This window comes from Perca flavescens, chromosome 14, assembly GCF_004354835.1.
Source record: "Perca flavescens isolate YP-PL-M2 chromosome 14, PFLA_1.0, whole genome shotgun sequence".
NCBI classification, from domain to species: Eukaryota; Metazoa; Chordata; class Actinopteri; order Perciformes; family Percidae; genus Perca; species Perca flavescens.
In genome coordinates, this window is record NC_041344.1 from 6,042,242 (window position 1) to 6,164,755 (window position 122,514).

General features: G+C 41.3%; 1 protein-coding gene, 1 long non-coding RNA gene and 1 pseudogene across 4 annotated transcripts; 1 reads left to right on the forward strand and 2 right to left on the reverse strand.

The window, feature by feature from the left end:
* Positions 1–8,994: 8,994 nt before the first annotated feature.
* LOC114568633 (uncharacterized) lies at positions 8,995–66,536 on the forward strand (annotated as a pseudogene).
* Positions 18,476–65,793, reverse strand: LOC114568634 (uncharacterized). Its single transcript, XR_003694298.1, has 8 exons — positions 65,534–65,793; positions 65,125–65,333; positions 64,867–65,008; positions 57,847–57,989; positions 43,645–43,716; positions 42,496–42,558; positions 25,673–25,786; positions 18,476–19,607 (listed from the first exon to the last, which is right to left on the reverse strand). It is a non-coding gene; the product is annotated as an uncharacterized LOC114568634 (long non-coding RNA).
* Positions 66,537–71,492: 4,956 nt separating the features above from the next.
* On the reverse strand, positions 71,493–121,317 carry LOC114568631 (chloride channel protein 1). Of its 3 annotated transcripts, XM_028598234.1 has the most exons (24): positions 121,213–121,317; positions 109,141–109,438; positions 108,916–109,047; positions 108,099–108,227; positions 106,560–106,693; positions 106,326–106,403; positions 106,107–106,185; positions 105,743–105,868; positions 104,974–105,058; positions 104,529–104,630; positions 104,115–104,199; positions 100,377–100,532; positions 93,737–93,806; positions 91,925–92,035; positions 90,594–90,807; positions 87,735–87,868; positions 87,363–87,454; positions 83,933–84,004; positions 83,551–83,638; positions 81,409–81,491; positions 79,377–79,421; positions 76,431–76,535; positions 72,912–72,998; positions 71,493–72,194 (listed from the first exon to the last, which is right to left on the reverse strand). In XM_028598234.1, exons 1-24 carry the CDS (start codon positions 121,261–121,263, stop codon positions 71,724–71,726), a joined length of 3,027 nt encoding a protein of 1,008 aa, XP_028454035.1. In that variant the 5' UTR covers positions 121,264–121,317; the 3' UTR covers positions 71,493–71,723. The 3 variants fall into 3 exon arrangements, with proteins under 3 accessions (XP_028454035.1, XP_028454036.1, XP_028454037.1); XM_028598235.1 differs by lacking the exon at positions 108,099–108,227; XM_028598236.1 differs by lacking the exon at positions 100,377–100,532.
* Between the last annotated feature and the right edge of the window lie 1,197 nt (positions 121,318–122,514).

Consider the following 122,514-nt stretch of genomic DNA (forward strand, 5'->3'; position numbering starts at 1 on the left):
TACAACATTTTTTGTCACATACAGCAAACATCTCCTCACTATCCACTAGCTGCCTGTCCCCTGAATACACTGTAAAAAAAAAACGCGGTCTCAGCGGACAGCTGAGGCTCCACAAAGAGCAAAAGAAACAAACTGCGCCAATCTGCACCACCAAACATATCAAACAATGTTCCAGCCAATAACCGACAAGAAGGAGCTGGTTGAGCCATCACTGCAGCGACGTTAGCACGTAGGCTACTTCCACAATGTGGACCCTGGGCTGTCTTCAGATACCGCGTTTTTTTACAGTGTGTTCAGGGGACAGGCAGCTCGCGGATAGTGAGGAGATGTTTGCTGTATGTGACAAAACATATTGTAGCCTAAAAAATGCGTCACTTAGAGCACCTTTAACACCAGATTTTTTTTTCCAGCACACGCAGAAAATAGAGAGGTAGGTGACCGTGAGAAGATATTCGCTGAGTTTGACAAAAAGTGAATTGGATTAAGATCACTTATCTTTAATCCGCTGCAGGAAAAAGAAATTGTCCCTAACAAATGCACAATTTCCTCCTGTTTTAGGAAATTACTAAGCCTTTTTAAACGTGAAACTATATATTTGTGATATGTTTTTAAAGATGTGCGTCTTCAGCAGGAACCGAAGAGCTTGGAGCTGAGAGCCACAGACAGGAAGTCAAAAAGTATTTAGAGACGGACTAAAGCTCAATTGATGATTGTGCATTGATTCTACGCCGTATACAGATACAGACCCCGCGCTGTAGCCTGACGTGCCCGTCCCCCAACTGTGATTGGTCCGCTCAGTCGTGGCTCGGTAGCGTCCCATTACACCCTACTCATTTCAGGGTTGAGGGTTAACTCTGGTTGCTACAGATTTCTGACCGTGGTCAAAAAACACAGGTGAGACACTTTGTTTCCCACTTACGTAGATCCTACGTATAACCATAAATCCATCATAACGCATTAATGGTTTTGGTCTTTTCATGGAATTTGCTGACAAGAAGACAAATATAGAATAACGCCAGCCATACCTCAGTCCTATAAAGCTGAATGATGGGGGATTTTCCTCCTATTTCTATCCCTGTGAGGACATCTGGCCTGCAGGATAAAGAAAGGACAAAAACAACCGGACAGTGTTTCAACACAGAGGTTGCATTCTCGTTTTCGTGTGGTTTTCCTATTTGTTTTGCCACTAAAAAGCAATTTGACAACTATTGTCCACTAAAGAGCCTTTAATCATTTTCCTTTGTCCTCATACGTCCGCTCACAAACGCACACAGTCGCACAACAAACCAGCTGTACAATCATCAAGCACACACACACACACACACAGATATAAATAGTAAGCTCCGTGATTGTCTTCATATGCAGATGCATGACATTTCTCCTTCTTGTCAGCCTTCTCTATTTTTCCAGCATCTTTCTCTCCCTCGTTCTCACCTTACCTCACCCATCTCTCCTCCTCCAACTCCCCTCTTCTCTTTCTTGTCTCTCCTCTCCTCTCTCTGCCAGAATACTAATAAACCTCCTCCCCCTCCTTCCTCCCTTCTTTTTTTATTGCTTCAGAAGCTCATGTTTCCCATATATTTTCTGAATTCGTTGTCCTCATCTCTCAGCGTGACTCAGAGACTTTACATCCCTTCACTCTTGGCAAGTTTTTTTTTTTGAAGAGCATCCACGGTAGCTTGGGTTTTACCCTCTTTCTTACTGTGAAACCCCCGCATGCCCTCCATCTCTTCCCCAAAGACAACTTTAAATGACTAAATCTGAATCACAATTTTACTATGATCAGAGTTAAGTGCTGTATTTGCAAATATTCTTGGAGAGGCAACCAGTGAGATCTCTGCATGCACCACTGTGCGTACATGCACAGTATGTATACGTGACATTATGCTGTCATGGTGTTGTCTGACTGTGAATTTGTCTAGATGCTCTTTAGACAAATAATGCAAATACATTAATTTCACCAATATTCAATATATTTAATTTGTAGCTCTAAGCTGAAAGTGACATGAGTCATTCCTTCCTGGACAATTGCGGTCCGTTGTTGGACTGTGACTCTAAAACCAGCTACAGAAAGGGCCGGGATTGGATTCTTAGAAATTTAGTGAATCAAATCTTTTCAGTTTGGAGTGAGAATGTCATTGCCGCTTGGTCAAGTTTTACTTTGAATTCACAAGCAAAATTTTTGTTACGGAATGAAATGTATTTTTCTCAATGCTGCAATGATCATATTGTGTTTTTCAAAATGAATATATATGTTTTCATTTGACACAAATTAAGGCTTTAGTGTGACTTACTGTAATGTGTACAGAAGAACACAAATGTATTGTGATTTTGATTAGAAAGAGTAATGAATTACCCCCCTTTTATATATTACCACTGGGGGAGCCAAAGTGAAATTTTGTTTTAAGTCTATGGCCTTCACATGATTTTGATTTCAAACAAATCGCCCACCCACTTCATTACTACAAGTCCTAGTGATTATTACAAGTAGTGACATAAATAATTCAATTGCTAATTCATGTTGGTTAGCTTAATCATGGTCTCATTATTGCCTTAAATTAGATGTATTTTGTATATGGTGGAAAATTGGTGAACGAAAGTGAGTCTGGTTTGATTTAGTTTTGTGTTTATCGTTGTGGAGTTTCTCCCCTGAGATCAACTGACAATAAACAGTGTGGGTGACGAAAACTATGACAAAACATTCATTTACAAGGACTACATGTAGCGTGTGTGTGTGTGTGTGTGTGTCTGTGTGTGTGTGTGTGCCCTGCTGTCAACATCTCAGCCATCCTAGCGAGCCGGCAGGGGAACACTGAGGCATCACAAGGCCAAGGATCCACCGAGCAACTCTCAGCTGTTGGCTGTCTCGGAGCTCAGAATAAAGACAGAGACACTGAAATAAAGGGAACAAAGGCTGAATATTGAACTGAAAAAATATAGCCTCTACTCTTAAAGAGCCCCCTACTCTCGGGGTCTACTAGAATAGGTTCACGTGCTTTAATAACATACTGCCCATTGCTGCATCGCCTGCACCTGAAACCCTCTGTCTGAGCTCTTCGCCCGCCTTTCCCAAAAGCCCAGTCTGCTCTGATTGATCAGCAGGCCTACTCGGTTGTGATTGGTCAACCAAATTCAAACAAGCCACTGGGCAGGCTGTGCTCGCTTAGACAGCACAAATGGGCAGCACAGATGAAAAACAAACTGGGCTGGCTTTCTCAACCAGTGACATTACAGTGCGTTCCGTTTACATCGGAACCCGAGTTAGTCTATATCCTTCACGTTCCACGTCCGGGACTGCTCCGCCGTTTAGCGGTGCTAAACTCTGTGCGGAGCTTAGCCCCGCCCATGACAATTCTGAATGGTTTAAAGAAATGCCAATGAACCAGAGCACGTTTTCCTCCCATCCCCGAATGCTGTGAGGAGTAGCCAGACCCTCCTTCAGCGCACTTTGGAGGAGGGTCTGGCAAAACGACACCACACCCGAGTTGAATGCGCTTCATTTACAAGTCGGGAATTTTGTGGGGGTTAGCCATTGTTAGCAATACCAGTAGTTAATGACGCATTACGCCATTTTTGTGCATACAAAAAGCGTAGCAACATGCCCGCAGATAGAAGTTGGACAGCACTGTCTGTACGACTGATGCGAGACAATAAGACACAAGTGCTAATAACTGTATGTAACTACAGCTTTCAAAACTGTTGAGCAGCCATGTTGGATTTTTAGCTCGCGGTACTCAGAGGTTGTCAGAGTTCCGAGCTCAGAAATCCGAGGTCAGGGGGGGGGCGTGTTTCCGACTTTGACCTCGGGAAAATCCAAATTCTGAGTATAAATGGAACGCACTATCATCACTTGAGGAATTTCAAACAGGAATGTGGGCAAGGCATCTTCAGGCGGTTGAGAAAGTGCTGCATACGGGAGAGAAAGCTCAATTTTTTAAAATATTTTATACATCTATTACATACACAAACAGCTACATAACACACTAAAAGGCGGGGTTAAAAAATCTAAAAAGCATAATTGGGGCTCTTTAGGAAATGACTGATATGGAGGTGAAGCTGCTGAATCAGGGAAGCAAAAATGTTTTTTTGTCCCCATTCGATGACGTCCGGATTGCCATGAAGACTGTAAATCTGTCAAACATCGAAGACTGTTCCGGTACAACTGTGACGACGGGAAGGATGACACATTTTGTCACCGTGTGCTGGCGTTTATAGAGAGAGAGAGAAGAGAGAGAGAGAGAGAGAGAGACTTATACTGCCTGGTCTGATGGGGGCAGCTGTAATTAAAAGTCAAGATGAAGAGCTGCAACAGCAACAGTTTAAGACAGAGTATTTTGTTTCTGCTGAATTAAATCTTCAAAATGAATACATTTATTTATCTTTTAAACGTATACCCTGCAGAGTATAATGTCATGAAGCTGAATACAATTTAAAAATAAAATGTCTTCAGTTACTACACGGACATTTCTTTGGGTATGGGTATTTTTTCCACTAGTGACACAAGCCTCATGCAGTACGTGTCTTTGCATGGACTGTGTTTATGTAAAGGCATATTTTAGATTGTTTGGTTTGATGTTACACTTTAAAACCATGAATCTCCTACTTTTGTGACCTTTCATGTTTCCAGATAACCTGAAGTATTAAATGCCCTTTTATGGCTGAAGAGTATTTAAAATCCTAGGCCAACAGAATTCCAGTTTACTACAACGTGGGTCTTATTTTTTTTGTCGACTTGACCATCATTTCTATAGCCTGGTCCTACCAGACTCTGGTATATTAGCCTGGTCCTACCAGACTCTGGTATATTAGCCTGGTTCTACCAGACTCTGGTATATTAGCCTGGTCCTACCAGACTCTGGTATATTAGCCTGGTTCTACCAGACTCTGGTCCATTTCATTAGTACAGAGAGTCTGGCCACTCTCCATTGACAAGCGTTAACTTCCTTGAAGGCGGGTACTCTGTTAAAGTTTAAAACTATTGGATCTGCCCAGAGCCACTCTGGATCTGCCAGAACCAATCGCTAACGTTTGGTTGTGACGTTGGCTTAGCATCGCTAGCGTTAGCCTTAGCTAACTCCTTCACCACTAACGGAGCAAGCTGGAAAATCAAACATCACGGCCACCAACATAACTCAGCAGAGATTGTTCTTGCTCGGGCTTTAACTTCTGGATATTCGGCAGCGTTGCCACAACGGACCGAATGGCTTCGCTCGCATCTTTCTCCGCCGCCATTACGGAACTACAACTCAAACTAGCGCACGACCTCAACGTCATCATTCTCAGCCACTCCCTCTGTTCGCTGATTGGACCGGTAAAGATTTGACCTGAGAAAACCCAACAATATACCGCAAACCCAGACGGAGTACTGAAGGAAAATGAAAATTGAGCGGAATCACGTAGGAGGGCGGAGCCAGGCTAGTAATTTCTATCACCAAGTTAACTACTGAGGTTTAGGAACACGGTAGTCTTCCATTGCCAGACCTACTGTATATCACTGCTGCGGAGTAAGGTCTGGCTACATCACAGATACACTCCTGGATAGGAGAAAATAAACGCTCTGCGTTGTTTGCATTTTTTAAAAACCAATCACAATCGTCTTGGGGCGGCGCTAAGTTCCGGATGCAGCGACGGTGACTCTGCAAAATAGTCTCAGGAAGGAACTTGTTTAGGTGGAACATTTGCACCCCACAAAAAGAAAACGCCAGATACAATATTAAATGAAGTTAACTGTTCACACAGTAACGTAAGCTATTTAAATTAGCTGAACCGAGTCGTTTTTTAAACCCAAACACCATCTTTTCCCAACCCTGACCTAACCAAACCAAACCTTAACTGTAGCGGTAACAGATCAGAAAACTGATTTTATTTTTGCAACAGGGATTTGTAACCGTTGTTTGAAAGCACAGACAAACGATTAGGAAACGCTTTAATGTGACGTTCTGGCGGGAAATTATGAACAATGTATTGTAATTTGGAGGACCTTGCAGTCTTCCTATATAAACTGTGAAGAGTCTTTTCATGTTTATCGAAGCCGTAAAATCAGTGTGTCTCTGCAGCCTAGTCGTCTGTATATTTAGGGAGCGTGCAGTTCACAGAGTGCGGTTCAGGGCCGCGCTTCTGTTCTCCGTCTGAGATGGAGATTGAGTTAATAGAGTCGGGAGCGCCGTCCGTCGCCGCCTGCACTCCTTAGGGCTGAATCACTTTGTGTTTTCATATTCATATGGTGTGGGATTGAGACGGAGGGAGGCAGAGAGGAGGGCAGGCGCGGTTTTGGAGGAGAACAGCTGCAGTGCATTGTTTGTAGAGAGAGGAAAAGCCCAGCTGTAGATTTAAACAGGCTGAAGCGCGAACGTGTGTGACAAGCATCAGATATCGCTGGCATTAACACTTGCTCGCTTTCACTCGAGCAAAATCAAACTTTCAAATCCTCCAGCGATGGATACAAAAATGATGCGTGAGTAAGTTAATCAGGGGGCAATGCCTGAGAGGGGATGATGAATAAGGATGTTGCTGTCAGAGCTGTTACTTTGCATGTCGCTGAGCCGATTTTACATCTTAGGCCGTCGGCTAACTTGTGGCTTTTTTTTGTTCCACTAAAGAACGAGATGCAGACTTGTCGGAACCACCTTTTCAAGCCTTTAAGGCGGGTTTGGCCCGTTCTGTTGTGTAATCCTTGGAGAGAGGTGTTTCAGGTATTTAGCCTTTACACTTATTGATATAATCGGGGTGGACAAAATAATAGAAACGCCTGTCAGTATAACGCAACTTAACAGCACCGCAAACTACAGCCTGTTGAATTAGCGCATCTCTAAAGCAAGATTAAATATAAAATCTGAACATTTTAACCTTCATGAAGAGAGGATTTTTGTTGTTTTAGATGGCAATGGTTTTAACTAGGTGTATATAATGATAATCATTTTAATGACCTAGTGTATTTATTTATTGTTCCTTTAAGTTACTCTTAAGATTTCCCTTTTCACTTTCACTTGTTTTTTGAAGTTCCATCGTCTATGTCAGCGATGTCAAACTCTATTTCACTAAGGGCCACACTGGAAAATGAGAACCACATCAAGGGCCAGACACAAAGAGTTTACTGACATGCTTTTATATAGTCGAAAGAGTCCAATATCTTTGGCTGTATTATTGCATGTCTCAAATAGCTGTCTCACTTACAGTTTGTTACACATAAAACCCTAAAAAAAGTCAGGAAAAATGTTACCTAGCCATCATAGAGTTTAGTCAAGCAAACAATCATTTTGATTAGATTTTTAAAAGGCTACCCGACTCACACCTGTTTCACAGGTCTGAATATGCAAACTCTCTGGGTCTGTGGGAATCTATGAGTCTCTAGGAGTTGGCAAATCTGCCAAATTCTGAGTTTTGTTTAATTACAGTCTGAAAAACAGTTTCCCATCCTTTTGGTTTGGTGCCCAACAAGGGCAGGCCATCATTTATTGTGAATCTAAATTTATTTGTGGGCCGGATCAAAATTTGCGAGGGGCCGGATTTGGCCCCCGGGCCTCGAGTTTGTAGTCGTCGCTCTTTTCTGTGTTTGTCCGGCCATTGTAACCGTTCACACGCAGCGCAAAGCAGGGACCGGGAAAAAACAGTACGCTGTAGAAGTACGTTGAAGAGCGAGTCTGTCGCGTTAGCACCGCCTACCCTTTCTGGCCAACCAACCACTGCTGGGCGATGGAAAACACGCCACTAACTGTGCGCCGCTTGTGATTTTGTTTGCGGGAATATCGCCACAGACACCCAAGTCACAATACTGCAAATGCAACAGTAAGACGTATTTATTTATATCAAAATCTTCCAGATTATTAACTTTAACTTTTCATGCATCATCAGGTCCAATACTTATATAATAGAATTAATACCTGCAGGGTTCCAACACACTGTCATGGACAAACATTTCTAAACTTTTTCATGACTTCCATTACAGAGGAGTCATGAAATATTGAATGTACACGTACCTGACATTATTCAAACATATCACATCCAAACTCTTTTCAAACATAATTTCGGCTAGCTGGCGTACACGGAGGAAGAGACGGAACGACAACGAAGAAACCCGCGTGACAGCAAAAGAGCAAACGTCACGTATCAACGCCTATTAGAGATGCGTTACGTCAACGGCTACGGAAGATAAACGCGCGGAAGGTTATCCACGGAAGACTACCGTAACAATTCATTTCATTAAACACTTAAGTCCAAGACTTCACCAAAACTTTCAAGGATATTAATAATTTTATGATTTTTTACAGTTTTTCCATGACCTTGCACCCTACCTAAAAAAAAACATACATTCCGTCCGTCGCAGCTCTACTTTTGCCAATAAGCATGCTATCATGTGACATTTATTCAGATGAAGATTTCCCAGATTATTACTTTAACTGCAAAAGATTTACGGGAAGTAACCACTTTTTTTTAAGCACGGGGACATAAAATCTGGGTTTAAATCAGTTGTTCTGCAAAATCCATTCAGGAATGCATGTTGTCGATATTTAATGATACCGGTGAACCTGGATTGTGTTTATTTTGGGCCTATATGTTTAGGAGTTGCACCTTATTCTTAAATTGGCCTTTTTATATCTGCATTCTTCCCCGTTTTTTTATAGCAATGGCTGCAGGGCAATTTCCCTGTGTGATGAATAAAGTTTGATCCTGTTAATAAGCAAACTCTTAACTGGAAGGCTACACTTCAGCCGGTGTGTGTTTGATAGGAGTGTGTGTCTAATCTACCTTTGACAGCTGGACTGTATTTGGATGTCGCCTCCAAGTGTCTGAAGAGAGAGAGAGAGAGAGAGAGAATGATAGAGCGACATCGACAATGACGGGGGAACAGGAGTGTATGACGACGGTATAGGCAGAAAGAGAGAGAGAGAGAGAGAGAGAGGGAGAGAAAGGAAGCGACGCGGATGACACGCACATGCACACCCTCTCTCTTTCTCACATACGGAGGAGAGGAGGACAGTGAAGAAGAAGAGACAGAGAGAAGGAGGAGAAAAAGAAGAGGAGGAGAGGGGAAAGCGCAGAGAAAGAGAGAAAGAAATCCGGGGAGAAATGACCGCTGGACGGATGGATTTTATTTTCCCCGAGCTGCACGAGCCTCTGTAAGACAACATGGGCTGCATAGGATCCCGGACGATCAGTAAGAACACACCGCTTTTTATTCTGCCATGTGGAGGGAGGGATGGATGGAGAGAATCAAAGGCAGCGGAATGTGTGTGTGTGTGTGTTTTGCAGGGCGGATATGTTAAGAAAAAGGGTCAGAAGAAGAGATGAAGAAGCGATGCACCGGCACAAATATTCCTATAGCCTACAATGTTCCGGTTTACACTTTTAGAATAATCCTGCGGGGAAGTTGCAGAGCTTCAAATGTTATTTTCTGCTCTTTGTCAGTAACATGGAGTGGGGGGTGGGGGGTGTAGTTTCCGTAGTTTACTATAGGGATTACATCTGTGTGTGTGTGTGTGTGTTGGAGCGGAGACGCGGAGAGGAGAGGCTGGACAGACCAGCGGTAGGGATGTGATAGGAATAAGACGCGGCATGACATCCTCATATCCACATGGATGACACCGGTTGTGTGTGTGTGTAAGAGAGCGAGAGTGTGTGTGTGTGTGTGTGTGTGTGAGAGAGAGGCCTCCGCCTTGACATACAACTAAGGTCATTGCATGCTGGGTGTCTGAGAAAATCCCCCTCTCCTCCATATCTTGTCTCCCCCCTGTTTTCCTTCTTCCCTCTCTCTCTCTCCCCCCTTCTTCCTTTCCTCCATCCTCACCTCTCCTCTCTCTTGTCTCTCGCTACTGTGCGTCATACAGCGACGTAATACATTGAAGACGCAGGCAGTGCACACCGGGTTTCTCTCTCACTCACTCTCTCGCTCACACACACACACACACACACACACACACAGGATGAGTCAGAACCGGGCTCGGTAAACTCAGGTGTGAGTCTGAACGCTCTGCACATGTAGGTCAATTTTGCAAAGTCAACGATGCCGGCAGCATACATACACGATGCTATATGCTACGTATAGTTGTGAGGACCATCGATGCATTTAGTTTCCAACTAAAATTAAAATGCACTGTTGCTAATGAATTTCATTGGTTTGTTGTGACTTGTGCAGCCTACTCTACTTATTCGGTCAAGAAGAGGATTAGGGCCAGTGGGAAAAATTTATTTAAATATATATATATATATATATATATATATATATATATTTAATTTTCACTAATCCTTTTCCATTGCAATTACCAAAAAAAACAAGAACTTCCTTCCAGTTGTATTTGTTTTCCGGCAGTGACAGCGCCCCCCTACTGTACATTAGTCTCCTCCAGGTGTGAGTGAACTTACTAGACTGACTCAATAGGTTACTGGTGACTTGATTGGTGCAATATCTGTGCCTGGGCTCTAAAATAGTTCCCAATATCACTTAAGTTCCTCGCCACTGTCGCACTAAATGCTTGCTCTTGGGGGAATTACTGGAATTGTCTTTGTGAATTATAGAGTGTGGTCTAGACCTACTCTATCTGTAAAGTGTCCTGAGATAACTCTTGTTATGATTTGATACTATAAATAAAATTGAATTGAATCGAAGTTCCACACAGGCCTCTGCACATGCCAGAGTGGCCTTGAGAAAAACACTGAACCCCAAATTGCTCCCAATGGTTTCTCCAGCGCCTCATTAGCTCGTTGCCAACGGTGTGAATGAAAGGGACATTGTAAAGCTCTTTAATAGAGGAACTGTATATAAAGGCACCAATCTGGGACAAACACAGCACAGAGTGTCAACGGAAAGTAACGTCTAATGGGAGTCAATCAAAGGTAGAAGACATCAGTGCCACCCTAACTGTGACTGGTTATCTCTAAATCATCGTCTTAAAGAGAAACTGGAAAAACTACTAGTCGGTGCTAACATTAGCAAGCTAAGCTACATAGGTTCTATTTTCAAAGTACAATGCAAACTTAACCTAAAGTGGATCCTCCAAAATGTTGAATGTTGTAAAGGTACAGATGTCCTCAATTGATAACGGTAGGCTACATGACCAGCGCTAATTAGGGATGCCCGCACCGATCCAACTTTTTCACCCCCGACAGCCTACAGTTGCGATATCTGGGCTGCAGGTATCGGCTAGTCCCGCATTGCCAGACCTTCCTCCACAGTGCTGCAGAGGACGGTCTGGCTAGTCCACACAGCATTCCGGGATGGGAGAAAAACGTGCTCTGGTTTATTGGCATTTCTTTAAACCAATCACAAATCGTCTTGGGCGGTGCTAAGTGCCGGACAGAGCCACAGTGCCTCTGCAAAATAGCCTCTGGAAGGAACTTGTTTTGGTGGAACATGTGTACGTTCAAAGGTTGTTTTAGTCGTGCAACAGAAAACTCAGATTGGACAGATAGTCTAGCTAGCTGTCTGGATTTACCCTGCAGAGATCTGAGGAGCAGTTAACCACAGTCCTAACCATAGTTATACACAGCCATGATGTGCCATTCATGAGCAGCAAAGTTGGCGGCGCTTCACTTAGCAACACCGCCACCCAGAGTCCTGAAGCTTAAACGCGTTTTCCGCAATATGTCTAACAACTGTTCTGTCCTATATTAAAGGTCCCATGACTGGTGCTCTTTGGATGCTTTTATATAGGCCTTATTGGTTCCCTAATACTGTATCTGAAGTCTCTTTTATATAGACCTTAGTGGTCCCCTAATACTGTATCTGAAGTCTCTTTTATATAGACCTTAGTGGTCCCCTAATACTGTATCTGAAGTCTCTTTTATATAGACCTTAGTGGTCCCCTAATACTGTATCTGAAGTCTCTTTTATATAGACCTTAGTGGTCCTTTTATATAGACCTTAGTGGTCCCCTAATACTGTATCTGAAGTCTCTTTTATATATACCTTAGTGGTCCCCTAATACTGTATCTGAAGTCTCTTTCCCGAAATTCAGCCTTGAATGCAGAATTACAACCACTAGAGCCAGTCCCACAATGAGCTTTCCTTAGCATGTGCCATTTCTGTGTCCGTAGCTTTAAATGCTATTGAGGAGGAGAGAGGGGGGGCAAGGTGGAGGTTGAGGGTGTGGCCTTGACCAACTGCCACTTTGCTCGTTTGAAAGCCATGATGTCTCTCTCTCTGGGCCAAATTCTCTGGGCGGGCAAAGCAGAGAAAGGGGAGGTAACCTTGCTCCTCATGACCTCATAAGGGGAAGATTCCTGATTGGCCCATCTGAGCTTTCATTTTCTCAAAAGGCAGAGCAGGATACCCAGGGCTCGGTTTACACCTATCGCCATTTCTAGCCACTGGGGGACCATAGGCAGGCTGGGGGAATGCATATTAATGTAAAAAAAACTCATAAAGTGAAATTTTCATGCCATGGGACCTTTAAAAACTGGAAAAATTATTCTCGATAGCTGCAGTGTCATTTAGTAGTTCATATTCCTTCATTCAATAAAATTTTATTTATAGTATCAAATCATCATCATACGAAAAAAAATTAGAATTAAACTTTGCTCCGCTCAACGTTAAAATAATCAATGTCTTGGAATAAGTAAGGACCAAAACAAAATGTCCACACTCTCAAGGTCTAAAACCGGTCCTCTCAAAGATGGAAGCACAACAGCACATACACGCGCACACACGCGCACACACACACACACACACACACACAGCTTTAAATCTTCTACAGAGGCCTCTTCACTATAGACACTAAGACCCAAAGAAAGATACACACTTTAAAGTGCTCTGCTGTCTATTTCAAGGAAAGCATGGCCACTCCTACGTGTGTGTGTGTGTGTGTGTATCATCATAAGTAAAGCATGCAGCTGGTGTGTCCTGCCTTCCCATGCTCATGTATGCAGATACACACAAACACACACACACAAACACACGTGCGAGCGCGCAGTTAGAACCAGAGGACGATCACCTCCCTTTGTCTTTAAACGCTCCATCAAAGCCTCATCAGCTCCTTTATGAGAACAAATGGAGGCTGCTGGGAGATTTCAATAAATAAAGGAGGGAACATTTGACCTTTGTTTGTCATTGAGCTGGGCGGGCGGACAGCGAGGGATCAAAGGGGGGAGGGGGTGGTGGTTGGTGACTAGCGAGGACGGGGAGAAAGTGGACACTGGTTTGCTGTGACAGGAGCTTGTGGTGTGAAGAGCCAAGAAAAAAATCCCGGTGTTTGTTATTTTTGTTTCATAAGTGGGTGTGTTCCTCTTTGCGTTTCTCCTTTCCTCTTATCACTTCTGGCTGTCTCTCTCCCCCCGTCTCTCTCTCTCCATTATTTGCAGTGTCAAAAGTAGATCAAAGCATATTACGTTAGCCGTGTGCCGGAAACACGTCATCTCCCTCCGGTTGATATTTTAATTTTTGTAAAAGTGTTCTCCAGACGCCGTGAGGAGAGAGCTGAGAGTGAGGTCGACTGAATCTGCAGCAAAAGCTTCAGGTTTTCTTATAAATCAGGACTTAAAACATGGGGGAGGGGTGGGAGAGACAGAGCAATAAAGTGTGGCATTGTTCCAGGACGGAAAAGTAGAAAAACAATGCAGGTTGCACAGGTTGTATCGGGCATTTACTGGACATTTCATGCACGTTTTTGTGATGTGATCCAGTCTGGTTAGAGTGTCTTCCTTTGTTGTGTTTTACATTTTCAGTTAGTTGGAATGGAATATTTAAGAATGGGAAGTGGATAGCAATAGCCACCTACAGAAAGGAACGGAACAGAAAATCAAAGGTAGTCCCGCCCAAACAATTAGGTAATGTCTAAACCACATCACTAAGCACTTAGCAACAGAGTTTAAGACATAAAACAACTTTTACGGATGGACTTGATTGAACTTTAAGGAAAACACAGATGGTGCTGGCTCGCAGGGACAGAGGAGATCAAAGGCAGTCTTAATAAAAACGTCTTTATGAACATTGTTTATCCTAGTTTTTATTGACTTTCTGTCCCTCAAACACTTAGCAAGCCCAATCATCCCAACCTCCTCGTTCACATGTATTCACTATTATTCACGCTACTTCCTGCTTCAGCATGAAACATAAACAAAGGTAGTTTAAAGCTGTTTGAACAAACGGCCAATGCTAAAGTTCACAGTGGACAGTCTTCTTTTATCTGACTCTGGAGATTCCCCTCCCCCTCTGGTATCACTATGGAGCAGTTGTTCTGAGTGGATCCCTGTTTTGTTGTTGTTGTGTGCACATGGTACAATTCCTCCAAACCATACGCTGATATAGATTGTTTATTCCTACCCTCTAATACCACCCACAGGAACGTCTAATAAATTAGCGCCTTCGGCGTTGGCAGGAAATACCTCCCGCAGGAGCGACATTTGGTCCGCACGTCTAAACCAGAGCATATCCTTATACATCGTCGCCTTACTTTTTTTTAAGTTTTAATTACTCTGGCCACTAGAGTGTAAATATGAGTCCTAATTGCTGCCTGAACAAACGACTTATGTGAGCGTTTTTCAGGTGAAGGCAGTCTCTGCACGCGGGTTATGTGATACGCATTCCTGCCAATGGTGTCACACTAATCCACTGACCTGCACGTGGTGTTAACGCACATATATACATATATATATATATACATATATATATATATATATATATATATATATATATATATATATATATATATATATATATATATATATATATATATATATATATATATAGGTGCGTTAACTTAAATTCACCAGCAAAACCAGAAAAGAAGAAGACAGCTTGTCAGGAAACAAAGCAGGTTTAAAACTTTTAAGAAAAATCTGCTTTGCAAATGTTTTATGAGGAAGGAAATGCATTCATCGTGTTTGTTAAACCTGAGTTTTGGTGAGAAACACTGAATGTAAACATCACTTTTGATTGTTTCTAAGAAAATCCACACAGCCTCTTTTCACTAGTATGTATCCATATCTGGAGGATTCCCTGCATTTATATGTCTATACACACATTTTATGTTCTCGACGTTCAGACTGAACTCATGAAGTGGCGTATGTATGGCATGCCAATTCGTATGCCGTTACTGCCGTGTTATCAAGATGCATACTTTTTTTTTTTTTTTTTTTGGCCGTGTTTATCAACGCCGCTTGGCCTCCATTGACTTAGCGATTGCGTGTGAATTGACGCCGTAGAGAGTAGTATGAAAGGGCTTGTCACGTTTCCTAAACCCAACCCCGTTCTTCTTTTCCTAATACCAACACGTAGCCTCGCGATAACACGCCACGTGGCTTTAGAAAGTCATGATATCACGTTGCGACATTTAGCTGTTGTCCAGAAATCAGTTTTTAAAGAATCATGTGGAGTAAAACAGGGGCAACACGTCCTACACCCAAACACCCTGAAAGATGACGGTCTTTCACCTCATTGTAACTGTTTCATGAATGTGCTGGAATACAGAGCCAAAACATTAACAATATATGACATAACTTGCTCTAATACTTTTCTGACTACCCAACAATTCTTAATACAAGGTCAAAATATGCCAAAAGTCTCAAATTGGCAATATAAAAAAGGAACCTGGGTCAGAATGTTGTTTAAAGTTCATAAAATGCCTATAAAACAAGACATTTGGGCATTTAATCCTGCTCATAATTTATTCGCTGACATATCAAATATTCATAAATGAAAGCAAAAAATGTCCTCCAGGCGGTTCTTTTTTCCCCTGCACCCAACGTAGTACACAGAGCACCATCAGATACTTTAGTTTTTTTGTGGCTTCAACGATTTACCAACTCAGGTGTGGTAAAAGTAATAATCAAAACAATAATGCAGAGAATAGGCCACATTCTTTCTAGTTCATTCAGAGTGAGAATAATGGTTTATATTCAGAAAACAGACAGCTTGAAGAAGTAGAGGATTGTCGTGCAGCCAGCACTTCAAGAAAAAGAGTGATGCCACAAACAAACGTCTACATCAAAAACAAAAAAACAAGAACGTGGAGGATGGACTTGCTGGGGAGAGAGAAGGCGATAGAGCCCATCATCTTCAGCGAGATGCTGTTGTTAAGTGTTTTATAGTTCAATAAAACCTCCTCCTACAGTTCAAGGACCAAAATGCCCCTAAAAATCAGATCGAAGTATTGAACTTAAGCGTTGCAGGGATCAATAGACACACTTGAAAATGGCGATGCACTGCCTGCAGAACACTTCCTGCTGCGTTTCTTGCATCTATTCTTGTATTAGGCCTGAGTGAGAGCGGCTGCTGCTAAAAATAGATGCGGGGTAAAAGAGGGAGGTCAATGAGAAACGGAGGGAGGAGAGGGAAAATGTTACAGTAAATATGGGTCAACAGTTCTCTTTTTCTCTCTCTCTCTCTCCTTCCCCATTTCCTCTTCTCTCGTTCACATCTCACCCATGATTCTGTGCAAGTGAATCAAATGTCGAATCAAAGTATTTTCTCTTGTGATCTGTGGAAGATAATACAAACAAGTAATAATAAAAAAAAAACAGCCAAAAAACCAAACTTTCATGTAGGGCTGGGCGATATGGAGAAAATCAAATATCACAATATTTTGGACCAAATACCTTGATATCGATACTGCAACGATATTGTAGTGTTGACTATTGGCGCTGTCACAAAATATTTACACAATAATATTTTTGATAAATAACCATCAGTATTGTGGATATAATGACTAAGTAGATAACTAAGTAGATAGTAATAGAACAGTTACAACAGTCTGCTAAGTTCAGAAAAGGACATCACTGTACTGTAATGCAGCCTTTAAAACCAGGAAAAGACACCACGTATGTCATATTACGATATCCCAAATCTAAGACAATATCTAGTCTCATATCACGATATTGATATAATATTGATATATTGCCCAGCCCTACTTTCATGTGAATTTGTATTGCAGTTCTTTCTATTACCCGAGTGATGGCTGCAGCACTACCATGGTTGGGTTGCTCAGTGCTGGGTGTTTTCCTGTGGAGTGCCATTTAACCAAAGCATCACCGCCTGCCATTGCACTCAATTATCCTCCAGTGACCGTAGAGCTGATGTTTAGCAGTCATCACTCAGAGGCATCTCTCTATAGTTGCATCTCCACGATTCACAATCAGGGCGTAACAGAGGCGATGACTTCTGCAGCTGGCAGAAGCTCGTATGGCAGCATTTGTTATGAGCTTAAAGGCTGGGAGAGGTCTTCCCAGCACATTTAAGACTGCTGTACCCGGAATACAAAATCTGTACTGCAATGCAGCCTAGTCGGGACTGTGCCTAAATGTATCTGTTCAATGGAAAACCTCTCAGATATTTCGACATGCCAGGGAACTTTAAGAATTTACACTGCTCGGTGTAACGTCTGTAGGACACCGTTCGACCAAATGGTGTAATTTCAGTCTCGAAAGGGAACAATTACTACAAAGCTCATGCACACCAGAGAGTCGTATCAACAGATGTGTCGGATCAATACTGATCGGCTCAGACTGTGAAAGAACCACAGAATTCGATCACTTCGATAACTTGGACTCATGTTTGGTGGTGAGAGGATTTGGGAGTTATTTTACAGTCTTGAAAGGGAAAAATAAATTGGATTACACCCTTTTTTTTTTTTAAAGCATTTGTGGATGGATTTATGTTAGACCCTTCTTACTGAATGCATCTGATGGGGACACAGCATTCAGATGAAGCTTTCTATCAAGGCCAGACACCGTCATTTAGCCTGTAGCAGATGATGACAATAAAGATAAAAGGCTGAGCCAAGATGCTTAGTATCTGCTCTTTTCTTGGGTGAATGACGGATTTAAAAGCAGTTTAAAAGTACGTCAGGTCAGGGATAGAGAAGCGTGTCAGATTTCAGGGTGCACAGCAAACAGATCTCCAACTTCAGGAGAGGAATGTAAAACACTCTCTAGTGGCAAACTTTGTATAGACAAACATTTTTGAGTGGAGGGGATTTATAAACGTGAACACTGGGACTCTTAAAGGTCCAACGTGTGGGAATTTCTCCCATCTAGCGTTGAGATCATATATCGCAATCAACTCTCTCTCGCACCACGCAGTTCAAAGTACGTATTACAGCTACGGTAGCCTTCACGCTTCAAAAAGCCAGTCTCTTGCTCTTTTTAATATCCTTTTTCGTTTTCTGTGCAAAGAAGGCTCCTGTTCCTGAAATTTGGATTTTGAATACGTGTGGTCCTCCATGTTTCCTTCTTCAAACTTGCCGGGTCCGGGAAGCTACGATACCCATTAGCAGCTTTAGCAGCACCTGTGAGTTGATCATGTGACAGAGAAAACGTGGAAGGCGGAGCAGTATGTCCTGTATGTCCCTTACCGGCTAACGTTGTTCAAGATGGCGCATGAATATGGAACGTCTACCCCAGTTCATGCAAACGCAAATGTAAAATTTCAAGCCAAAAGGAATACTTGGAATTGATGGTGGTGGTAAATAATCATGAAAAAGGACAAGTTTGTAAACGGGCAACAAAACATAATGAACAACTAAACACGTTACACACTGGACCTTTAAGGAACACTCACCCAACTTTAGGCACATTTTACTGTGAATTAATAACAAGACATTTCTGAGACCGCAGCATAATTAACCTTAGTTTCAAAAACAACATGCCAGAATTAGAATTCAGTTGACCTTGGAAACAGTAGTTTGATATGTACGTATATAAAAATCTTCACTGCACTTGCTAGCTTTTTCTGCAGCTTTCAACAGCACCTCTCTGTCTTCTTTTTTTATTCAGAGTAGATCGTTATCGACTAGACCAGGGGTTTCAAACATACGGCCCGTGGGCCAGAACGGGCCTGCCTAAGGGTCCAATCAGGCCCACTGTATGACTTTGCAAAGTGTAAAAAATTGCAGAGAATATATTCCAATTCCACTTAAATCTCAGAGAATATCGGAGTTCTTTTTCCGTAAATTTACGACTTTAATCTTAGAAGTTCTGAGTTTTTTCTCAGAATATTACCCCTCTCTCCTCTAACATAATTGTTTTTCCTACAGTGGCCTTAGAACGCTGTCATAGCAGAAGCAACTTGCGTTTGCCAACATCAAGCTTACAAGAAACTCTGCGGCAGATAAAGTTTCTGGAGTGGTTTAAAGGCCTGTCCCACATGAGATCAAATTAGGGTTATGTGTTCCATGAACTAAAGTGAGTTTGACACCCCTGGACTAGACTTATCGGCAAAACTCCCCACAGAAGAAATGTTTGGGCATGGCTCTAACTTCTAGCTGCTTCCAGTGTGGTTTGAGGTGTTTTTGGATTTAGCAGCAAATATCTACACGCGGGGAAAGAGGTGGTTCGTCAAATGATTGATAATACCTCGGTCGTTTAAAATAAAAAATAATGCAGAAAAGGCTGCTCCCCTCTGGAGAGAATAAACATGTTGGGGGTGACTTCTTTCACAATCTGTCTTCATCAGAGACTCTGAAAGCCTGAGCCTTTTTGTCTGGAAGAACAGCTTCCAGCAACCGCTCTCACTCCGACAAATCTCCCTCCAAATCCGAGCCAGTGGCTGACAGCGAGCAGCGCAGCATGGAGGTTGTTTGAGGCCGGATGTCTTCTTCTTCTTCTTCTTCTTCTTCGCTGCTGCTCTTTTTGTTTACAATAATTGTGCTGATGTAGCGAAGTGCAGCTGGAGTTGGACACTGCAGAACAGAATACAGGGTTTCATTCAACATCAAAACATATTTTTGCTGCTTTAAAAAAACAAAACGAGATACAGACCTCCTTAATACATTCTGTAAAAAAGCATGAGGTCATACAGTGAAGCGCAGCGGGACTGGTTGTTCTCACCGAGTGCCTAATCGCAGGTGTTATCACTTCACACTGGAGGCGTTGGGAATTTCTCTGACACTAACTGTCACTTAAGAGCATAAGAAAAAAAATCTTAGCTTGTTTTGATGGTTCACAGTCTCTTCATGTATTTACCTAACACTACAGTTTATAGTGGAGTGTTTAGATGTTGTCAAAATCCAGTCATCTAGACACTCAACATAAATGATATGCTTCGACGAAATACTGTACATCTTATGATTTCAACTGCATTAAAGTCATAAGCATAATTGATTAAGACAGCTAAATATCTACTTAAAGCTGCTTTAATCAATATTTTTACATTAGATGGTGAACAAAGTGTAATGGAGCAATTAGCAGCTAAAGAGGAGTTAGCTAGAGAGAGAGCTACAAGAAGAGTGAATATTTGACTTACATTCATCGGGATGAGTAAACAGCCAACTGGTTAGTGCGTTTACAGCTTGTTGTGCTGCACCCAAATGGCCCCAAAAAAACCCAATGAGTTAAGGTTTCAATCTTTTGATGGATGCAAAACAAACGTTAGATGTTGCAAAAAATAGAAATAAAATCAATTCAAAGATGTGAGAGGGTGGGAATCCATCCTGGACGGTTCAAACTGAGGCAATGAAATTGACTTAACATACATGGAAGGTGTTTTGTGATCAACTAATTGTGTTTTTAGCAATTGTGTTTGTCCCTTTACTACTACTATAGTCAGTCCTGTGTCCCAGTCCAGAGACTGACAGTGAAGAAAGTTGTGAAAAGACAGACTTGTAGCCAAGTACCAGAGTCTGTGAGACAGTCTTCTCTCACCTAATCATAGTATTATTATTATTATTATTATTATTATTTACTGCCCACATTCCCTGTATGCAAAAGCACAATTGGCCAATACAACTGATTCTGAAGTTTTGCTTTCTCTGTAATGTTTACGGACCAATATTGGTGCTGAAATGTGGAGATAATCCTGGCGCACATTGTGTGCGGAGGAGGCCTATATAACACATAACACATAATACATTTTTCATTAAAAGTGGCGGTGAGGTTCTCTCGTATTCAGCGTGAGACCGTGTGAGAGTTGGTTGGAGGCTGTGACTCAACACCCATGAGTTTGTACATTTCCAGCTGCCTTACAGTATTATAGTCTCACACTGCCAGCCCTATCTCAACAGCGCTGCGGAGGAAGGTCTGGCAACAGGAGAATACACTCCTGGATAGGAGAAAAAAAACGCTCTGGGTTGTTTGCATTTCTTTAAACCAATCACAATCTTCTCGGGCGGCGCTAAACTCTGGACCCAGCGACGGTGGCTCTGTAAAATCTTGGGAAGGAACTTGTTTTGGTGGAACATTTGCACCCCGCAAAAAAATAAATAAAAAACGCCACATACAATATTAAATGAAGTTAACTGTCACACAATACAGTAACGTGAGCTATTTAAATTAGCTGGATACGTGGTTAAACCTCATTTGCTCTTACCAGTGTGTACTACGTCCACAGGAATCCCAACTATTGATCTCAAAACGTCCCAGGTAGAGAGGAAATGCCGTAAACGTATTCTTTGTAAATCATTACAATCATTCCCTGAAAGAACCAAGCAGGCCTGCCTTGTTGCACAATCCACATTTTTTTCAAAACTTGCCATTTTCAGCATGTTACGTTAATCAGAGGTTCTGGTTAATGTTGCTTGATGTGACCGGAGTTTAAAGTGCTTACATTATGCTCATTTTCAGGTTCATAATTGTATTTAGAGGTTATATCAGAATAGGTTTACATGGTTTAATTTTCAAAAAACGCCATATATTTGTTGTACTGCACATTGCTGCAGCTCCTCTTTTCACCCTGTGTTGAGCTCTCTGTTTTAGCTACCGGGTGAGGCATCTCACTTCTGTTCCATCTTTGTTGGGAGTTACACATGCGCAGTAAGGACTACTAGCCAGTCAGAAGCAGAGTATGAGGGCGTGCCACGCTAGCAGCTAGGCGAGCATTATAACATGTGTTACAAAGGGACCCACGTTTGTCTCTGAAGTAAAGGCTGGACTACAATAGAGCAGTTTGGAGCAGTTGGTGAACAGTGTTTTCTGTTGGAGATGGTAAGTCCCTTTGGGCTGGACTTTGGGCTTTTTCACTTTGTAAACCTATAACATGCACAAAAAAGATATATAACACAATAAAGGAAAGGGAAAAAGCCAAAAAGCATAATATGAGCATGTTAAAGTAAACACAAAGAAAGAGGAAAGTGGAGGAAAGTGAAGGACATCCGGCAGAACTTCCAGCCGTGATGGAACTATCCGGTTAATGAACCGATCCAGACTACCTTACAGCTGACGTCTGTTCATTCAGTACACTGGCTGTCTGTTCTTGTCTGTCTAGTTCACAAGTAAATGAGTTTATAGCAGAGAGAGGAAATCTTCTTACTGTAGCCTGATATTTATGATTTAGACCTAGTGCAGTGATGTCAAACATGTTATGTTCTGAAATAGCTCCACATGTTGATTGGTCAGCCAGTCGTTTCAGTCTAATGGGGACAAATATAAGGTTGCTTTCACACCTGAGCTGTTTGGTCCGTTTTAACCAAACTCATTTGAACTCTGGTCCGCTTGAAAACGGGGTTCTAGTGTTTGATCACTTTAGGTGAGAACTCAATCCCACCCAAAAATACAGGAAGTGAACCTAAAACGTGCGTTTACTAGCCGGCATTTCCACCTTGCACAATACAGACTTATATATGATTTAAAGGATGCTGTCAGATCCATAACCTAATATGACCATACATTGCTGATCGTCCGTGGGACAGCACATCATCATCTCTCTCTCTCTCTCTCTCTCTCCTTCACTCACTGTCTGTCAGTTGTTCATATTGTTCGCCTTCTTCTTAAATATTATCACACATGAACTGTTTGGCTCTTTTTAACCGATTGCGGAGCATGTCGTCGGATAGCCCAGTTCGTTTGGGGCGGTGTGAAAGCTCATACGAACTCTGGAGCGAGTACCAAAACAACCAAACTCTGGTCCGCTTGAAACCGGGGGTCTTGGTTGGCTTCCAAGTGAACTGGAGTTTGGTTCACTTCAAGTGAGAACGCGATCCGACCCAAATACAGGAAGTGAACCTAAGACTTTACTAGCCTGCAATTTCAACCTTGCACACAATTCACGGACTTATATATGATTTAAGGGATAACTGTCACATCATCATCTCTCTCTCCCTGTCTGTCTCTCTCTCTCTCTCTCTCTCTCTCTCTCTCTCCCTTCATTCACTCGCTGTCTGTCATATTGTTTGCCTTCTTCTTAAATATTAGGCTACGTTCACACCGCAAGTCTTAATGCCTGATTCTGATTTTTTGCTCAGATCCGATTTTGTCTGTTCACATTACCTTTTAAAACGTGGCCTATATCAGATTCCAGTGTGAACTGTTTGCGGTTTTGAACTGACCCGCATGCGCAAAAGAACAATAACAATGACATCAGACGCAGCACGCTGTTGCGCTAAAGTTAGGGAGGTTATGGAGGAAGTCAGCATTTTTATTTATTATTCAGCTTTTATTTTTTTTATTTTGTATTAAAATGTTTGTGTAATGGCAGCCATAACATTAATGCACAGGTGCTGAGGAGGAGAAGACTGAAGAGAAAGAGAGACAAATTTGCGGGGTTATGGCTGCAGCTTCACTAAAGAGGTCTGTGTGACCGGCCTGCCAATTTGCACGTCAGGACCGCTACGGGCCTCCGCCACTCTGGCTTCGCCCTCGCACACGCTCCACCTCCCCGGCGGTGCGGCGACTCGGGCCGGTGGTGCGCCCGACCCCGAGGGACCGGGATCCCACCTTCACTTTCATTGCACCACGGGGCGACCCCGACTTGCAAGCGCGTTAAACTCCTTGGTCCGTGTTTACAGGCGGGTCGGAGGGGGGGGGTTGCTGACATCATCTTTTTACGTGAGCCAATCCCCGCCCTGGCGATGCGACGCGCGGTTGGGGAACACTGAGGACAGTCCGCCCCGGTTAACAGCCGCACTGGAAGCAGGGGGCCCCGCCCCTCCCCGCGGGGAGAGTGGGCGCCTTGGCTGTTCACACTGCGGTCACATTGAAAAAAATCAGATCTGGGTCGGATTCAGGACCACATGTGGAAGTGGCCTGAATCTGATCTGAAAAAATCAGATCTGGGCTAGATTTGAGTGTTCACACTACTTCTGAAGAAGCCTGACCTGGTCACTTGACCCCAATTTGGGCCACTTTGGCCTGCAGTCTGAACGTAGCCTTAGAAACACTAAAGCAGAACCAGAAAACCCAAGACGTTGTTTCTGAGACCAGAAGTGTCGGCGAGTTCCACTCGGATATTCTGTCCAATAGACCAGCGAACCGTTTCAACTGCGCGACATTTGTTTTTACAATGTTTGGCGTGTTTGACAAAGTGCAGCGTGAATGCTGACCAAACCAAATTTCAAATGCAACAATGTTGCAACTTCACCCTCGAATCGCACCGAGTCTACTGAACTATAGGTGTGAAAGAGCCCTAAGATGCTCATCACCGGTTGCGTAAAGTTTGAAATCATTTAAACAATTTGACTTTTTCCTATTTTACCGCAAGTAAAAAAAAAAAGCTGTGAAAATAAGAAAGAAGTAAAGGATTTAGTCAACTCTGAGTGGAAATCATGAATATTTTGTTCACGTTTCAACCCCAAAGCCCTTAATTAACAGATTTCCTGCTTCAGAACGGCCGTTATACAGCATCGGATGGCTCAATGAGCAGTAATATTACTACTGAGGTTAGGCGCTCGCCCACAATTTACATGCTCATAGTGCTGAACGTGCTGAATTAGACAAAAAGATTAAATGACACGAAAATATGAAAACTATTACGTTGTTCTTCCAAACATTGCCTCATGACATTCAGCTGTGCAGATTTACTGTCATCAAACATCAATATAGGATACTAATAATGAAATCTATACATTAGGCAGGCGTTTGTTTGTCAATGTTGGTGCCATCTGAGATGTAATCTGATCCATCAGTCTGCAAGTGTAGTGTTGTTTTGGCTTCTGTGTTTCAGTTGGAAACAGCGACAGAGAGTAAAGAAGAGACTCACAGTCTGGCAGACAGCAGCTCCATTTCCACCTAAATAAACACAGGTTGGATAATGCATCTGATGTGACACTTGGCCCGTGCGGTCATACGTGAATGCTACACGATCAGAGCGGAGTCCTGCCGGTTTTATTTTTAGCCAAAATCGATTAGGCCAGTAATGGAAAAAGAAGGCGATGCTTCCTTCAGGCTCTTTTTTTTTTGTGTCTCGTCTCCTCATTTCCCCTCTAAATTAAAATCACAATGTCTCTGTGCCCACGTCCCTGCTCCAGCTTCTCAACATGGAAGCCTGAAGCGGCCGTGCCCCATGAATCTTTAGTAGGGATGTGACAAGCTGCTTGGAAAGTAACTAAAAGCTGCACCGGGCATTTTCACATTTTTCGAAATGGCACTCAAGAGGTAACGGCTTGAATTTCAGTACTCAAAAGTTCTGTAAGGTGGCGTCAGTAAACACAGCACCCAGCCCAATAGTTCCTGCTCAACTGGTCTGCGTCGTTTTATACAAATGAAATAGGAGACTTTATTTTTAGAATTGCACATTTAGGCGGCGCTTCAACAACACGACGTATTGGCCATGAATGAGTAAATAAAACTTTACACTCCATCTTCTCTACACAGCCCTAATATTCTCTAACAGTTGTTCTAATTAAGCTAAACTATTAACAATTTACCACTCCATTGTGCTTTTTCTTCTCCGTCGATTGTGTTTGAGGTATCACCTTACACAGGACAACCCTCCTCCCTCCCCAACTCCAGAGTATTGACTGAAGTATGTTGCCTCTCCTGACGGACCGACTGACACAAGTAGCGTGTGTGTGTGTGTGAAGAAAAACATACATACACTTTTGTAGATGGATTGCGTGATCTAGCCAGCCAAGTCAGAGGGTGATGGATACACAGAGTGAGGCATCTGGTCAATATTTTTGATTGATAGGTGGCCATGAGCATCTCTGACCTGAAGGGCAGGGAGAAAAAATACTGTTCAATATCCAACAGTTCCACAACAAAAAATCTATTCATCTTATTTAATAATAATAATAAAAAAAAAAAAAACTGTGCCCAGACTACAGCATACTGTATAATCCATTTCCAGTACTATGCAGACACTTGTGACTGGAATTGGCCAACAGATCGGTGCAATTTGAGCTTTAACAGCCTCCTCTTGTAGTTTCCCACTTTCCACCAGAGTTTGGAGCCTGGCTGCAGAGATTTGCTCCCATGCTCATCCCTTAAACACATTAGTGAGGTGATGTTGGGCGATAGTCTGACTCGTTCCAGTTTATCCAAAAGGATGGTGTTGAGGTCAGAGCTCTGTGCAGGCCAGTCAAGTTCTTCCACACCAAACTGAGAAAACCATTTCTTTGTGGAGCTGGCTTTGTGCACGGGGGGGTGGGGGTATTGGTCATTGTCATGTTGGAACAGGAACGGGCCAAACGCAAACTGTTGTTACAAAGTTGCACATCTCCCTATGTCTCCTACAGTAATAATCCATGTTGGAAAGCAGTGTTTGTTTATAGAAACCCCACAAAATTGCTCAGCCATCAGCATAGACTGTGAGTCTTCTTAAGCTGCTTGCCTGGATAAAGCTTTACTGTTTTTTTTTTCTTCTTTCTTTCGAAATTACAGTATGCCTTGAGGAAAGCAGAACAGCAAGCTGAAACATCAATTTATGAAGACAAATTTACTAAAACTGCATTTTCTCCCCCGGGTGTGGAAGTGTCTTCACAGGACCCCACACTAAGAAAAAGATCAAATCAAATTACAGGAGGTTGAACTAGAAACCACACAGGTTTAGGAAAAGAAGAAAGCGACGGTTGGGTTTAGGAAATGTGACACGCGGGACACGATCCACGGCCTCCTTGGTGAAAGTCCTGCGTTTGACCCATCCAGCACCAACCTCCCAACGCGGATTTTCGCCCTTTCATACTACTCGCTACAGCGTCAATACACACACAATCGCAAGGTAACGTAAGTCAATGGAGGCCAAACGGCGTTGATAAACACGCTAAAAAGCGAGTATGCGTCTTGATAACACGCCAAAAATGGCATACGAATTGGCGTGTCATACACACGCCACTTCTAGAGATCAGTCTGCGAATTGTACCAACACAGCTTCTGTCAGCGTGAAGATGTAGCTGTAGATCGAAAAGTTCTTCTAGTTCAAGTGAAGTCCTTTTCATGGCAGGGTTATTATAGTAAACTAAACTAAAACGAAATTAAGCAGGGAAAAATAGTTCTAGTTAACAAAAACTAAGTTGAAACCATATACCCAGGTTAAAAAATAAATACAAGTAAAATAAAAGTGAAATAAATATGACCGTAATTCATTTCAAATATATCTATATATCTGTAAATATAACAGATTGAATAAGATTGAGAAACATTGTGTTTTTTTGGGGATAACTAAGGACATCAAGTACCAAACAGAAACCTCCTGAAGCTTGAGGGAATATAGGGTAGCCCAAGATAATAAATGCTAGACACACACACACACACACACACACACACACACACACACACACACACACACACACACACAGTCAGACAAAAAATGAACGGATGGATGGATGAAGGTATTACCCCGACAAGCCATAGTGAGCAGGACTCCCTTAGTGTTGGGTGTCGGCGCAGAGCGTCTGCTGAAGCGGAGGTGAGTCAGACTCCCGACTTCACTTCAGATCACTGTCACAGGCCATGTGTCGTGTCACCTCACACACGCACGCACGCAAGCACGCACGCACGCACGCACGCACGCACGCACGCACGCACACTGCCCAGAGTGATGGTAGCAGACAGGCGAGGGCCTGCTAGAGAGAGTTGTCAGGACCTATTGTCCCTCACTTGTGTATTTGTGTGTGTGTGAGTCTGCGTCGGTGTGTGTGTGAGTCTGGTTCGATGTGCGTGTGTGTGAATCTGCGGCCATGTGTTGTGCAGCGTGTTGTGGAAATGGCTTGTTCGTGGCAGCTTCCTCTTTTCCGCCCTGCTGATCACCTTTATGTTCCTTTTTCCTTTTCTCCTCTCTGACGTCCACCCCTCCTCAGGGCCGGTTCTAGTCCTTTGGTTGCCCTAGGCGAGATTGAGTTTTGCACCCCCCCCACTAGTCTTGCATTGCCAGATCTCCACAGCGCTGTGTCAGCGATACAGTAGAAATGTATATTCATTTGAGTTTCTAGCTTCCATGTAAGTTAGACGGCACCAACATTTGGTCTAATCATAACTGGTCTGGCAACCCAGAGGCCAGTGTTTTGTTTCCAGATTTGTGTGCATGGTGACTTATACTTGGGGGGTCTTGGGGTCCACCCCCTGAACATTTTGAGCATTAAATACTTAATTTCCTGCATTCTGGTGAATTTTTATGCACTTATTTTTGTTATCCTTTTTCTGAAACAATTTATACTGGAAATATCTTTATCTAAAAGGAAACATAGATTACAATCCAAATATAAAAACATAATGGAATATATTGCAGTAAGGCTCTCAGGCATTCTGTATTGCTTTTAACTATTTATTCTCCTGTAGATCGACTTTTCTAAATATATCTGAGTCACTAGGCATCATTTACTCTTCCCACTTTTGCTTCTTTTTTTGAGGAAGTAACCTCCTTAAATGTGCATATTAAAATTATTCACCTAAATGATACATGAATTCATTTTAATGAATTAATAAACTCCTGGACTGTAATATTTCAGATGTGTTTGAGCAAGATTTCTGCTCATGTTCAAAACTTTGTGCACATTCAAAATACAGTATATCTCCTCTGTGTTCTCTGAGGTTTGGAGGAGTTGTGATATTTTGAGAAAAATAAAGTGATAATACAATAAGCTATTACAAGAATAAAGTCACTGTATTTCAGAAAATAATCCACCTGGACCATAGTCTGCTGTGCAGTATGTGATATCTCTGCTGAGACGGTAGATCTCAGACCTCCTGACAGACTCAGAGCCCTGTTTGGGACGCTGGTCTCTGAATGAGACAGTTTAGGGAAGTGGCTGTAGGCTACGCTGCTCTACATCGGAGGTGGAAACACAAAACTACGCAGAAATAGGGACACATCTGCTGCAGCATGTCCACAGCAGAGCGCGTCCATAGTCCTGGATCCTCTGGCAAAAACTGGTCTGCACTGCTCTGCCTACTTTCCAGTTCCTCATCTCTCATTTCCACACTGTCCTCAGAGCTCCCTGCTGTCTTCACTCCCATCATCCTCAATCACATCTTCTCCATCATCTTTCTCTATGAAGGATACATCTGATATTAACCTCTTATCCTAACTGTAACCTAATATAATAAAACACACTAACATGTTAGTGTTACTAAACACCTTTCAGTCAAAATAGCTAAACATGGTTTGCTTTAATTTTGATATAAGCTCACCTTGTCTCAATCCAAAGAGGAGGATGAGGGGTCTGTTGCTACTCCACTCCCTGGTGGGACAGTTTCTGAAACTGAGGGCCATGTGTTCCACAATGTTAACATCTGCTTCTACTGAATCTGACATAACTATAATGTTGACATGATATGTATCTACCGAAGAGCTACCAAGCTACCTATGACACTGACTAGCCTATTACTGCTAATTATAGACATTATAGCCTATTAATTTAAAATTAAACATGTTTTAAATGAGGCTATTACAATGGTCTGTTGTATGCAAACAGCATTGTTAGTGTTTATGTATTTAGCCTTTACCTCAGATTACAAGTATAACCAAATGATCAAGTGTATGTTCTGCTCTTTATATGGGTTGTCTCAGTCACGGAGATATTCAAGCAGTTTAGCACCATGGATTTCGTTTTTTAGTTTGTGCTCACCTTTCTTTGAAAAGAAGTCAGTTACCAATTGTTTCCCCTCCTTTCGTTTTCTCTCCTCCTCCTCCTGTCTTTCCTTTCTTTTTGGTAGCCTGATTTTGCTTTCTTTGAGAAAGACATTTCTACAGCAGAAGTTTGCGCTCCACCAGATGCTCAACTAACATAAACAAAATGCGTGCAGATGGACTAAACCATTTGGCGCATTAGCAAGGGGGGGTGAGACCTTTTTGTATACAAAATGTAGTGGGTCAATCAACCAAGTTATTCAGCCAATACACTAACTTTACATTTCATCTGATATGCATTATGAAATGTTATTAGGAAATAAAAATATCCAGGTAAAATAAAATATATTCCAGACTTTTCAAGGGCCCTCTCTCCCATTGGGCCCTGGTAATCAGTATTGGTTTTACCCCCGGTCCGATGCCTCTGGTGTCTGTGCCGCTGCTCGTCTCTATTTATCCAGAGAGTGGACATTAAGCGACGCACAGGTCTGCTTCAGAGCTCCGTGTGTTTGAGTCTGACCTGAGACGGGAAACGTTGCGTAATGAAAGGTTGACAAGTAAACGTGTGGCTGAGGGGGCGCCCAAGGATGATCATACTTAATAAACACGTTTTATTTTGCTTGTCGTTCTAATTCTATTAATGGGAAGTAGACCTAAGGGCGACACGGCGCCCCCAACACATTTGACGCCCTAGGCAATCGCCTTGGTCGCCTATAGCAATCGCCGGCCCTGCCCCTCCTCTTCCTGGAATACATAACCCTGAATTTAAACTCGCAGCTAGACAATCAAGTTATCTCCTCTCCCTAATTTCCTTTTTTCATTCCTTTCCATCTTCATTACCGTCCTTGCCTGTGCTTCATCCCTCACTCCCTCTCCCACCTGTGTCCCAGCGGTGCAGTAATGCAGCTGTATTAGTCCTTATGGAGCACTTAAATCAAGGCAGTACTTCAAATGTAAAGCATTTTCTGGCACAAATCCAACTTTTCAATCTCTTTGTCCCCTCCTCCGCTGGTGCTGTTTCACCATTCTCTCTTTTTTTTTTCTTGCTCTCTCTTTGATCTTAAATAACCTGCAAAGTTAAAGCTGGACTAGTTTATATCGTACTCAAATGACAGCAAGGACATTTATGTTCACCAAAACGATCGGGTCTGTGTTGCTCTCAAAGAAAACCAAACAATGTGCTCAAACAGCGCTGAGACAATCTGAAAACAAAACTGAAAAATGAATTAACAACCTTGAAAACAAGTTGTTTGATGAGGTCAAAGGTGGTGGGTGGGGGTGTGGCCTTGACCAACTGCCACTTTGCTCGTTTGAAAGCCATGATGTCTCTCTCTCATGGGGGGGCCAAATTCTCTGGGCGGGCAAAGCAGAGAAAGGGGAGGTAACCTTGCTCCTTATGACCTCATAAGGAGAAGATTCCAGATCGGCCCATCTGAGCTTTCATTTTCTCAAAGGCAGAGCAGGACACCCAGGGCTCGGTTTACACCTATCACCATTTCTAGTCACTGGAGGACCATAGGCAGGCTGGGAAAAACTCATATTAATGTTAAAAAACCTAATAAAGTGACATTTTCATGCCATGGGACCTTTAAACAACAAAAAGCGGGGTTTGTAACTGCCTTCTAGAATGACGCATACACGTTTTCTGATATAACATGCTAGAATACATCCTTTATCAGTCCCATCCAAAACCAAGACAGATCAATGTTGCTATGGTTAAGGTGTGGTTAGGTTTAAGGTATGATTGGGTAAAATATGTACTTCATTAAGGTTAGGGAATCTTTGTCATCATGGTTAACAGAAATCAACGTTAGTTGTGGATAGAAAATGGGAAAGGAACAGCGGCCAGCTGTATCAAAATCCATCGTTTTATTGGCCCAGCCATATATATGTAAAACATTGACCTCCTTTCTGCGTGGACTTTGTTGCTCTACAGTCTATATCGACGAAGAATCATTTAGGGGGTTGCTCCAGTCCCGTCGGAAGATCTCCCGGATGTCCATCATTTTCAGCCGGATGTCCCATACTTTCCGCTTTCTTTGTGTTGGCGTTCTAAACTCCGGTGGATTTCTGAGGACTATGGTTAACTGCTCCTCAGATCTCTGCAGGCTAAATCCAGACAGCTAGCTAGACTATCTGTCCAATCTGAGTTTTCTGTTGCACGACTAAAACAACTTTTGAACGTACACATGTTCCACCAAAACAAGTTCCTTCCCAAGGCTATTTAGCAGAGGCACCGTCATTGCGTCCGGCGCTTTGCGCCACCCAAGACAGTTGTGATTGGTTTAACAAATGCCAATGAACCAGAGCACGTCTTTCTCCTATCAGAGTGCTGTGTGGACTAGCAGGACCCTCCTCTGCACTGCTGTGGAGAAGCGTCTGGTATATGTCACACAGTTTCCTACTGTCAGACCAGAATCAAAAGTCCTAAAGCAACTGGCGGGCTTGGTCACTTGAAGGTAAACATTTGTTTTGGGCCATTTGCTAAAACAAATGATTCTGTCGTTTTTCTTTGGAGAATATGGAAAATAACAAGTTGCAGTTCCTAACACCAGATGTGAGAGGCAACAGATAACAATGATGCTTCATAAATGTTCTGTTTTGGTGACAGTTTGGATTTTTTGCTTTCTGGTTTTAATTCCTAACTTTTAGGTTTTATTTCCTAGCTTCCTGTGAGCAGAGCGATGACCATGCAGTGCAGCGAGTGGAGACGGGACTGTCTTCTCTACTGCTGCTCCTCCTCATTTTAGTTTCATTTTCAGATATAAAACAGGTGCAATTCTACATCAATTACTTTTCTGGTGTACCCTTGAAGACAGATTAAAATAAAGTTGCGTAAATCTCTCTTTCAAAGACAAATGTGAGTATATTTCATCGGTTCAGAAGTAAATAACACAACTGCGTCGCCAAAAGTGCCGAGCAGATTGACTGAGGCAAACTCTGTTCTTGGCTAAATGAAGCGTTCAGCTCCAGCAGGCCATTTGGCAGGCAGCGCTTCTCCTTTATACTTTAATGTCTCAAATTCATTTCCCTGAGATCTTCAGCGTTGGTGCCAAACAGATTAGAGGGTGCAGCACCAACGTAGACACCGATGGCCTGGTAATCTGCAGACTACAGGAGAATAGCCCGAGGAAAACGTATCAGAGGCTTTTCTAAGGACAGCAGCAATCAATCCAAACAAAAACTGTTGGTTGGAAGCGTTACAATGGAAACCTAAGAAACTAATTTCATTTTTTTTAAAGTTTGTTTTGTTTCTTTTGAAATGTTACATTTCCAAACATATATCTCAATATATTGACTCAGTAGCTCAGAATATAAACAAAGAATATCAAAGTAATGAGAAACTATAAAATATTGACTTAAAATCTCAATATATTAACTTCTCCACACCGGCGTGCAAAGTATAACTTTGTATTATGAGTCTGGAGATCCTTTTTTCTTGTTGAAGGGGAAATCTATTAATTTTGACACATTTGTTTCTACTGTTTAAACTGAATTTTATTAATGTTGATAGAGTTTGGATGCTTTCAACGGTTTGTTCAAATTCAAATTCTGCATTAGCAAAACACAAAAAAATGTATAAAATGATAAATCTTTACCCGGACAAGTGACTTTTGTTCATGGACAAGTGAAATGTAAATGTACTTGTTCGAAAGACAAGTGCCTCAAAAAGTTAATGTCAAGCCCTGCATAACCAAATTGATTACCACAGTAAATCATCACTCATGAGCTATTTTACTATAATGGAAATCACAGCTCTTAATTATTTTGAAATCTACATGACTGTGAAGAACATCTACGGTTATGAAGAAGGCCTTCTGTTTGTATCTGATGGTCTTTTTTTTTTTGGACTCCACTGCAGAGACTTTAGTTACGTGCACAAACACAAATGACCTTTCACTCAAAGGCCAGTAGCCTCACACACACTGTACCAAACCACCACACGCTCACAGCTTCACAGTCTAACAAGCAAACATTACACTGCAGCCTCCCAAAACACGATTTATAATCAGACTCTGAATCTGATTAATTACCAAGTACAATGAACGAACAAGAATTAGCATCTTTCACATCAGAGTTATGCTGAGTTATGGCCCCCAGCCCAACAAAATGACACCAGACCCAACACTCGTTTCTGGGAAAAATCCTATACTGCACAATAATTGATGTGCTTTGATTATTAATCTGAGAACATTTTGATAATTAATTAATCATTTTAGAGTAAAAATTCCATAGTTTAATTCCATCCTTTCTTTGTCAGAAGTGACTTCAAACAGAATACTTTGGGGTTTTGCATTCAATAATTGAGACAGAGCAGGTTAATTGACAATGACATGAACTGAAGTTGCAGTCTTAGATGTTTTAAAAGCATGAGAGGAGCATAACATGTTTTTGAATCTATCAGGATACACATAAACTGATGTTAGACTTGTTTCCCGTATAATTTTAAAGCAAAAAATAACTGCAAATATCCATTGCGGTGTTTCCCCTATTTTCATTCTGCAGCCCCTGTCTGTGGTTAGTTCATGTCTGTAATAACAGTAGGACAGCAGAGTGTCAGTTTAACAGGTGAAGTGAAGATAATGTGGTGGGTAGTCTACCGATTACAATCAGGCTTGGTCGTGAGCGACACGCTAACGTGCTGACAGATTTGACATTTTTGTGTTTTAAGCTAAGCTACAAGTAGACCAGGGGCAGGGCTAAAAAGGGGGGCATGGGGTGGCATTATTTAGCGGAATTACATTGTGTTGTTCTATCCTTTCCAATATTTCCTATATTTCTAAACAGATTTTCTATGCTGTATTCTGATAAAATGTCCCACCCCTCAGTTTTGTGTGGAGTGAGCACTACACTCCATTTAAAAAGTAGCCTTTTAAATGCTACATTGCTTGTCAGCAACCGGCCATACAGTAACTTAAGAGGCAATTTGGCCTTGTATGCTCTGATTAATTTGGCATGCAGTTAACACACCAGTCATGGTTTTGTTTTCACGAAAACTCAACTCCTGGCATTTTGCTCCTGGCAGTGACGGACTGACCATCTGGAATTTGGGCAAATGCCAGAAGGGCCGGCCCCCGTATGGACCCCTATGGGCCACTACTGATAATTTGTAAGTTAATTTATGCATGCAGCCACAAATATTCAAGATTGTACTGCGGCAAGGTGCGTGGAAAGATTCACTCGGAAGGCAGAGTTACTAATTTCCAAGCTAGGTTACTGACAAAAAATAGGGCCGGTGTGTTGCAAATGCCAGGGCCGTTTTTTGATCCCAGTCCGTCACTGGCTCATGGAGTTCTTCACCACGGTTATAAAAGAAGGAAATAACGGGAGTAACCGGCAAACCAAAGCGCTGTACGGTGGATCTAGTTTACGCCGATGAGAATAGTGGTTTGTGTGGATTTCCAAAAATAAACAGATATGTAAAGAAACTTTAAAGTGTTAGTACAGTGCAGAATTGGTAAGCCAGAGTGTAAATGGTCATTAGGTCGCCTGACTCTGAGTGACAGTAATGGCTGCATTTCCTCCAGGTTCTGCCGGGTAAATGTCCATCAAATGTGATCCATGATCCTGCTAGCTGTTTGGAGTCAGACTTGTGAGTCCGAACAGCTGTTTTACAGGATGCTGCTGTGGGCGTCATTTTAGTTTCTTTCTTTTTAAAGATTCTTTCATTTCTTTTCCCCATAGTCTCCTCTTGTATCGCTGAGGCTTTGTTTCTCTTCTTGTGTGATATAATGCATGCAAACTTCATCTTACTAGTATGCTATCAAATTGATCGCAGTATATAATGAAACATTGTTGTCTTTGTTTCTTTGATTTGGGTTATTCCTATATGTTTTGGCAAATTAGAAAAATTTTACTTTTTCTGATTTGCTGACAGATTTGTCATGGTAGTTGGTGTCAAGTAGACGTAACATGCATCACAGTGATCACCGGCTAGTGTTTTTTTTTTATTCACTACATATATCTGTCCTTCCCTCCTCCTGCTTCTCCTTTCGTCTTCCACGCCTCCTCCTTTTCTTATCTTTCCAGCTTTTTGCTTTCTTATTCTCCCAGCAGCCCTTGCTGTTCTCTCCTCGACATACCCTCCGCCCTGTGGTTTTGAGCTTCGATCAGTCTCTCTGTTTTGTTCCCCTCTTCAATATTTCCCCCTCTCTGCTTTTTTTTTGAGAGCCCTTAGCTTCCCTCTGTGTCTCTCTCACCCTCTCCTTTCTCCCCTGTGGCTCCGGCAGGGAGCTCCATCAACTCCAGAGGTCTCTGGTGTGCGTGCATGTGTGTGTGTGTGGTTGACTTGCTTGTGTATGTGTATGAGTTTGTATGTGCCTCCATGAGTGTGGGTGTGTTGTGAGGAGTAAATGGCCTCCAGGATCCCCTGGGTCGCATCTCAAATGTACTCACAGAGAGCCGAGTCATGACTAAGGCTGCATGCCTTTCATTAACAGAGAGAGAGAGAGAGAGAGAGAGAGAGAGAGAGAGAGAGAGCATGTCTAATAAGTTGAATCACTCACTCTCAGAAATGTCCTTCACCCAAAGTACTGGGTCAGGCCTGAAAAATGTGTCATGAAACGTGTACATGTATGTGCGTTATGTACACAAGTATTAATTTGAGGGTGTTGGTCAACTCAAGTGTTCAGGAATCACCAGACAAATCGGACAACTTTTGATAAACTCTGATTATATCATCTTCTAAGATTATAATACTAAACAGTTTGAAAGGAGGAGGACCTCCTTCATGTGATACTCTTACACTGTCATACATTGTCTGTCATTTTTAAACTACATTTAGTAGACATTTTCTGTTGTGATTTTCCCTGCTGTGTCAAGTTTGATGTTCAGTCATTGTTTTTACACAGCATTTAGTGTATATATTTTTTTCGGTTTAGACAGTTTTAGACACTAGCAGCATTTTAGAGATTATATACTTGTTGGAATTATTTTTTTTTTCTTTCCAAATGGATACAAAGCATTTTGGAATCAAGCCTTTTAGCTCAACAGTCGGTTCTTTTACTAAACAAATCAATTGCTTGGATCGACTTCTGGTACGGAGCTGTCATTTCTAGTCCCTTGATGTAAAGTACAACATCTTCAACCGTATAATCTACCACTGAAGAGTGACGGCGACTCCCCCTCCTCTCCCCACCCCCACCCTCTGCCTAGAAGGGTTTATTGATATCGATTTGGATGGAAGGCTTCAGTCTCCATTGAAGGGAGTACGAAGGCTGAGGTATTTTTAGGCGCTGACGAGTCTTTTCAGCGGGGGCGGGACCTGGCAGAGAGCACCAAATCAATGCGGACGGCATCGATGAGGATGTAGAGCCTATATGTTGAGAATACAATACATAAGAAATATCGGCTCTTAGTGCGAAGAAGACCAATAAGTGAGTCCAGGCTGCCGTATTGATTTCAGCAGTTAAATCCACTTCAATCAGCCTTTCATCAAAATGGACATGAAAGAGAGGTGTATGAGAGGCTATAGGAGGATTTTTAAGCTTTGAACAATGATGAAAGTGTAGAAACATCAAGATTATTCCCTCTTGAAACAATCTTGGAGTGATATTCAACTACTTAGGCAATTTTTCAACATAAGCACCCTCATCTTGACTTCGCCTGTATGTAGCCATAGTAGGACTTATTTCAAAAACGTATATATTAGTGCTGTCAAACGATTAAACAAAGTATTTAATCGCGATTAATCGCATTAATGTCATAGTTAACTCGCAATTAATCGCACACTTTTATCTATTCTAAATGTCCCTTGATTTCTTTTTGTCCCATTATTTTTTCTCATTTTAATGTTCTTATCAACATGGAAAAGTGGATCGGCTTGCTTTGTGCTTCTGTCGCCTGGCTTTGACGAGGGGGGGTTGAGAATTCGCGTCAGCTGTGTGCTTGGCCATCAAGTGGTATTTCAGACAGGACGTGCTGCGATGATAGCTCAGTTCACAACGACAAAACACACAGATCACTTTGGTCTTCCATTCAGAATCTTAAAAAAACTACAAAGTTTACTGGGCGAAAAAGAACGTTAATCTCGCGATAAAAAAATTGACGCCGTTAAAATGGGTTTGCATTAACGCAATTAATAATGCGTTTAACTGACAGCACTATATATATATATATATATATCTCAGTGCTGTTTAACTATTGTATTTCATTCCCATGCATGCAGTCCACAATGATGAGTGTAGAATGCTCAAGATTATTCCCTCTTGAAACAATCTTGGAGTGATATTCAACAACTTAAGCCTTTTTGTACATAAGCACCCTCATCTTGACTTGTGTAATTTGTAGCTGAAGTTGGACTAATTTCAAAAACACTTGACTTTAAGTATTTTAGTGTCTCCTGCATTGTTTTGGATCCAACAGGGACTGTGAGGAAGAAAAGCAGCATTTTATCTCAGTTCTCACCACAAGATATTACAGATGTACTGTAGGTTTATAATTTCTGTTAACACGGGGGAGGCCTCTCCTTTCATGGCCACTTAAATCTAATACCCTTCAACCTCCCAGACCTCGCTGACTCATACAGGTCATGCTCCCCGTGTGCCAAGGCAAAGTGTGGATAAAAGTCTAATTTTAGCCGGGCAGTGTTATTACTGGACAGAGATTTCGTTTTCACTCACGCTAATGATGTAATAAAAGATGGTGATTCCAAGAAACGTGAGAAGTCGGAGGACGTTTACATGCAAGCTGCTGTCCTGGTTATGAGTCATATACTGTTTTTGTTGATATTTGGGATAGGATCATTACATGAAACACAATGTGAGAGAGACGTTTACACAAAGGAGAAACTCTTAAACATAGGTAAATAACTAAGTGTAAAAATGAGCAGTGAGAGCAGTGCATGTAGGGCTGATATGATTAATTAAAAAGTTATAATGACAATCTATCAATTATTCAAATCATTAATGCAGAAAAAAATGCCAAAGATTAGCTGCTTCGAGATTCTCAAATGTGAGGATTTGCTGCTTTTTTTCTGTTTTGTGTCATTATAAGTTGATAGGGGTCATTCCAAAAAAGTAATGTGAAGATGTGGACGTTTGCTAACTAAACAACGCGCCCATTCATCCAAAAGACAGGTGCTGTGTTAGGTGTTGAATGCTGCCAAATCAAAACGGGAAAGCATACGCGGTGGATGCCAGCTGGAACGAAGACAGAAAATAAGCTAATGGGCGAGCTTTTATAACCTTCAGGGCCCACAGACTGACCAGGTGAACCACAGCAGCGGACAACCCTCCCAAAGCTTATGAATCATACCAGGAGCAACAAGGACAGCTCAGCAGACAGAGTGGGAGACAAAATAGTTCTTCATACTGTATATCTCGGATTAAACTTCTCAAAGTTTCTGATCAGTGTCTGCTTCCTGTACCGGGTTGGTCATCTAAATAAGTCTGTCACCTCTGGAACGTCTTAATTAGGGCTGCACAATTAATCGCGATTTTATTGAAATCGCAATATGGACTAGTGCAATATTCAAATCGCAGGGGGGGTGCAATATTTGTTAAAGACAATGTATCGAACCACTCTGAATTAAGTACTGTGGTGCTGCAGAGACGTCCCGGCCTACAAATCGCATCCTACAGACTAAAGAAAATAATCTTAGTTTGGTACAGATCCTCGCAAAAATCACACTATAATCATTTTAATTTTAATATATTTCAATGAAAATGAGAATAATGATACAAAAATGATCATTCCCTCCAATATCGTGAATCATTCAAACATTAGTCAAATGAATCGCAATTAGAAATGTTCTTCCTATCATGCAGTCCTAGTCTCAATGATCAAAAACTGTCGAGAATGAACCCACTTTGGTATACAGTATTTGTTGTAGTTTAAGGCTGTATTCTGCCAGCAATGGAACATAAGCATGACAAACAATACTCATACAATCTTTTCTACACACAACAGGCATTAAACTTTCACTTTCAATGCAAAATGCCGATTAGAACTACCAATAAGAGGCTCAAACACAGGCAGAAGAAAAAAAAGAAAGTCAAAGTCAATGCAATTAAAGCAGAAAAAAAACCAACATGTATGGCTTGCTCTCCCACTTGCAGACAACATTAAGCAAATTCACCAAGACGTTTTACGTTTATTTAGAGCCAAGTTTTTAGGGTAAGTAAAGCAATAACTTCATATAATAATCCATTTCACTTCAATAAACACACTCATTCTTTCTTTTTCTAACCTCTTGATCTTTGGTTGCTTCCTCTTCACTTCCTCTTCCAACTTTACCTTCTTGGTTTGAGAATCCAACCATTGACCTTAGACTCAAAATCCAAACCGCTTTACTGTCTGAGCCACCACTGAAGCCGACTCCTTATCTCTCCACCGCTAACACACACACACCACATTAATCCTGTCATTTTTCTCCAGACTGAGTAGAAAGATCCATCTGTCTACACCATCTATAATTAAAGGGCTGCTCAATCACTGTGACAGAAATAATGTCTTCACATTTGACAAAAGCATACTTAAAAGTGCGTGGCCTGGCAAGTTTCAGGGACAAAACTGTCTTTCTCTCTCTGTCTGGCTTCTATCTGTTATTCCCATGAAATACATGTAAAGGATGTCAAAGATAACAAAGCACACAGCTGTGCTAAAACACAAAGTAGTTCTACATATCTCAGTCTAAAATCTAACTGAAACTGTACTAAACTCAGGCAACCCATTTACTTTGTCCGTGACAACTTTGACTGTTTACTTTGCACTGCATTACACAGCAGCATGTGTGCACCAGCAGCCAACGCCGGCCAGCAAAAAGTAAACAAGGAAGAGAGAAACAACATCCAATGTAGCATCGAAACGCTACGAGAACGAGAGACCCGAGGGACAAGGACAAACAGAAATGACTGTGATAACTTAACACTATTCTTTTGAAATAATTGTACCTCTGCATTAAAAGACAGCTAACAACGTGATTCTTCAGTTCCTACTGCTACAATAACTTTAGCATTTGTTGTATAAATAATTAAGCAACTTGAAAGAACAATTTAGTAATTCAACTATGAAGAAATTACTAATTATTAGGGTTGTCAAAATTGACATTTCAATAGTCATTCTACAAAAAAACACACTCAATATCACTGTGCAAGAGATAAATATGTTGTATATCTGATCAAAAATAGCTAATTTAATCATTTCATTATTTAAATGTGGGATTTTACGGCTGTGTGATTCAAATACTGTGGGTCTGGTTTTGTGCTCTTTATACGTGTAGGCTGTTTCCCCAGTTGGAAAAAACAGTGGAGCCAATCAGAGCTTTGTAGGATGATTACCGATGGGTCATCTCCCTGGCCAGAAAACGGCAACATAAAAACTGTGACAAGCTTGGATAAGATTGACACAGACGCACAGGTTGATGTGAGTCGACTTACAGATTGCTAGATGGCAGGTTACAGATATAAATTATTGTTACATTATGTTGCTAATAAATGTTTTAAATTTGACAATGTAGTGTGGTACATTGCGAACAAAGGTCAGATATTATATTGCATAAAAGTCTAGTCTAAAAATGGCATAGCAACCTGTGCTTTAAAGAAATAAATGTAAAATTCGCGGAATCGAATCGAACCGTGACCTTAGAATCGAAAATGTAATCGAATCGCGTTAAATCGACGCCATGGCTACATACGTAGGCACGCAGAGATACCGACGCTACGCCGGACCCTACGCTGTAGCCTGACGTGCACCTCTCAAAAACTCTAACTACACATCGCGGCGTCTTCTATTTTCACGATTACAATTATGTGTACCTATGTATATGTGTACTAGTTTGTATGTGCTTTTGTTTCTGCGGTCAGAGCGCTTTTCTAAACTATTGTTTGTAAAGGCGCTATACAAATAAAGTTTTTATTATTATTATTATTATTATTATTATAATTACATGTGCTTTCACAGGCTGCACTGAATAACCTCATTTACTTTGAAAGTCAGACTCAAAGTCATCATGCAAAAGAAGGAGAGGGTTAAGTCAGTCATGATCCTCGAAAAAAATCTTCAGGTTCTGGCTGGTCAACAGCCCGTTTTCCATTTTTTTCTTACCACTACATTATTAAAATAGCACTTTATTACTTTTGATAATGACTAACAGAGTGGCTTACCCTTTTCATCACCCTCAAATATTTCAGAATCATCTCTGGCCTTCATGACTCACACCGGTTGTGCCCTCTGTGTGCCAAAGCTTGGCGTGGATAATGAATCTAATTTTAGCATGGTGTGTTTGAGTCCGAGTGTGTGAGAGAGAGAAATAGTGGACAGCGTTGTCATTTGCCACAGCGAGCGCGTTGAAGGCTGCATCAATTTGACATACTGTTATCTCCTTCTCTCTCTCTCTGTCAGTGTCCCTTGCTCACTCCTCTATCTTCCGGTTTCTCCTTCCCTCGCTCGCCCTCTCCTATCATGGATGGTAGAGACAAAGCAACTAGGCATTCTGGACTGATATTTTGTGTCTTCTTGCATCTGTGTTTCCTGCCATGGTCGGAAACCTGTAGCTACTTAAGCACCTGTGATAATGACATTATCTTTAATTCATCTCTCTCTGTTTTTGTTCTCTCTCTCTCTCTCTTTGTCTTTCCAGCAGTGGATGCGGTGCCAGTACAGAAAGATGGAGATCAGGTAAAATGCTATTATCTTTTCTTTCTTCGTTTTTTAATGCCTCCATCGTTTCTGCAATCTATTTTCCCATTTTGCTGAAAGCTACTGTGACAGAATACAAAAGACACCACTGCCGGTGTCCTCAGCTCTCCTCTTCCATCTGTCCAGTCTCCAGTCAGAAATGGCAGTGTGTGAGAGTGTCATTTCTTGCCTCCTCAAATCTTTTAGAGGTGAGAAAAAGAAGCGCTGTCACTCACCCAGAACTGCCTCCCGCTGTCAGACGGGCCAGGCCTCGGTCCTAAAAGAAAGGACGCCCAGATCTAAACATTGAAAAAGGATTAATGATTCATGTGTGGAGAGTGTATTGTCTCTGTACTGCAGCACGTTGTAATTTAGCTGAATTCAAGGGAAAATTTAAAGTCAGTTTATTGTGAAATCTGATAACACAGATGTAACACAGACAAGGCAGCCAAAGTGTTATTGGCCAAACAAGCAGGATGTTTTTGACTGGCTGTTGTACAGGTCTGGCCGAGAATCACAACGGATGTCTGTGAGTCGACAGTCTGACTGAAATATTAAATATGATGGGGAGTGCTGGTGGCTTCAAATCGCACTACAGGCTGTAGGTGCTGCCAGAGGAGCCTGATATTTTTTTCAATGACCTGTTTCATGTAGTTCTACTGGAACATAGGGTCAGTTTCAGCAAATATGACAGAAAGTTAGTTTTATAAGTCTTACCTACTGCACTTTTAATATCTTAGCTCTGGGCTTGAATCCTTCGTCCAGCTGGAGCTTGCATATTTGTCCCGGGCTGGCGGGTGCTCCGGTTTCGTCCCACAGTCTAAAAGTCCAGCTTAATTAGGGACTCTAAATCAGCCAAGGAGTTAAAAGTTGTCTGTCTGCATGTGTCGGCCCTGTCATTCCTTGGCAACCTGTCCAGGGTGTAGCCTGTCTCTCACCAAATGAGAGCTGGGAAAGGCTAAGGCACGATGAGCAGGTATAGATAGCGCATGGAAGGGTGTGTAATTACTTTCGGCCCAGGAGAGTTGGGGCTAAAAAGGGCTACAGTTCCTTCACTGTTTACCTGATGTAAATGTGAATACCATCAACTTAAAAGATAAAAGTCAGCACTTGTCTTTACCCTCATTGTTTTACGTTAAATACAATGTGCTGCAGTACAGAGAAGACACAACAAATGTCACTGTCTTAATACTTTATGACTACACTTTCTCTATCAACTGCTTTTCCAGAGGCCAAGAAGAATTTTAATCTGGCGAGAAAATGAAGGAAATGCAGACATATCAACCAACAGAAGCTTATATTACTCAAACCTATGCATACTCCTGTATATATGTCTGCACTCTGGCTGTGAAGGTGTGTGTGTGTGTGTGTTGATAGTCTCTTACCAAGGCCACAGAGCCGCTTTCCCCGGGGCTCAGAATATTAGTGAGCCATGTATCACTTCTCAGCTGTAGACCCTGGGGAGAGAGAGAGCAGTAGAAAGAGAAAGAGAGAGATGAGGATGGAGAGAGAGAGAGAGAGAGAGAGAGAGAGAGAGAGAGAGAGAGAGAGAGAGAGAGAAATACAAAAACACAGACATCCATCTTATTGTTTTTCCATCATTGGCTGCTGCTTTCTTTTCTTTAGTGTTTTCCTCCTACACAAGGGTTGAAAGGCCGACATACACCAGCATTTTCTTTTTTTTTACTGTATACATATTTTAAAGGTATATTTATTAACATTACTGCTAGGTTAATTGTAGCTTACAAGTGAAAGAGCAAGATGTAAATAACCTGTAGCTTTCTCCCTGCCTCCTGCCTAGCGAGAATAAACACATTAGAATTGATTTCTACAAAACTTTAAAATATTGCACATATTTTAGACTCAGCGTTGACACTTCACGGCCATGGCATCAGTAGCGGAATTCATTTTTGATTAAGTGTTGCTCCTGTTGAGCATTGATCCCATGGCAGCCCTCTAGTCGGTTTTTTCCACAAACATGACTCTTCTGTGTAATTTATAGACCTGCAGAGAGGGAGGCTAGCAGGTGGAGAGGGATTTAAAAAAAGTAAAATACAGGAGCATAGATAGCCGGTTCAGACTCAGAAACAGGGGACTATGAACCAACTGCAACAAACAACACACTACTGACTGCCAGACAAAATAAACACTAAACAGCAAGAGACAGTCTGGCTTATGGGATGTACACAGCTGGGATAAATCCTGATATCCTCTCTCCTTCTGCTATCTATTTTGCAAGGGCACCATCACTGCAACCAGGACCAGTTGTGATTGTTTTTTTTCCCAATCCCAAAATAGAGAAGCGGTGTAGCCAGACCTTCCTCCAGAACCAACACAGCGCTGTGGAGCTCTGGGTCTAGCAATGCAAGACTACTAAAAAACCCAAACTTGTAAACCTAATGATGGCACCAGAGAGAAAGTCAGGGGATCATCAAAGTCAGTAGGATCCATCCTCTGGGCACCATGAATCTCTGTATTGAATTTCATGGCAATCCATCCAATAGTTATTTCAGTTGGGACCAAAAGTGGTGGACCTCCCGACAGACTGGCAATGCCATCCCTAGCAGCTTGTGTGGCTAAAAAACACTTTATTGGAACATTTATAATTTTGTGTAACTGCACTAAACTAGGGTTGGGTACTGAAACCCGGTGCCATATTCCTATACAACCGGTATCCACAGGGATGAATGACAACACAGATTTCGGTGACACTTAAATGCCTGCGCTGCTCTCTGGTGCTCCGAAACAGACGTTACAGGCAACAGAAACATCACTGCATGGGACACTTAACACCACACTTGGCATTAGGTAACGTTAGCCTATTATTAGCTAGTACCTGGCTTAAGCATGTCAAAATGCTGAAAGCTGTATTTCATTCAAAAGGATTCCAACACCAAGACGTACAACAGACTGCAGCTAAAGACACAGAGGAGACTGGCTGCACTGTGGCCACAGGCGCAGTCGGAGATGTCGGACAAACAATAGCAACAGGACTTAATGGTGTGCTCAATTGCACCTTGTGAGCTCATGTATTCAAGTGCACCTCGAGAAACTCTGTTGTTGTAAAGTACCCTCCTGCCATCTAGTGGCTCTCCTTTAAGTTTTTTTTTTTAACAGTAATTGACTGGTGAAATAAGTTATTGTTATTAAATCTTCAATAAATTATTGAAATTGAACTTATGGCCTTAGCAATAAACTAATGTTGCCAACTGTCATTTAGTGCTGTTCTTCTTTTAAAGTACCAGCACTGTTTTAAAAGTATCATTTTAGCACTGGTACCCAGAAAACCTACCCTGGAAATGGAGTTCTAGTGAGAGCACAATTTGAATTTGCTCAGCAAGTCACTCTGGCACTGAGTAATGATGCTCATTAACGATGCCCTTGTAGCCGAGCTGCACCAATCACATCGGTGTATCTGACATAGGCGGGCCAGAGGCGAGCTAAACAGATGACGACAGTTTAATCTACCAGTTAGTAGACCAGTCACCCCGTGTATTGTTGTGATTGGTCGTAGTGTTATCCAATTGCATGCAGTGACATTTTCAAATGCATGCTTGGTGCTGCTCCTCGAGTTGGGGCATTTTCATTACTCAATGCCAGACCCTTAATCTTTCGGATTCGGGTCTGGATTTCCAGGCTCAGAAAACCCTAAACGATACCCAACCCTACACTCAACAGGTAAACACCCATAAAAACACAAAAACAGGAAAGCAGGCGTCAAAGGGATGAGCTCATCGTGCTGGACTCACATTTGCACATTAAACAATGTCAACTTAAGCGAGAAAACATCCCTGCAGCATTAGGCTCAGTGGAAGGCACATTAGCTGAAACATCAGCCTGTTTGTGGTTCCACTAAAAGTCAAATCAATACAGAGTGCTCCTATCAGATCTCCTCTGAGGATATAAGCCTTCCAAATTCACACAAGTCTGACTAAAAGGATGGACAACAAAAACAGATCTGACTGAGATTGAGCTGCAGCTAAACTAAAGACTTAATTTATCACCATTAGTGTTTTTCCCCAGTCCAGGATTTCAGACTTCAAATGAGTTTCCAAAAGATGATGCCACAAAGACATTTTCTTGAAAGCTGCTAGATATCGCACCACTATTCAATTTCTTTAATGTTTTCCTGTCTAGTGGCAAATCTGTAATGTTTTTAAAGTGTAAAAGTTTCTGAAAGTGCACTTCCACATCACGTGGCAGCAAAACTTTAAACATTTTTAAGATTAGCAGCTTTTTAAATGTATTCCACAATTACAAATCTGGACACTAAAGAAGAAATGGCTGACCACGTAATAGCGACCTAAACGTGAATAGTGACTCATTCTGGACCAACATCAGAATCAATGTTAGCATTGTCAATTAGAGCATGTTAGCATTTAGCTTGTGGCACTGCTCTGCCTAAGCAAAACCTTACAGGGCTGCTAGCATGGCTGTAGACTCTCAGTCTTATTTAACAATATCTGGGGTAGCACATTCTAATTACTCACTCTTTATAGAGCATTTATGAGCTGTAACCAATGGTTAAGAAATAATTTACCAATGCTTCGTAGCTCAGTAATGGCGTATCTCTATAAAGCTACCAATTTCTTTATTTTTTTTCAGTTCATAGTATTGTTAAAACACTTAAAAGTAAAACACTTCCATGCAAAGAGGAGGTATTTATAATATTATATTGTTTGACTTTCCACAAGACAAGGGTCATACATGACTCAATGTCCCTTTAACACCAAATATACTTTAAAAAAAAAAAAAAAAAATCATTAACAGAAAATAATGTATTGCCATTTTAAGCATATTTCTCTTACTGTATGAGTCATAATCCAACAAAACAAATAATGAGATTCGGTTCCCTCGGATCTCTGAGTGATTTATTTAAGTTGTTGAAAAATGAACTTGCGTCACTGCTGAGCCTGTTCATTAGCTTCTGACATTAAATAAAACATTATTCAATTAGTTCAGTTGAGCATGTCAGCTGTGTGAGTTTTATACAGTGAGTGTTAATGATTAACAACAAGTTTGCTCAGGTTAAAATGTTAATGTTAATGTGGATCAGACACAAAAAATACAACGAGGCGACTGGTGACTTGCACGGGGCTTCCCTAAATCCCTGTGCCATCTCAGCGGCTGCTTTGTTAAAGGAGGATTATTCAACAACTTCAAAATCAACATCTCTGACATGAATATTACATCGATGCTTCCGAGAAAGCGAAAGGGGCCTGCAGGAAGACGGAATTAACTCTAGCTTCCAGTTTCGGCTTGCCCATGGTTTCAATTTGGTAACCATTTCCTGTATTTGACACCAGATGAAGGATGTCAATCAGGGCATTAATGCCTCGAACCAAGTCAGACCCAAATTCACATTCATTCATGTAGAAATTCTCGTTATAAAGTCTCTGAGTCCTGCAGCTGCTGATTAGAGCATGAATAAATACAAAGACAGAGCTCCATCTTAATGTTTCATCGCCACTGGCACGCTGCTTTCTGTACTTATTCTCTTATTGCCAGATTCAAATGCGGCTGTCCATCTTCCACCAGCCATGTTATTACTGTATTAGCATTTTTATTATTATTTGGTTGGTTTCTTTATATGACCTTATGGGAATGAATGATGCACCTTTACAGCTGCACGAGATGAGATTTTTATGTCTGTTTATCTGTTATTCATCAGAAATCACACAATTGAGGGTGCAATAAGAAAGGAACACCTTCCCTCACAATGAAATGCTGTTGATTCAATCCATCTGTGTTATGAATTTGTTATTACTGTTGGCTGTGGTCACTTCTCTGCTGGCTGAAACTAACAAATCAAAACATCATAATGAAGAGAGCCAGGCGTCTATTAAAAAGCCCAAAAATGTTATGTTGGTTATTAAAGGTCGGTGCAAATCACAACTTTTATCATGATACAATATTATACTAATTCTTTGGACAATGATAGGATATTTACTGGTATCACAAAGTATGACACAATACAATTATGATTCAATGGAATTCAGGGACCTGCGAGGTATATGAGACAATATCATATACTGTATCCACTCTATCAGTTACATTTATATCAATTCACAAAAAGCAACTAAAATCTGATTGGACGATTTTATAAGTGAGCTCTTCCAGACACTTAAGAAAAAAAACTATTATTGTAATAAAAAGCATAAATATAAACTTGGAATAAAAAAAAGGCACATCTTAAAGTTGATATGTATTGATATGTCGATCCAGATCAACGTATCGTTACAGCCCTTTTGGTCACATGTGCTGTTAGCAGCTTGTTGACATCTATCAGATGACTTTTCGGTGTTGACGTTCCAACAGTTACCTAAAATGAATACATCAACATGAGCAAAGCGGCCCTGTGTAGCTTTACAGTTTCTTTAAAGCAGCTACAAATACAGCAAGAGACAAGACACACCGGAAAAGGGCAAGTATGCCAGTACGGTTTGGGTATTTTGTCATAAAAAAGAATAAAAAAGCCTGTATTATTAAAGGCTTTTTATTCTTAACCATCCACTTGAGTGCCTGAAAGTGGATTTTTTTTTTTTAACCTACCCACAGATAAAGGCTTTTTTTCTTTACACCCATTAGTGGTTGTAAGGGACACCAGAAGCACTTATGTTACCACTATTTTCCTTCATATTAAATAGAGTAGTTAGAGAGAAAAACAATATCTAAACTTTCATGTTAGTCAGGTGGACACAATAAATGCTAATGTGCGGGTTAAAATAAGATCAAATATAATCAGCCTAGCATTTCCCATACAGAATAAAGCCAAAGCATTACAGTCTGACTCAAATGTGCAAATTTTTGGATCGTCGTTACACTTACTAATGTCACCTGACATGTTTTAAAGATTAAGGATAATGAAGTTTACATTTCATATACACATAAACAAAACTCCTAGATGTCTCCAACCACTTCTGTAGCAGCAGCAGCCTTGTGAGGACAGGAAATAAAGTTTGGCATTTATTTTGACATAATGTTTGGGGCATTTTCCATGTCACCTCCCATGCAGTCTGTGATCTGTGGCCTTGAACAGCACAACGATGATAACAAACTTAAAGTGCCAGTGGAAAAACTCTGATGTTAAAAAAATGAAAACCAAAAAAAATCCCTTTTGACAGCAGTGTATTTAAATTCTCTGGAGCGGCCGCAGTTTCCAAACTGTTTACCCTCTCCCTTCCTGCACATTGTACACTGAGATGAATATGCATGATTGTCTGTGCATGTGTGTGCGTGTGTGTGCGTGTGTGTGAATATGAGGACACACAATAAATGGTGTCCAGGTTTGGTCACCCATCAGATTTGCTGTTGCCCCCGGCAACTGCTGAACGGTATCCATTGGTTACCTAAACATTCTGAGCATTGTAGATAGACAAAGAGGAATGGTGCAGCTGACAGCACACAAACAGTCCTACACACAATTACACCAGCTCTATATTTACCCCTCCGATTCCAAAAAGTGCTTCTTATGTCCTCGGTCTCTCTTTCTACACTTTGACTCAGCCGGTTAAAATAAAAGCTGTTTTACTGTTAAACCTCGTGAGAAGAGGATACCGCATCGCATGTTTACATCCACACGGCACAGCTCGTACTGTAGATTATCTTCACGCCTGTTTGAATCACAGAATAATCAGTCCTAAGCTTATTGTTCTGGTTAGACACTGATACACAAACACTATGTAGACTGAAAAATGGGGAAAGTACTACCATGAATTAGGACATTTCTGAAAACAGAAAGTCTACCAAGTCAATCAATAATGCATGCAGGGGTAAAAGATTGAATTTTTTACTCAACTTAAGAGCAGATTCGCTTAAAATATAGTAGTAGTTCAAGTTCTAAACAGCAAGAATATTTTTTTAACTCCACACAGAACTAGAATAGGAAACTGCTGACACCCTAATATACAAATTGTAAAAGCAATGTAATCAAATTACTGTAATTTAGGACCAAGGCTTAAGACCAGTTTCAATGTCGCAAATCTCCTCTTCCCTCATTCCTAAATCTCCCTCTACTCTTCCCGCCTTTGCTATACCTGTACTTTTCTCCTCCCTTTCCTTGCCTCTTCTCCCTCCCTCACTTCCCTCCTTCATCCCCCAGCATGGCCGCACCGAGTTTTACTGGGCAGGCATCAACGTAAGTCTCCTGGTTTAAATCTTCTTCTTTTCCTCCTCTTCTTGTCATGTCCCCCTCCATCACTCACCCACTACGTGAGTTTGGGCTTTGAGTAAATAAGTCCACATCCTGCTCGTTTATCCTTCCACCCCTTCCTGCCTCTCTCTCCCACCTCCTCTTTCTTAGCCCCGTTTTTCTTTTTCTCCGCACAAACTCCCTATGCTAATCTACTGTACTGCAAGCCTCATATATATATATATATATATATATATATATATATATAGAGAGAGAGAGAGAGAGAGTCAGTCACAGATAAAAGCTGTAATAAGCTTAGCCACAGCTGAAGCCTTCGTACAAGTCCCAGTTTTTACTGAAAGCTCTGCATGAAGTGCATCACTCCTCAACTGTTTCGGTCCCATAAGCAGAATTAATTTGCGCAATGTGAATTTTGTTGACTCAAACATGCTCGGAGGCAAATAATCTCACACAGACACACTTCCTTGCCAACCCAAAGGGAGCGTCGTTTTTGACTTTGAGATCGACCTTGAATTCTTGGACTTGTGGTTTGTGTTTCAACCCAGGTGGACCACGTTTCCCATTTTTTTTGTTTTGGTGAAAAGCTAGCAAATGTGTTAGCAAAATAAGTTTTTATCAAACTTGGCAGGCAGCTGAAATTGTATCCTTGGCTATACATCAAAGCTCTGGAAACATTTTCTCCCTTCCTCCTGTTATTCAGTAACAGTAAATACATCAGTAAACTGTTGCCTATTTGCACTCTCCTTTTCATTTTTTAGCTCTGCTTTGGTCTCCAAAAACTCTTAGATATTCTACTGTCTTTAACAAATCTCCAATACTGCCTTTTAGACCTCCAATACTGTACTATATTTTATATATATATACACACTTTAAAGTACGATGCTTCCTTCAGATTCTGAAAATCTGGTTGATGCATTCATTTCCAGTTGACAAGATTACTGTAAAAAAGCATTAAAGGTGTTAAACTCCAGCTTATTCAGAACGCTGTTTGAACAGATCACTCGTTATTTGAACTTCTTTTCACTGGCTCCCAGTAAAACACAGCATTGATTTTAAAATACTTGGCTTAGCTCTTTCCTACGTCGTTGACACTGAATACACACTGAACAGATCCCTTATATAATCAAGTAAAGGTCTCCTCATTACACCTAGAAAAAAAACTTCTCAATCATCTTACAGTGCCTTCCGAATCTCCCACATGAACTAAGGTCTGCTGCAAGTGTCTTCTATATAAGCAGACTAAAAACATGTTTTTCCGCAAGCTTGTAATTAGGTTTAGGTGTGGTTAAAAGGTAAAGCTTTTATTTTAGAATCAGTATTATTTTCCCTTTTTTTAATAATACAGTTCTGTCTTACATGTTTTTGTCATGTACTGCATGATCTTTTGCATTTTATGTTGAAGCACATTGAGTCTATGCCTGTGATGAATGTTTGAAATGAGCTATATAAATACTAAAAATATTGACCTGACCAGTTAGTCTATCTATCTGTCTGCTGTTTGGTGCTGGGCAGGCAGGGTCGGAGCGAGGGGCTTGGCTTCTGGTGCTCCAGCCCTGACTGTTTCCTCAAACGCCCCAAAATCTTTTAGTTATTAAAATAACTTCCACTTTGTGTCATTTACCCTCAGTCTCTCTGACTGGACCAGCTGATCAATGGAGCAAAAGTTCTGCAGAAACATTGACATTCATTCTGTGAACTCTACTAAAAATAGTTTTTAAGATTAGTAATGCTGTTCACACTAAATTCTACCCTACCTACGTCATAACTTAAAAGTAGTAACATCAGAAAATGTTTGCCTTTCTTTAGGCGGCAGGAGTAAAAATGAGTCAGCGTCAACATTTGTAAACTAGATTTGGGCTGAGCCCAGATTGTTTACAACGTCTGTGGGCAGGTAGTGCTTGCTGAAAACAGCTGCTTATACTTAACTTGTTTGAATTAAGATGAGTGTCAACAATGCTGCTGCACTTAGTGTTTAAATGTCTCCAGAACACTTTAGTTTTACACATTATTGGGACCGTGCAAAATGCACAGAGCATTTCAGTGTTTCCGTTTGTTCCAAATACAAGTTCACTTCTGGTTAATTACATTTGAAAATGAACAAGCTTCTCGTCGAAACACAACTAATAGAAGAGAAATCCAGGATCATAGACTGCTATAATAACTATACACTCTGACTATATAATATTACTGTTACATGCAAACCAAAGGGTTTGCATCAGATATGATAACACAAAGTCCACGAAGAAACCAGATAAATTCAGTTTGCCTTTATACAGAAATAATTCACTTGAACTCAAAATATTACATCACCTCTATCACACCATCCCCCAGTGTAACAGAGTCCATGTTTTTCCTACTATTCCCCACTGTAATTAGCTGTTGGGAGGACCTCATTAGGAGCCGGGCTCTGTCTCTGTGTTCATTCGTTTGCTGGTTGGTTTGCCATGAGCACTGGCGCCAGGAAGCACGGCAGAAATCACACAAGCATGAGCAATTTCAGGTTGGTGTGCTGCAGCTGGTCTTAGTGTCTCCAAACCTCCTCTTACTGGCTTTATAAAGTAGTTTCGTACCTCCTTAAACACTGATTCAGTTCTTTAAAAGTCCTTGGCAAACGAACATGTGGAATTTGTTCAATAAGTCAATACTGAACAGTGGAGACTGTAAGGACCGCCAATGTTTCTGGGGGGGTGTCACATATTGCTGCATGTATTTCACATGAGCTCTTAGTTTTTAAGAATCAAAGGATGGAGATAACTAAGGTCATTCAAGATGGGTGAACGTGCCCTGAAGAGTCATTGAGCAAAACAAGCAACACATTCTTTCATTGTCATATAAGCATATCCTGCTAAATCATACCTGTCTGAATAAATACATCTCTTATCTGCTGTTTCCACTATTTACCCATCTAATCTGCGTACAGTATATACAGAATTCTTCTAGTTAAAACACAATATCCATCAGTAATTGTTCCATATCAAGTTGTTCATGATTTTTGCACGAATTACCAGCTGCTGTGCTCACCACAGACTCTGTTGTCCATTTAAATTGCTCTTGAATCACCACTTCATTTTCACTTTTAGCCACAGTTTATCTATGATTCTCTTCTTTTCAAGCAATGATCCCTGTAAGCCATTTACAAGGTATTTGAATAATTAACCCTTCCTTTTTATTCCCTCTATTACAACCTCCCTTCTCTTCTTCTATATCCCTCAAACTATTTTCTGACTCCTTAATCATCTGCTCTCTTCGCCTCCATTTTTTTAAATTCCATTCTCTCTTTCTTGCATTTATCTTTCTCTCTCATGTATTCTTATTTTGTAATTTTTCCTGTCATATTGCATTTTTCTTTTTTTTTTTCTACGTTCTCCTTTTGCATTCTCTCATCCCTCTTCATTTTCTTTCACCCTCTCGGCTCCAACCTCACCTCACTTCCCTCCCTCTCTCCTTAGTTGTCCATGGAGGACACTACTTCCATTCTGCCTCGCCTCAAGATGAAGCCGGCCCAGGCCTATGGGATCGGTGCCCTGGCTAAGTCCTCTCTGACAGGTGTGTCAGGTGTGTGTCTGTGCTGCTAGATGGTAAAACAGCCCCCATGTTGCGTCCACGTGCTCCTCAGACGGTCAAGGGTGAAGTTGTTGTTGGGAAGTGAAAGGGGCCTAACTTCCTTTCCCTGTTGTGTCAAAAGATACTTTTTGGTTTCTTTTTGTGTGGTATTCAGATGGTTACTGGGTGCCAGAGTCGTGCAGCAGCCAAACGATCAATGTGTGGTTTGGTTTAACAGTAATCACCAGACAGAACTTGTTTTTCGAGAAAGCTGCTACAATATAAATGAGAGAAAATTGGAGCATATATTACTAATTAGTATTGATTATGATTGAAATTGAAATGTGGTAAGTGGTATCACTCACTAAGCATTAGCTCAGCTATGTTGCGGTCTGTATGGCTGTTGCTAGACAACCAAACCATTAATTCCACCTTGCAGAATGGAGTTTAAAAAAAAAAACACAGAGTTGTTAGGAAATTAATTTTTTAATCTGGCCCAATTTGGAAGCAAATGCAACATCGTCTAGGAATACACTGTGTTGGCATTTCAAATACATGCAAGTGTACGTGCCAGGTAGATTACTCTGTAACATGAACATATTAGTTGGACCGTACATCACAATTCTCTAAATAGAAGAAATTTTTAGTGGTAAATTCCATCCTCCAAACCAACATGCCCACGCAAACAAGAGCATCTTCTTTTATGGTCTGGGGAACACTAATTTAGTAGCCTAACACAAAAAAATATATAATAATTAACAATGTAAAAAGTGAGAAGCGAGGAGGATGCTATTATCACAGAGCATACTGCTCTTGCAAAAAAAAAAAAAAAAAAACATCCATAAAAATTATCTGCGTTAGCTTACCATGCATGCTCCAAATACTCATATTAGTCCATAGTGATCAAAGCAAGCTAATTAAGAAGCCACTTATTAAATAGATACAACATCTTGAAAGCCTTGGTCACAATTAAATAAAAAATCCTCATCTATGAGATTTTAAATTAAATTTACCATTTAATGTTGCCAGTTGGGCAAGGTACTTTTTAGGGCATTTCATCCCTTCATTACAAATTAGAAAGCTAAAAGGAAATGTGGGGAGAGACACATTCAAGAGAGGTCCCTGGCCAGACTCAAACCAAGGTAATGACACCATTTTTGTTTTGCATCCAAAGCAGCTCTTTCTTTGAGATTTGTTTGATTAAAAACTCCATCCTGCCTGTACTTCCACTTGGTTTCTGCACTGCGTGCTGGCCAAACAATCATCTGACACACGTGGGAAAAACAAGAAGTATCTGTACACGTTTGCTAGAAATGGCGATTTTGGGAATCAAACCTTGCCTCAACAGACAACTTCACTCCAGAGCCGGAGGAGGAGCTTGGAACCAACATGGTTCGCCCCTGTGGGTGCCCCTTCCTGTATCACTCCCTACTCTCCCTTCTCTTCCATTGATATCAACAGCAGACGTCAATGACGGGCGCGTTTCGCAGAGTCATTGATGGAAATCCAATCAGATCTTTAATTTCAAAGAAACTAAAGTAAGTGGGATTACTTACTTTAATTACTTAGCGAAGCATCTCCACAGGTGTGTTGGGACGTGTAGTGTATTTGTAACGTGGCAGTGCTGCTGGTGGTGGTGTGGCTCGATATTTGTGTAGTGACTCTTTTGTGCAGTGGCTGGTGCCTCTTGTGTGCTCCGTCATCTTTGTGCTTTCTGCTTCAAACTGTAGTGCCCTTTGTGGTGTTTTAGTGTAGCACCTCAGAGTGTCTGTGTTTTTTTTGTTGTTGTGTCTAGTGCACTTTAAATAAATCCGTTGGTATAATGTTGTTGGTATTCTATTTTGAGCCTCTGAATAGCCAAGAACCCAACACCCTCCATCATCCTCATTCTTTCCATTCCTATTTCAATCCCCAATTAGACTCTGCAGGGAGTGTTTGATTTTCAAATGAGATTGGCTCTCTTTGTCTAAGGGGAAAAACTGTTTCTATTTATAACTCAGCATGTAACTTGCCCCCTGGACCGGGGGGGAGCAATTTCCAAAGCTCTGTCTCTGTTTAAGTCATTCCTGTTTGATTTTAATTTAATTTTTTAATCGATCAGCCAAGCATTTGACTCAGAGTTATTTGTCCCCAGTTTGAATCCTGTATTTGCATCTTAATTGGGCAGAGACTTGCCAGTGGACCCTCCTGAATGTTCAGTTTACACCCAAGGATTACTTTCCTCTGCCTCTCTCAGGCTCTGTAACACGTTTTTAATTAGGCAAAGTCTAATGAATCTCATTTATTCTGTTTACCAGGAGATGAGTAATGGCTTTAATTATTAATATGGGTTTGTCAGCGTTTCAGCCTTCATCCTTGTCCCTTTCGGTTCAATTCAACAAACTCTAACAAGCACACAGGCAACCCTCTCCAATTTGTCACAATGGTTACGTCATGTTACCTGACCTCTAACCTGTTTTGCAAAAGGTCTAAACTATTATGTAGCAGATTCCTAAGTTCATTTATTTGATTATTAAACTATTAAACTACACATGGGATCTGCATTCATATCTGAATATTTTACACGTTTAGTTAATAAGTTCCTAGAAAGGTTGATATGTTGAACTCAAAAAGACATATTTGTTTAAATGCCAAGAGGTCAGCAGATAAATTAAATAAAAAAATATTGTTTTTTTTTATACTCTTGACTTCCAAGACTCAAGAGGAAGAACAAATTAAAGAACAGAATAACATTCTGTAGAGTACTCAGATTTGATCAGAATCTCAACATACGACCAACTGATTTTATTTTTAGGAAAAATATCAGAGTTTAAGAGAAAAGATGCTCTTATTTCTAAATTCACCTCTATGTGACATTTATCTGACTGGTGCTCTACATCATCTCTGCTCGTCCATATCAGTCACATGCATCGTTAGCGTTTAATTGGCAGATTTAATGTGATTGATACGAATACATGGAGAGTGGGGAATGTCAGACTCATTTTGATGATTAGCGTGCAAGTAATAACTGAAAAGCAACACATTTAGAAAAGTTTGGATGAGAGCATTGCATTTGTGGCTGGTAGATACTCTGGGGCTTAGTTTCACTGACGGAAGTTTGAAAGCAGCGGTGGTTCAAAGGTTAGAGGCAGGTGCGTTCCATTGATAAATATCAAGACCGCTATTGTGTTTTTGAAGCATTTAACCACCAACTACTCCAGCTGGAGGGCTCATTAGATAAGACCGAGGTTGTACTGAGCAGAGCAGAGCATACTTAGCACTGCTAAAAAAAGAAATAAAAAAACTTGACAAACCTACCTTGATAAAGATTTTTTTTAAAGTAAACTTGAAATATAATTACCAGTATTATGATTATTATGAGTCATATTTCTCTCCCTCTCCCCCAACCGGTTGCGTCAGATGACCGCCCACCAAGAGTCATGTTCTGTCCGGTTTCTGCCTGTTAAAAAGACGGGGTTTTTTCTAGCTGCTGTCGCATCAAATGCACGCTCGTGTGGGAATTGTTGGGTCTCTGTAAATTATAGTGTGGTGTAGACTAACCCTAAACCCTAAACTTAATCTGGAAAGTGTCCTGAGATAACTTCTGTTATGATTTGAAATTATAAATAAAATTGAATTGATATTTGAAAAGATATTTTCTTTCTAGACTACTAAATGTATTTTAAAATACTTTTAATGCAAAGTAGCTGCAAGGTTCTTCCCATGTTACCCAGTCACTTTCTGAGTCACATCCTTTCCAGTACATTTATTACCCCATTGACATTGACAGTTTCTCCTCATCATTCTACTTTCCCCCGAGCCTCAGTTGGAGGGGTCATCAACCACAGAGGCCAGACGTAGTTTTGACAGTGTGTGTGTGTGTGTGTGTGTGTCCCTCCTGCTCCCCACATACCTGTTGTAGGCGTGACTCGCTCCATGAAGGACAAAGTGACCAAGCCCACTGCCATGGCCCAGGGTCGCGTTGCCCACATGATCGAGTGGCAGAGCTGGGGCACACCATCTGTGGGGCAGATGGGGACCGTGGGTCTTAACAACCTGCAGAGGGAAAAGGAAAGGAGGCTTGAGAGCGATGCTTACAGCGACCTTAGTGATGGCGAGAAGGAGGCCCGCTTTGCTGCAGGTGAGGGTACATCTGGGTACTGAGTGTACACATGCTATACTGAAAGGTTTTCTTTGGTATACACTCACCTAAAGGATTATTAGGAACACCATACTAATACCGTGTTTGACCTTATCCTATCAATATGGGCCAACATTTCTAAAGAATGCTTCCAGCACCTTGTTGAATCAATGACATAAAGAATTAAGGCAGTTCTGAAGATGAAAAGGATCCCCCACACCATTACACCACCACCACCATCCTCCCCAGTGGTAACAAGGCATGACAGATCCATGTTCTCATTCTGTTTACACCAAATTCTGACTCTACCATCTGAATGTCTTAACAGAAATTGAGAATCATCAGACCAGGCAACATTTTTCCAGTCTTCAACTGTCCAATTTTGGTGCGCTCGTGCAAATTGTAGCCTCATTTTCCTATTTTTAGTGAAGATGAGTGGTACCCGGTGGGTTCTTCTGCTGGTGTAACCCATCAGCCTCAAGGTTGTGCATGTTGTGGCTTCACAAATGCTTTGCTGCATACCTCGGTTGTAACCAGTGGTTATTTGAGTCAAAGTTGATCTTCTATCAGCTGGAATCAGTTGGCCCATTCTCCTCTGACCTCTAGCATTAACAAGGCATTTTCTCCCCACAGGACTGCAGCATACTGGATGTTTTTCCTTTTTCAGACCATTCTTTGTAAACCCTAGAAATGGTTGTGCGTGAAAATCCCAGTAACTGAGCAGATTGTGAAATACTCAGACCAGCCCGTCTGGCACCAACAACCATGCCACGCTCAAAGTTGGTTAGATCACCTTTCTTTCCCATTCTGACATTCAGTGTGGAGTTCAGGAGATTGTCTAGACCTGGAGCACACCCCTAAATGCATTGAAGCAGCTGCCATGTGATTGGTTGATTAGATAATTTCATTAATGTGAAATTGAACAGGTTTTCCTAATAATCCTTTAGGTGAGTGTAAATACAACATGAAAAACCAGTAGAAAACAAATCCTGCTGAGTTAAGCTGTGTTTTAGACCGGTTATCTGCATGGTTTGAAAGCATCTTTGAAATTTGTATTGTGAAAAAGACAACTTTTTGTAACTTCTGAGGGTTTCATCATAGGGAAGATCCACCCTGGTATCTTTTTATTGAAAATGAATTTGTGCTACCCACTGGTGCACCATTTTTCTTCACTGACTGTTTGGAAATTCTAATTGGTTCTGGCCCATCTGGTACGTCTAGCAAATTTTTGCACATTTACAGATTTCCTGCTGTGAATAAACATTCCCCCACCTCCTAATTAACTTCTGCGTGTGTTAGCAAATCTGGGACTTGTTTTGTGCACTGTATCTGTAATTGTTGGATAGTGAAAAGATCTCCCTGTTATTGTTACTCTCTGTCTTTAGGCATTATGCAGCAGTTTGCGATCTCCGAGATGACTCTGTTCGGCTGGAACTCGGTGGACGGGGAGAGTATGGGAGCCGGCTCCAACCAGGGCAGCGTTGCTCACCTCAGTGAGGTCAACCAGGAGAGCATCACCAGCAGAGGTACTGCAGTTTAAACCTTTCTGCAAAGACCTTCTAGTGTCAGATTGTGCGGAACCATCGCAGGTAGGGCTGGGACAATATGCCTTTGTCCAGAATTGATTCTTTCACGATACATGGGTGCCAATTGGATTTGTATTGCGATTTTCATTTATTGCGTTTCTAGAAGTATTGCGATCCGATAGTGTTGAGTATTGCAATTTTCTTTTCCTTCTTTAACAAAAACAAAAGTTGAATAATACACTTCTAGAGACAATATATCATAAGAGAGTTCTAAAAACTAATTGTTTTCTAAAAAGAATTCAAATTAAATGTTGGTCAGTCAGTGTGACATTTATTTAATTTGTAAAGAAGAAGAATTTTCTGCTGGAAACCCCACCCCTAATTGCAAGGATCTGTTACTGTCATAAACCTACAGTTAGATGTTCAATATAAGGGAGGAGGAGTCTTTAGCGTAGTTGTATTCATGTAACATTAAAGTCTATCTGCCTAAACCACTAACACAGTTAAAGCATAACTACAGAAACATTATTCTTACTGTAGACATTTTGCCAAGTGTAATAGCGCTAAACACTTCTCACACTCCTGTCTTTGGACCACACAGTAAACTCTTATGTTTTGTATTGTGAGTAGATGCACAGTTTGGGAAAATTAAAGCCCAGCTGGAAACTAAAAACAGCCAAGTCAGTTTTTCTGCCAACCAGCTGTAAAGGACTTTTGGAGGGCAGGCACACAGCTGCACATTTCTGCCTTCCACTGCTACCGGGCACTTGCTCAAAACCTCTCAAATGACAAATCCAGATGACAGCCTGTCATTTCTAAAATATCAGAACACATTCTGATGGAGTGCCATGAGTGCTTGGGCAAGAGAATTCACCCGAAATCTAAAAGGAGGAAATTAACTGCATTATGTGGATTTCACTTTACACTTGGTTGAATAAAGCAAAAACAGTTTGGGGAAACAAACTCATACCCCTGATTTTTGGTTTGAGCCTCAGGTGGTAAGATGTCTGTTCAGTTTAGTTGCACACAGGATGATAAAACAGAGAGAAAGGAAGGGAAGAGAGCAATTGGCTCAAGCAAGATAAGGAAACCCCATCCAACCTCATGGGGACAGCCGTTTTTTTTGGGGGGCTCTTAAAAAACAAGAATAAAATGAATTTGAAACTTGGACTTGTGTGCCGCTTTCACTTTACATAGACTAACAACACTGTACACTGTTTCTTTTTTAGTTTTTGCTGGTGTTAAGCAAAGCAGAGCGCTGTCCAAACCCTGAGGGACCCTGTAGGTTAGCACAAGGACTAAGCGCTGCTCTCATTACCAACACCATATGGGCTCTGCTCCGTGGTTTATCTAGCTTGCAACAACAACACACATACAGTATACACACACAGCGGCGTTTAAAATGCTACTTAATATCAGCATTAGGACTGAGGCAATGTTTCTCCTCCGTAGTCCGTTCAAGTGTTCAGCTTGCACAGGTGTGCTCTATAATAACAACGCTGCTGCAGATAGACTAATCATACTCCTGTTAAAGTTAATACATATTTTGTCGCCTTTGGATGAGGGCAGGTTCATCCCTTTGTATGGCTTCATAAGAGCATCTCTACTATGCTGCTAATGACTGAATCCACAGTTCAGGGTCTGAGATTGGATTTAACTTTATACAGTCTTGTGTTTATGCTGTATCTAAAAACATCCTTGAGGATCCTTGAATCCTGACTTTGACTGAACAGAAAGAAAATGACTGAAATACTTTTTAATTCAATCTGAAGGTGAGCAGGGGAATTCATACAATTCTTGTTTTAGTGAATCTGTGGTTGTTCCTCTTGTTGTTCCAACACGTTTCCCAGTGCAGTCTTGCTTTTTCATTACTAAAATGGCACTGACATCCATCTCTCGAATTTCTTTTTCTTGTCTTCTTAAATGGTCCTCCTTTATCTCACTTTGTCTCACTCCGTACAGACCAGATTCTCCACCACTCCTCGGCGGACGTCTGGCCTCACACCTACGTCTCACAGGGCCTGTACTGCCTGTCGTCCACGGACGCCTGGGAGCCAATCACCAGCCAGCCCTCGGGCATGGTCTCACCTGCTGCAAGCTCCTACATCATGGCTGCCGGTGAGAATTGACTCTTCTCTCTTACGCTGCCTCTATGAACGCCAGACTGTGTCTATGAGCAGCGAGTGTTTTTGGTTGTTCCAGGTGGCAGCAGTGGAGCAGCGGGTACACCCGGTGAGGGGTTCGAGGGGACGGTAGGCGGGTACCTACAGCAGCACCATACTCATTTCACCCTGCAGCAGCAGAACCAACTCCAACAGCTCCAACAACTTCACCAGTACCAGCAGCAACAGTTTCTGCAGTACCAACAATCCCAGGTCAGTGGTAATAAGACTGTTCACTTATGCAGTTTCAGTCTGGCACTAACAATGAGTAGCATCAGGTCTACCAGCAACAGCTGGGAATCTAAATTTGCCTACAGAGGCAACAGCAGGTCATTAGTACTAGACTACTAGCACTGCATACATATAGTTAGAGCAAAACCTGGTTGATAGAACAGCTACTGGACTGTATCCATAGAATGTTTCAGTAACAGCTTCAGCACCAAATCTAACACCAACTAATGTGCATCAGCTAATACATTGTGAAATAAACACCACATGGAAAATGTATTACTTGTCTTTACATCTGTCAGACCGTCGGTCCACCACTCTGGTCCAAAATGAAATCACATCACAACAACTTTTAGACAGATTGCCATTTTGTGTAGACATTCGGGGTTTGGATTATCCAGTGAAATATGTCAATATCTTGCCACAGCATTTTGCACGAATATGCATGGCTCACAGATGATGTATCTCGTGGTTAATTTGGATGAACCTGACTTTTTCATCACCGTGAGATTTACATTTGTTGTTTTAGTTAAATGCCTAAACGGGAATCTTCATTAAATGTGGTACACCGTGCACTCACTTTGGCTTATGACCAAATACCTTCAAAACTAATGCCATTGCCACGAGTCTCAGCTGTACTTCTACATTAGAAGAGCATGTTATCACGCCAAACTAAGACGGTGAACATGGTAAACGTCACGTTAGCATTTAGCTGAAAGTGCCGCTATACTTCAATAATGGGCAAGAATGCTACAGTGAGCTACTGCATCACAACACATTTCAAAAACATGACGCTAGTACCACTTGTTCTTGTCTTGGTATCAACATAACAGTACAACCTACTAAATCATGTATGTATGTATGTATGTATGAGTAAAATGTTCACTGTCATTGTTTTTTCACTTTGTTTTCCCTTCAATATATGCTCTGGAGACGATGATGGTCATGCATGATTAAGGTTTTTATGGTTGTGTTCAGGAAACTCAAAGCTAGTTGAGGTTAGGAGGGAAAACCTTTGTCTAAAAGTTAACACTGACTTAAAACATGAGGTCATCAGGTTTCCTCCAAAATGTACTAGCCGACATAAATGAGTTGTTCGGTATATAAAGTAATTCTCAGGACACAGGGTTGCTGGCACACATGTTTCTGCTGTTGGCACCAATACTAACGTGCCCTATACACACAAGGTATTTGCATGCTTCTTGATTGATCAGACTGGTTGAAACAATAAAAATGAACCTTTACATGCTTCCACGGTTTAAATGTCAGGCTTCACCTCCCGTAAACTGGTCGGCTGTGCAGGCTGTGTGGCTTTTATTGCTTAAAATCAGATGCTGACTTCCAGCTCTCGGGCTGCTGATGTAGTGAGTCATGATGAACTGTGACAGCCAAAGACTTTTGTACCAATGCTCTAGCAGTGGTAGATCCGAGACCACAATAGAAATGAGCTTGTTAGCTTTACTGTGTGTATTATTTGGTTCCCCTTAGGAAGGAGACTATTGAACATATTACATTTATAATAAAGCTTTCAATCAATCAATTTTCTGAACATAAGCGCTTGAGACATTTTCCCACTGTTCTATGCAACACCATCCCTGACTGATCATTTAAAGGGATACACCATCATTAGCGACTAGAAGGAAGTGAAAAAAACTGGCAAAAGTATCCTTCTGCACAAGTCTCCGGCAAAAAATGCTAAATGCAGGAAGAATATAACTGCGTGCTTTGTCATTTGTTTTTGCATGATGTGGCTTTTCACCCTTCCTAGCTGAATGTGTTGTGATACAGTAGCTCACTGTTGTCCATTATTAAAGAATCTAAAAATGTCAGGAGCTGCAGGGCTTTGTTGTGCTTTAAATCTCTAGTGGGTGACGATATTTTTATTCCGACAGAAACAAAGGTTTTTGAAATCAAGAGATGCGGCCACTTGCCACGTTACTGTTGAGTCATTGGTTTTGTGGTCAACGTCCAAATCCACCCCTTGAAAAAATAAAACTTCATTTTACAGTGAATCCTCATTAATTCTCTTTCCTTCCTTTCCTATCTCTGACTACAGTCTATGGAGCACAGGCTACATAGTGCCTCCCATTCCCTTCAAGCCACTCCCAACAGCACCATCCACAGTCTCGGTCCTCCCACCCATCCTCGGCTAGCTGACCTGTGGGGAGCTGCGCAGGTCGAGGCACACCACGTAGGCACACCTCTGCTGAATCCAAATGGTCGGAATACAGACTTTGCGGACTATATGGTGGTTTAATATATTCTGACTCAGTTTGCAAGGGCACAGGGGTGTGTGACTGCATATACAGTCATAGGCAAAGAGGACAGGCATCTCCATTCAGCCATTGTTACAGAATGAGTGAGACAACAATTATCATCGAACTGACAGCATATCTTATTCTGCATTTAATACTCTCTTGTTATTGTAGGAAGCCAAGGTTTATCTTCTTTGATGTCAGACATGTGTCTTCAAAGGTGAAAATAGTGCACTAATCATAGAAATATCACGTTGATGTTAATATTCTGCACGGAATAGTCACTTTTTAGCCATTTTCCATTGCGTTTGACACTCATCTTGGCTAATTTGTTTTTGTCTTCTGGATCTGGATTTGTTTATATCAGCAGGCATATTTAGCACACATCTGTAGTGCAGTGAATGATGGGAGAAACTGCCAGGGAAGTCGGCAAGGTAGGAGACAGGCTGAATGTCTGCATGGAGCACTGCCAAAAGTCTGCATGACAGCCTTTAGCGGACCTGATGAATTTTGACAAAGGACATCCTTAAATCAGCCCTGTCTCCAGCGTGGCATGCTGTAAAGTCCGCAAGTTTACAACTCTAGGCATTTGGATTCAGCATCTGTGTCTGTTGTACCTACCTAAGTATTTCTCTTGTCTCTCTGATGTCTTGCATCGGCAAATAAAGCTTGGGTCAGGACATGGGAGCTCTTATTCTGCTATTTCTTCCTTCTCTCCTGCCTTCTGTCTCTGTTTCTTTCTTTCTGTGACTGTAACCAGGAACTGAAATTGAAGGGTTGATGTCAGTCTGTGATCTAACATAGGTTGAAATGCCAGTAACATGTTGGATCCTCTTCCAGTTGAAAATAGGTGCAAGCAATTAAATCAGTAAACCTAACTGGTTGCAGGTGGAGATCGCCGGGCAGATGAATGGACAGATAGCTGACATGGTGGGAGGAGGGGTGGAGACAGTCGGAGAGGAGCCAGAGCCCGAGTCTGAAGGCATCCTTGATCAGCATGATGATGAAGAGGAGCTGACAAAGGTGAGTTCTTTCAACTGGAACAGCCCCGAACCCTTGGTGTTGGTTTCTGCCGCAATCCCAGAGTCCTAAAAAAAGATACATCAATATTAGATTAAAAAAAGATGACCAAGTCAGATGATATAAGTGAGAAAACATGCAAACAATTGGCCTAATAAAAAGAAGAACAGGGCCTTACTTGCCACCGACACAGTACAACTGTAGAATCCCAAACTGACTTTTAAATGCTTCATTTCCTGTCTTTACAGGTAGAAGAGGTAACATTAACCTTGGAGCCGGAGCCGTGCTCTTTGACCCCATCCCCGCTGAGGGAGGAGGTCCTCTCAACCAGAGGCTCAAGCCCAGGACTGTCCGTTCAGATCGCAGAATCTGTCGTGGCGAAGAAACCGTTCGAAGTCACGCCCTGCATCATCCAATCACGAGAGGAGTAAGGCGAAGAGGCGGGGGAGGGCTCCATTGTTATTGTTGCGACCAACTGCATCATAGGGTCAGAATAAAACTGAAAGAAAAAAAAAAAAAAAACAGGAAAATAAATACTTCAATAATCAATCAAGCTATTCTATTCCCAACACCAACCCCCCTTCCAACTATTTACCCACTTTGAGTCAGAAGAAATGAAAGAAGACTTTTTCAGACGAAAACGTTGGATGTAATGTACACAAACTAAATGCCAAGAAGCGCCCCCCCCAAACCCCCCAAGTTACTGTGGGAAATGTGGAATATTACGTATGTGACAATGAACACATAACATTTAAAGTAGATAAGAGACTTCAGTGACTGCTGAAACAAGCCGTTTGAGGATCAGATGAATTCACAAGGTTTGACCAATCGGACCAAAGAACCAGGACTAAAAGCCGAACAGTAGGCAAACGGACAGCTGTAAAATCTTCAAAAGAAAATGAAGAGAAGAAGAAAAAGGTGGGACGAGAAGAAGAAAGGTTCTAGTTACAAATCTGTATCAGTGCAATACAACAAACCTGGACACGACAAGCATATTCAAACAGTATTTGCAAATAATTCTGAGCGGTTGGTTAAGGTGTAGCGTGTCACAACCGAAAAACATCCTGCAGAAACAGAAACTCTACCTGGTCACAAAGAACTGTTTGTAGTAATGCATTTTGCTTTGAGTGACAGCTCGTCTGCGCCCTAGTTGAGATGTTGAGATAAACCCAGTCCAATCTGATACTCAACCTGTGGCACACAATTGGAGTTATTTGCAAAAACTTGATCTGAACACAACCAGAAGAAAGTGCATGCTTTTTAACAGTGACATAGCCCTAACAGTATAACACAGTATACAAAGTAATAATATATAAAATTGCTTTTTATAATAAAAGAAAAAAACCTCCAATAAACTGATATGTATTTGTATGAAAGTAAGACTGTATGTATGTATAAATGTAGCATTCATTCTGGGAAACAGATTATTCTTGGTGCGGTTTTGTTCCTCCATGTGTTGCAAAAGTACATACACACATATTCACACCATAGACTGTACAGTCTATGATTCACACACATTTGTTCTTATATGTATTACCTAACATACTGCTAACTGTCCAAACCTGAACAGTAGCTTCAACCTAAACTTACTGTAATTTTAAGCTTGACCCTAAAACCAAGTCTTAACCATACACAGCTTTTTTAAGAAATGAGGGCCAGATAAAAATGTCCTCCCACGCAAGGTCATGCATTGGTCCCTCACAAAGATAGAAATATGAGAGCAAGCACAACCAGTATGCTTGTTGAGATACTGCATTCCCAGTAACCAGTGATCCAATTGGTGGCACATTTGTCTGTGTATTGATAAGTGCCTGGCTTAACTCACTTTATTCAATCCTATTTCTAACCAAGTCTTCACAAGTCAAACAGCCAAAATGCAATTACCTTCCAAATCGATTCTCACTCTAATCGCATAGTAAAATTCAAATAGGTCCTCAAAAACATTACACACAGATGAACAAAGGAATCAAATTACGGGAATGAGCTAAAATACCCTGCAGTATATTCACGTTGGAGGTCAGAGGTTTTTGTCACAGAGCTGTCGTAGTTTTCTTGTAGTCATCAATTCCACTAAAACATTTGAAGTGTTCTGATCACCAGAACGGCCTCATTCATTAAACTGGGCCATGTAGACTTTATCACTGTCTGGAGGCAGAGAAGTGCCCTTGAGTTCTTTTGGAGCCTTTGTGAATGTGTGTGAATGTGTGTGTGTGTGTTGTGGCTAGTGGTGTGTTTTGTTGATACTGTTTCTAAAAACATCAAAATACAGAAAAGGAAGAAATGCTGCATAATAGAAGTCATCCATTAAAGCAACATGCTTTAGTGACTTCAAATGAATGTGTGTGCCTGCAGAAACATAAAAAAAGGAATCAAGCATTACTGTGACACTTTTATTTATTTTTTTACATAATCTCTTCTAAAGGATTCTACCTACAGCTGCCGGAGAGGACAATTCACTTTTACACTCTAGTGATCAAGACCCACGATGCCCCTGCCGCTGTGATAATCATCTGTCCTCCGTTTGTCCTCTTGTTGCTAAGAGATATCATCCTTTAAATCATTCGGTGTCAAAGCAAACGAGACACACAAGTTTAAAAAAGTGACACCTGACTATAGGAAATGAGGGATGCCACAAAATAAAGTGGAGGTCAAACTTATTATGGCATTTTTGTTCAATTGAAATAACTGCGATGTCAGTCATGCTGTATAATTAGACTGGTGTTCAACCACTTTACTCACTTCTGTGGAGTCCATATGCAACAAAGGTACTGGAAAACCTTTCGTGACAGAAATCATCTTTAAATCCCTCACTGCATAATGGTCTGTAGAAGAGCACTAACTAAATGCCTAAAATGACTTTCATTTCAAAATGAGATCGTGACAACCACTCTTCCAGAATAACTTCAGATAAAAAGCAATTAAGGTAAGAAACCACAGGTAGATACAAAAATCCAGTCATCCTGTCAAAATAAAGTTCAACATGACGGACGATCGACTGTCCTTTGATGTGATACTATTTTTATGTTCATTTAGTGGTAACATAGTCTTGACTCGCCGGATGTAGACTGTTGTCGGGATTAAGCCTGCCATTGGTCGCCTATTTCAGCCAGCGTTCTCCTCCCCTTCCGCTATCTCTTTTGCAAGGGCATCTCTCTCGTCTGCTGCATCCGGAGCTTAGTGCTGCCCAAGACGATTGTAATTGATGTAAAGAAATACAAACGAGCCAGAACGTTTTCCCCCTATGCTAGAATAATAACTCGTGCAGACAGACTTTGCTCCAGCGCTGACAGAGCACTGTGGAGATCTGGCACTCAGGGACTAGGTTGTTATCCTGAAAGAGAACGGGGCATGTACTTTGTAGCTAAGTTTGTGCTCGGTATACTCTACACAACTATCAAAGCTTCACAGATTGCTTTGGATATTTTACTTAATCAGAGCAGTTTCCAAAAATGTCTTAGTGGGAGAAAAGAAATAAAGGATTTTTAATTGTCTCTAAAGATGATTTCTAAAGCAAAAAATCTATATTTATTCCCTACCTTGACTGAGTTCAGTTCTTGTTCCAGATGCCTGTCTGCAGTTAAAATGTGCTGCCTTTCCCCTGACATGGTCTGCCTTTACAAGGTGCCTAACCTGGATAAATAAAGATCAAATTCAAACACATGAGCGAACAATTCAAGCATTTCACTTAATAAATCTTTATTTTGCTAAATCTTTCACAGTTTTATAAATTTTGAGATAACATTTGGACTCTAGTAGAATATAAAGAAATGCATACATTTTACTACAACCACAGGGAGACAAAATACATTGGCACTTAAACTAGAACAGAGCCCTCTTAAGAAATGGACACACATTTTAATTCACACAGACATAAAGAAAAAGCTTTTTGTTTATCTGCAGGTTTTAAAGACTTTTAAGGCAGCACCTGAGAAACTGAATCCGGGAGATAAGAAGGGTGTAAGAGGAGATGGAGGGATGAATGAAAAAGGATGCATCACAAGAAGAAACACATTAATGCAATTATTAAGGTAGTCACTTGGCAGCTCTTCAGATTAAACAACTTTTTTTTGCCAACAAAAACAAAACAAAGATCTTCGAGATTGTAAGGAAAAGTTCATCAATCAGATGTCCACAAAGAGGCACGTTTGGTGAACAGTCATTTTGAGTTAACGTTGGGTTTAATCAATTTGACGTTTCAATATTAACATTGAATCAAAAAGAATAAAGTCAGTGTCGGAACTCAAGAAATAACACCCAATTCTGAACCTCTACGCAGCTCTTTTAGGTCACTGTTTTTGGTTTTCCATGTGTTCATTAACTGGCATGGCTGAGTTTCTGCTCTCAATCATGTCAGTCAGTAAATAGGCAATTAACTGCTGTTATTTTACTGTACAAAAGAAATTCAATGCTTTTGATATGTGCACTAATGCTCAAATAGCAATTGCATTTATGTGGTTGCCCTTAGGTTTTAAAGGTCCAAAGTGTAAGAATTTCTCCCATCTAGCGTTGAGATCATATATCGGAATCAACTCTCTCGCACCACGCAGTTCAAAGTACGTATTAGCTACGGTAGCCTTCACGCTTCAAAAAATAAGAAGACTTCTGTTCCAGAAATTTGGATTTTGAATACGTGTGGTCCTCCATGTTTCCTTCTTCAAACTTGCCGGGGCCGGGAAGCGGCGATACCCATTAGCAGCACCTGTGAGTTTATCACGTGACAGCGAAAACGTGAAAGGCATAGCAGTATGTCCTGTATGTCCCTTACCGGCTAATGTAGTTCAAGATGGAGCATGAATATGGAGCGTCTAACCCAGTTCACGCGAACGCAAATGTAAAATTTCAAGCCAAAAGGAATACTTGGAATTGATATATTCGTGAAAAAGGACAAGTTTGTGAAAGGGCAACACAGATTTTAATAATGAACAACTAAACACGTTACACACCGGACCTTTAAGAACTAGAATAAAAATCAACACTTTGTAGCCGCAGCCAGAAGGACGTCTCACATGAGCAGCTTCAATAATCATCATGACAGGTCTATATTAAATAGTTTTGTTAATGAGGTCATTTCAGTACGCTAATTAATGCATTTTTTTTTTTAAGTAGCCATGTGTGATTTGTAAAACTCTGGAAGGCATTAATGTTGGGGAAAATGGGAAGCGATGTCCAGGACCGACACAGCAGGGTTTGGCTGTCGTCAGTCGCCTTTAGCTGCACCATCGATCAACTTGACCGTGATGAGATGAGCTCTCAGGCTGCATTCACAAGGTCAGCACACAATTTAGAGGTCGTTTTGGGGCTTTGGACAATCTTCCACAGCGGACTGAGCAGCTCCATTAGTCTTCTGCTATCCAGATGGTCTGTTGCCAGTTCAAAAATTCAATAGCTCCTGCTCTCATCCGATAAAAACCTTTTTTTTTTCAGACATACGCAATCAGGTAACGCAGAACTACTGTGCAGAGGTTCACTGGGTTCACTTCAATCAAAATTCAAAGTGGATAGTGCAAATTATAGCAGTACATTATGTTTGAATATTGCCGTAAGGGGCCATTAACAATGACATTTATTTTTCAGGGATTAAATCGTAAGTTATGGTTGCCATAATTGTCTTAATGCTGTTTGGGATGCTACTACCCAATTACGAGAAAACAATCCTGAAGGAAACAGTCAATTCTTTGGCATAAAAATTTAAAACAGCGGATATTGGCAGCAACTTCAGTATATATATATGTACCCTAGAGACTGTGTGAAAATCAACACGAAACACAAAAAATATGGAGGAAGTGAGGCAGGACTAGTATCAAAAAGCATACACACATACCGAGCGCATTAAGAAAAGACAGAGATGTTGGGGTAAGTAAAGGTCTGTGAAATGAGCAGACAGGGTCAGTAAGGCTGGGATAAACTGTCTTCAAAAAGAAATTACGACTAGCTTGGCATAGCATTAGGGCTGGGCAATACATATCAATATTATATCAATATAGTGATATGAGACTGGATATCGTCTTAGATTTTGGATATCGTAATATCGTGTTATCTGTCCCTGGTTTTAATGGCTGTATTACAGTAAGGTGATGTCATTTTGTGAACTTACCAGACTGTTCTAGCTTTTCTATTATTTGCTTTTACCCACTTAGTTATTATATACACATTAATAATGATTATTTATCAAAAATCTCATTGTGTAAATATTTGTTTGTAAGCACCAATTGCCAACCCTACAATATCGCGGCAATATCAATATTGAGGTATTTGGTCAACAATATTGTGATATTAGATTTTTTCCATATCGCCCAGCTCTACGTAACATTGACATCTTTGCTCTACCTACGTGGTGACGAAAAGAGGTAAATGGGTGTCCAAAGACCAGAGAAACACATTAAGAACAGAAGAAAAAAACTTACACCATTAAAAAAAGGTTTTCCATTATAAAAACATAACCATCACTCTTGTCTAATCTAAACCATTGGCTCATCATCACTATCTTCCTCCCCCTCAAGGAGTCTCTGTAAGGGTCTCAGGTTGGAGGAGGAAGGAGTGAAGGAAGAAGGGACTTGGGGAGGAGTCGCGGGGAGAGGGAGGGTGAGGTTGCTATTGTAGCTGCAACTCCTGCTGGCTGAGCTGCTGCTAACACCGCCACTTCCTGCACTGCAGCTGCTGCTCTCCTCTACCTCCGTCGCCACGCGCTCTATCCATACCTCCGTTTCATTCTCGTGGTGGTGATGGTGGGGGTGGAGTTGAGGGGGAGAGGGGGACGGAGTCTGGGAAGCAGTTGGCGCTGGGGGAGAGGAGGTCGGAGAGGAAACAGCAGTGGGAGAAGAAGGTGGAGGTTTGGGAACAGAGTTGTGGTTGATGATGTCCCGAAAGCTGGCAAGCGGAGGACGGAGCCGGACACCAGAGCGTGTGGAGCCCTCAATGGCTTTCTGGAGCTGAAGGAGGAGGAGGAGGAGGAGGAAGGAAGGAAAGGGCGAGAGGATAAAATAGTGGAGGAAAAAGATGGAAGGAAGGAAGGAGGGGGAATAGAAAAGGACAGGGGTGAAATGTGAGAAAAGGAAGACACATGGAACAATATTAGAAAGACAGCAAAAGACTAAGAGGGAGGAATAAGAAGGTAAAAAGTAAGGGAGAAGACGGTTAGCAAGAAAAGGGAGTAAGATCGGGGTCAGTGAGTTATGAGGAAAAAAGGGATAGATAACGTGGAAGAGTGACACAAGGAGGTGGAGATGGAGACAGTAACGGGTGAAGACAGAATGAAAGCAGGGATTTCCCTGGATTTTTAGAGGTGCAAATTTGCGCAAAAATCTGTATAACGCCAGGGAAAACCCTGGAATGAAGTAAGTCAAAGTAAACCTAAAACATACAGAGGGGATATTGATTATGCTAACAAAATACTTATACATAATTCAAAAAGCTTTATGAGACTCCAACCAACCAATTGGATTTGTTTTTCCTCTAAAGTTCAAACCGACAAGGGAAGACTTCTAAAAGTTGAGTGTAGGGCTTTTTCAGATTTAGATCAATGGGAATTGAATTAAATGGAATGCTTGCATTTGGTTTCAGGTGACTTTCATCAGACAGAGTTTTAAGTTTAGAAAAAAATAAATGAATTAAAAAAACTCACACAAGCAGAAATGTAAGTTTCTTACCTCTTTCAGTGCCACCACTCCCACCAGTTTGCCGATGCTGGTCACATAAGCATGACTGAGCCCCAGCAGTGAGAATAAGGTGTGGGTCTGTGGGGAGAGAGAGAGAGAGAGAGAGAGAGAGAGAGAGAGAGAGAGAGAGAGAGAGAGAAGAGAGAGAGAGTGAAAAGGTCCCACGTCAAATTACGACAAACTTCTAGCTCTCGGAGCAGGACGGCCATTTTACACCTGATTGGGACTGTGGTCAACTTCCAGTGTTCTGTGCTTCTCTGTCAGCTCTGTGTAGACACTATGTCACAGAGACAGACAGCAAACTGCCTAAAGGCCTAAGATGAACCACAGAAAAAAAGTCCTTGAGTGTGTTTTTCATGCTAATATTCCGGCTAAGGCCGCACTTTGGATGAGCACTTTGTACGAGCACTTTGTATGAGCACTTTGTATGCATCAGCACACCTCGACCACAAATCCCCCTTTTGCAGATGAATACGCAGAATATTCTGGATATTACCATGAGAATGAAATTACACTGTTGACAAAAGAAGCCAACAGCAATGGTAATAGCTGTTTATCCGCTCCAGCATCCTGCAGATATCTGCAAATCCTGCATCAGCCTCAGATTTGTCATAATGAGGATGTGAGCGTCTCACAGCAATTGTACAATGCCGGAAAGAAGGAAGGAAATTGGAAACACATTATTAAATCAATAAAAGAAATAAAATATTATTAATAATGTAATGTAATGTAATCTGGCATCTTTGGCTGGTAAAAGAGACACAACCATTTCTCCTAAAAAAATTACACTCCATATAATAAAAACATCGTTATAATAATCTTCGAGAGAGATGTTATGAAACGGTCACGGTTTACAAACGAGGTTAACGTTGTGAATTAAAACTACTTGGTTAGATTTAAAAAAAGATAATTGTTTGGGTAAAATTAAGCAGGTTTGTTACTTAAGTTACGTCAGGAAGTTAAGTATGTTACATTAACAAGCTAAAGTTGACTGTTCACCTATAACCAACACACCAAATCCCAAATATACTATAATGTTGTTAAAATATATGTTTGGGGGTTAATGTAACAACCCCTGCACCTACTGACTACTGTAAATAAGATCCATCCATCCATCCATCTTCGTCCACTTATCCGGTATCGGGTCGCGGGGGGAGCAGCTCCAGCAGGCGACCCCAAACTTCCCTTTCCCGAGCAACATTAACCAGCTCCAAGGCGTTCCCAGGCCAGGTTGGAGATATAATCCCTCCACCTAGTCCTGGGTCTTCCCCGAGGCCTCCTCCCAGCTGGACGTGCCTGGAACACCTCCCTAGGGAGGCGCCCAGGGGGCATCCTTACCAGATGCCACCTCAACTGGCTCCTTTCGACGCAAAGGAGCAGCGGCTCTACTCCGAGCTCCTCACGGATGACTGAGCTTCTCACCCTATCTCTAAGGGAGACGCCAGCCACCCTCCTGAGGAAACTCATTTCGGCCGCTTGCACCCTGGATCTCGTTCTTTCGGTCATGACCCAGCCTTCATGATCATAGGTGAGGGTAGGAACGAAAACTGACCGGTAGATCGAGAGCTTTGCCTTTTGGCTCAGCTCTCTTTTCGTCACAACGGTGCGATGAATTGAATGTAATACCGCACCCGCTGAGCAGAGAGGCTGCTATTTTGCATGGGGGCCCTGGGGTGGCCCCACGGCAAGCACCCACGGTATCTCTGCTATAAATGTGGTTATGTTGTTTTAACTTGAAACTGTGAGTTGAAATAAAGCAGAAAAGTATGTCTGTTATACTAGGCAAGGAAGGTTTCTTGCATTATTAAAGAAAATACATTTGTTTAAACTTAAAGTATGAAGTTAAACCAAGTAATACAAAGTTAAATCAACTAAAAGAACAACTTTAACAAAACTAGAACACTGTACATCAACCTCATTGACTTTAATTTCTAAGTTGAAACAAAGGCAGTCTTCAAGTTGAGTGAACTTCGATTTTCAAGGCAGCAGGGGAACTTGCATTTCCAAGTTAAACTAACATGAAATTTATTACAGTGTATGTGACTTTGCTCTGTGTAATACCTGTGACAAAAATAAATAAACGTTTGTCGACGGTGAATTTGCGCTTTGCAATAAAAATCAGCTGCAGGCTATCAATCCAAGTAATTTCATGCAAATGATGACGCAATGATTAATACATTTGAATGAAAACGGAAGAAATTGACATTTCCTCAGTTTGTTAGAATGTTTGCTTGAGATATTTTCCTTTTTAAATGAAGTAACGTCGCAAGAAATGCTGATGGAAATGAAGTTGTTGGCTGAATAAGAATTGCCTCAGGTTCATATAAACGTGCTGTTACTGTCCATGTAGTCTCGCTTTGCTCCACAGCGCTGCGGAGGAGGGTCTGGCTAGTCCACACAGCATTCCAGGACGGGAGAAAAACGGGCTCTGGTTTATTGGCATTTCTTTAAACCAATCACAATCGTCTTGGGCGGCGCTAAGCACCTGGCAGAGCCACGGTGCCTCTGCAAAATAGCCTCGGGAAGGAACTTGTTTTGGTGGAACATATGTACGTTCAAAGGATGTTTTAGTCGTGCAACAGAAAACTCAGATAGGACAGATAGTCTAGCTAGCTGTCTGGATTTACACTGCAGAGATCTGAGGAGCAGTTAACCATAGTCCTCACAAATCCACCGGAGGTTAGAATGCCAACAGAGACAGAGGAAGGTAACGGACATCCGGCCCGAAAAGAGTGAAATCCGTCAATTTCCGGCGGCAAAAGAGCAATCCCGGAAGGAGACACATGAACAGTTCTGTTATTTTCATATCCAACACACAGAACAGGAAACCAGATGCTTAGAGTGAAGCATGTTTTGTCATGTCATACAAAATCTTTAAAGTTCTATCAAAAAGGCTTCAAACATTGAATAATTACTTAGCAACTACAACAGAAAAGTGATTTCCACAAACGTGCTGTTTAAAGAGGTGACTGGTGTGCACAAGGGACGACTGTCATTGACATTTCCAGTGACACTAAATCATGAATCAATACTAATTTCAGTTATAAATTCATTGAAGTGATAACCTGGCCACTGAACATGCTGAGAGTTTTTGGGGAATTTCAAATTTTGACAAACAGATTTACCATTGAATTAATGAACATATGATGAAAAAATGTGTACCACCAACGCCATGCGCTTCACGCCGTGCGCTTAAGATTGTTAAAATAGGGCCCTGAATGTAAACAAAGGTCTGTTTATTTGCAAGAAAGCTTAACAGGGTACCTTTAAATTCACAACTAATAACACATCAGTTTTTAACAACCCCTCCTCTTCATCAGATGAAACTGTCCTACCCTCACTGATTATTGGTTCACATTTTTGTGTAGGTGTTTTCCACACTGTGTCCCGAGCCCAAATCCTAGATTAGAACTAGGGAAGCAAGGGGCTCTCAAAGCAGCTCTTATACTTGGATTTAAAATTCAGCTGACATCTGGGACGCATGTTTATCTTTTGTCTTTCACCACCAACCTTGTGTAATGATGTTCTCTCAACCAGCTGGAAAGGGGAAGGGTCTACTCGTATCTCATCGATTTCCATCGGCTTGTCCATCTCTGTCTCCTCCCACGCTTTGATCTGCAGCAGCAATTTAGCCAGAGGGAAACATCACGATTTGTTTTTATGATGGGATATATACATAAATTATGATTAAATATACCAGGCAACAATAGGGCATTAACGAATAGTGTAGTTTAGTAGTCACCAACTACTCCCCAAAAGTTGAAATAGTTAAATATGCACAGGATATATATATATACACTGTATATGCAATCTCACCAATAAACATGATTTTTCCCAGATTTCATGAAGTGTATGAATGTTATTAATTTATTGAAAAACATTGATAGTGGCTGACACACAGTGGAATGAGCAGTCATAAGGACACAGATTATTAACACATTTTCCTCAGATGGCAAGTGTAAACAGAAAATAGGTTATAAACAGTGCAAACTGAAACTGAACTTAAATTCAGCCTACTCACCACAATGAAACGCCATCATGAAAGTGCAAGAATAGAAAATATACGACATCTGTGTGTCCCTGAAATTGACTGTCGCTACTGGTTAGCATGAAAAAAAAAAAAAAAAAAGTCTGCTCCATGGATATATTAGTGTTCGCTGCTTTAGCGCCTTGCACTGCAGAACAACTTTGACCCATGTTAAAACCACAGATGTACAAAAATTCGACAATAATCTACCGCGTTGATTAGTAGTTTTGATGGTTGAATATTCTGTGAAACCCCTAGGCGACAACATTAACGGTTACATAAATCATCCAAACACTGAGCTGTTTGTTGGTGTAAAAGTGAAGGTGTGTGTTTGAGCAGTATGTATGCAGGAGGGGGAGAGGTTGGTTTGCTACCACGGAGGAGAATTTTGCAGCTGTGAAAAACCTTGAAACCTTGTGTTGTGTCCTTGCATGTCACCGGTCTCCCCTCTGAGATTTAGGATGTCTGACACCTTTTAGCCTCTCTATGGATTTTACCTACAAGCCTCCGCCTGCTGTGACAGGGCCGGCAGTCATGTAGAATTTACAGGGCGGCGTTATGGGGCATTTTGGGAAAGTGCCAGGAAGAGTAAAGGGAGAGCAGCAGACAGAAGAGGACTGGAGGGCACAATATTGTTTTGGTGCTCTCCAATGAAAAGAGACGTCTCATTTCAAATTCTGGCTGTGTTCACACTGCAGTTAAAAAGTGACCCAATTCGGAGTTGTCTCCTCAAATGTGACAGATCTGTGACCTATATGTGACATGGGTTTGTATGTGAAGAGATCTGCCAGCGTTGACGTCATAATGAAGAAACCTTAGAGCACTCTGTTGTTATAGTTTTGGTGCCTTGTATCACTTTTGGCAGTGTCTTGGCAAGGAGAAAACGACTTCATTTGATAGATGCTGGCAGACGCATGGATTCCAAACTAAAAAGCTCACACCTTAAGAGGAATGTGCTAAAATCAGCTGCAAGTTTGTCATTGCCACTCTGCAAATGTGTTGTCACTGCCCGATGTGAGTCGAGTGCAGATGTGAGTTGCGCATTTGCTCAGATTTAAACGGTTTACGGGCTTAACGCCAAGGGAATCCATAAAATAATAAACTTTTCTCATGACAAACAGAAGAATAACAGAAGATGGAAATCATCTGGAAAAACGTTTTAGCTATCTATGATTGTTTGATTGCTAACGTTAGCTCAAAACGCCATTCAAGTGACAACCTTTGTTGTGTTTGATTGCTAACTTGTAGCCAGCAGTGAACAAACTTAGTTATGTAGGTCCATTTTTATTGTATTGACATTACAAAAGTCTCCCGTAAGCAGGTTCTTGTAGGCTACTTCAGCCTCTAATCTAGAACCGACATCAGGGATCGCAGGGATTTTATATATATATATATATATATATATATATATATATATATATATATATATATATATATATGTGTGTGTGTGTATATATTTTTTTTTTAAAAGGAGCACAAAACATTCGGCGACATTAAAGAGCAGATTGTTTATTGCTAAGGCAAAATTAAATAAAAAACAAAAATGTATTAAAAATGTAATAATAACTTATAACAACTTATTGCACCAGTAAGTTCCTGTTAAACAAAAAAAAGAACCACTGGATGGGAAAAGTTCATCTCCAGTAAAATACAGACACACTTATACACCGTTTAGCTGTCAGCATTAAAACCGTGTTTACTCCAGCTGCTAGCTAACGGTAGGCTAACGTTACCTGCTGCCAAGTGTAGTGTTAACTAGCGTGACATGCGGCGATGTTTAGGTTGCCTTTAACGCCCGTTTTCGGAGCATCAGAGAGAAGCGCAGGCATTTCATTGGAACCAAAACCCGCGTTGCAATTCAGTCCGGGTCTTGGACACCCCCAAAATAAAAACTCTTTGGATCTACACGATTCACGTGGATGACATTTTCCCATTCAAAAACGGCGATTTTCGCCAAAAAGCGATTAGTTTGCAGGTATGCACACCGGGTAGTGACAGTGTTTTTAAATGTCAGTTCATACTGCTGACAGATACAGGTAATGCTTGTCATTTCGGATTTTATATCAGGGTCACATGTATGTCTTCCCATATTGAGTCAATCTTTAAGATTTCTTCAGGCAAATACAATTTTGATTGAGGTGCTCACAGACCTTTCTGTCAACCATTTTTATAAGGACTATTTAGTATTTAGTTTAGGCAGAAAGTTTCTCCACCTCAGTCACTTGTACTCTGATGCAGAAGACTTGAGACTCCTTTTGTCACTCAGCACAGGTGTGTGTGTGTGTGTGTGTGTGTGTGTGTGTGTGTGTGTGTGTGTGTGTGTGTGTGTGTGTGCGCGTGCGTGTGTGTATTTGATCACCATGCTGTAGACAATAAAGCAGACATCTCTATAAAACCATGCAACCACCATCCCTCCATCATTACCATACCTCCTCTGTTGTCATTGTGTCCGACAGGGGAGGCGGACAGGGCTCCTGGAGACAAAAAAGGAAGAGACAGATAAGAGACGAAACATGTTTGTGAGTGATTTTAGAAGAAAAATAATTAAATAAAAGAAAGACCTTCCGTCGCTTCTGTACCTCTGAACTTGGCTGGATGTCACCTAATAATCATCTGAGTCTTACACTAGGGGAGCGAATGGAAAGTAACTCAAAGCAGAATCTGTTTCGTATTTCTCGATCCACTTCATCAGACAACTTCAGTTCAGTTTTACAATCTGATTACTCAACATTTACTTTTGGATTTATGTATTTCTGTCATCTGTAACAGATAATCCATTCCAATTAAAATTTAAGTTTGAACATTACAAGCAAATACACAACATGATTAATCTGTATTTTAAACTGTCTACAGAGATAACTACTTGTCGGTTCGACTCCGACCTGCGGCCCTTTGCTGCATGTCATTCCCCCTGTCTCTCCCCTATCCCCCATCAGCTGTCCTATATGATAAAGGCCTAAAACATAAATACTAAAATGCCCAAAAACTAATCTTAAAAAAAAAAAAAAAAAGATTTCACCTAGGAATATCTTGAATTAAATGTTTTCTTCACAGCAATTATGACAATTAGAGTAACACATTTTTTGTAATCAGGTTGCTTTCACAGTTTTTTTTTTTTTAGTCCATCACTCCCACAGCACATCCTTTGTGAGTAAACTGGATGTAGGAGGTAAAACTCACCACACACTGTGACTTGTTTTGTGAAACTGAATTTATTAGCGATGCATCCTATATTATTCATTATATAGCATTTATATTATGCTACTTCTGTCCTTGAAGCAGCAAAAATAATGTCAACTTTCTCTGCAACAAGTGTGAGTTTTTTTTTATGTCCGAACGCAGCAGGGAGCTAACCTTTTTTTTTCCTAAACACATACACACAAATGAATGAAAGGTTTGACATTTTTACAAGGTACCTTGTTATTTATTTTTTTATCTCACCGTACAACTCAGTAAAGCATTCTGTGTAGCTGTATTCCCTTTCTTTGTCTTTATCACTGCAAGCACAGCAATTATACTAATGCAAGAATTAACAAGATGCTGCCACTATTGCACCAGCCAGATAATATTCTAAAAAGGTCAATGTCTGGTTACCTGCCATCTGGTAAAGTAAACAAATACCTGATTCACAGCCAGAATTCAGCAATGGTTTGGCTTGATTGCTGGTGGCAATTTCCTACTGTGTGTCTATTTGATATTCAGGGCTGTGGTGTTGTGGCTCGCTGCTGTAAAAACAATCCCCATGCAGGAAAAGGATTGAATCCAAAAACATAATAGGGAATCAGACTGGTATTACACAAGGCACAGCAGTAGGCACAACATAAATGAAATTCTAATCTTGCAAGCTTACAAGCATATGCTTATTTCCAATGTGGTTTTCATTTCTGCTCGTGTAAACAGATGACATGTATTGCTTTCTCTGTGAGCCAGGCTAACCGCCAAGCCGAATAATAACTCTACCTCCAGTGTCTGGCTTCCCCATTTCCATATGAGAAGGTTAAAAGAAAGATGCTCAACTTCAGGGAGTTTGTCTGAGGAAGCAGTTGTGTATTCATGTGTGTCTGTCAATCAGATAAGTGTGTGAATAGAAAGCAGACCCCAATAATGAAAAATTCAACCTGCACAAAATTATGGATAAATATTTATATCCCCATCAGTGCCAGTGTGAGTACGTGGTTTGGGGATGGCTTTGCCAAAAGGAAGGGTGGTTATTTGCATTTCAATGGTTCATAACACAAGGGGAAATTTCTTGGCTAACTGAGTACACTCCAGACATCCCTAAATAGTTTGCTGAAGAGAGAAAAGGGCACAAAGGTTTACAATGTAGAAACATACAAAGCTTTTAGTGAACACGATTACCAACGAGAGTAAAGACAGAATGTCAATGCTTCTATTGTAAAAGTATACACACAGTTATACTTAGGAATGGATAGACGTGCAATAAAATATGCATCCACACACCTGCAACTGTCCCTCTGTCTGCCTGTTTTTTGAGGTGAAGAGATTCCTGAGGGTTTTCCTCACAGACTGCAGAGGACCTTTTTCTGGCAGAGAGAGAGGGACGAGAGAGGGGGGTGAGATGAAGTGGGCGAAGGTCAATAAATTATATAGATGCAGCTTTTTGAAAGTCCTAAAGCTGTTGGTAAAAATAACCTTACTGCAAATGGAGGGCTTGACAGACTGCGGCAACCCATGCAACTCCTTATTGTTGTTGCCTAGATACCATTTCACAGAGTCTGTTGTTGTGCGTGATTGGCTACTGAAAAGTTAAGTGTGCCACAACAGATACACGCACGCCATCTGGTTACTCTCAGTGAACATGCTGCCAAACCTTGCCCCTCATTGTCGTTAGGGTTGCAAAGTTATTAATTACAATGGTTTGACATCTGTTGAGGGCAGACACAAACCGACTTGTTCAAGTCAATTTGTTAAACAGTGTGAAATGCTGACCAATTAAAAAAAAAAATAGATAGTTTAGTAGGTTAATAGGACAGATGAGTAGCTCCAGGGTGCGGCTGACTTGGTAGGAATTCTTGTCTTCTAGTAGCATTTCTTGGTGCTTTTCTGCAGCAAACTGTCAATTAAGTGAGATCAATCAGCAGGAATGTCTATCGCATCACCTACATCCACATGCACAAACGTGAATGTCCTTGTATGCGTGCCAGAGTAGTTACAAGATTCAACAAAATGGTGACCAGCTCATCAAAGCATTGCTCAATAGCACCAACTGTCAAAAATTGTCTACCTTTAGCCAACTTTGCGAAGTGACACATACAAAAAAAAAAACTAAATGATATGGCTACTGCTGTTGTTCTACAGATTCTATGAAATAACCTCATCCCTTATGATTAGATTAGTTCCCATGGTTTCTCCTTTCATCCCTTATAAGCACCAACGAGATGTGTTTGTGTCCTCGGGGCACTGATGTGCTTAACACATATGAGGACCTGGTGAGCTTCATAGCCCATCTGGGCTCTGACTAAATGCGTCTTCATATCAGTTGACATGTTTTTTTGAGGAGAAGTAGGAGAGACAGAGCAAAGAATAAATCCTATCACATCACCCTAGTGAGCAAAACATGTCTGAAGGAATCAATATTACTACGACAAGCCCCATAAGGCTGTCGTTGCCCAGCCTCCACTCCATGCCACACAACTCCACAAGTGTAAGAGAGCTATAGAGAGATCTAAGAGAGATCAGAAATTGTAATTGTCCTCCAAAGTTTGATTTGTTTCTACATGAATGTAGACAGAGTGGCACTTAACCTTAACAGAAACTTGATTTTAGGGCTCACAAGTAGGTGGTATGAAGACAAGGCAAACTGGTCCGAGGAAGGTCTTTATCCTTTGCTAATAATAGTGTGACTGTAGTGCGTTCCATTTACCTCGGAACTCGGAAGCCGGAGCTGGGAATTGCGTCACACCCAAGTTGAATGCGTTCCACTTACAAGTCGGATTTTTCATTATGGGGATAGCTCTAGCCACTGTAAGCAATACCAGTTGATAACAAGGCATTACGTCGTTATTTTGTGTGCTTACAAACAGCATGTCCACATATAGAAGTTGGACAGGACTGTGTGTACGACTGATTTAGTGAGACACAACTAAGAAAAAAGTGCTAAGAAACGGTAAATTACTACAGCTTTCACTACTGTTGATGGACAGGTCAGCCACGTTGGATTTTGAGCTAGGTGAACTCGAAGGTTGTCCGAGTTTTGAGCTTGAGGTCAGGGGGGCGTGTTTCCGACGTTGACCTCGGAAAATCCGACTTCCTGGTACAAATGGAACGCATCATTAATACAACCGTTTGCTATTTATTGTCTTTACTTACATTTCTTTATTGTTTGTTGATCTTTAGAGTGTCTTGTGTCTTGCTGCTGCAACAGCGTGAATTTCCCCGCTGAGGGATTAATAAAGGATTTTGAATCTTGAATCTAACCGGGAGAAAGTTGTCCATGCATTTCTCACATCCTAATAAGAGTACAGTAATTCCATCTATTCCTTTCCCCAGAAGCAGCTAGTGCAGAGATAATGTATAACTATTACACACTGAGATATAAATTAAAAAAAAAGGTCTCAGGAACATGAAGTCCTTTCAGCTCACCAGGAACAGGAGCAGTGTGGTTTGAGGAGGGCTCCGGAGGCTTTGAAGGAGGCAGCGGGCCGTTCCTCTCCTCCAGCACCGGGCTGCCCTGCAGAACACAACTACATGTAACTAAGTAGACATTATTAATAAAGCACCTTTCAAAACAAATGGTAAAAAGGTGTTGGACAAGGCGATTATGTTTTATTTCAAGGTGGGACAAAATTGCTTATACTGAAATCAAAATGAATGATGGTGCTTTCAGCAAATCCAAGGTAACTTCTGGCATTTAAACTGAAGCAGATGGCTACAGAGCAGCAACAACAATGATGGTGGCCAGCGGCAAAAAATCTTTCAGGGCACGCCAAAGAAAAAAAACAAAAGTAACTAATCAGAGCCCCACCTTCTCTCCGTCTTCCTCTTCCTCCTCATCCATGAAGGCGAAGGACTCCCAGCTGTGTTTCTGAGACTGGTTCTGGTAAACACATCAATACAGACTGGTGGTGTCACAATATCCGAATCAAATTTAGTGTGAAGTCCAAACTATCATACTGTTAAACAACAAGACCAGCTAGCTATCAGTATGTCATTATCCCCAAAACAATACAACGACTTTTACAAACCATTTTATCCGCGATGTGTAACGTTACTGTCGGCCGCAGCCTGAAGTGGCGACCTGAACAGCGAACAGGATGTGAGATAACTTTATTCGCTGTGAAACAAAGTCAGTTAAGAGGGGCAGTATAGCTTACTTCTTACAGCGTGTGTGTTAGTGCCATCCTGTGGTGTTCAGAGGACGAGGCACTGAAGCAGCACACAGTGTTAAAAATAACAGTCACATTTCCTTTTTTGTTTTAATGTAGCGCATTCATTTAGAACAGTTTCACCAGAACTCCTTTAGTAGGTGTCCTACATCACTTTTTTATGTAGGTGTCCTACATCACTTTTTTATGGACACCCTGCAGCCAATCAGAATCGAGTATTCACCCAGACCATGGTATAATTGAAGCTGTACTACCTCACTGATTCTGAGCAACAATAAAACATTTTACAGAGATTTGATGTTTCTCTTTTAAGGATTCTTAGATACAGTACAGTATTTGGCCTTTTGACTTTCCTGAGTGGAGTCGACACAAAAAAAAAAGCCAGACTGCTGCAGTAGCTTTGTCTGTGTTTACATCTCTACTTTTAGCTGTTCCAGTCTGCATATATCCGTCCTCTTCGTGTTACAAATGTATTTCAGCTTGCAGAAAAACATTTGCCTACACTACATGATGTGGTCCTGTGGTCTTCCACCAGGTCAGAGGAGCCACATTCATGAAACCTTTCGACAATTACTCGTTAGTTTCATGGAATCTTTCTTTATCCAAATCACAGGGCTAAGGAGATTAAAGCTCCTAGTTAGGGTATTCAAATCCCTAATTTTTGTCTCTGAACTGATTTTTTTCCCCGATTTATATCACCAGAGCAAACAGAACTCAAGTCATCAGTGTTTCGAGTGACAACAAATGGAGGCAAGACTAATGAGAAAATCGTTTTCAACCATGATCTGCAATTTGCAACTGCCAAATGCAGGTACATTGTTGGCAGTGGAGTATAAAATGGTCAGGCCATCCGTCACTTTGGCGGGCAGGGAAAACACAAAACTGAAAGACGCCTTTAGTAAGATTAGCGCATGATTGGATAGAGCTACACATCTGAAATGCACGTGCCTGTGTATGGTACCATCCCATCCCTCCCCACCAGAAAACCACGGTGTAATTCAAACACTTTGAATTTACTATGCCAGGGCTCAACGCTAACTTTTTAACGTGTTTGCCGGCTTGGCAACCAGGCATCAGCCTTTGGTTGCCGAAACTGACAATATGGTTGCCGTGTTTTAAACTGTCTATATTTGGAGCAATTCTTTTGTATGTAACTATACCACACATTTTAATAACAATAATAATAATAATCAGTTTTGGGAGTAACGGCGTTTAAGTATAACGGCGTTACTAACGGCGTTATTTTTTCAGTAACGGAGTAATTTAATTAATTACTTTTCCCTTCGTTGCAACGCCGTTATCGTTACTGAGAATGTAAAGTGTCGCGTTACTACAATTTGGTTGAAGGAAGCGCGAGGTGCAAATGCGATGATGATTGCTGGGTGGGCGGATGCCCTGCTCACGCTGTCTCACTGCACGCTCTGACTACCACTAAACACAAGACAGCGACAATGACGACGATAGCGTTCTCAAACTGGAAGTACCGGCACTACTTCTCCCTCATTGAAATTAAAGACAAGAATGTTTCTGTAACATGCACGCTATGCCCAGGAAAAAAGACTTTATCCACGTCTGCCTTAAGCAACTCCAATCTTAGGAAGCCCCTCACATCAACACATGCTAACAGGACACTTGTTGCTGCTGCTAACCCAACCCCAAGTAACACAGCTAGCAGGAGCTCCAGCAAAGGAGACGGAGCCACTCTGTTAAAACAAGCAGCACTCGATTTTTCGGGTCAGCAACAGGTGACCAAGGCTGAGCTGAACACAATGATTGCAAGGTATGTTGTTGAAAACATGCTACCCCTGTCCACTGTGGAGTCTGAGTCATTCAGAGCTATCCTAAATACCAAATGTTCTAATATACTGTATATAGTGTTTTTATTCTTCAATCAGTTAATATAAACATATTTGAAGATGTTATAGAACGTAATAGCGTGATAGAACATAAAAAATAACGTCACCGTTACTTTGCTGAGTAACTAATTACTTTTACAATGTGGTAACTGAGTTACTAACTGAATTACTTTTTGGGAGAAGTAATTTGTAACTGTAACTAATTACTTTATTATAGTAAGATGACCAACACTGATAATAATAATAATAATAATAATAATAAGGGTATTTTACAGCTCATAGCTTTAGCGGCAGACGGTTATTCGTCCCGCTGTTGGAATCCTCTACAGTGAAATACAACCACACTTTAACACGGTTTAGCTGTCCGCATTTTAACCATGTTGAATCCAGTTACTACTGTAGCTAATGGTATGTATGTATGTTATTAGTGTTTACTAGCGTGGCATGCAGCAATGCTTCTGTTGCCTGTAACGTCTGTTTCAGAGCATCAGAGAGCAGCGCAGACATTTAAGTGTCACCAAAATGAGGCCCTGAAATCCACGTCGCTATTCTGTCCGGTAGATACCGGGCACCGGTGCCATATTAGCACCGGATTTTAACATGCGCCGTTAACGTGAACAGAAAATTGCGTTGCCTGTATCTTTTCACGGCATACATGCGTGTGGAAAGCGGTCGCATTATAGCTTAGATGTTGTGTTGCACACGAACGTAGCAAGTGTTTAAAATTTACAGAGACAACCAAATAAAATATTGACTTCTTTTGAAATAAGATTTTCCAGTTTTGTAGGTTTTGATTTGTTTTTATATATTAAAAAGCACAAATATTGAACAGGTGGTTGCCAAAGGGGGCAACCAGAGGCCACGAAACGGTTGCCAATTGACTCAATCTGGTTGCCAAAGGCACCGTTACTGTCGAGCCCTGTATGCATGCAATTTCAGTCTGTCTCTCCATGGAAACGGGTAAAAACAGCTTCCGCTAAAAACAAGAGGCACTCTAGCAGCATAATTTATCAACATAATCAACATAAAAAAAAAAAAATCAACATAAAAAAATTAAGCCAAATATTGTAAAATAAACATTTACTTTTATATCTGCATCATTGTCTTCATATCGAACCAAGTAACCCACAGTGTACCCATGACGTTTGTATAACACTGTATTAGATAAGACTGAACACTAACTGACAATAGTGCAGTCTCTGACTGTCCTCACCTGCATCAGGAGCCTTCTCTCTGGTGACAACCACCAATCACAGAGAGCCAGAAGCTCCAATCTGTCAATGCTGCCCAGAAGGATCATAGAATCTGGAAGCAGGAAGGGGAAGAATTATTACCACACAGACTTCAACAGTGGCTGAACTGCCCTGCTCATATTCATTGATCCTTTGACAAAAGTATTCTTCAAAAACATTAAGTAGGTTCAATTGTTTCTCATAGATACTAAGATTGGGTTCTGAATAGCTTAGAGTGAAGATGATGGTAATTACTGTACAACCCGGACTAGACGTAACACATTGTCATTCTAATTTGTCATTCCATTTTGTTGTAAGGCAACGGTCAGGTTTAAATGAATAAACTCTTTTACCTTTTGAGTCGACCAGAGGGATTGAACTGAGCGAGGAGGAGTCCAGCAGGAGTTGAACTTCTCTGTATGTGGACTGAGACGATATAAACTTCACCTTTCTCACCATGATGTCTTCCACAAAGATGTTGTACTGACTGTAGGAAGACAGACACACAGATGGTGGTGGACTGAAACTAATTAAAGAAAGATGTTCTAATCAAGTTGGAAAATAAAAATGTACCCCTAAAAGAATACTGCACGAGCAAATTACCCTTAATTGGCAGGACACATTAAATTGGCTTTTAAGAGCCTATAGACCATTTCACAGTTGTAAACATTAGGGCTGCCACCTCTTAGTCGATTAGTTGACTAATCGGTCGTTTTGGTCTTAGTCGACTAAGATTTCTTTAGTCGATTAGTCATTTTTTATGCTTATTCATGCTTAATTACTTATTTCCAAGAAACTTCTGAGCACATTTATGGTAAACACAAGATTTAAAGTGGTGCTTTTGCAGGATTAATTGTGGAGAAACTCAGTTTTACAGATGGTTAATTAACTACATTTATATTTGTCTTTCTGGCTCAGTACTAAAGTGGTTTGAATCCTATTTAAAGAATAGGGACTACTTTGTGTCTATAGGTAATTATACATCTGAGCATACAAATATGACATGCGGAGTTCCCCAAGGCTCAGTTCTGGGGCCTCTTCTGTTCAACATCTACATGCTTCCACTGGCTCAGATTATGGAAAACAACAAAATAAGTTACCATAGTTATGCGGATGACACACAAATTTACATAACCTTATCGCCAGGGAATTATAGCCCAATACAACAACTGAATATGTGCATTGAACAAATTAACGACTGGATGTGCCATAACTTTCTTAAATTAAATGAAGAAAAAACTGAGGTGGTTGTTTTTGGAGCAAAAGAGGAACGATTAAAGGTCAGCACTCAGCTTCAAACGACAATGTTAAAAACAACAGACAAAGCCAGAAATCTTAGTGTAGTCATGGACTCAGACCTCAATTTTAAAAGTCACATTAAGACAATTACAAAATCAGCCTATTATCACCTTAAAAATATATCAAGGGTTAAAGGACTTATGTCTCAGCAGGATTTGGAAAAACTTGTCCATGCTTTTATCTTCAGTAGACTTGACTACTGTAACGGTGTCTTTACAAATCTCCCTAAAAAATCAATCAGACAACTGCAGCTGATTCAGAACGCTGCTGCTCGAGTCCTCACTAAAACCAAGAAAGTGGATCACATCACTCCAGTACTGAAGTCTTTACACTGGCTTCCAGTGCCTCAAAGAATTGATTTTAAAATACTTTTGCTGGTTTACAAATCACTAAATGGTTTAGGGCCAAAATACATTTCTGATCTGCTACAACACTATGACCCACCCAGACCTCTCAGGTCGTCTGGGACAGGTCTACTTGTTGTTCCCAGAGTCAGAACTAAACAGGGGGAAGCAGCGTTCAGTTTTTATGCTCCACATATCTGGAACAAACTCCCAGAAAACTGCAGGTCCGCTGCAACTCTCAGTTCTTTTAAATCCAGGCTGAAGACATATCTTTTTAATGTTGCCTTTCTTTAAATAACTTATTTTTAACTGCTCTTTCTTTAAATAACTTATTTTTAACTGCTCTTTCTTTAAAATTCTTATACTGCACTGTACATTTTATTCTTGTCTTTTAATGATCTTAAATTGTTGTTAATTGTTTTAATGCTTTGAAATTGTTTTTAATTGTTTTCTAACTGTTTTTAATGTTTCATGTTTCATGTAAAGCACTTTGAATTGCCTTGTTGCTGAAATGTGCTATACAAATAAAGCTGCCTTGCCTTGCCTTGTCTGCCTTTTCTAGTCTTAACCACCTCTCAAAGCGCACAGCTCTGTCAATTAAATCAACTAATCGATTAGTCGACAAAATCGTAGTGTTAGTCGACTAAGAATTTCTTTAGTTGAGGACAGCCCTAATACACATTCTAAATGTTACCCGTTGCAGTGTATGTGAATGATATCAACTGACAGGAAGTTAACAAGGGGCCAGGCTGTTGCCTAGCAATGAAATTCCATTGAAAAGGCCTATATAACTGGCAAGTTTCCTGATCTGAAATTGTAAGATAGAAAACCTCTCACAATTTCAAGTCATTTTCATTCTTTTATTTTTGTCTGGCCACAGTTGCAAGGTTGAAAACTGCATTTCCACCAAGTTTATCATTTACATCTCTGTGACAATTACATCCGTTCTGCCTGTATTTTTTATTTTATTTTATCAGTTATTATCAGGATAATTGTTCACAACTGGCCACAATTCAGTCCAGTTGTTAAAACTAGGGCTGGGTACCAAATTCAATACTTTCTAGGCACCGACTGAATTGCCTCTAAAGTACAGAGTATCAAAAAGATGCCTCGTCATTCAATACCCAATTTCAATACCTAAGGAGTAAATCTCATCAGAGTCAGTGAGCCAATCAGCATGCAGCATGCTTCTACCAAGATCTCATAATGTTGGTGATTGGCTGTTTAACGTTACGCACGCAGGAAAAACTCAACGTTACACACAGACGGTGCTCACGTAGTAGGAGCTGTAAAAATAAATAAAAAGATTTGTGCCGTAATGTGTAATGTTGTAATTTCTTTTTTGTTAAAATAGATTTTATGAAATAGGTATCGAAAAAAGTATCGTTCAGGAGCCGGTATCAAACTTTTTTGACCAGCCCTAGTTAAAACAGTTTGCTTGTTGCGTCCATGCAGGACATCAGACAGAGGTTGTGAAGATGCAAAAAATATGCAAGAAAGAACCATCTCATAATAAAAAGCCAATCAGTGTTGACCGCTTGCTGTCTGCCGTGTGAAATCTGCACCAACCTCATGTGCCCAAAGCCGAGCTCCGGCAGGTACGGCAGCTTCTTGACCTGGATGATGGAGTCATAGAGGGAGGGCTGCAGGCCCTGGGCCACCATGTTGGCCAGGATTACTGCCACCATCATAGGCAGGATGTGGGAGATCTGGCCTGTCAACTCAAAGCAGATAACCGCTGTGGACACCGTGTGAGTCACAGCCCCAGTCAAAGCTGCCGCTCCTGTCAGAGACATGGGATGGGATGGGATGAGGGGGGAGGGGGAGGATGGAGGTTAAAGAAGAAAGAGGGGGAGGAAGCAAAAGGCAGAAGTAAGGAAATAAAAAGATTGTGGGATAGTGGGCAGGGAAAATGAAGGAGGAGCTGGAGAGGAAAAATCACATCAAGAGAAAAAAAAGATAATCGAATGTAAAAAAAAAAGAACCGAATGGATGAGTGAAAAGTGAGAAGAAGACTGCTGAGTGTAAAAGGGAAAGGCAGTGAGAGGAAGCAATAAAAGGGTTTAGAAGCAAAATAGATTAACAAAAAGATATGTGAGGGGCGACAGGAAGCAACAAGGTCGAGAGAGAAGGATAAAACAAAGGACTTGGAGAGGGGAGTGAAGGAGTAACACAAGGAAGTAAGGAGGGATCAAAGGAGAAAGAGGAGGGATGGGCTTTGTATGGTAACGGGGGGGGTAAAAGAAGGCCACGTTTCTGGGTCGGTGGCTGAGGTGAGGACAGGAGAGGGAACCCACTGTGACATTTAACTGTCAGAGCAGAGTTGCCACATGCTCTGATGGAAAGGGGGGATAGGATGAAGAGGAGGAGGAGGGAAAGGATGACAAAGAAGGGGAGAGAGATGAGGAAGATTAGGTGGGGGAGGGGGGGACTACTTGACAACGAGTGACAACTAGAGGGCCAGGGAGGTTGACAGGAGAGGAGGAGAAGTTGGAGGAGGAAGAAGATGATGAGAGAAGTGACAGGAGAGGAGGAAGAGGACATCTTGACCACTGCTGACAAGCCGGGGTTGACAGTTAAGGAGGAGAAAGAGGAGGACAGGGAGGAGGCAGAGGGGACATGGACAGCTTGACAGTAAGGCTTTGATAATGTGGATTTTAAAATATGCAGTACTGCCTGATTATTATTTCTATTTGAGAGGATGTGCCTTGTTTATGTTACATACTGGTAGGTCTAATTGCTGGTTCTTAAACTTTGCCCAGGCATGTTAGTCTTACCATGTCAACAACTAGTCATAATTGTAGGGTTGGATGAAGGTGAACAAAAGTTGAAGTTGTCAATATGCTGACAAAATGTGATAAAACAAAGGAAATTGCTAAGAGAAGGCAAGGGAGACTAACCAATGACTGCGTACCCTCCAGGGATAATGCGGTAAAGGATGCCATCAAACACGATCCCGTGAGGAAACAGGGTGGCCATGATCTCCCCTACCAGCCTGCCGAATGCAGCTCCTACAAGAGGAAAGAAAAGTAAAAAAAGTGACTATACTTTCAAAATAAAAGATGTACCTTGAAAGATTTACATAAGTAGCATTATAGTTAAATTATTAATTCTGAGACATCGGCACAGTACGAATAACGTAGACAAACAATATCACCAATGTCAGTCTCTGTTGGAGTCTAAACTGATTTTTTCCCCCCCGAAGTGTATCACCAGAGCAAACAGAACTCAAGTCATCAGTGGTTTTAGTGACAGCAGATGATGGAAAGGCTAATGAAAAAAATCACTTTCAACCACGGTCTGCAATTTGCACCCTCCAAATGCAAGTAAATTGCTGGCAGTGGCGTGTAAAATCGTCAGGCCATCCGTCACTTTGGCAGACAGGGAAAACGCAAAACTGAAAGACACGTTTAGTATTAGCGCATGATTGGATAGAGCTCTCCCCACAAGCCACGGTTTAAAATAAACACTCTACCATGCATTTCATGTTTTTTTGTGTGTAAATATCTATGTATAAAATATAACCAACATTGAATGATATAATTTTTTTTGACATTAAATGACATTCATTTAGCCAAAGATTTCAAAAGTGGAAGATACATTTCTGAATGGCAGACAAAAATACTTGCGTGCCACAGTGGCAGGTGGTGGAAAAGGTTCATTTCAGACCCTGCTTCAAACATGATTACACAGCGACTGTCTTGCTTTTCATTTTTCATGAAGCCACTGTAATGGTGTAATTTCAATGTTTGGAAAGTTTGGATTTTTTGTGCTGTGTTACAGTGGAAAAGGCCACATATTAAAACCATAGAGAAAGAGAAACACACACACACACACACACACACACACACACACACACACACACACACACACACACACACACACACACACACACACACACACACACACACACACACACACACACACACACACACACACACACACACACACCACCAACAACAACATCATCATGAGCCATGGTATCTAGAGCTGGGTTCATTCATTTTAAGTGGTTTGTGGCTGGTGATTATGCATGTTTTAAAGTCAAGCACTGGTAAAGGCCATGCTCCAAAACCTTTCACACTACAAAAATAACAGATGAACTGCAAACTACTGCAATTAAACACTGATTGCTACAATTCAGAGCTGAATAATACGAAACTGATACCTCATATTAAAGTTAATGAACCTTTGGAACCTAAAATCAGTCTGCTTAAATATAACTAATAGGTCCTTTTCACAGCAGCCAATTGTTAGATGTCATTTCAGGGCAAACGCGTGTATTTAATTATGGCCCTGTTCCATTTAGGTGGGCCAAGGCCCTGGTAGGGGCTAGCATGCAGGCGCTAGCTTACTGGAATGTCTGTGAGACACTATATAGAACGCAACGATAATTTGTTTGATCAGTTCCACCTGTGTTTGCCCTGCAATGACATGTCAATATGGCTGCTGTGAAAAGGAGCTCAATTAATTGCATACAGCATATTTCAAGATTTCAGTCGCTAATCATAGAACTTCTGTATTACTGCAATGATTGAAAACAATTAAATACTACTGATGAAGTTCAAAACCTGACCAATAAAAGCTTATTTTTTTTAAATATTAACACTAATCATTCACAACACTAATCGCATGCCCAAAATAACCATCATCTCAGCCATCCTTATGTAACCCCATCTACAGTATATAAGACTACAGGTGTTGTTGCTCACCTAGTATGAAGACAGGCATGAAAGCCCCAGATGGAATGGGCATGGTGGTGGCCACAGCAGACATCCAGAACTGCAAGACAAGAAATGTGCAACACTGTTCAGACAAGAGAACTCGTTGGTGGAAACCAATAAAAACAAAGTGTGCCATAGGCTGATGGTGATGCAGCTTCTCATCAATGTTAGATGTGAACAGCATTAAAACAAAGGCCAGCAAACCATGTTTTAGCACTTGACACTATGTGCCCCATGGCGCAGGTGCGTTTAGGGCGTGTCCAAATCCACTTTTGCTAGTTTGACGGCAGGAAAAGGGTCTGTGCGCCGGGCGCATGGTTCAAAAGGGTTGTAGTTAGTATCTTCATTAATTCATAGATGTGTTTTGGGCGTAACATTCAATAAACCAATCAGTGTCATCTCCCATTCTCTTTAAAAGCCAGGCGCATTGCTATTAAGATGGTGGATTTGCACCATAATATTTGTATTTGTAATCTTCTGCATGTTTATGTGCTGCTGCACTTCCCTGTGTGTGTGTGTAACAAGCATAGTGTGCGCGCTGTGCATAAGCCTAGACACATTTCACTATTTTGCTGTTAAAATAACAATGAAATGCTGAGCTATTGACTTTAGACCAGGTTTTTGTTGGTCAATGGCGCGATCACATCCCACTGCCTCAATATAGCAATACACCAAGAATTCACCTGAACACACCTCCCTGTAAGACCAGCACGCCCATGGGCGCAAGTGCATTTGCTTTTTAAACGACGCGGGCGCTGGACGGGAAATTGACAACTGCGTCGGGTCTTAAACTAGCAAAGACATTTGCGTTTGGCTTTGCACACGCGCTGCGTCACAGCTTGATGAGTTACAACAAAAGTGAAGAATGAGGAAGATTTGTGTATGCATGTGGTGGGGAAGGGGAACCAATCACACCCTTGGTGTGTCCTTGAGCAAGGCACTTAATCAACAGCTGCTCCAGTGAAGCTGCAACGCATGGTGCTGCAGCTGTACTGGGCGGCTTCCAGATGTATGTGTGGCTGTGGGACTGAGTGGGTGAAAAACATATCAAATATGCAAACTCCTCTGCAGGTTAAAGCTAAACTCAACCTCAAAGGTCACTTGCTCCGTTTGTCTTGAAACAATTTCTGTATTCATCAGAATGTAACTCCCCCAATAATACACTTTCTTCTTGGCTGCAGAGAGCTCATCAGCGATAATGATTACCTTTACTCAAGCTCTGGGATTTTTGGTGTGTGTGTGTGTGTGTGTGTGTGTGTGTGTGTGTGTGTCACACCACCAGCATCCCTTCCCAGGCACCACATACTGGGCTCTCAAACACTGCATTATCATTTTAACAGTCCAGATTACCATTCTACACATCGTTTGTCATCGTCGTTTGAGAACTTAATTACTGTGGTACAAGATAAAAACTCATTAGCACGTCTCGCACTGGGTGGCTGCTATCCTGATGGCAGGGAGGACTGCGCTCAGTCTTCTTCTCTCTTTTAATCCTGACAGTCAAACACAATCACGCAGAAACACACAGCACACAAAAACAGGCACACACAGGCGTCCGGCACACACTTTCATCAGTGGACCAAATCCAGAGAGAGATGGGAGCAGAAACACTGAGACACCGAGTTGGCTCCACTGTTTGATAGAGAACAACGTGGAGTGAAAATAAATGTGGGTGCCTGTTTATGTGCAATAAAGACAGACAGAGACGGAAGTAACAGAGAGACACAGATGGAAGTAAAAAACCAGACAGTTATAGTCTGACTGAAAATATGGACTGAAGACTGAAGGTAAGAGCTCTAACTCATCGTTGTTGGTCATAAAAAAAAAAATTCTGTGACAGATAAAACTATCTAATAAATAAGCTGCTTGTGGGTTTTGTTTAAAAGCTGTACAAACATAAAAAGCTGTAAAAATAACACTATATACAGTATATCTATATAGAAAATATACTGTATATGGGTCTTGAAAATCTCGTCTTGCGTTGTGCTGACAAAATAATCCAATAAACTACTACGTCAAATGTTAAATATGAACGTTCACGCTCATCTTCCTATGTTTCTTTTAGATTTTCACCCTAGGATTGTTTGTCCTAACCCTGAGTTTGAGCCCCCCTAAAGACCCACTGGAATCGAACAAATTGCACAATATCGTCTCCAGTAATCCTCGCTTGTCGCCGGGTCAATGCTTTATAAGCAAACGTGGAACTAAATAAGCAGCCTACAGCCTTCTCCAACTCTTCACATGAGCTTGTGCCAAGCAGTATTTCATTCTTGTTTTGTCGGTTACCTTGGAGGCAAGGGACAACAACGGTTCAATCCTAGACCAACTTCTCCTTCTCCATCTCTCCTTCCTTCTCCTCCACAGATATCTATCCACAGCGGGTAAAGACTAAATTTCCACCTCACCGTTTTTCCTCAATCGTTTTTTCACGCTTCAAGGCAAATGTTGCTCTCATTTACATAAGGCTAAAATGTTCAACTCGTTTCAATTGTGGTACAGTGAAGATGTTTGCCACAGATGCTGAGAAACAAAGTCGAGGGTTCATTTGCTATTTGCAGGTAAAATGGAAAGCGATTGTGCAGGCAGGTGGAGCCACTCAAAACAACTTAAATGAGCAGCATGTCAAAATGAGCACCCCTCTGACATTATCCTACCTAAAATTAAAATATCACTTATCTTATTCTCTGCTGATAAACCAATAAGGCATTTTATCCCTGCCATTTTCTGCAAGATTGTCACTTATGATGTCACCATGAAAAGAGCACACAAGTTGTCTTCCTGTTGGAGTTCAGATTACAGTACCTTCTGACTGTTTGACTAGAGCTGGTCTCAGATACAACTTGTTGGGATGGATTGTTAGGGTTTCTTAGCCTGCACCCCCACTCGGAAAAAAGGGTTAATTTTACCAATTTGTTAGCCAAACTGGTCCTAAATTTAAATCAAAGGAATATATATAAAAATATATATATAAAGAAATATAATTTAAAAAAAAAAATTCTATGTTTGCTTCACTACAATGCACCTACATGTAACTAGCACATCATTTAACAGTTTGTTTTGCAGGTAGATGGAAATACAGACAAACAAAGAGAAAGTCTGATCATGTGTTGGACAAAGGGAGATAGGGAAACAGAGAGTGTGTGTTGGAGTAGGTTTCAGAGAAAGACAGCAGCAGAAGGCAACAAGAAAGCAAAAAACACACAGTATGCGTGTGTTGTGAAAGGAGTTTTACGAGCCAGCTGCTCTCAGTTTTGGTTAAATTAAGTTTTCACTGCAGGGAGCCTTTCTGCTCAACTGAGAAACACCACGACAAAACCAATGCAGTGCATGACGCTGAGTGGCGGGCTTTAATATCCTGTTTGAGTCTTTTACCAACTCCTACATTAGGCCAATGAGGTGGGAGCGGGGGAATACTTGAGTACTTTAAGTTATTTTGGAAATCTAACAACGAGAAGTGAATCTAGGACAAATTTTGTGGAGTACCATTTAAATATTTCTATTCATCGGGTCAAAATTAGGGTTAATTGACGGAAGTTTCTGGTCCTGGGAAGATGTAAGCTTTTAGGGCCCTATCTTGCAACCAGCGCAGCGCTAGTTTAAGACCGACCCAGTTGTCATTTTCCTGTCCAGCTCCCGCGTCGTTTAAAAAGAAAATGCACCTGCCCATCTGTGCGCCAATGGGCGTGCTGCTCTTACAGGGAGGTGTGTTCAGGTGAATTCTTGGTGTATTGTTATCTTGAGGCAGCAGGAAGTGATCGCGCCATTGACCAACAAAAACCTGGTCTAAAGTCAATAGCACAGCATTTCATTGTTATTTTAACAGCAAATTAGTGAAATGTGTCTAGGCTTATGCATAGCGCGCGCACACTATGCTTGTTACACACACAGGTAATCGCAGCAGCACATAAACATGCAAAAGATTGCAAATAAAAATATTAAGCAGCAAATCCGCCATCATAACAGCAATGCGCCAAGGTACAAACGCGCCGTCTTTTAAAGGGAATGGGAGATGATTGGTTTATTGCATGTTACGCCCAAAACACACCTATGAATTAATTAAGAAACTAAGTACAACCCTTTTGAACCATGCGCCCGGCGCACGGACCCTTTTTTCCGCCGTAAAACTAGTAAAAGTGGATTTGGACACGCCCTAAACGCACCTGCGCCAGGCGCTTCACGCCGCGCGTTTAGATCTTTAAAATAGGGCCCTTAGAGTGGTTGGTCTCCAGTTGGAATCCCAGGAAAGGACAGAACAATCCGGATTTCTTAGTGGTTTAACTTGGCAGAAACTCACAACCTGACAACTCTGACCAATACAACGCAGTTGTTGGTCAGAATTTGAGAAAGACAGCAAATACTGGTGTGAACCAAACTTTGTGTAATGTGGCTTTCTTGTAGATTGAAAAGTTTGGTTTTGTATTTACTAAGAAAGGTAATCTGTTTCCCCAGTTTCCCACTGCTTCACTTTTCTCTACTTGAGCTCTTGAGAAGCTGCAGATTTTCATCTAACAGGAGGAAGCAACAGCTTGGTGCTGTGTTCTGCAGCAGCAAACAGACTGTGTTTCTGTCTTGATTACAATTCAAATCAAACTGATAGCTTCAGTTTGATGGTTACACTGTTATTTCTCAGTGGGGCAGTATTATATAAACTGGATGACAACCCAACTGCTTTACTGTCAGACAGGCCTGCACGATTAATCGTTATAAAATCGCGATCTCGATTCACCCCTGTTCGCAATTTAATTTTAATTTTTTTGGGGGCATTTTCGGCCTTTATTTTGATAGGACAGCTGAAGACATGAAAGGCAAGCAGTTAAAGAGTGTGCTAAGAAATTATTCTGTTTTTGATACTGTTCTTAAACTGACAACTGACAAACTCCATTTCTCTAGAGACTGAAGCTGCAGCTGCAGCATGTTGACTGACTTTTTAATTATGTAAAGACCTGTTCAAGGAGTTCAGATAGAGCCTGTGTCAGGGCCATATTTAGTTAATTGTGTTATATGTCACTATTTTTGGTAGCCTACTGTACTTAAATGGCCAGTATGTATTTTATTTTATTTATTCATTGAAGCCTCTAGGTTTACAAGCTTGTGATGATGCGCAATGTGCTATAGGTGCCAACAAAAATCTATGTTTGGTACCGCCAATTTGTTTTGTTTTGTCATGGTTCATGTGTGCAATAAACATTACACAAAAATCGTGGCAGAGAATCGTGACATCAATTCTAAGCTAAAAAAAATTGTGCTTAATATTTTTCCCTGAATCGTGCAGGCCTACTGTCAGAAACAATCTACAGTATCAAGTACAGAAGTATGTCAATACAACTTAAGTATGTATGAATTACCCACTGGTTTTCGAACAACCTCAAACTTTCTTGTCCGGTTAAACTGCATGTTGAACTGTCTGCAGCGGTATATTTGACATGGTTGGATGGTTAGATCTACTGAAATGAGCTGTGTAAAGACACAACATGGAGATCTTCACAGGTCGACTCAGTTCTTAATATTCAAGACCAAATCATATTTAAATTACTTGGGTCCGGTAGGGTCCGCTTTACCCCTTCAAGTCCTGCATCTGTTTGTCAATGTGTTTCATTCCCTGAGGGGACCCAAGCACACTCATGTGTCATAATCATCACAGAGGCAAAAGATTTTTTGAGGCAGACAAGCACCATGAAAAATTATATGCATTGCTACTTATCTTTCCATTGATAGTGAATCATGCTGCTGCCAGTGTTGGTGCTCTGGTTGGTGGGTTGAATGAAATTTTGGATCGGTTGTAACTGTTGCTATTGATATTCCGATCGGGTCTGACTGCCATCAAGTTCCTTTCGGATGAGGTCCTCTACTCTGACATTGTCTGGATGTTAAACCACCCATTTATTTTTATGGGTGGGAGCAGTTACTGCACTTCGGAGTGAACTTTAAAAAATGGCCTTGGACATTACACTGACCGTGCAGTGCCTTCTGAAACTGATGCATCACACTGCTTGTTCTCTTTGAACCTGTTACTTGCCTGATGATGATGCTTTGAAGATTCACATATAAATCTAAGATGATACATGCTCCTCATAAGCATTCATTATGGTTTATGTAGCTGCCGTGTCATAGTGATTTAGTTATTAAGGTTTAATTGGGTTGTTCATACTGTTTTAGTGATCCTTTGTCCACCTGTGTATAGGCTGTAGGATTTTTTTTACAGACAGTTCTATCAACCCTCTGCGTGTTCACAGTCAAACTCTCCAGGGTGTGTGTGTGTGTGTGTGTGTGTGTGTGTGTGTGTGTGTGTGTGTGTGTGTGGATGCTTTCAAGAAAATATAAGAATGATCCATCTGGCAGCTTGCCAGCACTGTTGACCTTGGACAGGAAGAGATAAAGAAGACAAAAACACACCCACACATGTTCCTGTTACCGACACACAACAAGAGTGACCTGCAACAAATGTCCCTAATGAAGAGGAGGATGACGAAAATGCTGACGTCACACACAAACACACACACACACACACACACACACACACACACACACACACACACACACACACACACACACACACACACACACACACACACACACACACACACACACACAAACAATGACACACACACTTTTTCTGGCAGCCACAGACCTTCATAATTAAGAAGAGCAGCAGGACAAGGAAGACACTGACATCAGGGTGCAGCCAGGCGGCAGAGAGGCCCAGACCAGCCGGAGGAGGTGATCCTGAAATCTTTGTCCACGTAAAGTTGTCAAACAGGGAGTTGATACACTCCCTTGGCATCAGCTGGAGAGGGGCAGAGAGGAATCAAAAGCAGAGGGAAGAAGAGATAAGGGCAGGGAGTACAGAGGGAAGATTAGGATGTGAGTCAGGTGGACAAGAGGTGGAGGAAGAAACGTGGGTGGAGGAGAGAGAGAGAGAGAGAGAAATTGAAGAGAGATGGACAGAGAGGGCAAAAAGGAGGGGGAGGAGAAAACAGGAATGGTCAGAGACGTTGCAAAGAAGGAGAAAGAAAGAAAAAGGAAAAGAAGGAGGTAGAGTGGGAGAAAGGGTGCAGGTAAAAAGGGAATTCGAACAGAAATAGATAAAGATGGGAATGTGTAAAGAAAACTGGAGAAAAAAAGGGTGAGAATGGAAAGAGAAAGGATAGAGAGAGAAAGGGAAGAAACAAGGTAGTAAAAAGGATGACAGACAGTGAAAAGCAATAGAGGGACACAGGGAGAAAGAGAGATTTGGAAGAGAAGAAGAGAGAAAAGGGAAGGACAGTGTAAAGCAAAGTGGGGAGAAGAAACCATAGGAGAGCAAGAGAAGAAGGAAACATGGATGGAGGGGGGGGTGAAGTTTATCAAGGGAAAGGAAAAGAGACCAGGGGGGAAATGGATGATTAAGGAGAAACAAAAGGGGAAAAAGGAAAGAGAGAAAAAGAAAAGGGAGACAAAAACGTGAAGAGAAGAATAAAGTCAAGTAGGACAAACAGGCAGGAAGTCATCCAGAAAGCTGGAAGCAGACGGGTACGGGTGGCCGTGTCCAATGACTCATTCTCTTTAGATGACTCATGGATGACTAATTTACTTCAACCATTTTGAACATTTGCATAGATTCCTCTGAATTTTCTCACAGGGACAAATTGCAGCACATCGCGCATCTGCACAACGCCGCTGCGGGGGGAAAAACAACACCACCGTCATTCAGATTTTTCTACTTTGGTACTTCCTGCTTAAGCTAGGGTTGAATCGAGGCCCTGAAATTCATCATTTAGTGTGTGAATGGAAATGTTGAGGATCCGCTCTGTGAAAGGCTGCCGTTGGCCTCGATGAAGCTGGATGTAATAATAGGCTTTCCTGTGCCTTTTTGAAGTCGTGGGTTCACGTCCCGTTTAGAACCCTTGTAGCTTTTAATCTCCTCTCTCTGTGCTGCTGCTGCTTCTGTCACTCTGCACTGTGCCATCAGGTTGGATTGGTAGGATTTAATTCCCCAAAAGCTATATAGACACTTTCTAGGGGTGGGGTGGGGGGGGGGGGGGGGGGGGGGATTGTTTAAATGTAGAAATGTAGATATCACTTCATTCCCCTGCTGTGTTAAAACAATGCGTGAGTTTGTTGTAAAAGGTGCAAGACATTTCTACAATGAGGGTGTGAAAGGCATGCACTGGGGGCATGGAAAACAAATAAACATGTTCAGGTGTTGCTGACTGACATAAGAACACAGATGGATATGCATGCATTTATTTAACAGTGTATAACACACACCTGCTTCACACTGTTAATGTCTATTCTAGTGGTCTATTTTAGGCATCTGTGAAACACGTGATTTGATCTTAGCTCTTGGTAGGTGAGCTGTTGATGCTGTAAATGGCTCCGTCTGGCTTTCACCTTAAAACTGCTTGTGTGCGTGCAAAGAAGGCTACAAGATATGGCCGTGACGGTATAGTGTTTTTCTTACCGCGGTGACGAAGCAACATACACCGCGGTATTGCGGTTAACCGCAACCTCCTTACGAGACTAGCGTAAGTTAGAGCGAGAGTGGCAGGGTGCCTTAAGTGAGTGACGTCAGTGCCCGTGTGGAGGAGAGCAAGCGGTAACGGGGAGTAGAGTATGAGTGCCGCCGTGAGGAAAAACGAGAGGAAAAAGAGATGGCAAAGATGATGTAAAGTGAGTTAAAAGTAAACAATAAAACAAGCTTCAGCTTCTCAAGACGCGGTGGCTTTATCTGTTGTCAATACCGCCGGTAAAGTGAATGGCGTTACCCCCGAAAAAACATTGGCTTAACCCTTAGTACAGTGTTTCCATTTCAGCTCAATGTGAGAGTCTTCACTGTGTTTTCTGTCACTTACGGCCACTCTGCTTTCTCTCCTCTCCGACGATCTATTCCAGTCAGTTCAGAAAGCTCTATTGTCAATAAAGTAAAAAGAAAAAAAAGGTTTGCAGACAATGCCGAGGGCAGATGCTTTGCAGCACAGCGGTCTTAGCAGCTGAGCAGACAGAGAGCAGAGAGGGCGACTCGGCAGCCCGCTAACTTGTTGCTCTCTCTAATACAACCAATATACTGTAAGCTCTGTTTAGGCTACAAAACGTGCATGCAGGCTGAAATTCAACCGTGCAGTTTTGTCTGGATTAAACTATAAGCAGAAAGAAACTCCGCTAGCTGCTAGGCTAATGCGCAATGGTAAACACTGCAGCGTTAACGTTAATGTGTCCACCTCAGCTCAATGGACTGTCCATCCTCACGTGCAAAGCTGAAGTGACGAGCAACTTAAGTTGTTTGTTTTTTCTCTCCATAAACTCTTGAATGTAGGATAGAAGACAGTCGATGAGGATTACTACACAATGATTACTTCTTTCATTATATTTCATATCACACAATATCTGTTCTCCTGTAACTTCCACGAGCAAAAAGTAAAAAAAGAAATTAAAAATATGCGGTGATGATGTCATCACCACGGTAGCACGTCACCGCCGGTATTGCGGTGATGCGTCGCACTTTATCTAACATTAGGGTTGGGTACCGTTCATTATTCTTCCGGTACGGTATCGATACCAGTACGTGGAATTCAGTTCCGGTACCCAACGGTACTTTCCCTCTGTAATAACAAAACATTAATTTCACATTTTGTTATTTATTTACAACATTTTACACGCCACACAAAATAAAACACCTCTCTCTCCCCTCTCTCCGCCGTGTCATGCTGCAAATACAGGTGGATTTTGATTGGCTGTCAGTGTTTCTATCGTTCATCAAATCGCTCTGATCGTTCTCCACTGTTGTTGTCGTCATAGTTGCGGTGTGGACTCAGCCATCCACTTGAGTTAGAACGATTTTTAAAACTACACTGTATATTCATAGTTATCGTTCTTGGTGTGGACGGCCCTTTATGAGGTTCTAACACCCTTAACTGAATTCCTCCTAGCACGCTAATACCACTGCCAGATCGAAGTTTGTTGCTGTTTTTCCCACACCGAGAGATCAACTTCAATACGCAAAAATCCTGTGATGTAGGGTCAGTGAAGGGAACACAGCAGGCTTGTATTTATCAAGTCTACTGGTCTGTGATGTGTCCAAAGGAATAAAAGATCTAAGAGATTGTTGGATTTTACTTTCTGGTTATGACACATCACGGCCTGTCGATAGATACTGGACACCGCAACTTTGTTCTGTGGTGTTTTAAAGCAAGTGCACTCTTGCATAAATAATCTGTGAGTAGTGGTGTTTTAAAACATGTAAATTAGTTACAGCTGTTCGCTTTTGTGGGGTAGCATTTGCTGCAGCTTTTTGTTACTCAGCTCTCTGTAGCTGTCAGCCTTGCATGCAGGTACAAACAGATTTACATGCCCTGTATTCTTCCTTGTTTATAAACATATAAGCTCTGACCTCTCCTGCCATGAACTGTCCAAACCCGGGGGGAAAGGTCAAGGTGGCGATGACCAGCGTTACCACAGCTGGAAAGATCAGCCGGCTGGGAGGGAAAACAGGAAAAAAAGGTTTGTTAATGAAACAAACATTAGTAAATATCTCTAACAATCAAAATCCAAACAAAATTCTATTAATTAATCAAAATTCATTAGAATAATAGATGTTCATTTGAAGTGCTCAAGTATTAAGATCCCATGCCATACCACCCTTTAGCCTATACAGTATATATATATATATATATATATATATATATATATATATATATATATATATATATATATATATATATACACACACACACTGTATATATATACACTATATATATATATATATATATATATAAAGCAAATATTAAAAAAATATGAGACTCACTGTTTGGTCAGGAAGCGGGTCATGGCGTTGGGTCGTCTCATAAACAGCACCACCTGTCTGTTGAGATAGACGAAGAACGCCCCCAGGAACCCACAGGAGATCCTGCACAAAGGAATAAACTTAAATTAGCCAGGTCAAGTCATCTATTCATTCGTCACACCTGCATGTTCTATGTCTCTCTCTTTCCCTGAGATAAAGGAAGAACTAATAATTGGACTCTCCATGTTTTTAAATGCCACATTTGCATAAAGTTTGGCTTATTAACATTTTCCATCTTGTCCATAAGGAAGGAAGACACACACAGACACAGACACAGACACAGACACACACACACACACACACACACACACACACACACACACACACACACACACACACACACACACACACACACACACACACACACAGCCATATATGTCTTTGGCTCAGTTTTCTAGTCGCTCACCCAATGATGGCGAATGCCGGCAGCTCCTGAAGGTCAAAAGGGAAATCCATGCGGAAGTTTGTCCTGAACAGAGCAGTGATGGTTACTGAAAGACGAAGAAAAGGCGAAGAGGTGAAATTTACAGTATTTCAAAAATTATATTTATTCAGTCTGTAGATTAAAAATGTTGTACATGTGGCCGGGTTAACTCAGTTGGTAGAGAAAGCGCACATATATAGAGGTTTACTCCTCGATGCGGCGGCCGCGGGTTCGACTCCAACCTGCGGCCCTTTGCTGCATGTCGTTCCCCTTCTCTCTCCCCTTTCATGTCTTCATCTGTCCTGAGGAATTAAAGGCCTAAAATGCCCCAAAAAAATTATCTAAAAGAAAAAATATGTTGTACATCATCTCTGTAATTTGCTAATGATTAACTGACTAACTTCCTTTTGGAAAGTCATAGGAAAGTGTTGGCACAGTGAAATGAGAAAAGATATTTCTTGGTTTGTCTGGAACTCACTTAAATTATTTATAAGACATTTTCATAACCTTGGTCAGGCATTACAATACTCCGCAGCTACATGGTGGAGGACACCACCTAGTGGAAATTGCATGATGTGCCTAAAGTAAATACATTAAATCAGTGTCACTAAAAAGATGTGAGTTGCTTGGTGATGATTATTGAAGTAAAGGCGCCCTCTACTGCCTGTTTGATAAAGAGAAGGTGACACAATCTTGATCATAACATTTGAATGACAAAACATCTTGATAAATACTTTTCTCCAATCCATACCTGCATCTTTGTTGAACACTGATAACACTCTGAATATGAAGGCACTAAACGTAGCAGCAAAGTATCCTCTCCAGTAGTTTCTCACAGCAAAGTATGTGGATGTTACCTCTATACTGAAGAGCACACCTGGTGAAAGAAAATAAGGAAAGAACCAGTAATTAAACAGGCAGCAACCGAAAACAATGCACTAAGCCAAAGCTAAAGACTAGTACATGCTAACAACATGATATTTCCTGAAAAATTGCAAAATTCGTGGATATTTCAAGTTTCCCCGGGCCCCATTTTTTTCCTATTTACATAGATATCAGATGAGTGTGAACTTTGAATGTGTGAGTGGGACACAGAACAGAGAAAGGCTGTGTACCTCCAAGTGGAGTACCAAAGCAGCAGCCCACCCCGACAGCACAGCCTACTGTCAGGATGTCCGTGTAACAGTATGGATTCTACTGATCCGGAGAGGAAGAAGAGGAGGATTGAGATGATAGAAAGACAACATATAGATGAGGAATGTCTCATACAGTATACAGGTTTTTTTTTTTATAATCCCACTTAAAAGTTGCATGTAAATGAAAATGTTTCTTACCTGATAAGCTCCCGAGAAGCAGGACATGAACCTGCTGAGAACTGCAGCACAGATACTGGCGATGTGAACAAACGGGCCCTGAGTGGAGCAGATGAAGTGAAATGATGTTCTATAGCATTACATACAGTAAGACCAAACACCACACAAAAGAAGCTGTTGGTTGTTAGACTGAGTGAAAATTTATAGGGAGAGATTGGTTAATTAATCTGTGTTAAAAAAATCTGGATCACCCACCTCTTTGCCTACAGGCATGCCGCTGCCCAGGGCAGCAGTCAGACCAATGACTTTAGCAACAAAGGCCTTGAGAGTTAAATACTCCTTAAGCACCACGCCTCTCAGGATGGTCTTCAGCTCTGGGATGCCAGAACCTGAGACAGAAGGTGGAACAGAGGTATTTTAGTAGGGGAAGAGGGGACAAAGAGGTTTGAATTAAAGAACAATTCAAACATTCTACGTGAAAAAAAGGTAGGAGATGATGTGAAAAACATTATTTTGTATTCTTGTGAAGCTGAGATAGGTAATCATGCACCCTGGAGGGCTTAGACTCAGCTGGCTTTCATTCCAATCAAAAGTTACAGCATCTTATTTCATTGATTTGCAGGGATGACTATTCCAGTATGTGATGTTGCATACAAAGGTACATTGTCTAATATGCATTAATAACCAGAGGCATTCTATCAGAGACTAAAGGCCCTGACACACCAAGCCGAAAGCCGGGGACTCGGCCCTCGGCAGAGTCTACAGCCTGCGTGAGAGGAAATAACTCTCCATACCAGCAGGCGGCGGTAATCTATTCCAAGGGTAACAAGATAACGTTGCTATGATACCCACAACAAACAGCGTTTGCTCGATCAGCAAAAGAACCAAACAGAGCCTACGGTCCTTCTGCTTCACTCCCCGCCGAGAAGACAGCAGGCGCTGGCAGATGGCTAACCGGACTGTCCCTCTCCCGGTCCGTCATCCGTTCTCTCGGCAAAGAAGTCTCCCTACAGTGGGAGTGGGAGCGGAGCAACCAAACGGCCGGCGGCTGGCTCGTTAGCTAATTTCGCCTGCTAATTTCACCCACCCAACATGTCTTCATCATACACTGGTTACAGAAAATTAGCCAAACTAAATTGTCACTCATCTGGCGATAGCAATGTGCTTTCCTTAGATTTGACAAGAGTGTGAATTAAACATCAAGTTCTTACATTTTACTAATTTAGAGGCTGGCCGGCTGGCTGGTAAACTAGCTTGCTTGCTAGGTAGCTAGTTGTTTAGCGGTGCAGAGAGAGAGAGAGCAAGAGCGAGAGAGAGAGAGAGAGAGGTCTATTACAGTGTTTATATTAAATATCACGGTATATGATATTAGTTTATTAACGTTAGTTTATTTTGTAATGTGTAGGTATGTAGAGACCTTTTAAAATACATGTTTTTTTTGGAATAAACATGCCTACACAAGTAGTTATGTATATCTTGTACGTTTGCCATCTTATGGACATAATGTGCAAAAATAATTATTCCAATCGTTCGAGCCGAGAAGAAACATTCAAACGTTATTTTTGACTAGTTTTGACAGCTCTTATGTGTATTGGATTGATCAGATGAGATGAAAAATGAAAGGAGCCCTGTGTGTGCCTGTCACAGTCACTTGTTTGATTTCCTCACTCTCGTTTTCCTCACTCTCGTTTACCGATTCAACATGTTGAATCGACCGAAAAAAAGGTTGGCTCGGTGCATCAGGGCCTAAAAGGCAAATGAGAACATAGCCACGAGGAGGAAGGGGGTACAGACCGATAGCTTGAGGAGCGACCAGGTGACAGAAGAGGGAGGAGAACAGGATGAAGATCAGGGGATATGAAACCCAGGCCAGGTACTGCAGGGGGATGTTCCCCTTCAGCTCCCCATAAATCCATTTATAGGCTGAAGGAGGGAGGGAGGGAGGGAAGAGAGGAGAAAGAAAGATATGGTAGAGGTGGAAGAAAAAAAGGAAAAACAAAAGAATGACAGATTAATAAGATAAAGATAAGTATAAATAGCAGGGGTGTAGGTAGAGCTGGGCAATATATCGATATTATATCAATATCGTGATCTGAGACTAGATCATCTTAGATTTTGGATATCGTAATATCGTAATATGGCATAAGTGTTGGCTTTTCCTGGTTTTAAGGGCTGCATTACACTAAAGTGATGTACTTTTCTGAACTTACCAGACTGTAACTGTTCTATTATTTGCCTTTACCCACTTAGTCATTATATCCACATTACTGATGATTAATCATCAAAAATCTCATTGTGTAAATATTGTGTGAAAGCACCTCAACACTACAATATCGTTGCGGTATCGATAGAGGTATTTGGTCAAAAATATCGTGATATTTGATTTTTTCCATATCGCCCAGCCCTAGGTGTAGGATGAAGTAAGGAGAAACGGGTGAAAGAGGAAAGCAAGAGAGAGAATAGAAGACAGAAGTAGCAGACAGAAGGTAAGGAATGAGACAGGCATAAAAGTAAATTCACAGAGGAAGAGAAAAATGCAAATATCGTTTTGCACCAGCTTTTCGTTTACTTAAATGGCTTCTGCAATGCATTATGGGATCTGTAGTCTTACCTTGCAGGCTCTTTGCGCTGGCATAGTCCATTGTCCAGCTGACCAGCGCCATGGTGATGCCCAGCAGAACAAGGAAGATCCAGTCCTCTCCCAACCTGGTCACAAGGAATCGCTGCACCCGTGCTATACAGTCTGACAAAACCAAAAAAGAAACACAAAAGCTCACACAAAAAGAAATAAGGACATCTATTCATTTACTTACTTCTTTTAATCAGGATTGCTCACCTCTACATTTGGAGTAGGAGCGTTTCTTCTTCATAGAGGACGTGAGGTCAGCTGTTTGCTCATCTGGCTCGTCAGCCTCTGCCTCCAGGTTAGGCTGATGCCTGTTCCTTTGTCTGCTGTGATAGCCGTGCTGATGTCGACTGTGGCATCCATTTTGACCATGGCCACGCCGGCCATGTCGTGTCCTGCCATGGCTGCGGGGGTGGTTGCCATGTTTCTTGATCTGTCTCTCGGTCAGCAGGCGTGTGGCCTCCCGTCTGCCGGAGCCTCCTTGGTTTTCTTGGTACTCCCCATAGAGCTGTCAATCATTCAAGTTAACCAATCCATTAATCAATCGGTCTAGATAAGAACAACTCACACAAATGTCCAGCATTCATTCATTAGACATGTACAGGTAGTTCCTGAGAAAGTGAGAATGTAGAGTGTGATAGTACTCTCCTTTTGGCACGCTGGCAGAGAAGAGTCCATTTTAAAAATAGACAGGAGCACGTGTTGACCCAAACAGCTCTAATGGAAGCGGAAACATGGGCTCTGCCTCTAGATTTATCACCCCTGGACAGACTCCACGGAAATTGCCTGGGACATCTGGGGAAGAGATCAATTCTCATCTATCTCTCTCACTAGCACATATTTCTTTCAGAAAGGAGATTCCCTCTTGGATTTGTTTCATCCTTTTCTTCAAACACAAGCTATCTCACACAACTCCAACATAAGCTGCAAAATATAGTACACAGTATGCTTTCTTTTTTCATGTTGATTTGATTTGATACCCATAAAAATATATAGATTCTAAAAAGATTCTATTCAAATATCATTGGCAACTTGCAAAACACCTCGATCATGGAAGTGTGCAAGAGTATCTCCTCTTCATAAAGGAGGTGACATCACAGATATTAACAATTACAGACCTATCTCAATTATTAATAGTGTAGTCTAAATACCTTAATGATCAAAATGTACTATCTTCACATCAATCTGGTTTTCGACCAAACTTTTCGACCACCACCGCTCTTCTAAAATTCACAAACGACATATTGTCCGCATCAGACAATAATATGCTTACAGGTGCTATATTTATTGATCTTACCAAAGCTTTTGATATGGTTGACCACTATCTTCTCTTAGACAAATTACATGCTATTGGTCTTTCTTCAGACTCTTTATTATTTTTTTATTCTTTTCTTCATCATAGAAGTCAATGTGTTGCTTTTCAAGGCACCCAGTCTGGCTTTAAAATCATTGATAAAGGTGTTCCACAAGGTTCATCCTTAGGCCCGCTCTTATTCTCGATCTTTATTAATGATTTACCACAAATGTGTACTGACAGTTTAATTCACTTATATGCAGATGACACCGTAATATATTCATCCAGTTCTGATATTTCACAAATCCAATTATATCTTCAATTGGACTTTAATCTAGTTCAAAAATGGTTTTATTCTAACAAACTCCTATTGAATAGAAAAAAATCATACACTATGTTGTTTTGCACTAGACCTAATTCTTTGCCTATATCTAAATGGTGGTCAATTAGTTTTCTTGATAAATCAGTTTTAACAATAGTTGAAGAGTACAAATATCTTGGTCTTTGGCTTGATAACCAGCTCTCCTTCAAAGAAAATGTATCGCCAATTGAAGTCACTTTATCGCTCTGTAGATTGTTTTTCACAACAGGTTCAAAAAAGAATTATAACTCATTTGATACTTCCAATAATTGATTATGCCGATACCATATACGGGAATACCACAGATTCAAATCTTCCTATTTCTCTACTTTACAACAGTCTTTGCAGATTTGTGCTTAGATGTCCTTATAGAACTCATCATTGCCAAATGTATGAGTCTTTGAACTGGCTGGCTCCCAAGTCAAGAATGCAATTCCACTGGTTACTACTTATTTGCCGACAGGCAGCATTCGGAGCACCGGCAGAAGGCACAGAATGGTCACCTGCAAGAGTCCGGTACAACCTGACTATGCAAACAGCGATGCCATTAGCGCTGGCTTTACACCGGAGCGTTCAGATCCAGTCAATTCAGCGCCAGCCGCATGTGGATATAGTGGCTATGGATAAGAGGGAGGCAGGCTGCTGGAAATAAGACATTTTGGCGCTTGTGATTTTCCTTTGGCGCCGGCTAAAATCTCTTTAGGGGTGGGCGCCAAAACTTTCTCTATGCAGGAAAAACCCTGTATGTGGAAAAAAAAACTAAACAGCAGAGAGAAACAGACTTAACATACTTGATGTCTTCAGAGGAGCTGTGTGGGGGGTGTGGGTCCAGAAGTTGTTTTCTCCAGGTTAGTGTAAATAAAGCTTAACTGCTCAGCAGAGAGGCAGGCTCATAACGTTTTTTTTCATGGCTCCTGCACATTCATCATGTAATTATGCCACAAATAGACTCTAATTCTGTGGGAAACACTGTTCTTGGTACATCAACAGCAGACAATAGAACTCCAGGAATACAACGGACAAGCTGATAAGTTGTGTCTGGTGCTGACACTTTAGACGTCCGGGCAGTAACCTTTCAACAGCTTCTAATTTAGCAGGTTCATGGACAGATGGATGGATTAAGACACACACACACACACACACACACACACACACACACACACACACACACACACACACACACACACACACACACACACACACACACACACACACACACACACACACACACACACACACACACACACACACACACACACACGGTGATGGCGTGTGAGCAGAGATGCCAGTCATCGCACAGTGAAACCCGAGAAGCATAATACACAATGTGCTTTAACTTAATGCCAACACAGACTCAAACAATAGAAGCCACATATGTCTTGATTGGGTAGGCGCTGCTCATGTGGTCAATGTTAATTGCAACACACAATGTGTCTCGCTTAAATATCTTGTTGCTCAGCAAAACAAAAAAAGTATTTTTAAAATAAAATGCTAAAAGATGCATGCATTCTAAGAAGGTAGGATTTTCTCATCATAGATTAGTCCTAACATGTCCTGAAAGATCATGTCTGCAAGGGCCTTACACACAAAGAGTGCACACACGTGCACTTTAAAAGGCGACAACTATCACCTTACCATAATGTAACGGCAGACAGATACATGATAAACTGTCAACAGTACACCTTGAGTAACCACACCACACTGATTCTTCTTTAGACATTTTAGAAAGTTTCATTTACACAGAAACATCTTTCTTGGCAGCCCCTGTATGACAAACAGAAACGTATTTTACTATACTTATACTAACTAACACAAATTGGCCCACTCTACCGCTCTTGCTGTCAATTAGTTGCTTTTAGAGCTGTCCCTTTTACCGGAAATTAGAATTATGATCTGTAGATATATGATCTGTAAAATATATGTGACAAAAATAAACTCAACTCACAAGTAGGGCTGGGCGATATGGAGAAAATCAGATATCACGATATTCTTGACCAAATACCTCGATATCGATATTGTGGCGATATTCTAGGGTTGAAAATTGGTGCTTTAACAAAATATCTTCACACTTAGATTTTAGATAAATAATCATCAGTAATGTGGACATAATGTCTAAGTGGGGAAAAGGCAAATAATAGAACAGCTAGAACAGGCTGGTAAGTTCAGAAAAGTACATCACTTTACAGTAAAGCAGACTTTAAAACCAGTAAAAGACAACACTTATGTCATATCACGATATTACGATATCCAAAATCTAAGACGATATCTAGTCTCATATCATGATATCGATATAATATCGATATATTTCCCAGCCCTACTCACAAGGTCCACTTACTAATACTTGCACTTAAGTTCAGTTAATATTGTTACATGCTTTTGTAGCCTGTTGGATACAAAAGCATGTCAACTAGTTATAAAGCAGCATAACACAAAGAGCCCTATAGATGCACACAGCCAAGCAATGATTGTTTACAGTATTCACTTTGAGAATAATCACGACTATTACATATTTGTTTGTTGTTTAACCAAAATAAATCATGTTAAACGTGTCTCAGTAATACACATTCATGCATGTCTGCTGATATGTTATTAACTAGCAACTAGGGCTAAACAATACTGGAAAAAACTGACATTGCGATATATATGGCGGTATAAAAAAAAGACAATTTTTTACAAGACGACATGAATAGCTCTACTTGAAATAATTCTCGACTACTGGAGTGCATCTACATAGAAAATAAAGATAAAAAATGAACTTTTCCTATGTGAACCATTCTTAGTTTAACTTTACAAACACAAAAGCAAGTTAAGCGCTGTGACTTCTCTTCTGATGGGATTTTAGAGAGGGAAATTAGGTAGTTAAACACACTGGTTCACTCATGCCACCATTGTATTCATATAATACTATCAATCCAGGCTAAAGTCAATGAGATTAATAATGCATTAATGTTGCTTCCTCTAAATTTCAGGTTGTGGTCGACTAGCATACACGTTACCCACATGCCTCCTGTCTTAAAGGGGAAGGGGCGGCCGGTAACAATCATGAAAAAAGGAGAACTGTCTAGTAGTAGCGTTAACATTGCATGTCCCGCGATGTGACTATGGCACATGCACACATCACAATGCAGACGATGAAACAAAATATCATGTAGCCTTACTAGCAACTCTAATGGAAGCGGCAACATCATTATTTCTCCAAATTCACATAAATTAAACATCTCTATTTGAGACACCCAAGTCGCATGTTCCGAAATGCAATCAGCTGTTCACTGCTATGCAGGCCAGGACAGGACCTCCAACATGGTCACCGCAGAGTATGTTATGTTGTCAGAAATCCATCCTTGCTACACTCTCCTCCTTTACCTCATTCCACCTTCCTGTTTTCCCTCTGAAACTCTACTCTGCACTAATCACTTACCTCCTTCCATCGGTGCCCCCCACTCTCTGCCGACACTACTGAAACACTACTCTGGGCTAAATTTAGTACCGGTGTGATCCAATATTCTTCATTACACTTCCCACACCTCTCTCTCTCTCTCTCACCATCAGTATATCTTTCAATGCCTCATCATATTCCCCAGTTTTTCCTATGTGTCTCTCACACTCTGTCCTTCCAGCTGTCTTTTAGTGTCTCAAGAACTTATGGAGAGGAAGTATGAACTGATAACTACTCCAAACAACCACGTTTCCCCAGTATTCTGCCAATTTACAGTTAAGTTTCCTATTCCCATCCTACACAGCGCAGACATACTAATGTACACTACCGGTCAAAAGTTTTAGAACACCCCAATTTTTCCAGGTTTTTATTGAAATTCATGCAGTTCACTGTCTTATTGTACTCTGAAATGAAAGAATAGAACAAATAAATAATTGAAGTTAAAAAATAAATCATGGAATCAATTTATAAACCAAAATTTATTCTAAATTTTTGACTCGTCAAAGTAGCCCCCTGTGGCAGATATAACAGCTGAACAAACCTGTGGCATTCTTTCTACAATGGAAATCAAATATTCTTCAGAAAGTTCTTCCGAACTCTGTTGCAGAAGTTCCCATAAATGTGTGGCACTTGTAGGTTGCTTTGCTTTCCAGTTCATCCCAAACCAGCTCAATGGGGTTTAAGTCTGGTGACTGTGCTGGCCACTCCATGTTTTTAAGCTTACCATCTTGTTCTTTTTTGCTAAGGTAGTTCTGGCATAGCTTGGACTTATATTATGTTTTGGGTCATTATCTTGCTGTAGGATGAACCCCTGACCAACTAAGCGCATACCAGAGGGTACTGCATGGTGCTGCAAAATGCTGTGGTAGCCGTTTTGGTTCAGGGTGCCTTTCACTCTGTACAAATCACTGACCCTGGATCCAGCAAAAGAGCCCCAGACCATCACACTTCCTCCTCCATGTTTGACAGTTGATGTCACACACTGAGGAACCATCCTTTCGCCTACTCAACGGCGTACAAAAATCCTTTGTGATGAACCGAAGATTTCAAATTTTGATTCATTAGTCCATAACACCTTCTTCCAGTCTTCAGTAGTCCATTGACGATGTTTCTTGGCCCAGGCAAGCCTCTTTTTCTTATTCTGACGTCTTAGCAATGGCTTTCTTACTGCAACTCGACCTATCAAACCTGCACCTCGAAGTCTTCTCTTTACAGCTGAAACTGAGACTTGCTTATTACGACCACTATTAAGCTGTGCTTGAAGCTGTTGTCCTGTGAGCCGCCTATCACGCAAGCTGTTGACTCTCAGAAACTTGTCTTCTGTTGTGGCTTTGGGTCTGCCAGACCTCTTCCTGTCAGAGTTTCCCCCAGTTTCGCAATTTCTCTGTAAGAAAGACCAACATTCTTAAGTGTTATGATGGTCTGTCTCTCTTCCATTGTTAATTCCTTTTTTCCCGCCATTTTTTGTCACATACAGCAAACATCTCCTCACTATCCGCGAGCTGCCTGTCCCCTGAACACACTGTAAAGAAAACACAGTCTCTGTAGACAGCCCAGGTTCCACAAACGGCCAACCTGCACCACGAAGCAAACAGTGTTCCAACCAATAACCGACAAGAAGGACTTGGGGGTGGGGGTTGGGGGGTTAGTGCGCGTAAGCATGGAAGGGAGGGAGAGGGGTTGTGAGTAGGGTTGGGCATCGTTTGGACTTTAACAATTCTGATTCCAATTGCGATTCTTCTTTTCGATTCCGATTCTTATCGATTCTCGATTCAGATTCTTTGAGTGGTGGAGTTGAAACGGGTCACATGCTTATTTCAAAAATAAGAGGAAAGTTTTATTTTGATCCAATGGTGGGTTTCAGTTTTACCTGGCTTTTTCAACGTAAAATAAAGCCACACTAGAGCGCTGCTTACTGTGCTCCATGGCTGCAAAACAACAAGCGCCTGGCCACTACGGAAACCAAAACTTAATATATTTCAATATGCACTCATTAAAGTGAATTTGACTGGCAAAACAGTTAAAGTCCTTCTGACATTACACAATAATAAAAGTCAGAATTTTTCAAAACTTCGGATACATTTTTACTTCTTCCAACCATATGTTAAATTAAGAGTCAATGTGGATTTACATATTGCAATAATATCTACCTACAATGAATCAAAACAAAACTTTCTAGATGTTGTGTTGTTACTTTGGCCAGGTCATCATCAAAAAAGTGAATTAGTACATTCGTGATTTTGTCCATGTTGATATTAGCTGCTTTATTTACATTTATTAAAAACTTTGCATTGTTTATCTTTTCATATAGCTAGACGTCAAGGCCGTTATGTTTAAATAGCTGCCATGCTGATTCCAAACAGACAGCTTTGTCAAGGCAGTTTGGGCTTCAGATAGCTTTTACACAGTGGCCATCGTTAATGACAAATCATGTTCCGCTATGAACGTGCACACACATATTGTTTGTATCACGGTCAGTCAGTGAAGGCGAAGTCACAGCGGTAGCGGCAACTGTCATTGCCGGTAACGTACTCGTATGACAGAGTGCATGGACCAAAGCTTTGTGACTAGCAAGCACTTTCTTACCGCTGCTGCCGTCCAGTGTCTTCCTTGAACATGCGCTGCTGAAGCAAGCACCCGGCTCCCTCAATTTGAGGCACCAAGTGCTAAATGGCTTCTCGTCTCCACCCTTTTCCTCTTGTCCTCTATTCATGCCCAGCGCCATTTGTTTTTAACTCCTTTCTCAACTAAAGCTGTATCTACATGCTCCAAGTTAGATAAACGTTGCCTCCATCTTTTTTTTAGCCGCGTTACCACGGAGACCACACCGCCACCGCACTCTCACATTTCGGCAAAGACCCGCCCTACAGTGCATCTGATTGGCTAGAATTAGTTTCATTGGTAGGTGGAAGTTCGATGATTGGTTAAATCCAGCGCATCAAAATAAATCCCACGTGGACTTTTTAATGTATTTATTTTTTTTAAATAGTCAAACGACAGGTCCGAGTACTTAAGCCCTGCGTTAGTAAGAGCTGCGTTCCTCTCATATGAATGGTAGGTGAAATCAATTGACCCTAAAAATACTAAACAGCATGTAAGTTCCCAAATTCTTTTTTCCCCTCACGGCCGCACGCCGGAGATCCGGCACGGTGCCGGAATACTTCAAGCCCCGAATAGGTTTACTAGCGATCACGTGCAGTGAATGGTTAATATGCTATTACGTCCGTTTTGGTGAGCCCAGAGGGGAAAATATTGCATTTTAAAAGTAGTAGTAACGGCAGACTACAGAGAAAGTGTGATATTTTTACGTCCGTTTCGGAGCGACAGAGGGAAACTATTTCAGTCGACACATTAAGTGGAACCAAAATGAGGAACCAAAATGTGTGTTTTAATCCGATTCCTACCATTGCATAAGGGGTTTCGGTACCCAACCCTACGCACCAGCATGCAGCGTTCTGAAAGCTGCCAGTTTACACCAATGGAGACGAGACAAGCCGGTGTATCATCTCCACAGCACGACGACTCATTGTACTTCCGACTTTCAGGCTTTTTTGTAGCTGAATATCATTTGCGTCTAAATATGAATGCAGATAACGTTACTGATAGTTAGATACTTGCTACAGCTGAATTTCTAGTGATAAACGGCAAAAACAATGTTTTATTTCTCTGATTCACTGCTTTATTTTGATGCCGCTCGCTCTCCTCAGTCACTCGGCCATATACTGTGCTTGCAGGCGCTTGTTGAGCCTCCGGGTCGGTTCTGACGATTCAGACCGCAGCAACTTGTCCTTGCAAGGTTCTAAATCGGTTTTGCTCGTCCCGAATCTTAAAAGCTTTTATCAATTTAAAAAGTGGGTAAATAGATCCAACCGCCCCATGACAGATTTAAGGTCGATTTTTCATGATCTGTGAACTGTGGTCGCCCCCCCACCCACATGATTCGACGATCAGTCAAAGATAGGCAAAACTTTACAATTCTGATTCGACAATGAAAATTCTTAGTCAGGGACAACCCTAAATTCACTCACTCAATCAATCAATAAATCAATCAATCAATGACCTTTATATATATTCAGGAGCAGATGTCAAGTCTTCACAATAAAAGACAAAATAGCAAGGAAAAGACAAAACCGACATAATGCAGACATCAAGCTAAAAACAAAATAAAAGGCATTTAAAAAAAAAAAAAGTTTAAATGGGTCTTCAGCTGCTTTTTTCAAGAGTTTCAAGCCCAATGGGTGAGAGTTCCAAATTTTAGAAGCTACAACCTTAAAAGCTCAGTCTCTTTTTTTTTTTGCCTGGATCAAGGGACAACCAACAAACCCCAATCAGAGGACCTTGGAGACCTGCTGCTGATGTAGGGCAGCAGTAGCTCTTTAATGTAGGCAGAATCATGAACTGAAGTCTAACTTTGATGGGTAGCCAGTGCATACCTCTGTACAGAGCTACATGTGAGTGCATGCCATTATAATTACAGTACAGTTACAGCACATGATCAGGAGCAGCGCTCCTAAATCCTGGGAGTCTCGGCCTATTTTTGGACCGCCCGCTCCCAGCCGCAGGCCCTGTTAAAAGCGCCCACTCCCGCAAAATTTGTGTTGGGTCCCACGGGACCCCTGGGATCCCAATCCCGATGCAGTCCTCTACTGCTAACTCCCCATTCATGTGCAGCAGATGGAGTAGGAGTTATAATTATTATTATGACTTATTTGTGTTTTACATGTAGCCATCTTCAAGGGCCTATTATCTATAAAATGATTAGAACACACAAACATTCACATGCACAGAGATAAAGACACCCACAATGCACAAAAAAAACAAATAAATAAGCAAGTGACAGGAAACTATTGTTCTCTGCTCCCATGGGAGACAGAGTAAACATAAGGATTACCCCAGCCAACATGGCCTTCAAAAGTGCACTCACACACATACACAGGTCTGTCATTTAAAGTCAAACCTAATACATATGAAGGTCTTCTAAAATAGAAAAGGATTTAACTCCATACATTCTCTACACGACTGCCAACTAGAGCCCTACACGATACGGTTGTTTTAATTCCGCTCCTGCCCGCCCCCGGTGGATTTCTGACCATTAGGCCTGCTGCCCGCTCTCGCAGTGTGTGTGTTCTGCTCCTGCCCGCACCTGCAGCTTGTGGGTTTGGTCCCGCCCGCACGGCAAACATTAGACTGATTGTCAATAGACTGACCATTGATTTTGTGTCTCCCCCCCCCCGCAGGGAAACTAGTTATTTTACTGTGTAGTATTAATAAATATGCATATCTGTCGGTAATAAGTAGCAAAATTATATTCAAGTGCAATAAAAGTTATTCTAGTGCAATATAAGGGCAAAGGGACGTTGTATTCCTTTATTTATTCCACTTATTTTAGAACAAGTTGTTGGCTGTGGTTTGTTTTGCTCAGGTTGTTTTCCTGTCTTTTAACGCACTCTCTAACCGATTTCATGTTAAAGTCCCCGTTGATTGGATCCCTCAGGTCGCCGTAGGAGAAAGGGGCGGGGCACAGTGCCCCGGGAAAGAAGTGAGAGAGAGGGAGTACAGGAGTGTTAATAAAGCGTTTGGCTTGGATGCACCGTGTGCATTGCTGATTTTCTAATGAAACCAAGCTAGGCGAAGCTAACAGTCGGTTACAGCACATGATCAGGAGCAGCGCTCCTAAATCCTGGGAGTCTCGGCCTATTTTTGGACCGCCCGCTCCCAGCCGCAGGCCCTGTTAAAAGCGCCCACTCCCGCAAAATTTGTGTTGGGTCCCACGGGACCCCTGGGATCCCAATCCCGATGCAGTCCTCTACTGCTAACTCCCCATTCATGTGCAGCAGATGGAGTAGGAGTTATAATTATTATTATGACTTATTTGTGTTTTACATGTAGCCATCTTCAAGGGCCTATTATCTATAAAATGATTAGAACACACAAACATTCACATACACAGAGATAAAGACACCCACAATGCACAAAAAAAACAAATAAATAAGCAAGTGACAGGAAACTATTGTTCTCTGCTCCCATGGGAGACAGAGTAAACATAAGGATTACCCCAGCCAACATGGCCTTCAAAAGTGCACTCACACACATACACAGGTTAAATGACTTTGCACTTCCTGGACTACTCATAGGAATAGGGTTTCAACAACCATTACATTCTATAGGTCACCATGATCACCAGCCCTCACATACCAGCCAATCAACACCGCAGAGGCTCTGAAGCTGTACATCTCTTTTTCAGAATGATTCATCATTCATGAAAAACTAAGCGATTGTTTATTATTTCAGGGCTATTGTATCTCATTGCCTAACAACCTACAAGTGTTGTTGTTTTGGTCTCTCAACAACACTGAGAACATTCTATACCAGATCATCCCAAAGCCATAATGATAATCCTCCAGATGTTCTGAGACACCCTTCACACTGCCTTCCCCGAAAACACACATGTAACTACATGACTGGTGAAGATTAGCACCACTGCAAATGCATGATCGGGTTTCCATTTTTTAGAACCCACATGGACGAGAACCCTACACACAAAATGAGGTAACAAAACAAATGCATACACAGCCAAAGACATACATAGAAGGACACACATACTGTACAAACAACATTCAAACATACTGTGTCACACATGTCACCAAAGTAATTCCTAGATGTGTTAAGACCAACCAGGGCTTAAGAAAGGAGGCGCAGAAAGGGTAGCAAAACAGGTGGCCGGCCAGGGAAAGAAAGAAACGGCAAGACAGCGACAAAGTGTGTATATGTGTGTGCACTGTGCACATGGTTTATGTGCATGCCAAGATCAGGGGCAAAGGAGGTGCACAGTGTCTGAGCACCTGTTGCGTGACCATGTGCATGACCCTGTTGTTATACATCAGCTAATTGGTCTTCGCCATGTCTCGAACTCACACACACGCATACACACAACAGATTGTGGTTCATTAACAGGCTCACACACAATAAGTTAGACAGGCTCCATCCATGTACATAGCTTGCACTGCCAATACAGGTGCGTCATGCAAGAATGGCATGAGTGATTCAGGGGGGGAACACAACGTGGACACACTATACAGAGAAATAAGCGTGACAGAATTGGCTGACAGTTGAGAAAAACAGATGGACATAGAAAGACAGAAAGAGCAACTGAGAGAGAAAGCATGAGAGGAACGAGAGAGAGACACTGACCAGGGTTTGCTTGTATCTCAGAGCCTTCCTTTCCGACGCATCTGCGGCCATTGACACACTGTCACTGTCCCAAAAATAAACCCACCCGCTCAACGTCTGTCTCAGCATTACCAGGACTGCGCTGGATACCCAGCCAGGACACTCGCGCACACACACACGCTGCATTGCCACACAGGGAGAGACATACACATGCATGGATCTCCACACACAAACACACACATGGCACACACACACTCGTTCTCTCTCACACATATTCTGACATGGTGTAAACTAGCTCCAGCAGGGGTTACCCCCCATGCCCCAAGCTAACTGCCCACCCCTGTGAAGTTAAGTCAGCAATGGACAAGAAAACTAAATGTCAGAAATGTCAAACTGATTCAAAATACTGTAGCAAATACTTATTGCTCAACATCTAGAGACATGGGGTGGAAGGGGTGAAGTAATCGCCCACTGCTGCAAAGACCTGGGTCGATCCATGGCAGCACAGCTTCCGGCTTGTACAGGAGCTCCATCAAACACAGCTACACTGTTTGCATGTGTGAAGCTAGGGATGTAGAATTTCTTTGGAGTTGTATAGCAACTCCTATTGTCTGGTCACTATCTGTGTGAATAATATATATATATATATATAATAATCTAAGTGGCAATTGAGGGACAGCGTAAACCTCTGTTTATGCTGTCCCCTTTCTGGCATGTGGAAAAACTGGTGACTTTGTGTTGTCGATTGATCATTTTAACATACACTTGCCTCCCAGCTGTTAATGAAAAATTACTTTTGGAGTTTTCCATTGTCCCGTATCATCTATCAAGTGATCTGGATTCCTGGTTTGATTCCCGATATAGGAAAAGGGAGGTGCAATGACGTACAGTGGTAAATCTAATAGTGAGCCTGGATGTTTGCTTCCCTACGGTGTTCTTCATTACATCACCAAATAGATTTTCAGTGGTCAAGATTACTGGTTTTAGCCCAGGAATTATTACTAGTAAAATGGTTCTACATTCCTGGATGTGCTGTATGCTGCTTTATATGCAGACGTGCTTCGTATGTGGGCCCTAACTCAAAATATCAAGTGATTGTGTAGTAACTCCAGTTCACATCAGTTGTCAAGGCAAAACATGCATTACCAATGCCTTTAAACTTATTTAATATTACCATGATACTGAAGGTGGGAAATTAAGGTCCACCAAACATCAAGAATAAAGTAAACCTGTCTACATAATACAAATACATAAAAAATTACATTTTTCATGTTTTAAAGTGTTTTAACCCGTGTTTTGGGGATCCTAATAACGGTAAAACAA

Bases quoted from the DNA above. Each gene is read 5' to 3' on its own strand.
- LOC114568631 (XM_028598234.1), bottom strand. From the start codon at position 121,263: ATGGCCGCAGATGCGTCGGAAAGGAAGGCTCTGAGATACAAGCAAACC. The intron at 106,404-106,559 runs GTGGGTGATCCA...TGCTCCACTCAG, and splicing joins GCATGCCTGTAGGCAAAGAG to GGCCCGTTTGTTCACATCGC. The intron at 104,631-104,973 runs GTGAGCGACTAG...TCCTTTGTGCAG, and splicing joins CCGGCATTCGCCATCATTGG to GATCTCCTGTGGGTTCCTGG.